This window comes from Mustela nivalis (assembly GCF_964662115.1).
Source record: "Mustela nivalis genome assembly, contig: HAP1_SCAFFOLD_1349, whole genome shotgun sequence".
NCBI lineage: Eukaryota > Metazoa > Chordata > Mammalia > Carnivora > Mustelidae > Mustela > Mustela nivalis.
This window is the reverse complement of record NW_028135315.1, coordinates 9,489-153,667: the sequence shown is the minus strand read 5'-3', so window position 1 is coordinate 153,667 and position 144,179 is coordinate 9,489. Positions and strand designations below refer to the sequence as shown.

The 144,179-nt window shown below is 44.6% G+C and overlaps 2 long non-coding RNA genes across 3 annotated transcripts; both read right to left on the bottom strand.

The window, feature by feature from the left end:
- Positions 1 to 32,110: 32,110 nt before the first annotated feature.
- LOC309857831 lies at positions 32,111 to 139,395 on the bottom strand. The gene is made up of 3 exons (XR_014307934.1): positions 139,296 to 139,395; positions 42,002 to 42,162; positions 32,111 to 32,212 (listed from the first exon to the last, which is right to left on the bottom strand). It is a non-coding gene; the product is annotated as an uncharacterized lncRNA (long non-coding RNA).
- On the bottom strand, positions 93,780 to 96,056 carry LOC309857830. Of its 2 annotated transcripts, none has more exons than XR_014307932.1 (3): positions 95,912 to 96,056; positions 95,414 to 95,503; positions 93,780 to 93,859 (listed from the first exon to the last, which is right to left on the bottom strand). It is a non-coding gene; the product is annotated as an uncharacterized lncRNA (long non-coding RNA). The 2 variants fall into 2 exon arrangements; XR_014307933.1 differs by having other exon boundaries at positions 93,786 to 93,904.
- Positions 139,396 to 144,179: the final 4,784 nt, after the last annotated feature.

The window sequence follows — 144,179 nt, the reverse complement described above, 5'->3', positions numbered from 1 at the left end:
TTGGGGACTTGGCCCTACTGACGAATTCAGGGTGTGACGATGAATATTATCATGGAAGCATTCTGAAATCAGACCTTCCTTACACGAGGCCTCCTTCTGGCTGCTCGCTGTAGTTGCTACTGTTGGCTCTGACTTTTCTGAGCAATCTTTGTCAAGTCTGTGTTCTTTGCTGTGTGGGGTCACTGGATCCCTATGCTGTTACCTTAGGGGTCAGACAGTGGCAGGGCAGAGAGGTCACACATTTTTCCGAGCTATGGGCTACAGATCGGAGGTCCCCACAATCTCCTACTCAGGTTCTAAGAGTCTGCTCGCAGTCTGCTCTAATAGCGGCTCATGGAACTCAGGGAAACGTGTTACTGACTACCTCACCAATTCATTAGAAGGACAGAATTCACAACCAGGAAGCTGGAAGCAATGAACAGGGCAAGGTGTGTTGCAGGGGCCTGAAGCTTCCCGCTCTCTGAGCTAAAGAGGCCTTTACCCACATGCACTCTGGCCTTCCTAACCGATGACCTCCCTCCTTCAGGCTCATCTCTTAAGTCAAAGAGTCAAAGACCCGGCGGGCACCAAAATGACCCCTCCAGCATAACCACTCCCAGATGCCAGCAAGACCCACGAGATGGACGCCAAGGAAATGACTGTCCGGAACTTTAGTGCTCTGTGCACAACCCACCACCTTTGTAATATATACCCTAATTCTACAAAGATCCAGGACAAAATATCAATACACAAAAATCTCTCATTTGTATACACACGCAATGAATCACCCAAAATGGAATTTAAGGAAGAATCAATGAAACAAGATGGAATTGGGAGGGAGACAAACCATAAGTGACTCTTAATCTCACAAAACAAACTGAGGGTTGCTGGGGGGAGGGGGGTTGGGAGAAGGGGGTGGGATTATGGACATTGGGGAGGGTATGTGCTTTGGTGAGTGCTGTGAAGTGTGTAAACCTGGTGATTTACAGACCTGTACCCCTGGGGATAAAAATATATTATATGTTTATAAAAAATAAAAAATTAAAAAAAAATCCCACTCCTTGGAAATCCCAGCCATTAGAACACAGTCCCAGAAAGCACACCCAGTACTCAATAAAGGACAGACATCTCATGAGACGGATGCTGCAGATCACCCCCATCCCATGAAGTAACTCAACCGTGGACTCTAGGTTTGTCCCCTTCCTGGGATTACATGGGGCACCGTATGCTTCCGATACTTCATCTTTTGAGCAAAACAGAGTCCTGTGTGCAGGGTCACAGTGAGCCCTCAAAAGCCAGCCACCTTCTTGAGAGCACACAGCCTCTCATGCCTATCCTAGCAGATGGAAGGTGCTGCTCTCCCCGACTTCTGTACCAACTAGAGGTACTTGGAACAAGTCTTGTCATAGTCCATGCAAAAGACATATTCTTCATCTGCAAAAGGATGGATGGTGAAACACCATGGATTCCCTGCACCTTCATGAACCTAGGTAAGTTGGAGATACAGCTTGGCCAGAGCTATTATCCCCAATCCCCTACACACACACACACATACACACACACCCTTCCCTTGTGCATTCCAGACCAATTTCCAACCACCTTGCTCATTCTCAGCCATCGCCTCTGCAGAGCAGCACAATAGTACCGAGGTGCCAGGATTGAGGTGCTAGGTGCTAAACCAGCATCTTGGATCCACATAATATCAGAAATTAATATTCATTTTATTAACAGGTGCATCCTAGAAGACCTTACCACCATAGCCATTAGAAAAGTCATTACAACAGAGGTCCTAACAACATGTGCCAGTCTCCACTGCTCCACTCCCTGGCTCCAGGGATTGGCTCATCCATGGGCAGGTGACCTGGTCCCAGCCAAAGAAGTGGCATGAGCCTCAGGTCTCAGCCTGCAAAGCAAAGCATGGGGGGACCACCCAGCCAGGGGCTTTTCCATCATGACTGTAGAAGTGGCCTAGGCCAAGTCTGTGCCAGTGCCACCAAGGGCCCAGGAAGCCAGGGGCTCCATAACATTGCTGAGGGCTGAATTGGACTTGTCCTGAAGCCCACACATGCTAGAACCTCTGCTAACTCAAGAGAACCCTCAATGTGCTCATGGTCTTGGCCTGAACAAGATGACTGTCTGTGTGGGATATAACCCGCAAAATATACCTGACAGGCAATGGGGACACACTCAGCCAAGCAATACCTACATGGAATTCAAGCACAGACAAACATCTTGTGGCAAGCTCGAGGCCACAGAGAAATGTGGGGGAATTCCTGAGGCCTTAATTGTTAGCCAATCCCACAATCATCTTTTTTTCCCTTCAAGTGGAGGGGCCGGGGTCTGCCAGGAGAGATCCCAGTGTACTCCCATCTGCCACGGAAAATAAGAGCCCTCTCCCCCCACCATCCACCATGCTGCAAATCTGGGGTGTGGGAAACTACTCCCAAGGGCCAAATGAGACCACCCCCTGTATTGTCAATCAAGTGTGGCTGGAACATTCGGTGTGGACGGTCTGTGGCTGCTTTCAAGCCACAATACAAGAATGGAGTCACTGTATGAGAGACCACATGGATTGCAACACCGACCAGAAAATCTTTATAGAAGACTGTACAGAAAAGTCTGTTCCAACCTCTGGTCTCAAAGATCCTAGGGTCATGTCACTTCTTTGAGTGGAACGTAGCACCTGCTGGGTAAAACTGAATTTCTTCACCCCCAGAGGCAAGGACTTCCATCTTTTTAGCCAGAACTCCATCTCCATCCCCCTGTATTTATACCTTGAGTGGCATGTCTACATGTCTGCAGCCAGCAGGAATTCGGTGTAGTTTACGTGATGGTGATGCTCAGAAACGGAGGTGCAAGTGTGAATTTGTGAGTGTGAGATACGTTTCCTCCTTGTTAGCCACAGTGTGCAAGGAGAACACAGTACAGTACTGTGCTTTCTGTCCCACAGGAATGGCCACGTAATGGGGTTCAGACATCATCATGTCCTTCTGATGATCTCAGAAGGAGGCCACCTTCATAGAACAAACTTCATCTGTGAGGACTCCCAAATCCCTCGTCCTGGATGCTATGTTCCACAGGGGCTGGGGATACACAGAGGGACAGAGACTATCCCTGGCCATCAGGGTTTTGAAGGGTGCCTGCTGTTCCAGGACAAAAGATCCTGAAAGCATTCCTCCACCTGTCATGCAGTCAGGCATCTGTGAGAGAAATCTACTCCATGCAGAAAAGGCAGACCAAGAGACCAAAAATGATAGCCTTGTGGACAGGTGCCATGACAGGGGACACTCATGACTGGGGGTGTGCAGGGTTGGCCGGACCCAGGGGCAGGGGCACCTGGAATGCATCAGGAGGGTGATCACAGCTGTGTCACTACAGGGAATGCTCAGGAGGACTGGGGGTGTGCAGCATTGGCCGGACCAGGAGGCAGTGGGACTGGGAGTGCGCCAGGAGGATGTCAGTTGTTCGCCCTGTGTGGCTACACATGTCAGTGTGACCGGGCATTGTCCAGAATGGAAATGACAGGGCAGGCAAGGGACGGTGTCCCTAAACTGTCTTCTGCAAGGCCAAAGTTTGGTACGAGATTTCTTTCAGTACAATTTCATTTTACACACATCTATGAGTCCCTGAAGCTGATTGTGTAGAACATGAAGTTCGTAGTTGGTCATTGCTTTCAAGTCTGAGGTGCTGAGGGTTGAGCACACTTGATATTTCTTTTTGTTGCTTTCACAGTAAAGCAGTGACTTTTCCTGCCTTCATCTCTGACCCAAGAACAGGAACAAAGGCAACATAGATCAACACTTTGAAAAGTCAAGAGAAATCTGCAAACCCAAGTTCTCAGAGGAGCCAAAGGCTCAGGACCAGGGTGACAGAAAGGGGAGGCAGAGAGCAAGGCACCAAAGGAACATGTCATGTATGTGTGAGCTGGTCCACTTCTCTACCTGTCGGAAGCAAGCTATGCCTGACAGAAGGGAGTCACAACTGCACCTGGTCCATCTGTTTGATGCCCTTGAGCACAGCAGAGGACGTGCTGAGCTGGGTGTGGCTCTCACAGGGAGATGACACATGCTACCTGCCAAGTTCCTGTAGGACCAGCTCCTCACCCTCAGCTAAGATGGAACAATAATTATGTTTAGTTACCTATTTCCTGGGACAGGTAATGTGCTCAGTGCTTTGGTGACTATATCCTCTTTCATTTTTATTTTTTTAAAAACTCTTTAGGCAGGTAAGATTGACATACAAAAAGCTGTCCATAGTTAATGTATGGAACTTGACCCTGAACCTTACTCTAATATCTAGTTAAGATATACTTGATTTAGAAGATCGCTCATGAGTTAGAGGATTGTTTGTAGGAGATAAGGAATTCGGGAACCAACCTTCTTATTGTCTTACTGCCCCTTGAATCTGATAACTTGAGACACATTTGGCCACGTGCTATCTGGAGAGTGGCCACACGGGGCAACAGTGAGTAAGCAGTGGCGCAAATCCCAGTACAAAGCCAATACTTCCTTCATCCTGTCATATTTACAGATGTTTACAGATCATTTTATAGATTATGAAAAGTGGGACTCTGTTGAATTCTTTAAAAACCTAACTCATTCTTTCAACCTGTTAAAAGTAGAATATGTTTTCAGAAATCTCGGAGTTGGCCAGCAGATGAAGGCCCAGGGACCTGGGAAAAGGCTATTACTATTGAATCTATTGAGGTACTTAGGAAACGAGGATGACTTCTATTCCACTTCTTTTCAGGAAGAATTTGTGTCAACTAACAGAACTGAATCAACACAAAATAGTGCAGCTCAGAGGAAAATAACAGGAGAACCAACAGCCTCCAGAAGCTGAGAAAGAGCCACACCCAGGAACCAAGAAGACATACCACCAAGCCTCTGCTCAGGCCAATATGCAGTCTTCAGATCCTCTGGAGCTAGAATGCCTCCAGTGTCCCTGGGAATCATGGGTCAGGCAGAGCACACACCCTGATGCTGCACTGTTGGAACCCATGACAAGTCTCCTGGTCCCTTCCTTCACGAGACACCCCCTACCCACTGACGACTCCAACCTACTTCTTGGAACTCTCACAGCCCTTTCTGAACCCATCGTTCACTTTTCCCATCACTGCCATAGTATAGAGTATGTTTAACTACATACTGTTCTGTCATTAAATGGTTTTTGTCATGTCTGCTTTGAAACTATACTTTGCATCATCTACCCTGATGTAGAATCACCTGTTGCATTGCATGATTTAACTGTGGACTCCTAGTGCCCTCACAGTATCCTAGGGCTAGTGTCCTGGGCAAGGTCCTCACTAAGCTGGCTCAGTGTTGCATTAAAGGCCTGATCCAGGTACTGCTACTCTTGTGCAAGTAAGACAGCACATGGCCAGTTAGTCAAAAACTTGGTTTTGGTTCAGAATTGCTCAAGGCCCCTCAGCCACATTGGATGGTGTGGGGGAACACCCTGAAGACACTTGCTAGTCCAATGTTGCCCATCGGAATTTCCATGGAACAGCCATTGTGTCCAATGGGAGAGCTCAATAGGAGTGGGGAGGTTGGGAGTCAGAACTCCTGAGATAGAATCCGTCTTGGAAACTGCCTAGAACTTCCAAGGAGTTCATTCTATATTCTTGAATGAACCAGTTAATCTAAAAATATTTCCTCATTTTAGAAATGATGAGCCTGAAACTCCTAGGAAGTAAGTCTCCTTGGTCATATTGGAAATCAGCGAAAGAGCCAGCCTGAGATATGAGATGGCCTCCAGCACGATCCCCACAGTGGCTTTAACTAGAGCCATAATCACACATTTTACTTTCCTGGATTCCCAGACTCTCATGGGTATCTTCATGGGGCATATTCTGGGAACAAAGGTCATGTCAGTTATCCCAACCCTAATCCTAGGTTGGACTCAGAGGGGTCTTTCCCCAGAGACCTGTCTCCAAACCCCATGAAATGGGAATATCCGAGCAATTCCAGAGGACTCCACAAGCCACCCAGAAGGAAACCATGTTGTTTGAAATTCTGGAAATGATTTAGAGTGGGAGAAATCTGCATGTGCACCTGAGGCCACCCCCACATTCAGTGGCCTGCTGGACACAAGTCTGGAGCCTGACATACACCCTCAACTCAGCGCTCTGGGAGTCTTACCATACAACTGGCAGATTGAATCTAGCATGATCAAAGGCCCCAAACCCATCCCTAGAGGACTGGCTCCAAATCCCCAGGGAATGGGGATACCAGAACAAAGCAGAGGGCTCATCCTGAAACAAAGTCAGAAATCATGCCTTTTGGAGCCCTAGAAAGGATTTGAGCAGAAAAAATCTGAATGAAATCTTGAACCATTTCTTAGAATATTTTACAATGAGTAAAGGTTAGCATGTAACCCCAAGAGTTACAGAGAAGAACCAATTACTTATTTATACTTTCATACTATACTGAATGCAAAGCCTCAGCCTGATATTCTCCTTAACTCTAGTCCTTAATTCAAATGTCCTTGAAGGTCTCCACAACTAAGCAGATCACACCTTCCATGCTTCTGGGACTGCCCTTATCCAGCTTAAGGCATAGGTGTAAATATGAACACACCTTTCTATGAAAAGTGCATATAAGCACCCAAGAGACACATGAAAAAGTGCTCCACATCAATAGCCATCAGGGGAATACAAATCAAAACCACAATGAGATACCACCTTACAACTGTTGGCATGGCTAAAATTATCAAGGCAGGGAACAACAAATGTTGGCAAGGATGTGGTGAAAGGGGGACACTCTTACATTGCTGGTGGGAATGCAAGCTCGTACAGCCACTCTGCCAAATGTTATCGAGTTTCTTCAGGAACTTAAAAATACAGCTGCTGCCCTATAACCCAGCAATTGCACTACTAGTTATTTACCCCAAAGATACAGATTGAGTGAAAAGTAGTGGCACCTGCCCCTCAGTGTTGAGTTCAGTAATATCCACTTTAGCCAAACTATGGAAAGAGCCCAGATGTCCACGGACACATGAATGGATAAAGGAAGATGTGGTTCATTTCTAACACGGAATATTATTCAGCCATCAGACAGGATGAAGACTTACCATCACATCCACCTGGATGGAACTGGAGGGTATTATCCTGAGGGAAATTAGTCTGTTAGAGAAAGACAATTGGCACATGGGTTCACTCATTTGTAAAATAGAAGAAACACCACAGAGGATCAGAAGGGAAGAAAGGGAAAACTGAATGGGAATTCAGCAGAGAGGGAGAAAAACCATAAGAGACTCCTCATTAGAGAAACAAACTGAGGGTTGCTGGAGGGGAGGTGGATGGGGGATGGGGTAACTGGGTGATGGGCATTAAGGAGGGCACATGGTGCAATGAGCACCGGGTGTTATACACACCGGATCTATTATTGAACACTACATCTGAAATGAATGATGTGCTATAAGTTGGCTCATTGAATTTAAGTTGAATAAAAAGAACTCAAGAAAACACTCCTAAACATTTGTAGGGAACCACCAAAGATACTGAACAGCCAATGCAATATTGAGAAAGAAAAACAAAGCTGGAGGAGTCACAATTCCAGATTTCAAGTTATACTACAAAGCTACAGTCATCCTAATGGTATGGTACTGGCACAAAAATACACACGGCAACAAAGGGAACAGGATAGAAGCTCATATATAAGCTCACAATTATGTGGCCAATTAATCTTGCAGAAACAGGGAAGAATATTGAAAAGAAAAAGGATAGTCTCTACAACAAATGTTGGGAAAACTGGACATCCATGCACAAAAGAATGAAATTACGCTACATTCTTACACCATACAGACAAATAAACTAAAAAGCTTCAAGACCTCAATGGAAGGCATGAAACCATAAAAATCCTATAAGAGGGTACAGATAGTAACTTCTTGACATGGACCAAGGCAACATTTTTCTAGACTGTCTCCTGGGGCAAAGGAAATAAAAGCAAAAATAAACTACTGGAACCATATCAAAATAAAGTTTCTGTTCAGCAGAAGAACTATAGACAAGAAAAATAAGACAAGTTACTGAAAGGGAGAAGATATTTGCAAATATTCTATGCAATAAAGGAATAGTGTCCAAAATGTATAGAATGGATACAACTGAACACCCAAAAAACAAACAATCCAGTTAAAAAATAATCAGAAGACATGAACAGACATTTCTCCAAAGAAGAAATACGGATGGCCAACGGTCACATGAAAAGATATTCACCATCACCAAACCTCAATGAATAACAAAATCAAAGAAACATGTGGACAATAATACAATAATGGTAGGGACATTAACGCACCTTTCATTGCAATGGACAGATTAAGCAAATCAACAAGGAAATAAGGATTTTGAATGACATATGGGACCAGATGGACTTCACAGATATATGCAAAACATTCCATCCCAAAGCAACAGAATACACATTCTCCTGTAGTGCACATGGAATGTTCTCCAGTATAGATCGTGAACTGGGTCACAAATCAGATCTCAAACAGTACCAAAAGATGGGGATCATTCCCTGCATATTTTCAGACTACAATGTTTTGAAAATGGAACTCAATCTCAAGAAGAAAGTTGGAAGGAACTCAAATACATGGGAGGCCAAACAGCATCCTACTAAAGAATGAATGGGTCAACCAGTCAATTCAAGAAGAATTTTTTAAAATCACAGAAACAAATGAGAATGAAAACACAACTGTTTGATATCTTTGGGATACAGGAAAGGCAGACAATAAGAGGGGAGTATATAGCATTAAAGTCTTTCTCAAGAAGCAACAAAAGACAAATACACAACCTGACCCTACACTTAAAGGAACTGTAGAAAGAGCAGCATAGAAAACCTAAACCTAGAAGGAGAAGAGAAATAATAAAGATTAGAGCAGAAACCAATGAATTAGAAACCAAGAGAATTGTAGAACAGATCAACAAAACTAAAAGCTGGTTCTTTGAAAGAATAAATAAGATTGATACACCCCTGGCCAGACTTCTCCAAAAGAAAAGAGAAAGGACCCAAATCAATAAAATCTTGAATGAGTAAGGAGAAATCACACCCAACATCAAAAAATTACAAACAATTAAAGAACACATGGTGGTAAGTCTATGTCAACAAATCAGGCAGTCCTGAAGAAATGGATGCATTCCCAGAAACATAGAAATGACCAAAACTGAACTGGGAAGCACAGGAAACCTGAAGAGACCCATAATCAGCAAGGAAATTGAAGCAGTCATCAAAAATCCCCCAGGAAACAAGAGCCCAGCACCAGATGGCTTCCCAGGGGAATTGTACCAAACGTTTAAAGAAGATTTAATACCTCTTATTTGAAACTTTTCAAAAAAATAGAACTGGAAGGAAAACTTCCAAACCCATTTGATGAGGCCGGCATTACCTTGATCCCAAAACCAGACAAAGACCCCACTGAAAAGGAGAATTACTGACCACCATCCCTGATGAATATGGATTCAGAAATTCTCACCAGCATAATAGCCAATAGGATCCAACAGTACATTAAAAGGATGATTCACCATGACCAAATAGAATTGATTCTTGGGCTGTAAGGGTGGATCAACAACCAGAAATTAATCAGTGTAATACACTACCTTAATAGAAGAAAGAACAAGAACCACAGGTTCCTCTCAATACATGCAGAAAAAGTATTTGACAAATTACAGTATTCTTTCTTGTTCAAAACTCTTCATCATGGAGTGGTATAGGGCTCATGTATCCATATCATAAAGGACATCTATGAAAAACACACAGCGAATATCATTCCTAATGGGGAAAAACTGAGAGCTTTTCCCTTCAGGTCAGGAACATGACAGGGATGCCCATTCTCATCACTGTTGTTCAAAATAGTACTAGAATTCCTAGCCTCAGCATTCAGACAACGAAAAGAAATAAAAGACATCCAGATCGGCAAAAGAAGTCAAACTCTCACTCTTTGAAGACAATAGGATACTTTCTGTGGAAAACCCAAAAGAGTCCACCCCAAAATTGCTAGAAATCACCCAGGAATTCCATAAAGTGGCAGAAAATAAAATGTGACATTGACATTTGTCTGCAGCAACATGCAATAGAAGAAAGAGAAATTAAGGAGTCCATCCCATGCATTACTGCACCCAAAACCATAAGATTCTTAGGAATCCATCTAATCAAAGAGGGAAAGTATCTGTACTCCAAAAACTAAACAACAGTCATGAAAGAAATGGAGGAAGACACAAAGAAAGGGAAAAACATTCCATGCTCATGGATTGGAAGAACAAATATTGTGAAAATGTCTATGCTCCCTAGAACAATCCACAGATTCAATACAATCCCTATCAAAATACCATCCACATTTTTCACAGAACTAAGTAAATCATCTCCAAATCTGTATGGAAGCAGAAAAGACATAGAAAAGCCAAACAGATGTTGAAAAAGAAAACCAAAGTTGGTGGCATCACAATTCCAGATTTCAAGCTCTATTACACAGCTGCAATCATCAAGACTGTATGGTACCAACACAAAAACAGACACACAGATCAATGGAACAGAACAGAGAAACTGGAAATGGACCCTCAAAGCTAAGTCAACTAATGTTCCTCAAAGCAGGTAAGACTATCCAACAGGGGGGGGGGGGAGGAGTGTCTTCAATAAGTGGTGCTGGGAACACAGGACAGCCACATGCAAAAGAATGAAACTGGACCATTTCCTTATATGATACACAAAAAATAGACTCCGAATGGATGAAAGACCTCAAGGTGAGGCAGGAGTTCATCCAAATCCTTGAGGAGAACACAGGCAGCAACCTCTCTGACCTCACCCAGAGAAATTTCTTGCTAGACAGTCTCCAAAGGCGAGGGAAACAAAAGCAAAAATGAACAGTTGGGATTTCATCAAGACAGAAAGCTTTTGCACAACTAAGGAAATAGTCAACAAAACCAAAAGGCAACGAGCACAGAAGATATCTTCAAATGACATATCAGATAAAGGGGTAGTATCCAAAATCTAGAAAGAAAGTACCAAACTCAACGCCCACAGAACAAATAATTCAATCAAGACATAGGCCAAAGACATGAATGGACATTTCTCCAAAGAAGACATCCAAATGGCTAACAGACACGTAAAAAGGTGCTCAACATCCATCCACATTACAAATTAATTACAAATCAAATCCATAATGAGACACACCTTAGACCAGTCAGAATGGCTAAAATGAACAAGTCAGGAAATTACAGGTGTTGGTGAGGATGTGGAGAAAGGGGAACCCTCCTACACTATTGGTAGTAATGCAAGCTGGTGAAGCCACCCTGAAAAACAGTGTGGAGGTTCCTCAGGAAGTTGAAAATAGAGCTACCCTATAACCCTGTAATTGCCCTCCTGGGTATTTACCCCAAAGATACAAATGCAGTAACCTGAAGGGGCATCACACCCCAATGTCTATAGCAGCAATGCCCACAATAGCCAAAGTATGCAAAGAACCCAGAGGTTCATCAACAGATGAATGGATAAATACAGATATATATATATATCACTGAATATTACATAGCCATCAAAAACCAAAACTTTGCCACTTGCAATGACAGGAATGGAACTAGAGGGTATTATGCTAAGTGAAATAAGTCAATCAGAGAAAGACAATTATTATATGATCTCACTGATATGTGGAACTTAAGAAACAAGGTGTAGGATCAAAGGGGAAGACAGGAAAACAGGAAGCAAGATGAAATCAGAGAGGAAGACAAAGCATATGACACATTTAATATCAGGAAACAAACTGAGGGTTTCTGAAGGGAGGGGGGATGCGGTGGCTGGGTGATGGCCACTGGGGAGGGTATTGTACTGTGGCGAGCACTGTGTGTTGTGTAAAATGGAAGGATCTCAAACCTGTACCCCTGAAACAAATAACACAGTGAAGGAAAAAGATTTAGAATAAATATGTAAACTAGGTAAAAATAAACAAACAAATAAATAAATAATTTCACTTAAGATGAAAGAAAGAAACAAAGAAAGAAAGAGGAAGGGGGAGAGAAAGAGGCAAACAAGTGACTGAGAAACCTGGAGTCACCACACTCCAATTTCAAGCTAGATTACAAAGCTGTTGTCATCAAAACAGTATGGGACTAGAATAAAAACAGACACGTCAATGGAATGAGAGAAATGAGAAAAAGCTCAGAAACTGATAATCATAGTACTTTTGGCAAAGTTTATTCATTAGTATATTAAAAGTATATTTGTATGGAGAGGGTAGTTGGATTATGGACATTGGGAAGGGTATGTGCTATGGTGAGTGCTGTGAACTGTGTAAGCCTGACGATTCACAGACCTGTACACCTAGGCAAATAATACATTATATTTTAATAAAAATAATTAATAAAAATACATTTACACTTAGCTGTAATAGAATTATTAACTTTGAATGGGAATTAGTAATATTTATGACCTGTTCCAACCATTGCTTCCAATAAATGCATTTCCTTAAACACACTGTTTTCTATAAATATATTATAAAATAAGGATGATTTAGAATCCACATTTTTAAGAGACATTAAATTCACTTTACTAAACCTATCACAGAGAAGGAAATAGAGATATCTATCATCACAACTGAGAATATCACAAAAGGAGATATTCAGACACAATCTGGTGTCTGATGGAAGAATAGAATACTACGTAAGTAGTTCTGCCCCAGTGTTCAACCTGTCAAAAGCTATAGCCAGCTTGTTATTTACAAAAACAAAATCATCAGAGAAAAGTCCTAAGAAAGAGTGTGAGGACATCACCAATCAAGTCCACACTGCATATATTCCAACAGGAAAAATAATTTCCCAACAAGTAAACAGTAAGATGAAAGAGGTAAAGAAAGATAAAAAGGAAGGAAGAAAGAAAGAAAGGAAGGAAGAAAGAAAAAGAATAGAGAAAGAAAGAAAGAGAAAGAAACCTCAGAAACTAACCCACACATGTATGGTCTTAACTTATGACACAGCAGCAGATAATATACTGTGGGAAAAGGAGTTCTCTTCACTGAACGGTATGGGGAAAACTGGACACTAAATGCAGAAAAATGTGACTGGATCACTGTCTTACACCATACATAAAATTTATGAATGGATGAATGAACTGAACATAAGAACTGAATCCATAAGCCTCCAAGAAGAAAACACAGGTAGTCAATTTCTCCATATTGGTTTTGGTGAAGAGTCTTTTACATCAGACACCAAAAACAAAGGCAGCAAAAGCAAAAATAAACAAGTGGAAGGACATCAAACTAAAATTTCTGCATGACAAAAGAAACCATCCAACCCTTAAAAGACAACCTACCCACTGAGAAAAAATATCTGCAAATCCTATGTATGAGAAGAGGCTAATATCCAAAATACACAAAACACTCCTTCAAATCTAAACAAAAACAGAATAAAAACTGGGGAGAATATGTAAATACATACTTTCCAAAGATGGCATACAGGAGGCCAACAGACATGGAAGGAGTTGTTCAACATCATTAATTGTCGTCAGGGAAACATAAGTCAAAACTGCAATCAGCGGTCACCTCACAACTGTTGGAACAACAAACATCCCAGAGACAGAAACCAGGTGTGGTCAAGAGTGTGTAGACAAGGGGACCCTGTGCACTGTTGGTGCAGCCACTGTGACAAATGCTATGGAGGTTCCAGGAAAAAATTAATACAACTACCACATGACCTGGTAATTGCTCTACTGAGTATTTCTTTGGAGAACACAAAAACACTCGCTCAAAAAAAGAGATGCCGCCCATGATCACTGCAGCATTGTTCACAATAACCAGACATGGAAACATCGACCTTGGGAGCATTATGCTAAGTAACTCAGACACAGAAGGACCAACACCAGAGGCTCTCATGGACATTCCACATGGAATCAAAGAAATACTGAACACATGCATACTGACCACAGATTGGTGGTCGCCAGATTCAGGGAAGGGGGGAAAGGGGTGAAGGTGGTCAAAGGTGCCATGTTTGAGTGATAAAATCCACAAGTCATGGAATGTTCTGTGCAGCATGGAGACTAAAGCTACCCCTGCAGGATGGGGTACAGGCTCCCCAACTATTTGAAAGCACAGTGATCCTAGGAAACCTTTCACAGCAGAAATGATGTAAACTGAAAAGAAAATTACCATTCATTACTACAGAAAAATTAGTGAGCATGCTCAGACAACAAAAGTTCCTTCTCTTTGCCACCTCTTAGGTCTCAGGACACAACATCCCAATGGATACCCAAATTAAATGGAGATAGAGCCCAGCAGATGCTCACAGACCCAATTCAAAGTGCTGGTGGCTGGACGTGGAGAGCAGTGCCCTGGAAGGAGCTGGTTGGGGTGCACACCTCTGTAGTGGCTCCCCACAAAACAGATGCTGCACCCGATGTCCACTTTTTTACTTTTTTCCTAAGAGGGAAATCCTCTTTAGGTTTTGTTCCTGCTGCTGGAGCTGGGGAATAATGTAGATCTTTCCAACAGTAGAGTGTCTAACCATGAACTTTGAAAAAAGTTGGGGAGACTTGTACTTAAAAGTTGCTGAGGTGGTAGAAGTTCAACATTCTCGCAGACACAAACATCAGCATATCCCCTGTGAAAGGCCCCTTCCTCAGCAGGTGGAACATGGATTACCTCCTTCCCCCAGGAACCTCCTTCTTTGCCTCACTCAGGACAACCAACAAGAGCTGGGAGATACATCAGTTCCTCCTTTTTCCCATTCCTAATATCAAACCCATTAGCAAATCCTGTGAGCTCTAGCTTCCGTAGGTACCCAGAATAGGACTCACTCCTTCTTCCAAGGCCACCTGTCTGGTCCACACTGGAGTCCATCTCTTGCCCGAGTTCCTAGAAAAGCTTCATCATTGACCTCCCTTGCCCTACCTCAATCCTTTGTCATCTGTTCTCAACACTGTAGCCAGGATGGCCCAGTGAAACAGGGTCCCATGGGGTCATGGCTCTGTAATGGCTTTCAGTCACCCTAGTATCATCTCCCTTTGATCTTGTCCTAAGCTGTCTTCTGTGGCCACAGAGCCTTCTTGGTGCTCCTGGACATACCTGGTAGGTAGGTTCCTGTCCCAGGGCTTTTGCATATGCTTTCCCTTCCATTCTCTTTCCTTCCCACTCCTAACGGGACATCACTCACCTTCTTTAGAACTTGACTCAAGCGTCACCTTCCTAGTGATGTCCCACCTGGCTACGATGTGAATAGCAAGCACCACCACCAACTCCCCTTCAGCAACCCAGTCCTGTCACCTGGTCTCTATTTCCAGAGCAGTTATCACAGTCACCAGGCCACCTCAGTAAGGAAGAAATGGAGGCCTACTTGGATGGTTTCACCACTGACTCCCTCCGATTTCCTAGTCCAGAGCCCTGGGGGAAAAAGAGCTCTTGCACAGCCAGGATGCCTGAGACAATGGGTCCCCCTACTGCACCCTGAAGACCATGAGGATAATAAGCCATAAGAGGAATCCACTTGCACATGAAACCTGAAACCAGATACCTTCCTTGATTCTAGGTGAGCATACATAATTCTTCCCCTTGTCTGATATGCTCATCTGAGAAAGCTGAGCAGAGAAGCATCCCAGAGTCCAAATCTCCCTCTGGCCAAGGTCCTGGGAAACAGATGTCTCTCTTCCCTGCACCAGCCACCTGTGATTGATGTCCGGCATCCTCCTGTCCTGGGGCAGAAGGGTGCACCTGTCCCTCTTTCCTCGGACGTCATCACAAACCAGGCTTTGCTGCAGTTTTCAGGAAGGAACCACCAGCAGCAGCAGGGCACCAGGGTTGGTCTCAGTCTTGCATGTTAGGCCCATGTGGAACTAGAGCTTCAAGGACAATGGTGTGCTGTGTGGCCTTGGAACCCGATGGCAGGAGCTGAGCTTTCTGTTCCAAATGAAAACTGGCCTCTTGCACACAGCACAGGAAAGGGGAGGATTTCTCAGGGCTGTGGCTCTGGAAGAAGTGCTGCTGCTGGCTGAATTCACAGATGCCAGGCAGAGGACACCTGCGGTGCCTCAGCTAAGGAAGCAAGAATCCATAATGCTGCCTGTGGGCTGCTTCCCACCAGGCCCCCTGCTGAGACCAGGGCCCGAGAGCCCAACAGGAAGCAAGTTTCCTATCACATCTGCAGCAGGAGGGATGGCCAGGGACAAGAGTCCTGTCGCTGGAGCAAGCTGGTCCGCCCATCAAGAGTGATGGCCCACTGCCAAAGCCTCAGAGTCTCCCAGCTATCTGGTCTGACCAACCTGCCAGGCTCACGCCTGCTGACCTAGTGACTCCTACGACCAGAGACTGCTTTCCTCCCCAGCTCGGTGCTGCTCACAGAGAAGCCAACTCCAGTCTCAGAAACGTGTTCCTGGTTAGCTCTAAAATTGCCTGGGTTTGCCTACATGGGCCCACCCAGGTGTGCCTTCCAGATCATTCCTCAAGTGCCCTAGGGTTTCAAGACACCTTCAAGCTGCCCTTCAAAAGGCAGGAGCGGGTCCGATGAGGCAGACCAGTTCATCTACTCTGTGTGTGGGAAACTCGGACCACATCCCCCCTGAACACCAATGCTCCCAAATCCAAGCTTTAAATCCTCACTCACTGGGCACTGGGTACCACGTCAGCATGAACCCTGCTCTTTCAAATCTCGTCTCCCATTCCTTCAAATCAGAAACCAAGCTCCAGTCACCACTCCTTATTCCCTTCAGAGAACTAAGGAAAAGTCAGCACAGCACACTTCTATCCAAATAGAATGCCTTGTTCTTTCTCATACAGGCAGCCCTGCATTGCCCGTACTAATGAGAGATACCACAAGTTCGGCCCTCATCTATATTTTTGACCTTATGTTTTTCCATTTGATATTTGTATCTCAAAGTCAATGTCTAGATTTCTTTGTTACCATCACAAGAAGAATAATGACATGGTCACATAAAGGTCTGGGTCTCCATAACAGACAACATGGCTCTGGTTCAGATAAAGATGAAGATGCAACCTCTTCCCATGAGCAAAGCCCACACCCTCGGGGATCTTGACACATCTCATGGGGGAGGAGTTCCTTTGCTCGGTGGAGTTGCCCTAGTGCACAGGATACAGGCCCCCTCCTGGGTTCATTCTATTTTCTTCATGAATTCCCCAGTTCAAGTCGCAACTGATTCACCGGGTCAGGTTTTAGAGCCCAGGATGGGCACCAGGTGTGCAGCACCTACCCGCCCTCCCATCCCCCATCCCCCCCAACCCCTGCTGCCAGGGAAGGCTAACAGGGGCCTGTGCTCCATTGGGAGCACAGTGAGCCACTGTTTCTCCCCCTCGCAAAGGGCACTGCACCCTGTTAGAACTTTGAGGCTCTGCTTTACTTAAAAAAATAATTTCTCTTTGAAGATTTTATTTACTTATTTGGCATAGAAAGTCACACACCAAGAAAGGGAAGACAGCAATGGGAGTGAGAGAGGGAGAAGCAGGCTTCCCACCCAGCTGGGGGCCCAATGCGGGGATCCATCCCAGGACCCCGGAATCATGACTTGAGCTGAAGGCAGACGCTGAACAACTGAGCCACCCAGGCGCCCCTCAAAAATAATCTCCAATATCAGAAAGTGGTTCATGGAAGAGAAAAACATGAACCCCCACAAAGGATCCTTGGACTATTTCAGAAGACTGCTTTCCCATTGTTTAATTAAAACAGGAAAGAAAAACACAGACTGCCCCTTCCAGTGGCAGGTCTGATTCATGTAGCAATTAAAAGAAGAGCAGGAAATAAAAGAGAAACAGATGTTCTGATGACCCATCATTTCTACCATCCAACTTTTGAAACATCACCCACATGAAAAGAAAGAAGCCCAAACCAATGTCTCCGGCTGGCAACATGGGGAGGTCTGAACTGGAGTGACAGGGACAGATGACGAGGTTGTGCACGTTGGGGGAGGCTGGTGGCACAGAAGCAGGTGTTCCGCCAGCTCTCCAACTGCGCCTCACCTGTCCTCAGCCAGGAACCTGCTCCCGGCCCTGACCTGTCACAACTGTCACACGGGACACACAGCCAGCCCGGGAGCCGGCCCTGCCCACAGCCTCCTGCAGAATGCACTCCGCTCTCCTCCGGGACCCCTGTCAGCTCTAGCCAGCCCTGGAGCTCCCCTGTCTGCCGCAGAGCTCCAGGATCCCCCCCTTCCAAAATTACACTGGCCCAGGGCTTTCAGGAGAAAGACAGGAGGCTCCTTCCTGAACGGTTAACACCTCCTTTCCCCTTCTGTCGTGGTTCTCTGCACTTACCTTCCTCCCTGGGCAAACTGTAAGTCACGTTTCGATGGAACATGAACGTGCTCTGAGATCTGAGTCTTTCCCTGCAGCTGTCCAAGGGCTCCTTGTGCAATAAGAAACTAGCGTGTCCCACCACAGTGGGTTTGAAAACTATCGTCTACAGAATAGGAGAGCGAAAATCACTCCATTTTTACCTCACTCTTCATGAAGCAGAACACGGTCTTTTCTTCACTGACTTCAATTCCAGGTAGTTTCCATGCAGCGTTCATTCCTTTGCTTTGGGGCTCAGATTTAGTGATTCCTCACCTGCAGACAACAGCCGGTGCTGTCATAAGTGCCCTCCCTCATAGCATCGCCCCTTTGACCCTTCCCCACACACACCTGCCCTCTAGCGACCCACAGTTTGTGCTCTAAGGTGAGTGTGTTTCCTCATTTGCCTATCTTCCTGCCCGCACGGTGTGCATCTGTGCTCTTTCTGAAATTCCACAGGACTGAAGTCAGTGGGGATTTGTCTTCCTTACAGAGTTTGCTTAGCTTAGTCCACTCCGGGTCCAACCGCATCCTTGCAGATGCTAAGATTTCATTCTTTGGGAAGCTGGGTCCTGATCCATTGCATATCTATCTCCCACGTCTTCTCTGTCCATTCATCAGTGAATGGACACTGGGACTCCCTCCACAGTTTCGCTATTGCTGATAATGCTGCGATAAACATCCCGGTGCTCGTACCCCACTGAACGTGCATTCTCGTGTCCACCCCACTGAACGTGCATTCTCGTGTCCACCCCACTGAACGTGCATTCTCGTGTCCTTTGGGTAAATACCTAGGAGTGCGATTGCTGCATCCTAGGGTTGTTCGATTCTTAGCTTTATGGAGGAACCACCACACTGTGTTTCAGAGTGGCTGCCTCAGCCCACATGCCCACCAACAGTGCAGGAGGTTCTGCTTTAAGCACATTACCTGCCAGCAATTTCCTAAGGAGGAAACGGAAAACCTGTGGGATAGCCTGACTCACCCAGTGTCAGGCAAGCAGTACCAGAAATTCACCCCAGGGTTCCTGATTCCAAGTCCCTTGAAGCCACCAGCATGCCTCTATCCAGGAGAATTCCCAAAGACTCTCCTGACTTCACCACAAATGAAACTACAGAGAAAATACAGCATGTCCGAACATCTCAATGATTCATTTAGTGAAACTAGAAAGTCAAGTTTAACTTTTAAATCATAAAAGTCTCCTTGGAATCATTTAGAATTTTCTCTCCGCCTTCACTATGACTCTTCGGATGAAAAGACTAGTCAATTAGGAAACAATCACCTTTGATAAATAAGAAGACATCATCCAAGTCTCTATCAGACTGCAGACAGCCACCTATCTCTAGATGCTGGCCACTCTTCCACAACCTTGGCCCAATGAAATAAACACCATTAGATGAAGGAACAAATTATATGTTGAAAACACACACAGAGGAAATCTCATCTTCCCTTTGTAATCAAAGTGATTGCTTTGGAAAAAGATGTTCCAAATACCTTCGTAAGCTAGAAATAAACAGAGAAAATGGGACCCCCTGCCCCGTTCTCTCTGCAGAGAAACTCAGGAACTCTGGCACCCGCTCTAGATTGCTGACAGCTGCTTCAGTTTGACTTTGTGGCTCCATTAGAGACAAGGGAAAAACCTGGGAGGATTGGGGTGAAAGAAGCTTTACCTCTCGTCCTGACGTGGATGTGACATTGTGCCCAAGGTACTGCTGCTTTCTCTGAACGCTGACGTCCTGTGACATGACCAGCCGCCTGACTGATTCAGACACTGATTTCAAAACTTCAGATCTTGTGGAGCCAGAGTGGAGAAGTGCTGTCAGGTGGAGATAAGAAGGTACCTCTGACCCAAGACCTGCACACCTGCTCCAGTTCCTGGGAGAAGGGAAGACACATGCTTAAGTAGTAATTAGCTTCATTTTAAACTCGACCAATGCCATCGTCCTTTTTGGAGAAGCGAAGTTACTCTTCCAAAAAAACGCTCAACTGATTGGCTCTAAATGCAACATGAAGGGGTCTGGTTTTCAAACACCCATCAGGAGGCCCCTCCTGTACCATCCTGACAGCCCATTACCACGATCCCTGGGGACACAGACACAATGCTGGGTTGGCGGATGGCTTTAGGGGTTGTTACCACCACTCCTGAGCCTGGAGAAACAGAGACAATAGAGCTCACCACTGCCTCCTGGACAAACAAGCTGCAGTGTGTCACCTCCTAGGGTCTCTCACCCAGCACCTCACCACTGCCCTCAGTGCCAATACATCGCACTAACTCATCTTCTAGCATCTTTCACACTGCCACTTGCCACGCAGCATGCCATGCCTTCCAGAGATTTGCGTGAAGCTGCACTGCCAGGCCTTCCAGCATCTACCAATGCAGCCTACAACTGCCGCTGCTGGTCTGAAGCCACACAGGCATGTCTTCCACCATCACTGAGACTGCAACTCATCACTGCCTCTAGTGGTGGAAATCCACACTGCCTCTCCTTTCCATGCCTTGCACTCTATCTGTCCACTGCACCATTGTCAGAAGTGACAGCCACACGTCTTCCAGTGTCTCATTCACTGCAGTTCAGCACTTCCTACCTTGGCAGAAAGCTGAACTGCTCCACATTTCAGCATCTCTTGCACTGTAACTCAGCACTGCCTCCAGTGGTGGAAAGCTGAATTATGAGAGCTGCTTGATAGCATGGCAATGCACAATTCTCTCACTGGAGGCGGGGCTGAGCTCCATTGCGAGACCCAGGAAGAAATCGAAACGGTGGTTCCCACCACTGAAGATAGTGGTCTGCTGCAGTGCAAGGGATGCCAGAGGTTTTGCAGCGCTCATCAACGCCACTCGAGGCAGTGATGTTCTGCAGTGCGAGACAATTAATGGCATGCTTGTGCAGAATGTGCTCACTGGAGGCAGTGTGGAGCTGCAGTGAGAGACCCTGGAAGACATGCAGTGATGGTCCTGCCACTGGAGGGGGTGTTCAGCTGCAGTGTCAGGGATGCCTGAGGGCTTTGCCATGCTCCTTACCACCACTAGAGGCAGTAGTGAGAGTCTGGGTCCATGGGTGGTGTGGCTATGTCACTTGTTGCCACTGGAGGCAGTTAGTGCTGCAGAGTAAGACCTTGCAAGAGTGGACATGCAGGTTCCTACGACTTGAGGCAGTGGTGAGCTGCAGTGAGATGCTGGAAGAAGTGGCAGTGTCAGTTCCCACCACTGGAGGCAGTGGTGAGCTGCAACTCAAGACGCTGCAAGGAGTGGCAATCTAGTTACAGAGCCCTAGAAACAGTGGTGAGCTGCATAGTGAGATGCTGGAAGATGAAGCCATGTCGATTCTTGCCACTGGAGGTAGTGGTCAGCGGCAGTTCAAGGGATGCCTAAAGGTTTTGCAGTGCTGCTTATGGCCACTAGAGGTAGGATTTAGATGCACTGCGAGTCTGTGGCCGGCATGGCTGTGCAACTTGTCTCCACTGGAGGCAGTGGTAAGCTGCAGGGTGCGATGCTACAAGGAGTGACACTGCAATTTGCTACCACTGGAGGCAGTGTAGTGCTGCAGGGTGAGACTCAGGAAGAGGAGGCAGTGTCGGATCTCCTCACTGGAGGCAGTGGTGAGCTGCAGTGTGAGGGATGCCTGAAGGCTTTGCAGTGCTGCTTATGGCCAACTAGAGTTCAGATGCAGTGTGAGACCATGGATGCCATGGCTCTGCAGCTTGTTGCCCCAGGAGGCAGTGCTGAGCTGCCATGCGAGATGCTGGAAAGAGTGACAGTGAACTGTCTTGCCACTGGAGGCAGTGGAGATTTGCAGCTTAAGATGCTGGAAGGAGTGGCAGTGCAGTTTCCTACTAGTGGAGGCAGTGGTGAGCTGCAGAGCAAGACACTGGTAGGAGAGGCTGTGTGTGTCCCTGTCACTGGAGGCAGTGGTCAGCTGCTGTGTGCGGTATTCCTAAAGGCTTTGCAGTGCTGCTTATGGACACTAGGGGAACTGTTGAGATGCAGTGTGAGCCATGGATGGTGTGGCTATCACCATTGGAGGCAGTGCTGAGCTGCCTTGAGAGATGCTGGAAGGAGTGCCAGGAATATATTCTGCCATTGGAGGCGGCGGAGAGCTACAATTTGAGATGCTGCAAGCGTGGCAGTCTAGTTACCTACCATAGGAGTAGTGGTGAGCTGCAGAGTGAGACGCTGGAAGAAGAAGCCATGATGATTCTTGCCACTGGAGGCAATGGTGAGCTGCAGTGGGAGGGATGCTGGAACGCTTAACAGCGCTGCTTACTGCCACAAGAGGCAGTGTTGAACTTCAGAGCAAGAGAATGGATTCCATCACTGTGCAGCTTATTGCCACGGAAGGCAGTGAAGTGCTCCAATGTGAGATGGAGAAAGAAGATGGAGTGCCATTTAGTGCCACTGGAGGTAGTGGTGATCTGCACAGTGAGCAATGCTGGAGATGGGACACTGCAGCTTGCTGTCACTGGAAGTGGTGGTGAGCTCCAGTGTGAGACTCTGGAAGAAGCTGCACTGCACTTTCACGCCACTGGATGCAGTGAAGAGCTATAGTGTGAGATGCTGGAAGAGGCAGTGTCCGTTCACGCCAATGGAGGCAGTAGTCAGCAGCAGGGCGAGGGAAGCCAGAAGTTTTTGCAGTGTTCTTTACTGCCACTAGAGGAAGTGTTGAGATGCAATGCAGGACCAGGGATTGCGTGGCCGTGCACCTTGTCATCAGTGAAAGCAGTGGTGAGCTGCAGTGTGAGATGCTGGAAGGAATGGCAGTGTCACTTCCCACCACTGGACATAGGAGATCTCAGTCCAAATCTCCTGAGAACTCTGGCAGTTCTTGTGATATTTTTACCCAAATATCATGAGAACTCATTCCAAATATCATGAAATGAGAACTTATTCCAAATCTTGAGAAATCTCAGTTCAAATCCAGTAAGAACTCATTTCAAATATCATGAGACTCAGGGAAATCATGTGAATTCAGTCCAAATCTGGTGATAGGTAGGTGACAAAAACCTGACTGGGTGACAGGCTCGTGGAGGGTGAATCAGAGTAAAACAGTCTGCCAACAAGTGCATCAAAACCCCTAGACTTACAAAGTGGCAACCCTCTTGGGCCCCCTTCCTCTCCAGGAGCTTTGTACTATCACTCAATAAACTTAGCTTTGCTGCCCAATACTCTTTGTCTGGTCTACCTCTTCATTCTTCGAAGTGGTGTGACCAAGAACTGCAGACGCTGGAGGAAAAGAAATCCTGTAACATCAACACCAAGGCAACTGCGGAGCCAACTCCAGCCTATTTCTCCTGATGGCTTCCATTCCTCAAGGTAACTTTATGGTCCAAGATGGCTACTAGGGTGCCAGCCATCTCAAACACTTTCCAGGTAACTGACAGGAGGAAAAATGTTCTTCCCAAATGAGTTAGATTCCTTTAAAGAGACTTCCAGGGCATCTTATGCCCTTCTGCTTATATCCTATTTGCTGGAAATAGGATATATAGTCAAGCTAGCTGCAAGGGAGATTGGGAAATGTAGTTCTTTTTAACTGTGCACTACCATGGTCTGAATGAAATCAATGTTCTGTTAGTAACAAAGAGAGGAACAATAGTTACTGACTGGTAACTGGCAGCCTCTGCTGCAGTTAAACCACCTACAGGTATTATTAGCCCCAGGGTGGACGGGTGCTCACCAATCACAATACAGAACAGTCGTGCACCTTCCAGGTCTCGACAAAAGCTCTGCCAAAGAACTCCTCAAGCAGCACCAAAGATTTATTCTCATGAAAGAGTAAACATGCTCCCCCAAATGGAAGAGTTTCTAATACTGCCTTTAAGCCAAGAAGGGAGCAACTATGAATCCAAAAGGACCAGCTGTAAGCAGCTACCCCTACAGTGCAATCTTGGGGTCTGATAGATGCCAACACTTGCTTTCTCGCAGATGCAAGCTCAGGTGAAGGAAACGAGTTTTCCATGTTGGTGCTCTTGGTACTTATAGCAAGGAGATGGGAGGAGAAGGGTAATGGCCAGCATAGGAATGGAGATACCAGATTTCTGGGTTCTGAGAACAACAGGCTATGTTCTTCCTTGTCCACATTCCTGTGGACATTCATCACACCTTCTGCCCAGAGACACAGGCTGAACTCCACACTATCTTCATTGAGTTCCCAACAGTCCTTAGGAGAAAGCCCCTGCCTTCTGGGGGGTGGGGGGGAAGGGCAGCTGGTGAGTGAGCCTGGGCTGGAGGGAGGGCTGGGGGCTGTGGCCACTGAGATGGATGGAGCAGCATGGGCTCCTTCATCCTTGCTGGAAAGGTCCCCAAAAGGGCTTATGCCAATATCTTCCTGCCTGAGATGGACCCTTTCAGCCTTAGAAGTCCTACAGTTTAACACAAGGGAACCAGAACAGATCTTTGAGCAGTTCAGAGACCACATCTTATAGCAGAATAGCCTGCCTTTTTAGTTAACGATCTCAGCCTGGAAACACAGCAAGGAAATGTACCCAAACCCCTTTCCTGGTTATGAATATTTGTATTTATAGATATATCTCTATTGAAGATGTGCCCCTGTAACTCTTGTTTTTTGTCAGACTTCATGACTAAAGGCAAAAATGAAACAGGAGCCACAAGAAAACATTTAAAGATGTCAGAGGGAGAAAGCTGTGGCAGGTGTCACTGCTCATGAGGTGTAACAGCACGATGGAGAACATTCTGAAGGGCATGGTATACTCTCAATGGTGGGTCTTCCTAGGAGGGCCAGAAATGTTGAGCTCAGATTGGGTGGGTGTGCTAGTTAAGCAGGGGAGGAGAGGCTAGAGGACCGTGGGGAAAGATGACCACCGTATTTTGGCAAACCTAGGACACATGGCATTATTTGTTTGGAAGAAAATGGTGTCAGTTAAATTATTAAGCTCATCCCCATTTTAGAGATGTTAAGATGTGAGACAGAGATGTGCCCATACAGTTGATTAAATGCAGTCACTAACCTTCACTCCCTCTCCCAGCCTCCATGAGCACCTTTCTGCCTGGCTGGAGCCTGTGGGGATGGTTCTGGAATGAGCAGCCTGTGCTCCAGGAGTACACAGGCCATCCACACAAGGAGTGACCCCCCAGGCTGTGGCTTTCAAACTTGGGTGTATATCCCAGTGCCTGGAACTTGTTAGAAGAGAAAAAGAAATATGACACTTCTTTTTTAACACGTGGGCATGCGATTTCCACGTCCGCCGTTCCGTAGACATCTGGGGGATGTCTGGAGTCTTCAGAAGCAATTCAATAGGGAAGACACCAGAGCTTCTCTCTGTCCTTCCTAGCTGGGAGCCCCTTCTCTTCCCTGGACAATGTCCATTCACCCTTTATTTCTCAGATGAAACCTCAGGTCCTGCCACGGCTTCCCTGATGTGGCCACATGAGGGGGTGGTGTGGTCTGAAAATGTCCTCCAAAATCTGTGTGTTGAAGCTTAATGGCCAAGGTGATGGTATTGGGAGGTGGGGACTTTGGAAGGTGATTGGGTCAGGAGGTTGGAGCCCTCAGGAATGAGATTTGTGGTCTTTATAAAGGAGCACTCAGAGGGCTCCTTTGTCCCTTCTACTACCTGAGGACACAAGAAGTCTAACACCCAGCAGAGGGCCCTCATCCAGCCACACTGGCCCCCTGAACTAAGAAGTCAATTCCTGCTGTTTATAAGGGACCGGTCTGTGGTCATTCATGAGAGCTGCCCCTGGGAGGACTAAGTCAGGTTGGGCGGTAGCTCTGGGATGCATTTCCCCCTGTAAGGCATTGACCATAATGACCGTGAGGGAGTGTACTTAGGGTGTCAGATGTCACTGTCCCTTCATCCGAGGTGACAAGCATCTGAGGGTTTGTGTTGTGTCTGTCTTGGGAATCCACAGAGCCTAACACAGTTCCTTGCACATCTGGATGACCTCGGTTACCAATAAACTTTCAGAAGTGAGATGGAAGGGAGAAGCCGAGGCTACTAGCTCCCCTGCTGTGTTTCCGGAGAGCGGGGAGTCAATACCATAGTGCAGCCAACATTTAAAACAAGCCTGGACGTGTTTTCACCAAGAGGGTAACCACTGTTATCTCTGGAGCTGGGAGTATGGGTATGGATGTATGGACGTACACACTGTTTTTCTGTGTTTTCTATAGCAAAACTGACATTGTGTGGAAAAAGAAGAAAGGTTTTAAAAAGAGAGAAAGAAGAAACGGACAGAGAAATGAACTGGATCCTGAGGTGGTGGTAAGGCCAGAGTTGCCTGCGTTAATGCGGGGTAGGTGGAATTCTGCGATTCAGATGGGGCAAGGGGGCTTGCTGGGGAGGAAGCCTCAGGGCTGTGGAGACTGAGCAACACAGAAAAGGTCCCAGCTCTGTCCCCGGCGTGCAGGGAAGGGGGACAGAGGGCTTGAGAGGGCTGCACCGTCCCACATGGCCGGCTGTGGAGTCTGTCCTCCCCATGCAGCCTGGGGCTGGCCCTTCCCGACCCTTCCTGTGAGCCCTGAGGATGGGCCAAACGAAGGACCCCAAGTGGAGAAAGCCAGCAGACCCTGCAAGGCCTCCATCCCAGCTCACTCTCTCCAGAAACCATCTGGTTCCCCTCACAACCAACCTTATGTAAGCCAGCAGGAAGTGACAGCCCCAGTGTCCATGCCCACTGCTCTTGGCACAGGCCTCCATCCTTTCAGTACAACAAAACCTTTTATTACAACTAGGGATAAGACCCAGTGCTGGTCAATGCAATTGTCACCTGATATGCACTCTGAAATCTATCCACTCGATGAGCCTGGGTCAATAATTGATATTAGATTCATTTCCATTTTAAAAGGAGAAAGGGATTTCTTTTTAAAAGGCCCCAGTGAGTTGGAGGCCTCCAAAATGGCCCCCACAGTAATCGTTGCCCTAAGTTATTCCTGGGCTTATGAGTCTTCTCCCACTTTAAGGAAGGCTGAACTTTGTAACCAAAGGCATGGTGAAAGACTTACGGTGTGTGAACTCTGAAGCTAGACCATAAAGAACACACGGCAGTGTCCAGCCTGCTCTCTTGGGTGCCTCACTTTGAGGGAAGCTTGCTGTTCTGTCAGAAAGGACAAGCCTGAGGCCCTGGCGAGGGTGCCATGTGGTGGAACTGAGGCCTCTTGCTGGTAGCTTCCAGCCTCGGGAGGGAGTTCCCTGGAAGAGGAACCTTCTAGCCCCAGGGGGGCCTTCCAGACACCACAGCTGACATCTTGAATACAGCCTCACCAGAGACCTCCAAGTCATCCAGCTCAGCTGTTCCTATATGCTGACAGAAATAACGGAAGACAGTAAGACTGCTCTTTTCAACTGCTGTATTAGGAAACAATTTGTTTGGCAGAAAGAGAACATTAATCCTCAATGTTTCACCTTGAACCTGAGCAAGTAAGTCAGAAAGCAAAGGGAAACTTGTGGTCGCTCTCGGGAAAAGAAGATGACAGGTCAGCCCGGGGCCTGAGAGGATTTGTTTGGACAGCTTCATAATTTTGCCATGGGGTCTGATTTTTTTGGTTTTTGACTCTGAAGAACACAGGCAAGCTGCTGAGAGAGTTATTTCTGCCTTCTGGAAGCCCTGCACACAAACTTGGACAGAGTCATGCAGATGGGCCACACGGTATATCCACTATTTTTAAATGACTTTCTTAAAAAAAGTTCTGTTACACGGAAGATTCTCTGTTGCAGTTATAATTGTGCCCATATTATCTCTGGTTCAGATCTATCTCACATCTGTAAGGCTGTATGTACCATGAAAAAAAATTAAGCTGAAGTTTTGCAGAATTTGTTATTTCATTGACGATAGACCATCTTTAAAAAAAAAAAACTTATTTATTTATTTGATAGAGAGAGAGAGATCACAAGTAGGTAGAGAGGCAGGCAGAAGGTGAGGGGAAGCAGGCTCTCTGAGCCACCCAGGTGCTCCTACATTAGGCCATCTTTTCTTAAGTTTGACTGCCTCCAGTGGATGGTTTCAGTTTTTTCTAATTCCAAAAAAGTTTCAAAGTCACAGAACCATCGCACAGATCCTGGTATTTCATACAGTAGAAAGAAAACACCTTCTTATGCAACTAAAATGTGGTTTCCCAGAGCAGGTTTCTCCAATAGGCCTTGCTCGTGGCATATGGGAGACCCTGTGCCAGGCCGCCCAGTTCGAGGCATGAGCTCTGGGATGAGAGCCAGGAGTCTCACAGAGGAGTGTCTCCATAGACAACTCCACTTTGACAACCCTGAGCACCTGCCTGGATGGAGAAACCTCGGCCCAAGGAAACCACCATCCCGGAGCCTTTGGCAAGTTGGCCTGCCTAGTTTTGAGCCTTCTTGAATGGTCTGTATGAAGAGCAGCAAGTGGTCATAAATAAACCATCCTATTTGAAGCTGATGCAGAAGAAGAGGTTACCCACCAGGGATGCCTGGGTGGCTCCGAAATTAAGTGTCTGCCTTCAGCTCAGGTCATGATCCCAGGGTCCCGGTTCGGAGCCCTGCATCAGAGGCAAGCCTGCTTCTCCCTCTCCCACTCCCCCTCCTTGTGTTCCCTCTCTCATTATGTCTTTCTGTCAAATAAAGAAATAAATAAAATCTTTTTTTTTTTTTAAAGGTTACCCACCAGCGAGTCGGCCCAGCATCTGCCTCCACATAGGTCTGTCTATCCCACCTGCTGATTGAGTCAAAGGCATATTACGAACCAAAGGGGTGCAGTCATTTGGATTATGGTTGAACAAATGTTCATTCTCTAATCTCCACTCCCCCCTCCCCAGGGCACACTCTGATGGCAGAGAATAAATCCCTGCCATTGATTCGAGGCTTGGCTGCACGGCCTGCTTTGGCCAATGATATATCAGCAGATGTGATCTGAACAAAGACTTAAAAGGTGTGCACGTGGTTGGGTTTTCCCTTTTGGGCTTCTCCCATTGCCAGGAGACTATGCCCTAGACAGCTCTTCCTTCTGGAAACATGAGAGACATGGAGAGGTGGGCCACACACAGCTTGAAGTAGGGTCAGCCCAGCTATCCCACAGATGCGTGAGAAAAACAAATGTTCACTGGGGTATGCTCCTGAAGAGCTGGTGGTCACTTGTTACACAGCATGACAATGGTAGTCCTGCTGATTGGGACACGGGCTAATTACCTTTTTTACTTATATACCATTGCATTTGAGGGGAGTGTGTACCTGAGGTCAGGGCCTTCAGGAATATCAAGAATCTTCTGGAGATGGGGTATACTCAAGACATCCTCTCCTTGCCCTCTGACCCTGAGTCCGTTATGGAAACATGAGTGCTAGATCAATCTAGGCCTGCTGCCTTGAGAAGTCTCCCCCCGTACCCTCACCCCCATTTATTCCTGGAGGTCGAGTTGAACTCAGACTTGTCCTCTTGCACTTCTTCAAAGGGTAAAAGATTAGAGGGCTCCTCTGCATTTGGTACTCTTGAACATTTTCTAAAATCTTTTTTTTTTTTAAGATTTTATTTATTTGTCAGAGAGAGAGAGGGAGAGAGCGAGCACAGGCAGACAGAATGGCAGGCAGAGGCAGAGGGAGAAGCAGGCTCCCAGCCAAGCAAGGAGCCCGATGTGGGACTCGATCCCAGGACGCTGGGATCATGACCTGAGCCAAGCTGCTTAACCAACTGAGCCACCCAGGCGTCCCCATTTTCTAAAATCTTAACACAAGGGGTTGCTGTATTCCTTAGCGTACAGATTATTGTCTTTGGAGATATGTTTCTAGGTCACATGGGAGAGAATAGGAAATATAATTGAGGTTTGTGGAATCCAAGCTGAAAACAGTTCAACATCGGGGCGCCTGGGTGGCTCAGTGGTTAAGCCGCTGCCTTCGGCTCAGGTCATGATCTCAGGGTCCTGGGATGGAGCCCCGCATCAGGCTCTCTGCTCAGCAGGGAGCCTGCTTCCCTTCCTCTCTCTCTGCCTGCCTCTCTGCCTACTTGTGATCTCTGTCTGTCAAATAAATAAATAAAATCTTTAAAAAATATATAGTTCAACATCAACACACCATTGGCCACTGGGATAAAGGGCCTCTGCGGAGGCTGTAGCCAACAGCAAACGAGAGTCCCCCCAGAGAAAAATCCTTTCTTGTAGAGCTGAACCTGCAGAGGATGGCTGGGCGGGGGCCTCGTTGTCGGGGTGGGACAGCCCGCTGGGAAGGGGTTCGTTCTTCTGAGTGAGAAAGTGGGGTCTCTGCTGGGAACTTCCAGGCAAGACCAGGGGCAGCTGTGCAGCCCAAGCTGAGATGTCCCGCTGCGCTTTGAACACAAGAGGGCAGTGTACATTCACGCCAAGGACAGAGTTGCTTCCTGGCCCCCTCCCAATACCCCTCCGCGACGTGACAGTGGCTGCAGCTTTTCCTGCGAACAGAGTCCACAGAGAAGCTCATCTACAGATCTAGGTTGAGGAACTTTGCTGAGACGGGCTGGCACAGAGGAAAGGCTTTTAAGAGGTTCTGTCCTGGCCCCCTACTTGTAAAAATGTGCAGAGACGCCACAAGTCCTTGGCTGGAACCCTTCGTGGATAGGCCTTTGATGAACAGAAGTTGTGTGACTCGAGCATGTCACCATAGACATGGATCTCGTGAGGATTACATAAAGACGATGCATGAGAAGGGCTTGGCCCAGGACCTGTCCAACCAGGGTTAACTGGCCATCATACTGGTGGACCAGAAAGAGGACCCCACGGGGCAAGAGCCCCCTGAAAACACAGAGCCGGCCTGCTCCTACACAAACCCCTTCCCCGCCCCTAGGGGGCGCAGTGAGACACCCTACCCCCACCCCTACTGCACAGGCCCACTGCTCCCACTCCTCCCCAGGCAGGCTCACCTCGCACATCCCCCTGGGGCCTGACTGCTCCTGGGTGTCTGTGAGCTCTGGCTTATCCTTCTGACACGAAAGTTGGCAGGTCAGGGCAGCCCCACAAATCATTCTGATAACCCAGAACAGAGCCCACTTATTTCGTGCCCATATCACTTGTTTTCAAATGAGCTCTGCCTTGGAAGCTTCAGAATATTCTAACGGCGGTGACTGCCGAGCGCTCCCGGGCGTTACAATTTGTAGATTGTAGTGGGCATGAATGATTGAGAGACCAGCTTGCCAGTGGCCTGGAGTCTAGACTTCTCAGTGTTAGACATGCCAGTTCACCAAGGGGCTGGGGGGCCATGGGCAAATACTTAACCCCTTCCTACCCCAGGCTCTCAAGCCAGACAAGTGGCAAAATGGTGATTTCTGCCTCTCCTGCCCTCCTCTGTGGCAATTTCCAGAGTCAACGAAGCAGGATCCTCCATGTGTCCCCCAGTCACCCTTCACACAGCCCTTTTGTGGGGAGACAATTCCCCATGGGTCTCCTGCCCTTCTGTCCCTTGTGCCCACAGATGGGCTGACTACTTGTTCTGGACGTTGCTTGGCACCGGCTTTCCAAGGGTGTCTGCAGAGTGACCAGCCTAGGAAGACAGAAGCAGCGCTGTCTGCACATAAGGCAGGTCTGTTTACTGCACAGGAGAAGGAAGAGAATATGTCCCAGTGGGGCAGAGCTCGGATGGGCTCACTGCCCAGGGTCAACGCAGCGGGCTTCCTGAACTCAGGGTCCTGTCCCTTGGCAGGCCTCATATGGCCCTGTGGGACCTGGAGTTTGGGGATGGGGTAAGAAGCGCTGCCACCTGCCCGCTGCTAGAGCTGTGAAGAGCACAGGAATTCATCTCTGACCTGAGTCTGGTGTCTTCCACTGGCAGCCGTGGATCCGGCAGGCTCCCTGGCTAACTTCCAAGGAAGGCCGCAGTCCCAGACCCTCCTTGTTGTGAACCAGCATGAGCCCACGTGTCCTTTCCAGCTCCCTGTGCAGCAGGCATGGCAGTATTTTCATTCCCATTCTGCAGGCGAAGCACCAGAGGCTCGGGAAGTGTGGGGACACTTTCGGGTCCCGCTGACACCATGGCAGAGGAGACACCTTCCATCTCAAGCTTAAGTGAATACACTCCTTGCTCCAAAGCTCTCTTCTCTTCCCAAACCTGGAGGGGATGACTAGGGGTTACTGTGTGTTTGCTTTTATGTTATTATCCGCTTCCCTACAGAGAACAAGGGGTTTCAGTGGGATCTTGTTTTATTATCCTCTTGCCCAAAGTACAGGGGGTTTCTGTCAGCATAGCCTCCCTGGGGTTGCAGCAGCCCCACACCTGGATGGACACCTGTGCCCGGGGCAGGGCTCTCTCCACTATGGAAATGCCTGGGAACCCTGAAAAATCACCAGCACACCCCACCCCAGCCTGTGGGCACAGTGGGGGGGCCAGGGTAAGGTTGAGGGTGGGGTAGTGGGGGGTGGGGGAGGGAGTTGGCCCCTGAGGGGCCTGGAAGGGCATGATAAGAGGCAGCCAGAGCAGGAGCAGAGGAGGAGCATCTGCCGAGAGCAGCATGGAGCTCCCCTCGGGGACACAGGGGTCCCCCAAGTAAAGGGGCTGAAAGGCCAGTTAGGCAGAAACGCGGAAGTTTGATTCTCTCTTCCATCCCTTTGTTTTTTGTTTTTTAAAAAAGGGAAGTCTGATGAACCTCTTTAGGTTCCAAACATTGTGTGTGTGTGTGTATCTTTTTGTATACCTGTGTGTGTATGTATTTGTGTGTCTGTATGTGTGTATATATTTCTACGTGTGTTTGTGTGTATATCTATGTATAGTATATGTGTGTGTGTTTGTATGTGTCTGTGTGTGCGTATATTTGTGCTGGCTATGTATCTGTGTGTGTGTGCATATGTGTGTGAAGAGAAGGATGAGCATTCACACACAGGTATACAAAAAGGGCTAGGCTGGCATCTGGTGTCTGATGACCATCTCAGGCTTCTGACAAAATAGAATCGACACAGTGCAGTCTGGGCTCCGTATCTGTTTGTTGTATGTTGTTTCAGGTGTGGGGAATTTTGTAATGCTGATCTATGCCCTCCAAGGCCTCAGGCCAACCTGTGCAGCATGGTGAGCACGGGCCACCACCGATGATGGGGCCTGTCCCAAGATGTGTTCTAAGTGGAAACTGAATCTCAGATGGGAAGGCTTCATGCAAGAAACAAATGTAAAATAGCTCAGTATTTTTGCATTACACATTGAAATATTACTCTGATACAGTGGGTTAAATGAAATACAAGATTAACATGAATTGTACCTATTTCTTTCACTTCAACAGCACTGCTAGAGAGTTTAAGGTCACCAGTGTGGCTTGCACTTGTTGCTCACACGGAATTTCCATGGATGCTGCAGCGCTATGCGCCCCTTTCGTGTTCCAGAAAAGGGGCGGAGATTAAGCGGCTCGCCTAATCTCACCCCGCTGTGGAGTGCGGGGCTGGATGGGAGGCGCAGCTCTACTACCCCATGCCTGCGCCAGAGTCAGGCGGCCTCGCACCGGCTCTGCTCGGGGCGCAGCCCCGAACTTGAGAGCTTCAGAAGGAAGCTCAGTCTCGAAGCAAGAGACGTTCCCGTTGTCTTCACTGCCCGCTGCCCGTCGCACCGCGCACAATGCCTGCCACTGGGCAGAGGATCAGTTGGCCAGAGCTGTAAAGTGAACCCTCCGCGCTGGCCGCCTCCGGATGCAAAGTCCTGCTCCTCCCAAAGCCTTTGCAATACTGTCCCCTGCCGGCGGGTTACTGCCAATGCTCAGTGAGCTCCCTAAGAAGCAACTTGGGCTCCAGGGGGGTGGGGTGCATGCACGAGTCGCATGAGAGTGTGTTAGACCTGCATGCGCTGTGTATATGCACTGCATGAGTGTGTTACATGTGCTGTGCACTTTGCACGAGTGTGTGTTGCATGAGTGCACGAGTGTGTGTTGCATGAGTGTGGGTTACATGTGCTCGGGCTGTGCATGTCCTGTAGTGTTGTAGTGAGCTGTGTTGTGTGTGTGTGGGGGGGGGAGTGACGATGCGTGTGCACAACACTTGCCCCTGCTTTAACACTGCAAATGTGATAGTGTTCCTTGGCTTAACTCTCCCCGCCCCGTCACCCAGGCAGCAACAGTTCCCAGGCTTGACTTCCTCAGGCGGTTGTGGGAAGAGTCCTCTGTCTACAGATAAGGGGCCCCACACTTCATGAGGGTCTGCAGCAGTTTGGGTCTTGCTACGACACAAAATTATTTCCCTAATTGTACCCAAATGTCCTCTGATGGCCACAAGATGTCTCAAGTAGGAAAAATTCTTGTGCAAACTTGGTTTGCTGGTTTAGATGTCCCCTGCTTTGCACCACACAGCTTGCTTTTGGGCCTGAGGTGATATTTTCTTGGGGGAAAAAGGGGCTAGTGACTGAGAGCAGAAGGGGAGAGTTGGATTCTCCATAGTGGAGAGACCCTAGCTTTACACCAGACAAGAAAAAAACGAGACAAAAATGTCTAACGGCTGAGCTTCCTTGAGAGACCAAAACCATGTGGCATAAACATTCACACACTGGAAACGTTTCAAGCAGTGATTGTCCTCACCACCACCCCCTCCCCGAACACAGGCTCACCTGCGTGAGGTGCACAGAGAACATAGGTAGGGCCCCACGTACTCAGATGGCCTTCCCTCAGTCCCTTTTGCAAGAGTAAAATGAAATTATATTATCCTTAGAAACCACACAGGCAGGGACAACTGGCGAATCCATTCCGAAAAACACTTTCTCCTCCCTGCAGGGCAGTTAAATTTCGATTTCTGGACAAGAATCCAATGACTAGTCTATGATGATCTTATGCAAATCATCTCACTTTTGAGATGGTTTCCTGATTCTTAAAACGTCCCAGCCTTTCTCATTGGGCTAACAGATCCCTTGAGGTCCTCCTCCATACCAGTGGCTACACATTTATAAAGACTTTTTTTAAATTTATTTGACAGAGATCACAAGTAGGCAGAGAGGCAGGCAGAGAGAGAGAAAGGAGGAAACAGGCTCCCCGCCGAGCAAAGAGCCCGATGTGGGGGTCGATCCCAGGACGCTGGGATCATGACCTGGGCCGAAGGCAGAGGCTTTAACCCACTGAGCCACCCAGGCGCCCCAGTGGCTACACATTTAGAAAGACTGCTGCTGGGGTCTCCATCCACACCCATTACATCGGAACTTCTGGGTGTCCAGATCAGCAAACATTCATAGCTCATCACAGACTGGACACATCTCTCCTTCTCCCGTCCTCTGGGTACTCCCAGTGGCAGATGACGGGGCGAGAACTGGCCCTAGGAGAATGGTGAGCAGGATCACTAACAGTTTACTTAACCTAAGGGAGACTTGACTCTGCATGAAATCAGGGCCAACATTCCCCATGGTAAACGCAAGCCCCGGGGCCAGGCTGTGCTGCCCTCAGCTACTCTGGCTTTGTAGGTCCTGCTCTCTCCCTCTGCCCTCCTTTCCTCCACAGACCCCTTCCTTTGGTTACTCTTTCTGAGGCTGCCCAGGAGCCTCACAGGGCTCCTCTCTCACAAGGGAGAGCTCATTTCTGTCCCTTTCCTCAGCCTGGCCAGGTGTAGGTCTGTAGACTTTGCTCAGGAACCTGAACCAAAAACCCACCACAACGGAAGCCCCTTCATTCTTGTTTTATTATTTTTCCTGGGTCTTTGCATTATGCACACTTAGCTCTAACTGCCAGATATGGGAAGAGGAGGAAGTTGGGAAGATCATGAATTCCTTCCACGCAGACATTCTTTAGGGAGGTAGAAAAAATGTCAGGCTGCCCATTGTTGGCGTTCCCACAGTCCTAGTGCTGTGTCACCAGCAGGACCATCCCCACCAGGGAGGTGCCTGACCTTACCAGGTTGGCACTCCCTCATCTCTCAAAAACCCAGGGCCCTTAGACAGTTTCCTCTCTTCCCCCAGGACTGTGTTTTGGGAAAAGGTAGATGCCTGTCTTTAAACAAATCTTTGGTCCCAAATCAAGGAATATGTGGAAAGGCTGAGGAGATCAAGTACAATCTAGAGAGATTATGAAAAAAACCACATTCATTTTAGATTAATTAGTACATTAAGTGGAAATTCACCACTTCCGAATTTAAACTGGAATTCCTCATTTGGTAGACATGGGTCCCTGTTCTCCCACCCCGATCTGCTCACCCCTTCTTTCTGGGGACATGACCCCACAACTGAAGTCCTGTAGACACATCCCGGCCTTCCTTGTGGCAGGGTGCGGCCGCATAGCTGGTTGTCATCCACGGAATGTGAACACAAGAGGTATGTGCCACTCCTGCCTCACATGCTCAAGAAGGAATTTGCTGCCCTGGACCCTCTTTCCCCTTCCGTGACATTTCCTGATCTGGCTTCAATCATGCAGCCAGCAACGACACACTAGGAGACGGCAGGGTCACAAGGCAGGAATCTGGGTCCTTGTCAGTAGGAGTCAAAGCTCTAATTCATTTTATAGAGCTGGTCTCGCAGTGTGGAGACTATTACAAGTGGGAAATAGGCATCTGTCCTCCTTAAGGCACTGATCTGTGGCCTCTTTGTTACAAGTGCAGAGCCTTTACCGAAATGTGCTCACCCACCGCGTGAGATTTGTGGACCACATCCCCTACATCTGGGTTCACTCCTTGCGCGGCCATTCACGCCTGTCTTCCCCAGAATGGCAACTGGCATGCCTCTATTTTCAAAATGCCTAGAATTCCATCCATCTTTTTTGTAATCTCAGGAGCAGCAGAGGGTTCTTACAATGGAATGAGATCCTACTTAGAGGTTTGGGTCTAAAGTTAAAGCATAAAGTGAGGATCATATAGAGTCAAAGTACTCCTTGAAGAGTCTTATAGTGCCTCTTCACGTCAAGAGCATCTCTCAATAAGCCCACCATGGGCCAGCTTTTCATCTATGCTGGGTAAAGTGTCTGGGCTACATTCACAAGTCATGTAGTAGAAGAAATGCCTCTCTCTCTCTCTCCCTGTGTATTTTTTTTAAGTAATCTCTTTTTTTTTAAAGTAATTACTTTTTTTTTTTTTTAAGTAATCTCTACATTCAACATGGGGCTCGAACTCACGACCCTGAGATGAAGGATTGCATGCTCTTCCAAATGACCGAGGCAGGTACCCCAAAGAAACGTCGTTTTTGTTGTTGTTGTTGTTGTTGTTGTTGTGTTTTTTTAAATACTTTATCTAGTTATTTGAGAGACAGTGAGAGAGAGAGAGAGAGCGAGAACACGAATGCAGAGTAGGGACAGAGAGAGAGGGAGAAGCAGACTCCCCACTAAGCAGGGAGCTCAACATGGGGCTTGATCCCTGGACCCTGGGATAATGACCTGAGCCGAAGGCAGACACTTAACTGACTGAGTCACCCAGGCGTCACATCGAGACCAAAGATGTCCTATTTGGGTCAACCCCGGGCTGGTTCAGGAAGTTCATCAACAGTAATTAACAGTGCTTTATCTTGTCTAATGTTTTTGCTTTCGAAATGACATAGGCTCCTACTCTCCTGTTGAAAAGAAGCTCTCCTGACCTGTTGCTTTTTGTCAGGGACACACCACAAGAAGAAATGCTTTAAATCATATTAGTGTGACAAGATACTCAATTTGAGAAGGGCTTGGGTTCTAGGTAGAACAAATATCAGATTCTCATGCTAACTTTCTCTTGGGCACTGGTTCTCAACCAGAGGCGGTTTTGTCCCTGAGAGGCACATTTGACAATGTCTAGAGATATTTTTGATTGTTAGGATTGGGAGGGGGTGCTACTGGCATCTGATGGGTAGAAGCAGAAATGCCATCAAACATCTTACAAGGCACAGGACAGCCCCTAGAGAAATGAATTATCTGGCCCCCAGTGTCTAGAATTTGGAGGTTGAAAACCCCTTCTCTAAGGCATAGGTTTATAGAGAAAAATGGCAGGTGAAGTTGTACATGAACCTTCCAGAACTCTCCCTAGCCCTTTCCCTGACCTACACACGTTTACTTTAGTTTTAATTTGAGAAAGTTACACATACTGCTATTGTGGGTCCTTTGGACCAGACAGGCTAAAGACAGCAAGATCATGGGTCCTTGACAGTTTCCTTGATGTACCAGTGTCATCGAGACCAAAGATGTCCTATTTGGGTCAACCCCAGGCTGGTTCAGGAAGTTCATCAACAGTAATTAACAGTGCTTTATCTTGTCTAATGTTTTTGCTTTCTAAATGACATAGGCTCCTACTCTCCTGTTGAAAAGAAGCTCTCCTGACCTGTTGCTTTTTGTCAGGGACACACCACAACAGCAGTCTCAAAGTGTCTCTCCTTCGTTTTATCCTGGAGTGGTTCAAGAAGCAGCCTCCTCATGCAAGCCTCACAGCACAGGAATAGCTGCTCTCCTGGTAGACTCTTCTGCTCTCAGTAGCCCTTTCTCCAGCCATACCTGTCAGCTATCTTCACTGTAAACCAGCCTATCAGCTATCTTCACTGGAGCCATAGCTCTTTTCTGAACCCAAACAAGTGTCCTGCCGTATTTGGGTGATGAGATGCCAGATGTGAATGGGCAGCACCTGTGTGCCCTGTGGGAGGCTCTTCAATCCTGCTCTGGGTGGCACTCCCAGTGGGGGCAAGAAAGGAAGCTTCAGAAAGCTCTAGTGCTTGAGGAGCTAAAACAGACACCTCATTTCACAATTCTTATTGGTACCTTTCATGGGGGACAGCCCCAGATACGCCCCTGGACAGAATGTGAGCTACACACAAGTCACCTGGCACGATCACACAGTCAGAACAAGGATGAAAAATAAACCAACAAGCCACCATTCACGAGGTTCTGTTGTGCTTTGGATGTTATGCCTGCTGTGTTACACACATTATCTCCTGTCATCCCACAATCTCATGAATGTTACTCTACGTATTTATTCTAGGCATCATGGAAACAACAGGAAGCAAAGCAGACAAAAAGTCCCTGCTCTCAGAAGGGTTGCATTCTAGTGAAGAAAATGGACACACAAAATAAGTAAAATACAGAGTACTTTAATTCAATCCTCATCTGTGATAAATAGAAAATTAGGAATAGAGCTTCCTTAATATGCTAAAGGCTAACTCTAAAAATGCCATCAGCAAACACTGCAGTCAATGGTCAAATATTGATGTCTTTCCCTCTGATACCAGGAGGGAAACAAAGAAGTCTGCTCTCACCACTTCTATTCATTCTGTTATTGGAGGTCCTAGCAGGTGTAATAAGGCAAGAAAAACAAATTGATACATAAATAACTTTTTTAAGAAATTATTTTGGGGCACCTGGGTGGCTCAGTTGGTTGAGCAACTGCCTTTGGCTTGGGTTGTGAACCTGGAGTCCGGGGATCAAGTCCTACATCGGGCTCCCTGCTCAGCAGGGAGTCTGCTTCTCCCACTGATCTCTCTCTCATTCTCCCTCTTTCTCTCTCTCTCTCTCTCAAATAAATAAATAAAATCTTTAAAAAAAGAAATTATTTTGAACATAGTGATTAAGTATTAGGATAAATAAGTATATTTCTTAAGTATACTGGGTTTTAATTTTTTAAAAACTCAGTTGTATTTATAGCAACAAACAATTATAAAATTAAGATTTAAAATGACATTTAAATAGAATTAAAAAGTCAAATATCTAGGAACTAAAGGTATTCAGTATCTCTACACCAACAACTACAAATATTGAGAGAAATTCAAGAAAACCTAAATAAATGGAGAGATAGCTCACCTTCATATATTGAGACAAAGATTGGATATCATAAAGACTACAGTTTTCTCCCCAGTTTTCCCCAGGGTGAACCAGTAGATTCAATGCAATTCTACCTAAAACACCTGCCATTTTCTGTAAAAATTAGCTGATTCTAGGGGGGTTGGGAGAAGGGGGGTGGGGTTATGGACATTGGGGAGGGTATGTGCTATGGTGAGTCCTGTGAAATGTATAAACCTGGTGATTCACAGATCTGTACCCCTGGGGATAAAAATATACGTTTATAAAAAATAAAAAATTTTAAAAAAATAGCTGATTCTAAATTTTATATGGAAGTGCAAAGGGCCAAGAATAGCAAAGACAGTTTTGAGGGACAAAACTGGAAAGTTTACACTATTGAATACCAAGTTTATTACAATGCTATATAATTCAGAAAACATGGTGTTGGCCCAAGGGGGAAAAAAACAAAAAAAACAACAGAGCAGAGAAAAAGGATGGGAGGTCCAGAAACAGATTATCACCTATATGGTCACTTGATTTATGACAGTGTCTTGGCAAAGACTGTTCTAGCCAATCAACTGGGCCTGGGGGTACTGGATATTCATATAAGACAGAAATCAATTTTATCCTTCCCTTATGCGATTAATAAAACCAATTCCAGTTGGATTTTAGATTTAGTTATGATAGGTAAATCATAAAGTTCTATAAGCTAATATAGCAGAATATCTTCATGACTTTGGATAGCCAACGTGTTTGTAAGCATGCACAAAGAAAGCTGATTTAAAAATTAATAAATTGGGTTATATTAAAATTAAGAATTTCTTCCCATTAAAAGCTTTCACTAAGAACACAAGGAGGCAAGCCACAATGTGGGAGAATATATTTGCAATTCATGTCCCGATAAAAAAACTCAGATTTAAAATACATAAAGAATTCTTACAAATCAGTCAGAAAAAAGGCAGATAACCCAAAGAAATATTACAAAAATACTGAATGCATACCAGAGGAAAATATCCAAATGGCCATCAACATAGGAAAAGGTGTTCAATCTCATTAGTCACTAAAGAAATGCAAATCAAAACCGCAATGTAGTATCTATACACTCACACCAGAATGGTACACATGTTTTGGAAAGACTGACAATACAAAGTGTTAGTGAGGTGCAGAATGAAGCTGACTACCAGCTCTGCCTGTGGTCATGCAAATATGTGCAACCACCTTAGAAAACTGGCTGGAAGGATCTACTGAAACAACATACGAGCCCTATGACCCAGTAATTCCATTCTTCATTTATGCCCAATACATTGATCAAAAGATGTGCAAGAATAGCTCCAAATTAGAAACAATACAAATGGATAAATTATCCTATATCCATGCAATGAAATATACATAGTCATGAAGATAACAAGAAACCTAGTCCTGTGACAACGTAAACAAATCTCACACACAATATTCAATGATAAAAACCAGACATGGAGAGGACATATTCTATTTATATAAAGTTAAGAAATAGGTGTGGGCAGCTGGATGGCTCAGTCGGTTAAGAGTCTGCCTTTGGCTCCGGTCATAATCCCAGGGTCCTGGGGATGGAGCCGGGTGCTTGGCATCCTGTTCAGCAGGCAGTCTCCCTCTCCCTCTCCCTCTGCCCTTACCCTCCAACCCCCACCCCAGCTCATGCTCTCTCTCATATACATAAATAAATAAATAATCTTAAATAATAAAAAAAGAAATAGGCAAACCTAATCCATACTGACAGAAGTCAAGCTAATAATGGACACTTGGGGAGAGAGCTAGGGAGTATGGAGGGCTTCTGAGGTGCTAGAAATGTCCTGTATGTGGCTTTGGTGGTAGTCACAGGTCAATTACATGTGTAAAATAAATCAAGCTGTGCACTTAGGCAGGGGGCACTTCGCATATTTTGCTATAAGTGTTTAGTCCCCCAATTTAAATAATTAACCCAATTAAATAAATTTATAGAGTTAAAAAAAAAACACTCCAGTTTGTTCTTGGTGGAAGTGGTGTGTGTGGGGGTGATGCAAGCACTGAGGAAAGGGGCTGGGGGTGTGGGTCTAGGAGTCCAAGTACCTGGACTTCTGTAACCCCCAGCATGACCTCCTCCTCTCCTAGCTCTTTGAGGGAAAGGGATAAAGCATGATGAGGACTTAAAATCTCTCTGCTAACCCAAAACTCTACAACTGACCATATCCAGTGTTCTTTTGGGGGGCAATCGGTACCTTTCACACGCAGATGATGAGAGCGTAAATTGCAGGCACTCTGGCAGTAATCGATCACAGGTTGTAGGATGCACAAGGTCTCATCCAGCAATCAGGTCTAGGAGTGTGTACGTGTGCATATAGACCCACGTACGTAGATGGAGGACATTTATTGCAGCATGCTGAGGGAAAAATAAGCAATGGTCTAAAGGTCAATAGGAAATGATTAAGTAAAACACAGAGCATATGAATGGAATGTTATACATTATGTAGCCATTTAAAGGGATGAGATGAACTGACAAGGAAATATATTTACAAAAGACATTTTTTAAAAAGATCTATTTATTATTTATTTTAGAGAAAGCACACTCAGATGTGCGCATATGTATGAGAGGGGGAGGGGCAGAAGGAGAGAGAGAGAGAGAATCTCAAGCAGACTACCCGCTGAGTACAAAGCCCTACTCTGGGCTCAATCTCATGACCCTGAGATCATGACCTGAGCTGAAACCAAAAGTTGGACACAACTGACAGAGTCACCCAGGCACACCAAAAGACATTTTTAAATAAGAAATGTTATAGAACAGGAGAGATGGCCTGACTTGGTCATAAGCGAGAGTTCTACAACCAGACCTGGGGCTCAAACCCTGGCTCTACCACTTCCCAGCCACGTGACCCTGGCCAAGCCACTTACTTTCTATGTGCCTTTTCTTCCTCTCTCTATAATGGGGGTACAGATTGTACTTGCAGGGCAATTAGGAGACTAAAACAAGATACGCATATTAAGGACATATGGTTACACCCCAAAAATGTTAGTTGTTACTACACATACAGCATGATCCCATTTATGAAAATCGAGATAATGGTAAATGCATGTGTATCTCCACAAATATGTGCTGAGGCATTTAAAGAAGAGCTAGGTAATACTTGCCTCTGTACAGGTATTAGCGGTGTACTAATCTTTTTTTTTTTTTTTTAAGATTTTATTTATTTATTTGACAGACAGAGATCACAAGTAGGCAGAGAGGCAGGCAGAGAGAGAAGAAGGGAAGCAGGCTCCCTGCTAAGCAGAGAGCCTGATGTGGGCCTCCATCCTAGAACCCTGAGATCATGATCGGGATCCTAGGACCAGGCTTTTTCACTCCCCACCCCCACCCCTCTACTCCGTCTCGCAGCCCCACCCACTTGCAGTGCACGATTCAGAGAAGACCCCGCCTGGGTGATGCCGATGGTCATCCGCACACAGTAAAGGGCTCCCACAATTACAAAGTCAGAGTTTTGCCTCCTCTCTTGTCTCCTCTTCTTGCAGTCTTTCTACTCTGTCGCACTGCCCTGGGACAGTAGTTCTTTCCCCTCTAGAAAAGCTCCTGTAGGAAAGTTTTTCATAGACTCACCCGTAATGAATTCATTCTAGGCTGACAAAGTTTTGTATCTGCTTTCCAGAAGCGTTTACTTTTTGCCATGAATAAGAGAAGACTTAGACACCCAAAGAAGACTCTTAGTGGAGAGCAGCAGAGGGCCGTGGTGTCTCTCTTTATTCTAATGGGTGGAGAGCTTGCTTCCATGTGTGATGTCCCCCTCCGTCAGGAGAGCTGGGCCCTCTAGGGCAACCAGGGCCGGCTTCCATTATACACGTTAGTATATCAAACCTGGTGTTAAGCCCCAAAGTCATGGGATTTGGAAGTGAGGCCTGGATTCTACCTTGATTGTCTGTGGGATATCCAGAAATAGGGTTTTAACTCCAGACCTTAGAAAGCGAGGATGATAACAGTTCTTGAGTGTTATAAAAATTTATGACATTTTCCTCAGGAAGTACCTTAGACTTGTTAAGAAAGCCTCTCAATGTGCTAAAATAGTTTAATGCTTTCCCTTTCATGCATATTTATTTAATCACCTCGTATTTTTGCTTATAAATAAGAAATAATTCACTGCCTCTTTCTTTTCTCTTCTTTCTACCTCTAATCAGGAAACATTCATGGAATATTGCAAGAGAGCTTCATTAAGAAGCAGAACTGATTATAAACATAAAAGTATCACTTCTTAACCAGTACAGTCAAACAAACATGTTGTCCTGAAAGGAGCCAAGCATCTTTTCCAATAATGCTGGAATTTTCTCGAAGTCCCAGGGCTTAAGGAGTGTAAACCAGTACTGAAGCCTCAAGGAGGAGCCTCAAAGTAGCTCCCTTAGAGATAAATAATACTCACTCAAGTGTTTATCTTTCACACATACTTGTGGGAATATTACTTGAGTTTGACTCACTGGTTCAAGCCTGAATTGTGAGAAAGTTCTTAAAAAGCCTAACAATCTAGCTCCCATGAAGTTTTTAAGAGGGTACCACAAGTACGACAGGAGATGCTAGCAGTCAGTGCGGTGAGGCTGGAAGAGAGAGCAGTTAGGGACATCTGGGAGGCAGGGATACTTCTGCTTTGTCTTGAAAGCTAGATAACATCACATCAACAAACAGCCGTTAAGCAACTGAGGAAAGATGGAAAGATGAAATGCACAGAGCCTCCAGGCAGTCTTTCTCCAGGGGCTCGGTTTCTACTTCCACCTCCAGTGGAATAGTCCATTGGGTTACCGGGGGAGGGGGGTGGATTTTAGAGCTTAAGCAATGGAGGGAGGAAGTTACCAAAAATACACTGAGCTAGATGTTGTGCTGGGGTTCTGTCCTCAGTATCCTAGGGTTTTATAAAGAGGTAGCAAGTAGCCATCGAAGATATATTATTATTATTATTATTATTATTATTATTATTATTATTATTATTTTCATCATGCTAAGCATATTCTTTAATCCTCCTCACCTATTTCACCTATACCCCCACCCACCTCCCTCTGGTAACCATCTGTTTACTCTCTATAGTTAAGAGTCTGTTTCTTAATTGTCTCTCTCTCCCTTTTTTCCCCCTTGCTCATTTGTTTTGTTTCTTAAACTCCATATATGAGTGAGATCATATTGTATTTGTCTTTCTCTGATGGACTTATTTGCTTAGCATAATACTCTCTAGCTCAATCCATGTCATGGCAAATGGCAAGATTTCATCAATTTTTATGGCTGAATAATACTTCCATATTCTATATTATATATATAGAATCTATTCTATAGATTCTATATATATAATTTATGTATATAAATTTATGTATATAAATATATTCTATATATATTCTATATTTATATATATAAATTATATATATAATTTCATATATATATACATACGTGTGTGTGTGTGTATATATATATGTATATATATATATCTATCTCACATCTTCTTTATCCTTCATCTACCGATGGACACTTGGGCTGCTTCCATATCTTGATTATGGTAAATAAAGCTGCAATAAACAGAGGGGTGCACATATCCCTTTGGATTAGTGTTGTTGTATCTTGGGGTAAATACTCAGTAGAGCAATGACTGGATCACAGAGTAGCTCTCTTTTTAATTTTTTGAGGTACCTCCATACTGTTTTCCACAGTGGCTGCACCGGTTGGCATTTTCACCAAAAGTGCACAAGGACTTATTTTTCTCCACATCCTTGCCAACATTTGCTGTTTTGCCATGGAAGATTTTTTTTTTTTAAGATTTTATTTATTTATTTGACAGAGAGAGATCACAAGTAGGCAGAGAGGCAGGCAGAGAGAGAGAGAGGAGGAAGCAGGCTCCATGCTGAGCAGACAGCCCGATGCAGGACTCGATCCCAGGACCCTGAGATCATGACCTGAGCTAAAGGTAGAGGCTTAACCCACTGAGCCACCCAGGCGCCCTGCTGTGGAAGATTTTTGAACAAGTGAACGAATAGATCAAAATAACATTTGAAAAATACTAGTCAAGCAACAGGAATGTTCATTCATTGCTGGTGGAATACCAAATGGTACAGCTACTTTGAAAGACAGCTTGGCAGATTTTTACAAAACTAAACACCCTCTTACCATGCAATCCAACAATAGTGCTCCGTGGTATTTCAACTCACCGGTATTTTCCATGCACTTGGTATCCACCCACACAAAAATCTGCACACAAACTCGTAATTGCCAAAACTTGGAAGCACTCCACAGAGAGGTGAATGGATAAACAGTGCATTCATACAATTAAATATTCTTCAGTGATAAAAAGAAATAAGCTATTAAGCCATGAAATGAAGGAATCTCAAATGTATATTATTAAGTGAATATAATAATATAATAATGTGTGTTTATTAAGTGAAAGAAGCCAATCTGAAAAGTCTACCAACTGTATGATTCCAATAGTATAACATTCTGAGAAAGGGAAAACTGTGTAAGATCAGTGGTTGCCAGGGTTGGGACGAGGGAGGGTTTAATAGATGGAGCACAGAGGATTTTTCAGGCTGTGAAACTAATCAATCTAGTAATGGAATGGTGGATACATTTCATTATACATTTGTCAAAATCCATACAATGTACTTCATACAGAGTGAACTCTAATATAAACTATGGACTTTAATAAGGTATCAATATTGGCTCAAAAAAAAAGTTAACCGAAAAGATTAACTTGGGAATGCTTGGGAATGAGGTTGGCCAGGCTTGAAATACAATGTTGAAATGAGACTTGAAAAGCAGAAATGGATTTAACCTGGGGCTCTTTCAGCAGATTCAAATTCTCTTGGGATTGGGTCATGGGATCCATGTTTTTATGAAATTATTCCAGATGACTGGAATGACCAGCCCATGTGGGAGTTTCTGGTCTTGAGGTTCTTAAGGTGTCTGGGACTTGTGATTCTTTGCCATTGCAATTCAGCCCCAAGAATTGTCAGTCACCTGAAAGGTAATATTTCCTCATTTGGACTTTTAAAAGACACTTGGAAGCATTATCCTATTTCAAGCAGCTCACTCCGATTTTTAGATAAAGATACTGTGTAGATAAAAGATTTGCCTAAAGTCATTCCGTAAGTTAATGGCCAATGGAAACCACCTTCTTCTCTCATGAATCTTCTTTTCTAGTGAATCTGCACTGTCACAAAATCCTTGAATGATTCATTTCCATTCTAGAGCTCCCCTCCACCTGCCAGACTCACCTGCTTTTCTTTCCCAGCTTTGCCTGGGCTCCCCATCCTGCCTGTGGGCTTCACTGCTATCTCCCAGGCTTGGCTTGTGTCTCTGGACATCCATCTCTGTGCCATCAATCCCATCAACATCACCATTTTTCTGCTTATCTGTCCATGGAGACCCACATGGTTATGGGAACAACCAAAAAGAAGCCAAGAGTCATCACAGAAGAAAACCAGTCTGCTAGTTGTTGCTCATGGTTTCTTCCCTTCCCTTTCCCTTCCCTTTCCTTCCTCCCTCCCTCCCTCCCTCCCTTCCTTCCTTCCTTCCTTCCTTCCTTCTTGTTCTCTAAGTATGTTCTCTGAACTGTGGGTGGAATGAGGTTGGAGGGCGAGGGGTGGCAGAGAAGTTTCTGGAAATAAGACTTGAGTGAGTCCTTCTGACAAACCACAGTTTCGCTCTGAGGCCTAACAGGGAGGGCTGGGTGGGCCCTCAGGCTCCTTTAGGGCTTTAGGTAGGGATGCTCTTTCCAAAGGACATCACCTGGGAATTTGTCAGAAATGCAAAATCTGGGGCCCCAGCCTAGAACCAGGGAATCAGCAGCTGTAGGGCTGGGCCCAGCAGACTGTGCTTTAACGAGCCAGTTCTCTTCCTTGCTCTGCAGGAGAGGATTTGTGTGGTGCTACCTCTTATGTAGTAAGGCAGCCCATCACAGGTGAAATCACCAGCTTCTTTGAAGTGTCACAGTCCCTCTCTTGATTCTCATCTATCCCCATGTGTTATTGATTCGGAAAACAAAATAAAAGATACATGAATGGCTACTGAACTAGCAGATCGTAGTATCCTGAGTAGGCTGATGATTCTGTAGTAATTGAAATACAGCACAGGGTATTTCTGACGTCTAATTATTGATCCCTGAGGCTGACAAGCCCTTTCGGCCCATTCAGCCTATTGTGCGAGGCCAGCTCCTTCTGCTTCACTAGGAGGCAGTTCTGTCCTCCAGATAATTACAGACCCTCCTCCCCACACAGCCCTTACCCCATGTGGTAGGAAAATGATCATCAGGCTGAAAATTTTGAGAAAAAGAAATCAGATTCAGAAGAATTTTTTTTTTTTTTACATGCAAAAGATTTCAGTTTCAAAAATCCATTTCCTTCCAGGAATGAAAGGCATCATTTTTTAAGTCAGAGATGAGCACTGAATGTGTGTTTAAAAAGTGGCTCAGCACTTGAATTTTATGTTCTAGCATGTAAGCTCAGCACATAAAACAAAGCAGAGGTACAAAACTCCACATAAATGTGTTTCAAACTTACTGTACACAGTCACAAGTAACAGGGAGAGACTGTTGGGCCCCTGAAATGAAACTGAGCCCTTGGGACAATGAAGGCCTGCTCTTACAGATAGAAATCTGTGCCTGTGTCCTGGGTCTTGGGGGCAAGCTGTTCCCTGTCCTGAACAACTGAATTGCCACGTCCTACTTCTGGGTCCTTCTGCCCTTCTCTCTGCTGTGGCTAAGTCCTATTCATCCTTCAAGTCTCTGTTGGTAAGTCACCTCACAGAGGAACTCCATGACAGCCAAACAGGGTTTGCTCCCTTAGCTCAGCTGCCCCATGGTTCCCTGACCTTCTTTCCCAACACAGTGTGTGTTCCTAAATTTACCTCAAAATCCATCAGCAGAGACAGTATGGACTAATTTGTTGCCATTAGTTGAAAGATTGGCGCCTAAGCAGGTACAATCATCTAACACATTAGAGACAAATAATCTGATTTAAAAATAAGCAAAGGACGTGAATGGATATAGTTCCAAAGAAGACACTTGGATGGCAATGAGTTCAATGGAAATGTGCTCTATATCACTGTTCATCAGGGAAAGACAAATCAAAATACCACTTCACACCTGTTAGGATGGCTAGTATCAAACAGACAAGAGATAGATGTTGGCCAGGACGTGGGGAAAAGGGGACCCGTGGGACTGCAAATTGGTGCAGTCACTGTGGAAAACAGTATATTCATTTAAATATTGAAAACAGAACCGCTATATTATCCAGTAATTCCACCTCTGGGTATCTATCTAAAGGAGAAGAAACCAGTATCTCAAAGAGACAGCTGTGCTCTCCCATTTGCTAAAGCATTATTAACAAGAGCTAAGATAGAGAAACAACCTAGGTGTCCGTCAATGAACGAATAAGATGTAGTATATATACACACCATAGACTATCTCCCAGCCATAAAAAGGGGAACCCTGCCATTTGTGAACATATGGATGAAACTGGAAGGAATTCTACTAAGTGAATAAGCCAGAGAAGGAAAATACTATATGATCTCCCTTACAAGTAGAGTCTAAATAAGTCAAACCCGTGGAAACAGAGAACAGAATGGTGGTTGCCAGGGAGTGGGAGTGGAGGCTAGGGAAACTGGGGGGGTGTTGGCAAAGGGGACAGACTTTTAGTTTTCAAATGAGTAAGTCTGGAGATCTAATGTACAGCATGCAATTTCTGACTGCAGTCAACGATACTGTATTGTACATTTGAAATTTGCTGGGAGAGTAGATCTTCTGTGTCCTCACCATATGCACACATACCCACCAATGTGAGGTGATGCGTGCATTACTGAACTTGATTACGACAATCATTTCATAATGTATACAAATACAAACTCATCACATTGTACACCTTAAACATACATAATTTGATTTGTCAGTAATACCGTAATAAAGTGGGGGAAAATAAAGCCATGGCCTGAAGGTTGCCACCACAAGCTCCTGTTATCTCTTCCTGATCAACTGTTCATGCTTTCCTTTAGCATATGATCTCCAGAAATTAGGTTTTTAATGGACAAATAATGGGCTGTAAACTAGTGTATTAAATGTTATCAATAAGCCTTCTTCATTCGTGAAATGAAAGGAGGTCAAGATATGTGAGCTACATGGACAGGAAAATATATATTAGAAATTCTCCTCACCTTGTAAAAGGGAAGTCCATACTTAAGGATGGTTCTGTGGCTTGACCCCTGTGATATTGTTTCGGATGGACTTTTGGGGGAACATTTTTGTTGCCTGATGCCCACAGATTCTGTCCATAGAATGCGCTCTTCTCTGGAGCAAGCTTTTCATGCAAGGGAACACATGACAGCTAAACAGGCAAGAACAGCCTTTGTCAACTTTCTAAATTAGGTATGTAAACTATTGGGGGCATTCACGCTAATAAACATGTGTTTAATAAATGTCTTCATGTGGGGTGAAATCTGGTCGAAGACTTGTTTTTATGATCAGCTGGTCGAGAGATGGAGATGATGGCCACGTCTGAAGCACCCTGAATTTCTTCAAGGCCACAGTGGCTGTGCAGTAAGAAGCCTGGCACTGTGCAATCTCTGACTGTCATCACCCCTGCCTTACGTCTGGTTGTTCCTGGCCAAGAGTCAGGCGAGGTAGGGACCACATATTAAACACATCATGGCAGCAAAGTAGCTTCTGGAATGGATGGCCAGAGTGTTCAGGCTCGCTGCTAGAGCTCCATGAAGACAGCCCAGAAGCTCCCAGAAAGGAGACATAAACAGACATAGGAAGCCTACGTATGAGAATATGTGTGCCAAGTAAATACTATGTTTTAGGTAATTACGCCATAAAGGTTGGCAGGTAGAAATACAACAGGAGTTCTCATATGCTGACTTTTTAAAATTGAAATTCATTTTTCTTTTGCATGTTAGTCCTTATTTTCTGTAATTTGAAATTCCCCACTTCCATAATGATGGGAGATTCTATGAGAAAGTGGGGAGGGGGACAGACAGTTTCCATATTTTTAAATCATCGAATCATTGTAAAGTTCCCTGATAGCTCAGTGTCTGTCATTTCCTTGTGCTTTCATGTCAGCAGTGTATAGAACACAGTGTGTGTAAGGAATTAAAAAAAAACAAAAACAAAAACAACAACTAAAAGGGGAAAAAACCCTCACCTGGTCCAAATGTGTGATAAGTATCTGTTAGACTGAGCTGAGGGAAGCCCAGAATTCCTTCCTTCTGGTGCTTGCTGTCTTCATCTATCATCAGGCATGAGTTGAACCTCTTTTCATAGTGAAAATCATCCTTTTCATAGGAGGAATCATTGTGGACACTTGGCCCTGGCTATCTAGGGTTCCTGCTAAGATGCTCCTCTGGACCTGGGTAACTCAGGCCAGATGTAAAGTCCTTCCCTTCTGCTTCGCCCCATTTTTGGGGGGCCTCAGTTTGGTGCCAGGTGATCATAAGCTAATTTGCTGAATTAATCCTTGTGAACGAGTGACAGATCCTGATGGGTTCACGACCTATCCCTTTCCATGCCCCACTTCTGAAATTCCACATGGTCTTTGTGAATATACATGACGATTTACTGTCCAGTCATTCAATAGATACCTACTGACTATAGACTGTATGCCATTCGCACTGCTAGTCCCCAGACCAGAGACACTGTCTCCTGAAAGTGAGACAGAGACAGACAGAGAATTTCAATGCAGTGGGCAAGATTCTAGAGCAGTGGAGTAGAGGTCCATGTAAGTAAATGGGTTTGGAATAGGGACGATAACATGACTCGATGTTCAGACAGGCCCAGGGAGATTTCACAGAGGAGCTAGAGTTTAAGAAGCATTTTGAAGAGTGAGTAAGTGATCTCTGGGGGAGAAGTGAGGAAACAGCCTTCTACACGCTCTTTTGGGAATCCTGTCAGGGATGGAGGGGGTTCTCGACTCTCTCTGTTCCCTTGGGTTACTGATTTGATGTGGTTATGATGTTCATCGCCCTCTTGCTCCCTCACTAGCTCACACTAGCACACAGCTCTGCCTACACAAACGCTGGCCGGGACTTCCTTTCTCCCCTCTGGAGCCGTTCACTTCTCTTGCACATGTGGAGTTGAACTTTTCTTCTCCCCTTTCATTCTGCTTAGTAAGCAGACCCTGACTAACAACACCTGCATCCTATTCACTCTGCAACCCCAGCCAAAGGTAGAGAAGCTGGTCTTGGCGGGAGGGGGAGGCTGGGCACAGCGTGGGGACAGCTGGCTTCTCTTCCTCCTCATTTCCTATCAAGGGGGGCCACGGGGAGGTGTCACAGAGACTCATGTCACACATCCATAGACAGTGCTGTTGACTGTCATTAGTCCACACGTACATCCTAGCTAGGGCGCACTCGCGGCCAGCCCCTCAGTGGCCTCTGTTCCTTGCTACTTCCCCTTTAGTCCAACAAAAACTGCACTCCTCATTACGGCCTTCATGAGACAGAATTTGGAACAAAGGAGAAAGCAAAAACAAACTGTTTCCTTCCCAAATGGAAAATTTTGTACACTGGCATCCTTAAAGCCTTTATTCACCACGTACAAGGACATGAGCTGTTGCTTTGATAAACCACTAGTTTGAGAACAGGGTCATCCACAGGGACACCGAGAGCCTTGGAGTCACCTTTAGTGGACCTGGCCTCGGCGTATTCGTGTAAACGTTAGCTGGATAAGTCTACACCACGATGTCATTACTTCTGGTATTTTAAAATGTTGTTGTCGGAGATTCTTAACATAAAAGTTAACATGACCAGTCATATGACCCAGATCATATTTGTTTTTCTCTAGACAGACATTTAAGTCACATTTTCCGTTCCTTTCTCAAGCTGGGCATGCATGACATCCGATGAGCTCCCCCGCTGACTCACTGCTGGGATAGGGACCCCCGGGGCTAGCAGCTGAGCAGTTAGCCCGTGGGGCCGCACGTCCATGTGTGAACATGCATTTCTTTTTTTTTTTTTTTAAAGATTTTATTTATTTATTTGACAGAGAGAGATCACAAGCAGACAGAGAGAAAGGAGGAAGCAGGCTTGCGGCTGAGCAGAGAGCCCGATGCGGGGCTCGATCCCAGGACCCTGGGATCATGACCTGAGCCGAAGGCAGCGGCTTAACCCACTGAGCCACCCAGGCGCCCCGTGAACATGCATTTCTGATTCAAGAGATTCTAATATAAATGCTTATCTGCCGAGCACATGAGGGTACTGAGCACAGTACTAAGTACAGATATCTTGTTTATTCCCTACCTTTTGAGGAAATTCGTAAATAAAAGAAAGTAAAAATACTCTCCATCGGTGGATGAATGATATACAAAATATGGTCTACACAAACAATGGAATGTTATGCAGCCTTAAAAAGGAAGGAAATTCTGGCATATGTTACAACATGGAAGAACCTGGAAGACATTATGGGAAGTAAAATGAGTCAGTCACAAAACAACAAACACTGTCTGATTGCTCTTATTCGAGGCACCTAGAATGGTCAGACTCATAGTGACGAAAAGTGCAATGGTGGTGTCGGAGGCTTAAAGGAAAATGGGGAGTTGGCGTCTAATGGGGATAGAATTTCAGCTGGGGAGGATGAGAAAGTTCTGGAGATGGACAGTAGACATGGGAGGAAAACTATGTGAAAGTACTTAATGCCACTCAAACATGGTTAATATGGTATATTTTATGTTATGCATATTTTGCACCAATAAAGAGAGTAAGAATACCATCATGTGAGAAGCTGATAATGCAAAGAAATGTTCTTATTTGTTCAGTTTGGGAATACCGATCTGAAAATTTCTTTTTATTTTTTTTGAAATGTCCTGTCTTTAGATTGAACATTTAACAATAGAGATGTTTTTCATGAACTACCTATGTAATATTTTCCCCAATGTCCTAAAAAAAAAAAATTTCTTTCTCTGTTCATTATACATTTAATTTGCCTCTCATGTGATAGGGAAGCTTTCCTAACCACCCCCTGAATGTCTCTCTCTTGGGTTTGCTACCACTCATTTCTTAGGAACTCCGAAGAAAAAAACTCCTTGTCTGGCCTGCAGTATGTGGCCTGATGCCCACACCTGCTGGGCCTACGCATCTGAAAATCTGGAGTTCTTTCCACTTCAAACACGCAGACACTGAATGACTGAACCAACCCTGTGAGGATGAGTGACAGGTTTTATCTTGTGTGAGTATTTAAAATACAGTCTTATATGGGGGGCACTTCTCGACATTCTTCACAATGCAGACCACTCCTGAAATAGAAAGCCCTAATCATTGCCCAAAGTGGCTTATCTTCTTCAGAGAAGTTTTATGCTTTGCCCTGGTGATAATTAGCTGTTATTTATTAATGTCGGTTAATATTTGTTAATGTTCTGGGTGCCTGGGTGGCTCAGTCATTAAGCATCTGCCTTCAGCTCAGGTCATGATCCCAGCGTCCTGGGATCGAGCCTTGCATCGGGCTCCCTGCTTGGCAGGAAGCCTGCTTCTCCCTCTCCCACTCCCCCTGCTTGTGTTCCCTCTCTCGCTGTCTCTGTCTCCATCAAATAAATAAAATCTTAAAAAAATAATGTTAATGTTCTTTGCCGTCTGTAAGTGCCTGGCTCAGCTTATTTGATCCCCACAACTTAATGGGGTGGATGGACCATGACACACCAGTTTTACTATGTGGGGGGTGGTGAGGAAAATAAGGCCAAAGAGATAAAAGGGATTGCCAAAAACTGTGGCTCTTACACTTAAGTACGTTTCAGAATCACCTGGAAGGTTGTTAAAACAGCATGGCGGGCCCTACTCGTAAAACTTCTGATTCATTAAGTCTGCGGTCAGCACAGAATTGCATTTCTCACAAGCTACCTGGCGACAGTGATGCTGCTGCTGCCCGTCAGGGGCCACACTTGAGAAGTCCTGGCCTACGGTCCCGGAGTTGGTGGGTGGCAGAACCAGGCCATGAGCCTTCTGCTCCCAGTCCTGTGCACCAGCTGGTGGTGGTGTATGGACAATGTGTGATGCCATTCACAAACGGATTCCACAGACCATTCCCCCAAGAAGTGGTGGCATCACTCACAGGCGACCAGTCCATTCACCTTGAAGGCAGAACTCCCGTTGCCCACTGCTCTACCCCCAAGCTTCCCAAGCTTCCCGCGCAGTGAGCCACAGGTGGCTCTCGGTTAACAGAGAGAGAAATAATTCACCCAGCCCATCTACTGATGTCTAGGATGTGCTTTACAAATGGGAAAACCAAGGAGCCACATGCACTGCACTGCACCCTTACCTGCTTGAATGTTCTTTATTATCACGGAGATCAACGTGATGACTTGAACACAGAAGCCTCTGCTTCTAGAAACAGAATCTGCAGCAGAACACCCTGCCACTCATCAATCCCCTTCTCGTGAACGGGGCCCGCGGGCTGCGTTAGCTATGAAGTTGGGCAGCGTCCGCCGCTGTCAGTGCGGCCAACAACAATATGAAAGCTGTTCACTGTCATCTGGGCATTGGGGAGTGGCCAGGAGGCTCTCTGGCTCTGAACGGCCACATCTGCAGCCCATTAACGTAGGGCCAGATGACTTCCCAGGATCTGCTGCGTTCCTGGGAGGGTTTTCTCCATCTCTCTCTCTTAACACACACACACACACATACACACACACACACACACACACACACACACACAAGCACTGCTTTATTTGTTCAGACTTCCATATGAATATATATTCTCAAAGACACAAAGCATTTTAACTCTTCTTGTTTTAACCACCTAAAAGTGTGAGTTTCAGTTTTCTGGCAAACACAAATATTTGAGTATCTGTGTGTTCCTGTGTGTGTGTGTTAGATGCAAGGAAGAGGTCCACTGAGGCCTCGGGATTTGGGAGGAGGAGGATCTACTGCTTTGGGTCTGAATTTTGGGCTCTGTTGGCCAAGTCTGACTCTAGCCTCCCAGGCCCACAGGCCTCCGAGGCTGCATGTCTAAATTGACAGGGTGCTATGTTAATTATTGATGTGTTTTTACTTTCTCAGGCTCTGTTAATAACAATGGGAAGCTCTCTGTTTTTATATCAACAAAACAGAACAGCGAAAGCTCCAACTCTGAAAAATCTGAAGGAGAGGATAAAGGGAGTTTCTAAAAGTATGTTTAGCAATTGGGATTTTCACTAACAGTTACGCTTCAGGGAGAAGAGAGCAAATGTGTCTGTGCCCTGGGACCATGTGGGATGTGCCCAAGAGCAGAGTGAATGAACTTGGATTTGTGGCTGTGAGTTTGGGCCTATGTGAAGCTATCTTGGACCCTGAGGCAAAAGGGAAATTGGGTAATGATGATTCCATTTTTATTTAAAGTTGTGACATTTTGTTCATCATGGATTCTTCTGCCTTATTTTTTATTTTTATGGATGTCGTATTAGAGATTTTTGGTGCCACCTGAAGTTCTGCACTTGAGATGAATGCCTCACTCTCTTGACCGTGGTCCAACTTTGGATTTGTGTGTAATCCTCAGATGGCCACAAGCCTGAAAGCTTGGTGAAATGGGTAATTTGGGGAGGACAATACCAGCTAAATTTATAGAGAGCTTTATATCTGCTGGACACATCTCATGCCTTCTCTTGTTCTATAAGTCCTGTAAGAGTGGATCCCATCTGCTTAGCCCCATTCTATTCTTCAAAACAAGGACAGTCCATACCACCTAGTAGATACTCAATAAATATCTGTTGGAACACTCCTATGAAATTAGTGTTATTTTGTCTCACAAATGAGGAAATTAAGGTTTTGGTGGAATCTGATAATGGCCTAAATTCACACAGCTTGTGAGTGGTGAAGCCCAGACCATCCACACCAAACCTGTGCTCTCCACAGTGGCCTCTGTGTGGTCACATAAAGCTGAGGAGTCTATCTCATTGCCTGTAGGAGTTGATGACTGTTATTGCTTGGGAAATCAACTAAAATAACTCTGGCAATGGATGCCTTTTTTTTTTTTTTCCTGTTTAAGTCTTATTAAAATTCCTAGTATCTGTCAGACCCACTATTTTATTTTGAGAAATGCTTTCAAGCCTGACCTATTCAGCCTACTGTTAAAAGAGCAAAGATGTCAAGACACCTCAACAGACACAGACAAGGGTATGCCTCTGCTTCCCACCTGTCAGGCAGCTGGGAGCTTCTGAAAGCCATGGGCAGGACCCTCTATCAAGCGCCAGTGCCTACTAGTCACTGAGACTTTGTACGGGCTGGTCAAAGTATCCTAAGTATATTCATCCAGAGTATCAATCTAAGATAAAATGCCAGGACTAGTGGTCCTCATGTTCTATTTTTACTAGTCTTATAGCACAATAATACAATACTGGCTGTACCCATCTATTTCTAGCACTTCTCTTGTCTAGGAAGATTGGCAATTGCCTTACTTTGAAGGCAGAAATGAGAGAGGAATCCTGAAGCTCTCAGGATGGGCAAAGCCAGAGAAAACGTCAGGAAATTCAGCTTTCATCAAGAGAAAGCATAATGATCTAGAATAGAAATTAGCAAGGTTTTCTGTAAAGTAATAAGTATTTTAAGCTTTGCAAACCCTGTGGTTTCAGTTACAACTACTCAGCTCACTGGGTGAAAGCAGCCATAAACAATATGTAAAGAAGGGAGGCGTGGCTGTGTTCCAATAAAGCTTTATTGACAAAAGTAGGCAGCAGGCCAGCTTTGACCCACAGGAGGGCTGTGGTTTGCCAGCTCTTGATCTGGAATGCTGTTTCCCTTTACTTAATGATGCTATGTTAATTTATCTCCATGCTTCCAAACAAAATACGTGGACCATAACAAGAAAGATGAGGGTTGATATTTGTAGGACACTTACTACTGAGCACATACGCAATGACTCGCTCTTGGGCCCGCAGAAACACACAGCCAGCCGGTCCCCTCCATCTCGTCTGACAACCCTAATCCCAGTCCATCCTCTCACCTCTCAATGGGAGTCCCAAGTGGGCATCCCATCCTCCAGTCCTGCCCTGTGCAATCCATTTCTACACAGAAGCCGGAGTGGTCTTTTAAAAATGTAAATCAGATCCTATCCTCTTTGATGACTTGTAGCATCTCTTAGGATGAAAACCCAGGTCTGCCCCTGTGACCCACAGAACACAGCAGGGCCCGGCCCAGCTCTTTGCCCTGTCTCCTGCTGCCTCCTTGCTCTCCAGGCTCTGGCCAACTCACCCTTTTAAATCCCCTTGACTCACTAGCTCCTGCTGCCTTCCCACAGCAGTTTCTTCTCTCTGGACTCCTCTCCAACCCCCATCCCTTTTTTTTCTTGGTGACTCCCCCACAACCATTTCAAATATCACTTTCTCAAGGGAGCTTTTCCTGATTCCCAGATGAGGTCGGGACCCCCTTAGTCTGCTTACTCGGCTCCCTAGAATTTTCCTTCATCGTGCTCATTTCCATTGATGAATGACTACTCATTCATCTGTCAGATGCCTGGCACCTGTTACACCATAAGCTCCATGAGGGCAATGACAATGACTATCTTCTTCTAGCCCTGTCCCCTGCACCCAGCAAAGAGCCTGGCCCACAGTGGGTGTGCCATACATACTTCATGAAGGCACATGGAAACAAATCAAGGCACGAAATAGCCGACAGACTTGGCCCCTCACCCAAGGTGCCATCATTAGCGAGATTAATGGAAAGGAAGGAATCACAAGGACACAGGGCAACCGAGAACCTGAGAGTGTCATTCAGCTCAGAGAGAGGTGGGGAATGGGTGACAGATAGATATGTCTAGAAGGAAGAAGACAGCTACAATTCTCAGGCCAAGAGCACAGGCAGGACCACCCCAGACAGCAAAACAACAAATGTCCCGCTCAGGACAGGGAAGTGGGCATCTGGGTCAGAATAGACAGTGTCTGCAAAGACACATTACCCTAGCCCAGTTAAAAGTTTCCTTCTTATTGTTTCCTAACCTAGCTAGCTGGTTAAGATCAAAAGGCTGATGCTCAGTTCCCAGTGATCCTGGATAGCAGTGTGCCAAAAAGCTACTTGTGCTTTTTGCCCTTCTTGACAATATTTTTAAAAATCCACTGGATGGCATAACATTTGAATACAAGCCTACATTGGGGTTCTCACAGAAGCGTGTTGTAAACAGAATAATGATGTTTAAAAACTACTTTTCTTCCTTTCTCTGCTGAGAAAGGAGCTGACTTCCTGAGTGTGAATCTCAACCCCCCTGCCTATATACAGCTGTTGATCTGGTGAAAGTTCCAGAAACACATCCATCATCTCCATCTACAACATGGGGGAAATCAGTGTGTCCATCTCAAGGAGCAGTTATGTAGATTATGTGGTACGATCCAGAGAAAGGCCTAGTACACTACCCATGCTCAGTAACATTATTGCTATTATGACATCAGATCAGACTGTGGGGTCATCCTGGCCTCAAAAGACTGAAAGGATCTACAGGCCATCCTAGGATCTAAAACTTCTTTTCTCATTCAGGTGTGAGGTGGTCCTTGGGACCCTCATGTGGAATGTATCTCCTGGCTACCCCTAGTTGTAGGACTGTGACCACACAGGGTCAGGGGAATGGGATTTGGTGAAAATGGATACAACCATTCTCCCTGCCACTAAATTGTCAGCTTCCAAGGCCCAGAAGAAACCTGCTCCCCCTCCCAGGGCCAAATCACAGGCTTGCTTTTAGGCTCCAAAAGGACACAATAACAGAGCATGGCGGGGTGGAGGGACACTTCTTTGATCTCTGTCCCATCCATTCTTCTCCAAATCACAGAACTAGGACTTCCTGCCAATTTCTGATCTTTTGTCCCAAGTCAATTCATGAACACTCACACATTACTTTGAAGATAAAAGCACCACATTGGTGCACCATGATACCACTATTATTTTAATAAGAGGAGCCTGCACATGTCTCTCTGACATACGAGCTGTTCAAAATATTTGTCTAGTTTTTCAACTCCCCTGCATGGGAAAAGTACTGCCTCACTTCTCCTGTGTACTCCTACACCTACCACTATGTGGAACAAGCACTGTTTTCATAAAAATGTTGGCCTTTTCTCCAACAAAAGAAATTGATGTTCCTCTTGGGGATATCTCTCCGTTAGCCAAAACTCAAGTAATTATTTTCAGAGATACATATATTTTAAATGTCTAATTTATCGCCATGCTTACAAAGGCCAATAAAATATGCTACAGTATTCACAAGGCCAACACAGCTCAGAAGAAATTGAGAAGAAATACGTGCGTGTACATGATAATAGGTTTATAAGCAAACAGAAAAATGGATTCTACTTGAAGAAGAGGAAGAGAAGAAAGCATTTTATTCTCTAGATCTACAGTGATTATTTTATACCCAGGCTCAAAAGACCCCTTTTGAGGCACTTCCCTGGGGAAAGCATATTCCACCAAGTCTTGGTACATCGTTTTGGCACCTCCACCAGCCCTCTGCAGGTGTTACCAGCATCTCACGTGCTCTCATTTGCTCAGGTTCATGGGCAGCAGAAGCATCAGAGCTGACCCACGTGCAGGGAGCCAAGAAGGCCGCTGGAGTTGGTGAGGAGGCACCAGCAGGAGCCTGGAAGCACATAAACCATAAACCATGGGCCTATGACTGGAGCCTGGGGGCAGCCCTCATACCCATCCTAGGCTGCAGCTTTGTCCCTTGGTTTCCACTCTGAGCCTGAGCCAGGTGAGCCTGGTTTTGCCTCCCAGCCATGATGGAGTCCATGGTCTTGCCTCAGGAATATACTACTTGTTCTGCAGGAGGAAGTCACATTTCCAGTAGTCTGGGCCCCTCCTCTGTCTGGGGCTGAAATCCTTGGGGTTTTGGTTTGAACCATTTTCCTGATTCCTGTTTTGTTCAAATGTTTCCTTAGAAGTCCATCTGGCTTTCCACAGACCTAACTCTCTGGGATTAGCCAGAGGCCCTGACCTGGCTGGTCCTGACCTGCCTTTGGACTCACTGAGCTCCACTGACCACTAACCCCACAGCACCCTCCCTACCCCTCAAATGTCCAGGCACCCCCTGCCTGTCCCATATCTGTGGCCCACTGCCTTGTGGCATTTCCGGCATTGTTGGGTCCATATTGTAATTCAACTTTTTGCGTCTGCCTTGTTTTCTCAACTAATTAGCACAGAGCGGGAGAGGAAGAAGCAATCTGGTTAGATCCACCCTGAGGAATTCCAATCCCGGGATGTCTGCCCGGGACTGGCAGCCACTCCAAGTCAGTCAGCACCCCACTGGGCTCGGTTTCTCTGACATATGTCAGACTAGACACATCCTAGAATAGTTTAATACCCCCAAAGGCAAGAATATGTTCCAGAACAGTCCCTCAAACACCTCCAGAAGGAGAGGGTCTCCACTCATTGCAAAAGAAATGAATGCATTCAAAGGTCTTCGATCTCTCGCAAGAGCGGTCCCCTGCTGTGGCGGAGGTGCCCCTCCCATCCCCCCCTCACTGGCAAAGTGGGCTGATGGGGAAAACTGAAGCCCTGACTTCAAGACGTGAGCATTTGTGGACCCTGTCTGAGCCACGGTATTTCCGTGAGGAGTTCCAGGGAGTGACAGAAACATTCTTCCCTGGAACCAAGTGTCCTGTTTTACCGATGATTTCCAGAAAGTGCTAGCCTCACTCTGGACACAACTTACTCTTCACTAGGGTGTGAGTTATTGAGGCCACAGGGGGGATCTTCCTCCCTCGCGGGCCCTTACCCCCACCCCCAGGTCTGGGTGGCTGGGCGGCCTCCTGTAGCCTCTTCGTGAAATTGCCCCCCCTCCCCGCCCCACCCAGAGTGATCCTCCAAGGATGGGACTGTTTACCCGCAGCGCCCAAACTGACAGGCTGGATCCCTTTCTCTCGGGGCAAATGTGGCTCTCTCTGTGCAGCTGGCTTCGAGGGCAGTTTTGAGCATGGGCCAGGAAATCTATAACATTCTCAGGTCAGGCCAAGCAAGCGGCATGTGTCCCAGTCCCCATATGCCACAGCTTGAGAATGCCGTTTCTCCCCTTGCAGGTGGCTGGGGGAGCCCACGAACACAGACATTCGTCCATGTATAATTGATGACATAATAAAAGCGGTTCTGGCTGCAGGAGGAAATATGATATGGCATAAATCACCCTGCCAGGGCGAAAATGAAATTGAGATCCAAAACTTAAAAATAACGACAGCCTTTTGCTCATTAAATCCTCATGCGATTAAGGAATTCTACTCCTGTCTCAAAACCTTGGGTGGGAAGGCAGGGGAAGCACCCTGTTCTGCTCAGGGGACCTGCAGCACAGAGAAGAGGGAAGGAAATCTCTGTCTGCTGGTGAGTCCTCCTTGTAATCCTCCCAACAAGCTGAAGGGGAAGGCCCTCATTCGACAAAATGGGAAACTGAGAGAACTAAGAAATCTGTCTGTGGTCATGTTGCCAAGTGATGCACGTGGAATTCTAATATGAATCTTAAATGCAGGGCCCCTTCCAACATGAGAAGGTGGAAATGAGACAGGAGGACAGGGCATCCCACTGCTGGGAGGCACAGATGGGCAGAAGCTGGGGACAGCCCTGTGGCGGCAGGAAGAGGCCTGGGAGAGCAGCGGACACGAAACCTGGCGGTGCCTGTGTAGTCTGAGGCGCAGAGGGGCTCTGGCATCAGAGCAACACTGGGAACTTTATACTTGCTGAGCAAAGTGTGTAACTGCATCCCAAAATGAATGCATCCTCTCTGATGGGGCAGCATGCATATTATCATGCACAGAGATGGTCTTCTTTATCTTCTTTTTCCTCCTCACCGTGCCTGACTGAAGACTTTGCACATAGTAGGTGCTCAGTAAATATTCGGGAATGTCTTTATTGAGTCCAAGATGACAACCATCATTCTTTCTTTCTTTCTTTCTTTTTTTTTAAGATTTTATTTGTTTGATGAGAGAGATCACAAGTAGGCAGAGAGAGAGAGGGAGAAGCAGGCTCCCCACCAAGTAGAGAGCCCGATGCGGGCCTCGATCCCAGGACCCCTGAGAACATGACCCGAGCTGAAGGCAGAGGCTTAACCCACTGAGCCACCCAGGAGCCCGGCCATCATTCTTTCTGTACCCTCATGCTGCTTCTCCTTCCTCATTTTGGTGTGCTTCCCAAGCTAATGCTGTGTCCAACATTAGCTCACTTGACACCAACAACATCGAGGGAGACAGTGTTGTTGGAACAAGTCTCTCAATCCCTTTTCTGAGTGTGTCACTTCTGAGAAGTGTCTCTTGGGTGCTTCCCACAAGGACTCTGAATCTATCCAGATTGTGTGCATTGTACAAACACTGCTTATTCTTCTGCTGACTTTTTCCCCTTTCGAATCTCTTCCTTCCTTGGACATGTCCATCTCCTATAGAGTACATTGCTGAAACAGAAGAACAAGGAGAGAAGACACTGCCAGCTGGCTTGACAACTGTTTCACATGAAGTGAGAAAGGATGCCCCACTTTGCAAGGATGAAGACAAGAAGCATTCCCCTGGGACCAGGATTTGGGCCCCCACTGGGCTGCCCATGGGTCATTCCCCTGCAGCTCTGTGGGAATCAGAGCCCTGCCTGGCCTCACCTGCCTGGGGGGCCCAGCGACCCCAGCACTGACTGTCTGAGCATCTTCCTTCCCTGAGCCTGATGGCACAAGAGGGTCCCGCATACAAGCAAAGAGGGAGAAGGATCTTAGCTCCCTACAGACCAAGGGGGCATGCTGTGGGGAAGATGAAGAGAAATATATTCACTGGATAGAACTTCAGCAGAATCATGCCAGAAGTCCCCTTGCCTTCAAAAGAAAAGTTTTCAATTCAAAGCAAGTGTCTTCCCTCTTATCAAACACGCCCAGTAATCATGTTCATGCCCAGATTGCTGCCCCAGCAACTGCTCATTTCCTGTCCTAGCAGTAGCTTGCAGGGACAGCAGGAGAGGGGCCTGAGGTAGCAGATCCACCAGGCTCCATGAGCCTGGTGAGTCCTTCCCAGAAGCCCGGAGAAAGGAGAGGCTGAGGGAGATGAGGAAGGAACTTTAATATCAAAGAGTGGCGTGGTTGTATTACTTCTGCGTGGTGGCTACCATTATACACCGTACTTTCCACACATCTTTGGGGTTCTGGGACCCAGTTCCAATGTGGGGGTGGGGTTTTCACCATGGGGAATTCCTCCACGGAGCAATTTTCCGACACCAGCTGGATGTTCTACAATTGATTCTGATGCTGTCTATATAACAGCACCAGCTACCACAGAGTAAGGGTTCCATTCTACCAGACTACCCAGCCAGCCTCAGACACCAGTGGCAAGCTCAGACTCCACCCGGGCTTCTGACGGAGCAGCTATAGATCAGAGGGGCCAATAAACTTCTGCTTAGGTTCACTGAATTTGCTAGAGCAGCTCACATAACTCCGAGAAACATTTTACTTACCAGGTGACCAGTTTCTTACAAAAAGAATGAACTCAAGAATAGCCAGATGGAGGAGACACACAGGGCAAGTATGAGGGAAAGGGATGCAGACCTTCCCTGCCGTCTCCCAATCTCGCTGCATCTCCAATGTTCACTAACCCAGAAGCTCCCAGACCCTCTCCTTCTGTGTTTTTAAGGTAGCTTTATTAAATAGGCATAATTGGTTAAATCACTGACCATTCTCCTGCCCCTCACTCCTCTAAGGAGGGCACAGGCTGGGACTAAAAGTTCCAACCGTCTAATCACATGGTTGGCTCCACCTGCAACCAGTCCCACCCTTAGGTGCTTTCCAAAATCATCTCATAGCATAACGCAATAGACACCTTTAAACTCTCATCACTTAGGAAGTTCTAATTCCTGTGAATCAGGAACCATGGACAAAGACAAAGCCCAAATATATATGAGAAATAGATACTTGGTATCTAAATGACATATAGTTTCTTATAATCATAATATTGCAAAATGGCCCAAGCTGTATAATCTACTTTAAACTAAGCCAACCACCAATTTCTGGGGATTCAGAGATTTTTCAAAGCATATGTGGACACTAGAGATTTAAGGGAATCAATTTCCAGATTCTCAACTACTCCTTTCCAACATATTTGCAAGAGAACTATCTCTTGGTGGAAACACCAAGCCAGCACTATCGTCTACTTCCCTGTCACAAACACCCATCTCCCACTTGATAAGAGAAAGTGATGCTCTTCCCTTAGCTCAACTGTAATTACTGTGCTAGTCTGGGGTACATCTGTCACTTACTGCCACATGAACAATTACTCTGAACTTAGTGGCTTAACACAATACACATTTATGATTTCCTGGCGTCTGTGGCTCAGGAGTCTGCATGTGGCTTGGCTGGGTTCTCTGCTTTAGGGTCTCTCACAAGATGTCATTCAAAGGATCTCTTGGGGTTAGGGTCTCATTAGAGGCGCAACTGGGGAAGGATCTGCTTCCAAGCTCATGTGGTTCTGGTCAGGATTTGGTTCCTTATAGGTTGTCAGAATGAAGGCCTCAGTTCCCAGCTGGCTGGCAGCTTCAGGATGCTCCGAGTTCCTGGCCACACGGGCTTCTTCACTAGGTGGCTTACTTCACCAAAGCCAACAACGGAGAGAGTCAAGAGTGTCTGCTAGGAAGATAACAATTACAAAAGTGATATCCTATTTACCCTTGCCATGTCTTGTGGGCTAGAAGCAAGGCATAGCTTCTTCCCACATTCAGGGAGGGGATGACACAGCATGTGGACACCAAGAGGTGGGTATAAGTAGAGACCATCTTAAGGTCCATCTACTATAGCAGGGAACCAAAAACAGGATCGTTAGAAGTATCGGTATCAGCAAGATATCCCTTCATCAAGGTATCATGCTACCTGTAACTGTCTCATTAAAGATATATTTACAACAAAAAATTTTTTATATTTAATAAATATTTTCATCACAATTTATTGAAATGTATTTGTTTGGCTCAAATGTGAGCTGATATTAAAATAACTAAATCTGGAAAAAATATTTTTAATTTCTGTTTTTATACATTTTCTGTGGCAAAGGAGTATGAAGGACAATCAATGAAAGATTTTCAATAATAAAAATATATATTCTTGGAATAAAATCCTGTGTGGAAGAGGGAATGGAAATGCAATTTAAAGATAATGCATTTCCAATGGCTGAAGAAGAGAATGTTAATGTATTTTTAAATGGGTGATATTAGACATGAAATCACTATAGGGTTTACCTTCCATTAGATATATTTGACAGAGTGATGCAAACTTTTTATTTTAAAATATGAACATTTGCATTATGCTGGAAATCCTACCTTTTGTAGCTATTTAAACTTAATGAAGGAAAAAAGTGTAGATGTCAGCTTAAAAATGTACAAAGAGGGAAGACTTTTAGGGTATAGGTTAGTAAAATGCCTAGAAGACAACGGTTGCTTTACAGAGATTGGGGGTTACTGGATCTGAGGTACAAAAGAATGAGACCCATCGTTGGCATGGTATCTTACTAAGAAAAACTGCCAGGATTTTATATCAAATTAACACATTTTTTTTGCATAGTCTTCAACTTAACACGTTGCATGTGCTCTTTCAAAGCAAGATGAACCCCTCGGTTCTTCTCGTTTCCAACTTCTTAATCTCATGCTTTTTGAGATTCAGGCGGTGTGAGGTGAGGGTGGGGACATTAACTGGGCTCTGCTTTAATTCTCCCCCTACCATATATATCTCACACCTATTTTGGACAGACCAGATAAGCGTTTGGCTGTCTTCTTTAAAATACTTATGATAGGGGTGCCTGGGTGGCTCAGGGGGTTACCTCTGCCTTCGGCTCAGGTCATGATCTCAGGGTCCTGGGATTGAGCCCCACATCGGGCTCTCTGCTTAGCGGGGAGCCTGCTTCCCCCACCCCCCACCCCCGTCTGCCTCTCTGCCTACTTGTGATCTCTGTCTGTCAAATAAATAAATAAAATATCTTAAAAAAATTAAATAAAATACTTATGATAATTTTGATTAACCAGAAAGGAGTCATGATAAATTTTCTAATTCCTGTTTTTTTAGAAAATCGGTGGACTGTTGGCACATAGCTATATTGTAATGTATTGTAATGTCAGACCAGTGCTGGATGCCCTAAGCATGTCCTGCTTGTGTTTTAAATAAAGTGGACAGGGACGCCTGGGTGGCTCAGTTGGTTAAGCAGCTGCCTTCAGCTCAGGTCATGATCCCAGCGTCCTGGGATCGAGTCCCACATCGGGCTCCTTGCTCCGCAGGGAGCCTGCTTCTCCCTCTGACTCTGCCTTCCACTCTGTCGGCCTGTGCTCGCTCTCACTCTCTCTCTCTTACAAATAAATAAATAAAATCTTAAAAAAAAAAATAAATAAATAAATAAATAAATAAAGTGGACAATGGTTTGTAAAAAAGGAATCTGGAGGCTGTGGTTTCCTCTTGGCTGTTGCGCCTCATTCCTGGGCTCCTATCAAAGGGAGGAGAGACAAGAAGGCTCAAGTGACAGAGCCCAAGGCCAAGGCTGCCTGCTGGCCCTCCAACAGCGCTCTGTTTGTTACTTGAGCTGCAACAGCTGCGGGACTTGTCTACACCCACCCAGAGCATGTGACTCAGCTTCGTCTAGACTCCACTCTCATGTGCTCCCAGCATTTACACGGTTGGCGAGTAGAACCATAGCCAGATTAATACCCTCTAAACAAAGGGCTGTGGGAGGCATATCTTTCTCTCTTCCCCCCCCCCCAGTTTCATTAAGAAATAATTGACCTACATCACTATATACATTTAAGATGTACAGCATAATGTTTTGATTTACATGTATTGTGATCACCTAATAGGTTCAACTAACATCCATCTTCTCAGATAGATACAATACAAAGAAAAGAAAGAAAAAAGGGAAAACATTTTTCTACTTGTGAGAACTCTTAACCACTTCCCTGTATGTCACAGAGCAATGGCAGCTACAGTCATCCTGGTGTATACACCATACTTGCTGTCCCCAGTGCTTACCTGTAACTGAAAGTGTGCACCTTTCCACTACTTCCTCCAATTCCCCCTGCTCCCCTCCTCCGCCTCTGATAACCACAAGTCTGATCTCATTCTCTATGAGTTTGTTTGTTTTAGATTCCCCATACAAGTGAGATCATACAGCATTCGTCTTTTTTCTGCCTGACTTACTTCACTTATAGCATAATGCCTTCAAGGCCTACCCTTGTTGTTGCATATGATAGGATCTCCTCATTTTTTATGGCTGAATAATATTCGTGTGTTTGTGTGTATGTGTGTCCCAGCTTGAAACTTCAGGGGTCGGAAAATTCCACACAGTACTGCTAATCTCTCAGCATTTTGAATGTCATCCTTTTCATATACTCCCTGGCTGGCAGCCAAGCTGCTCTGTACTCATCACCTTTCAATATATTCATCTGCTAGCAGTACTCAGTAAGGAATGGCTTTAGGTCTATGTTTCTGAGAAAGAAGGAAAAGAAAAGAAAATCACACAGTACACCACACAGGACAGATGCTGACAGAGCTGTACAGTGTACAGTGTAGAACAGAGATCTGTGCTCCAGAAAACAAGGAAAGCCCACACAACCTTGGTTTACTTGTTTCTACAACAGGAATCACGATACTCCATAACCTGTCAGAATGAAGCCTATTACAATGTTGTAGCTTAGAGGTGGACTGGAAAGAAACATGGTGGGTGCTAAGTTTACAGTATTAAGATGTAGTGAAATGTCACCACTAAAACCAATCTTGCACAGAGCTTTCAATAATCCCAAGCTATTATGACTATACTTTGCCTTAGAAGTGTGTAGCGACTTCTCTCAACTTCTCAAATTATGACCCCACTTCCAGCTGTTCAATCTCCCTCATCATTGCTCTGCATTGGGAAGAATTCTAGGCACTTGTCCATGGGAAGTTCTCCCCTGTGTGTGTGTGGGGGGGGGGGGGTGCCACATCCTACTCCAAGACATCTAATTTCTCTTCTTTCCTAAAAGGAAAAGGCCTGGACTCAGGGAGAACATTCCTGTCCACATTGGCCAGGATGTTTGCAAGTTATATGGAATGTTTCTTCTCTGGCCTTTTCCCCATGGTATTAAGATGACTTCTGAGGCACTATCACTTCCCTAGAGAAGACTCAAAAGCCCCACGGGCCACTGTTGGAGAAGACCGTGGCCCAAAGTTCGGACTGAGTAGTTTATATCCAGCAGGATGTTGGCATGGGTTATTGGATTTATACCTATTTAGCATAGACAGGCGTCAAGCCACCAGGAGTGTGGATTCTCAGACACTAAGAGACATTTTGGTTTGGCTCCATTGCTCTGCATAATGGCTGGGTGAGCTTTCCAGGTGCTGTCACAGGTATGTCTCAAGAAACAGAAACCACAAATCATGTTGAATGTATCATAACCAGCACACTTATCCTCAGCTGGACGTAAACCTGATGTCATGGCCAAGTCTCTCTGTACAACCACAGTGTTTCATGAGGAAACAAAAGTTCACTTTGTGAGTGGGGCAAAGGCTTAAATACTACGGTCTGTAATAAAGGTCAAAGGTCAGGGATAGATTTGGGTGAAATCAACTAAGGTTCTTTGCTTTGCTTGGACCTGGAGCTAGTCGGGGTTTCGGATTTCGAAATGAAACTTCTGCTCAGCAACAAGGCTTATTATGTGTCATTTAGAAACCAGTTTTCATACCCAGAGGCCTCTTTAGCATGCATGTTGCTTGAAACGGTCTAAAAGCCACAGGGAACATTTTTCCAATGAATCACAATCTGTCTGGGATGTCAGAGAAATCAGTCAAATAAGCCTCAATTTTTCCTTGGACCATTTGGACAATTCAGATAACAATGTACTATGGCTGCCATCCATGTTTTCTCAGACGTAAAGATGAATTTGTTATTTGAATGTGGCTGAGTTGGAGAGTGAAAGTCTACAGAGGTAAATGAAAAAGGGAATGACTTTAGCAAACAGACCTGGGCTCCATTTTCAAAGTGATTTTTCCAAGATTCACTGATCCCATGTCCAAATCCTAACATAGGAGAAATGTCAGAATTCTTTTGCCACATACTGTCTAGATTCCTGTACCTGGGCCAAAAGAAGAGGTTAATGAGCTCAGGAGTACCTTTCAAACTGAGAATCAAAACAGCCAAGGGCAAAGAATGATAAATAGCCAAAGCGAATTGCAGGCTCCCATTCTAGAACCCATAGTGTGGCTAGTGTGGCTGTGACATTCACATTTCTTCACACCTCATCGAAGCCAGACGAACAGTAGCTGCCATTCAGACCAAGCCTTGTTTGCACAGAACCTGCCTGTGGCTGGTTTCATTTGGCCCAATCCAAGAAACCTAAACAGCTGGTTCTCTACTTCAAATTCCCTGTGCGTGGAAAGCGATTGCCTTCCAACTGGGAAGAAATTAGTGCAGGGAAGACCCAGTAGTGATAGTTTGGGGAGAGCGGCTGGACTGATACTCATCCTTACACTGTGACAGAATGAACTGTCAAGCATATTCAGAATATGAGCGCGATTTGAGGGCTAGGTGTTTTTCTTTAGCTCTTACACGCTTTCCAAGTGTTTCTGAAAATATCGCTATAAGCAGCAACAAACGCTAGAAGACTAGTTAGTGGTTCTTCTCCATGTGCCAAATCAGGTGTATGATATTAGAACTGCATCTCCTGTATGTTTGTTAGGGAAAGGTCACAAATTAGGTTTGGAGGGGCACCTGGGTGGCTCAGTGGGTTAAGCCGCTGCCTTCGGCTCAGGTCATGATCTCAGAGTCCTGGGATCAAGTCCCACATCGGGCTCTCTGCTCAGCAGGGAGTCTACTTCCCTCTCGCTCTCTCTCTGCCTGCCTCTCCATCTACCTGTGATCTCTCTCTGTCAAATAAATAAATAAAATCTTTAAAAAAAAAATTAGGCTTGGAAATTTCTCTAAGCCAGTGTAAAGAGAAAACGCTTCCAGTTCCATTAAGCTACTCTATCTACAAAGTAAAGCTTGGCTCGGTGGCTCAGGACAGGCACAGATATTAGGGAGAGGGGAAGGTACATTGCCCAGGGGGCATGGGAGCAGGACAACAAATTGTCCCCATTGCCTCAAGACTCAGGAGAGTGCCAGGATGTGTGTCTTTTGGTGCTGACAAGACAGCTCAGGCAATGCAGGGGAGGTTGCTGACTCTCTCATCCTGGAGTGAAGCACACTGTCTCCACTGAACATGATGACTGCCTTGGGGCCTCACGTTTATTCCAGAGCCAAAGCTGCTGGTGGTGACAGGTTCTGCAGGCGCTGACCTTGGAGTTCTTGCAAGTTCTTGACCTTGCAAGCTGCTGGCTCCCTGTTTACAAAACACCGTCAAAGCCATAGGGTGTGGGAGACTGAAAGGACAGCAAAGGGAAAAGGGGACCCTTTCCCATGGAAATCCCAGCAGAAGCCCTGGCTTTGATTTTGCAGCTGAGGCTTCAAGGAGAGGGCTCAGTGAGGGAAACTGCCCACAGAGGGCATTGTGAAACATGGGCTCAGGTCATCTACCTCAAATAGGCCCAGTGAATCACGCTGGATGCCTCCCGGGCACCAGTGAGGTAGCAACAGCTGGCGACCCCTCAGCAGGGCAGCCTGCATTGGGGGAGCAGCCTTCTGTTCCTGGCTAGCCAGCCTTGGGCCTTTTGGTTAGCTCACCAGAAAAATCCTTAGACTGACTGCTAGCAACGAAAGCTTGTGGTGTGGAACCACAGACCCATTAGGCAGCTGCCATAGCATCCTTTTCCCTGGTGTTGGAGGTGAGAACCAGACACCCCTCCCTTTCATAACCAGCGATCCAACATAGCTATCCTTGTGCTGGGACATTCTGTCCCATGTCAACAGAGCCCTTCATCTCAGCACAGGGACTTTTGCTCAACAGAGGGACTTTTGCTATCCTATTCTAGGAATACGACATAATTCCACCCGTCCCTACAGAGTCATCCTCCTTGGAAGGCTGACAATCACTATGGCTTCCCCAGGCAGAAGAAAGCTGCCTCCTGGCAAAATGTGTCTTTCTCGGACCCTCTATGGAGTTACTGCCCTTTCTTCCACCACACTGGTAAGGAGGCTGCAGCATCATACTCCATATCTACTTGTACATTTTTTCTTGCACTTAGCCTACTGAGAGAATTTTCCAGACATCTTAGAGAAGGTGAAAGACTTCACAACACTGCTGTGTTTCAGCCAGCACGCGCCTGAGGCTGGGATAGATCCAGATCCAGGCAAACTTGTTTTTAAAACAGTTTTCGGGCTTTTAAAAAATATATGTATGTTAAGTTTTTCTAAAAATAGAAATTTCAACTTATATCTTCCATGAAATAGGCCACCTGCCATATATATATATGTGTGTGTGTGTGTGTGTGTGTGTGTGTATATATATTCCCCCCACCCCCACCCCAGAACGTCTTCCAAAGGTTGAACATTCCCAATCAATAGTTCCCTGGGTATTTCTGAATTAGCACCCCAACCTGAATATTTCCACAATGTGCCTTGGATACAGAAGGTAAAGGCACAGTCCTTGTTCTTGAGGAGTTTGCTATTTATTAGAAGAGGATAAACAGCCACAGTAATTGTGATCAGTGGTACCAGAGACAGACACACACATGGGCCTGGGGAGAGACCTAGAAACCTAGAGCAGAGGGCACTCCTGGGCTGAGGGCAGAGGGGCACAAAGGGAAGGTTTTTAGGAAATGAAGTCTGGACATGATCTCGAAGGATAAGTGAAATCAGTCATGGAGAAAGGGGAAAAACCCACATAAGACAGGTGGTTTGTGCTTCAAACAGCAGCATATCAGCCTGGAAAGGTAAAGCAAGGCCAGATCTTAGGGGGCCTTGTGTGGTAAGTTAAGGACACCAGGCTCTACCCTGTGAGTGCTGGGGTTTACCATAAAGAACTTTAGACATAGAAGTAACTGACTAGATTTGCACCTGATGTCTCTGTAAAGGGGTAGAGAATAGTCTAGAGGCAAAGAAATAAGCTAAGAGCTTTCAGCAACGGTCTAGATGAGAGGTGAGGAGGGGCTGGAGCCAGAGGTAGTAGAGGGGGTTAGGGAGAAGGCATCAAAATTACATGCAATTTAGGAGGAAAAACTAAAAGGTTTTTGAAGTATTGGATATTGGAGGTAAGGAGGCGGGAGCATCAAGAAAAACATCCCCTAGAAGAGAAAACATCTCTTCGAAGATGAGACAGCGTACCCTGAATGCAGGCATCAGACTCTGTAAATCCTGGGAAAAGATTTACCTTCCCCTAAGAAACTAGATTTAATTTCTTGTGTGGGAGGAAGCCCATGGTGTATCTGGATAACGCAGAATATTCCGAGAGGGTGCGGAAGAGCTGACGGGTAGGTGGGGACCAGACTGCGGAGCAGAGGGCTCAAGCTGAAATACTGTTTGTCCTCCTTGCACACAGAAGGAAGATGTGACCCAGTGAGGGTTCAGAATACACTGATGTTCCAACCAAACTCAGGACAATTCTAGGCTACCTCTACACCTCATTGTGACCAGGAAAGATGTGAAGGAAGCATACTACGCTAGAGTCACTTTGGAAAATTCTGTCCAGTCCCAATGGCTTTCCTTCCAAAGAATGAACCTAGGAGGTCAGAACTAGAAGTCCAGAGAGAGACTCACAGAGAAGCATATCGATCACTGCTGTGGGTCAGGAAGACTATGCTGCTAGTTTAACCTGAATGCGGGGAGAGTGGTTCTTCCAGGATCCTCAATAGTCCTGCTTTATTGGGAAACTTGATTTACGGAAAATGTTTCATGACTAACCTAATGTGAGGCTTGGGCAGTTTGACAGGACAGGAATCTCTGGCTGTATGGCCCTTGTGTACATGGAGGCTCGTTCAACAATCCTACCTCCTCACTACTTTTCTTTGTAGGTCATTTTGCCACCATAATAGGAGCACTCTTACCCAAGTTCCCCCCAAGACTATCAGATAAACCGTAACTTCACTTTTCTCAGGAAAACACATGGCCTAAAGCTCATAATACATGCAGGCTGTGCTCCAAGAGACCAGCCCCCTTCTGCTCTTGCCGGTCAAGTTGTGTGGGTGCCAAGAGTCTGATGTGTTTGCTACCAGATAAGTTTCAGTCAGTTGCATTTGTTTATAACGATTATGTAATTTAGTTAATAACACAGGCATATGGCATTCTACTATGCTTCGTAGATTTTTAAAAACATAAATGAAGGTTTACAGCAACCCTGCATCGAGCAGGTCTATCAGCGCCATTTTTCCAACAGCATTTGCCCCCTTCATGTGTCTGTGGCACATTTTGGTAATTCTTGCAATATTTCAAACTGTTTCATTGTTATTAGATCTGTCATGGTGATCTTTGATCAGTAATTATGATGCACTGAAAGCTCAATAAAGAACTTTTTAAGTAAGGCATGTACATTGTTTTTTCAACACTGTGCTATTGCACATTCAACAGACTATGGTGTAGTGGACACGTAAATTTTATATTCACTAGGAAACCAAAAAATCTATTTGACTTGCTTTATTGTAATATTGTTTTATTGCAGTGGTCTGGAACCAAACCCTCAAAGTTTCTGAGGTATGCTTATATGTAAACTATTGAAATATGAGTGCAGAAAAGAGAAGTTTCTACAAAAACAAAGTTGAATGCCTTGCTACTGAATTATATACTGGTGAGAAAACTATAAAAGAAGAGGGAAACAGTGAACAGTTCAGAAGGATGCTGCATTCAGAATGCTTCCCATATGGTTTTAACTTCTCCCTCTACTTTGAAGAAATCCAAATTAGGGGTGAGTCCTATAGGTGTGGTTCATACCAGAAAGCCATGGTGGAAGTTCATCCAGCAGACCCAGTCTTCAGGAGAAGACTTCGGTGCTACACTCAAGACTGGCTGACCAAGGTCTATTTATACTGTGTTAAAGTAAAACAGTTAATAAATAAATATATATATGTAATTTTTTATTATTAATGATTCCCCCACTTTTTCTCTTGATTACATACATATTTTTAAAAGATTTTACTTATTTGAGAGAGAGAGAGAGTGAGAGAGAGAGTATTAAAGGGGAGAGGGTCAGAGGGAGAAGCAGACTCCCTGAGCAGGGAGCCCAGTGCAGGACTCGATCCTGAGACTCCAGGATAATGACCTGAGCTGAAGGCAGCTGCTTAACCAACTGAGACACCCAGGCACCCCTAATTACATATCTTGCCCTCCATCTGAACACTCATCCCTGTTTCTCCTCTTCTGATCATGGATTTGGTTTTCAATTCTCTGTACAGCTTAACTGACCCTTTCTCACCTTCCCACCCAACCTCAATTCCCATACACTAGCCTGGTGGGCCTCCTCCATTCCCAGATATTGGCTATGCAAGACACATCAAGATCCAGATTTGGGGGCTAAAGCTTAAATATAAACATCGGGGAACCCTCATCAAAACATGTAACATATTAAATAAGAAATTCAGTATAAAAGCAAAGACTAGAATTTTTTCAATGCTGACACATACATAAACATCAAAAATTCCAGAATTCATAAAACTCAATAGTAAAAAAACCAAACAATTCAAATTAAAAATGGGCAGAGGATCTGAGTAGACATTCCCAAAAGACATCCAGATGGCCAACAGACATGAAAAGATGCTCAACATCACTCATCATCAGGGAAATGCAAACTAAAACTATAATAAGGTAGCACCATAGACTTGTTAAAACGGCCATTATTCAAAAAGACAAGAAATAGCAAGTATTGTTAAGGATGTGGAGAAAAGGGAACCTTGTGCACTATTGGTGGGAATGTAAATCGGTGCAGCCACTATGAAAAATAGTATTGAGTTTCCTCAAAAATTTAAAAATAGAACTACCACATGATGTAGCAATTCCACTTCTGAGTATCTATCCAAAGAAAACAAAAACACCAATTTGAAAAGTTCTATGTAGCTTCATGTTCATTGCAGTATTGTTTATAATATCCAAGATATGGAAACATTCCAAGTATCCACCCACAGATGAATGAACAAAGCAACTGTGGTATGTATATAGTCAACCCTTGAACAACATCGGTTTGAACTGTGTGGGTCTATTTATATGTGAAGTTTTTACAGTATGGTGTTGTAAATCTATTTGATTTTCTATATAAAATCTACATGATTTTCCTAATAATGTTTTCTCTAGCTTACTGTATTATAAGAATACAGCATATAACACATATAATATTAAAAAAGTGTGTTAATCAACTGTTTATATTACTGGTAAGGCTTCTAGTCAACAGTAGGCTATTAGTTTGGTTTTTGGAGAGTCCAAAGTTCTATGTGTATTTTTTTTTTTACTCTTTTTATGTATTTATTTTTTTATGACTATGCTTTTTTTTATTTATTTTTTTTTGTAAACATGTATTTTTATCCCCAGGGGTACTCTATGTGTATTTTTGACTCTGCGGGGGTATAATGTCCCTAAACTTCATGGTGTTCAAGTGTCAACTGTACTTGAGGCCATTATACTAAGTGCAATAAGTCAAAGAAAGACAAATACCATGTGATGGCAAAAAAATGTCGAGTCCGAAAAAACAAACAAACAAAACAAGTTCACAGATACAGAGAACAGATTGATGATAGCCAGAGTGGGGACAACTGACTATTTTTTATAATACTACTGAATATGTATATACATAAAACATTTACTTACATACAGCAGATCAGAGGACTATGTAAGTACTGACTATAGTTAACAATACCATATTATTTGAAAGTTGCTAAGACAGTTGATTTTAAACATGAGAAAAAAAATTGTGTTACTATGTGTGATGATGGATGTTAACTAGACATCCATCATCACACATAGTAACACAATTAACTAGACATTGTGGTGATCATTTTGCAATGGATACAAATATTGAATCATGATGTCATACACCTGAAACTAATATAATGTTATGTCAATTATACTTCAATGAAAATAATCCAGAAAAATAACATATGGTTTTGTATTAATTAGCCACCTAACAGAATTCTGTAATACTTATTGCCAAATTTTTCTGCAGTATCCTCTTAGTGTTCTTTTGAAACACTTTTGTAACATCATTTTCTATAGAAAAAATGGAAAAATAATTTAGTCTATCCTCTGATATGCTGATTGTTATTTTTATTACTGATATTTTATAAAAGTTGCTTTCAGTTCCACAGTTCTTTCCTGGTAATGACAAGCAAATTGCTAAAATTATTGTCATATTTCAGAAAATCGGTATTGAGTTTCTTTCATATGAGAGCTGTAGGGTTCAGAGCATTCCAAGTTTTCTTCACAGGAACTAACTTCTAAAACTAAAAGAAAACTGACATCATTCAGTAGCCAGTTTATCTTGGGTATCCTTTAGAAACAATTAAGACTTTTCTGTTCTCTTCATCGATATCTATGCTCCAGATCAAATCAACCCGGAATGTTAAAAGATCTCTGTAGATGCAGTTGGGTTCATGTCGGACAAGGGAACAGCATGGAGAAAAGCATGGGCTGGCAAAAGCAGAGAGTCTAGAGTTCAACGGAGAAGCCAACAGCAGGTATACAAGAAGCCCAGAGACTCGTAGGGAGGTGTGATATGGTGTCAAGTGCTGGAAGTGGCTGAGGACAGACCATCGTAAGCTTAAGTTAAGAAGCTGATGGTCCCTAAACTCTGAAAAGCAATAGAGGGTGTTTAGATCATACCATTGGAGTCAGATGAACCTCAGTTTAAACCACACTACCTCCTAGCCAGCTACCAATAGATTGACTATATAGAGAAGTGTCTGCAAAGCACATAAATATATCCCATTGTTAGAGACTGAATGTTTGTGCCTCCCCCACCTCAAATTCCTACATTGAAATCCTAACCTCCAATGTAATAGTATTAGGAGCTGGGGCCTTCGGGAGGTAATCAGGTCATGAAGGTGGAGCCCTCATAAAGGGGACTAGTGCCCTTGTAATGGAGACCCCAGAGGGCTCCCCTGGCCCTTCTGCCATGTGAGGACACTATTCAAATTTCTGTGTGTGTGTTTTTTAAGCTATCTAGTCTATGGTATGTTGTCCTAGCAGCCCAGACAGACTAAGACCCTCTTGAAATCTCGACATATGCCCAGTTCAATGTCCTCGAGCCAGACTCCAAATATGCCACACCGACTCCAGTGCCACCTAACCACAAGGGAAGTGAGACAAAGAGAAGGCTGAGTGAAGAAGCAGCTTCTTAATCAATTCCTGCAACACATCTGACTTTTGTACATTTTACAAAAACAAATGACCATGGGAACACACTGCTAAGGTTCCTCCCAGCCCTCTGTGCATTTTGGTGGTAAGAACCATAACCATAGCCTTCTGGCAGTAGGAACTGGCGATTTCCCTGGCTTCCAGGACCTTAGGAAGGAGGACCCCCGAGTGCTTCTCAGGCTAACTCTGGGCAGTACCCAGCTGGGCAGCTCTGGGAAGGAGGAATTCCCACCCACTGGTGAGAGAGAGGAAAAGCTGGAAGCTTCCCTGATGATCCATTAAATACAGCAGACTTCACTGGGCAGCCTATCATACATACTCATACCTATGCATACCATGCATACTCGGGCTGTAGCAGAGGGGACCCTGCAGCAAGGGGGCCATGCTCATTGAGTCTCCATCCAGAGCTCCCTGTGCCTGTGAGGGTCTACTCTAGCCCATGGGAGGCTCTGCACCCCAAGGCAACACACCATAGCAAATGAAAAGCACCATCAAAGATCCAAAGAGGGACAGCAGAAGGAAAGACAAAGTTTCACATATGAATACTTTCGTGGTACTTTCCACCTGTATTTTGCACCAGGGGCCCTATACTGTCCTTGTGCACTGGGCCATGCAACCCACTCAGTGGAGACTGCTCCATGGGGATACACATTGAGTATTGTCAGATTTCTGACCTACTGAAAGGAGGGGAAAGCTGGAATTCTTTTTGTTGGTCTTGTTGACACTAAATGCTGGCAGTAAATTTTTTTAAACACTGTATAGGCCACAAAACCCAAAGACTAACTGAATTGATCATTTTTTGGTACATATTGGCAATTTGGGTTTGCTCCTTTGAAAAGTGCATATTCTTATTTTCCATTTTTATGTGTTGTTTTGGTGTTTCAACTTGTAAGACATTTTATCTATTATCAGGGCTCTGCCATATGTACTTAAAATCTCTATTCAGAATTTTTCTTTGGACTCTTCTTCAACATCTCTAAAAGATACAAAGAATAAAAAACCCTACTAATTCTTTTTTAGTCATTTTTTTTCTTTTAAAACTTCTGAGTTTTGGGGCGCCTGGGTGGATCAGTGGGTTGAGCTGCTGCCTTCGGCTCAGGTCATGATCTCAGGGTCCTGGGATCGAGTCCCGCATCGGGCTCTCTGCTCAGCGGGGAGCCTGCTTCCCTCTCTCTCTCTCTGCCTGCCTTTCCGACTACTTGTGATTTCTCTCTGTCAAATAAATAAATAAAATCTTTAAAAAAAAAAAACTTCTGAGTTTTCTATCTTTAATCTATTTGAGCTCTACAACCCCTAGGTTATAAACAACTTTATACTTTTCTGAATTTTATAGTTTTTTAAATTTTTACTTATTTTGTTTTATTTATAAATTTTTTAATACAATGGAAATTTTCTTTTGTCTATGGTGTGAGGGAAGATCAACTTCTTTTTTTATTAAAGGAGAGCCAGTTTTACCTATACCATTTATTAAATAAAATTGTTCTTTCCCACAGAGTTGGAGGTCCCTCTGTTATACATCAAATGCTCATATGTGCCAGGATTTATCTATTTCTGTTCCACTGATATACCTGTATATTCTTATGCTAAATCCATACAATTTTTATTACAGTGGCTTTAGGGTATGCATTAGTATCTGGTGAGATAATTCCTCTTCATAATTTTCTTGGTTCTTGAACATTTATTGTTTGACATAATAAGCTTTAACATAATCTTTCCCAACTTTAAGAAAAGGCCATTAGGATTCTAACTTGAATTGCATTAGATTTCTATATTAATTTAGAGATGATCAGTATTTTTGTGATATTCAGTTTTTCCATTAAAGAACATGGTAACTTTCATCTATTCAGATCTTGTTCTATATTTAGATGTGATACAAAAACATATTTTCTGTGCTTTTCCTGTTAAATTTGTCTCAAGTATTTTATAATTGTATTGCTATTAGGAATGAAGACTTCTCTACCCACTTCCATTGCTATGTTACTATTGCAAGAGTAGAGAGTACTGTTACTGAATTTTGTGTCCAGCCACCTTACCAAGTTATGGTAAGTTCTTTTTCCCTGGAGCATCAGGGATTTATGCAATTTATTCTATCTTTGTATTTTTTGCATTCGTTGTATATTTCTCAATTATATCACCAGTCAGGAATCATTTTATATCTTATTTTCCAGCATTTTTATATCACTGTTTTTATTTCATTATCTCTAGTACCTCTGAAACAATAATAAATGAAAATGCTCTTGTTCCAATAAAACGGCTTTAGCTTCTCACCATTTTGAACTTCACTACTCAATATGGTAGGCAGCCACTTACTATAAGTTATTTAAATTTATATTTAAATTATTAAGACTAAATAAAATTAAGAATACAGTTCCTCAGTCCTAGTAGCCACACTTAAGGTTCTCAATAGCTACGGGAGCTAATGACCACCATGCCGAACAACAGTACAGATACGGAGAGTTTCCATCATCACAGAAGAATCTGTTTGGACAGAGCTTACTTGGAATGATGCTTGCAGTTGATTTTTGGTATGTGGTGTTTACCTTAAGTAGTTTCCTTCTATACTTTTTGTTCAGTTGTTACTAAGAGTGACAGTTGAATTCAGTTAGCATCTTTGATAGGATTCATTTTTTCCCTTTAATTTATTGGTATAGTAAATTATGTTGATACATCCCCAGATTCAAGGTTGTCTTGTACCGTTTTTAATGGGCTTTCATCTGTTTAAGCGTATGGAGGATCTTCAGTAAGTTGCACTTTCAGGCTATCTTTTGGAAACACCCCTTCTCTCTAACAGTTGGGTCACACCCCACCACATCTCATTATTTGTCATAATATTTCTCCACATTGCTCTCCTGGCTAGAACAGGCAGCAGGCTGGCTCTGTAGGGACAGAAACCTGATTTTCCCAGGGTACCAGGCTGCACTCTGTTTTCCAGGTTTAATACTTTTTAAAGAAAATACTAAGGCATTCTCTGAATTCTCCCGTTCCCTTTCTTTCCTTTTTTTTTTTTTTTTCAGGCTTTCCACTTAGAATTCCCAGAATTCTACTGCTACACCATGTCTCTGTGGGTTGATACTTTTAGTGTAATAGTGTATCATATCTGCATAAGTTTTTAAAATAACAATGGTAAAAATTCTTATGTAGTAGTTACTGTACCACAGGAAGTGTTCTAAGTTATATATACACATACACACACAAAATACAAACATATATTTGTATAACACATAATTTATATCATTTTCCTGTAATATATATTAACTCATTTAATCCACAAAAAAACCCCGTGAGTTACAAAATATTACGATACTCATTTTATTATTGAGAGTAACTGAGGCAAACAGAAGTTTAATAATGCGCTCACGGTCACCCAGCCTAAGTGGCAGAGTGGAATTTTGAACCCAGGCGGTGTCAAGCATTTTCATATACACTCATTCGATCCTGTGAATGCTCATGAGGGCTATTTTTAGTTTGCATGAGGAAACTGATCCTCAGAGACATTAAGTAATTCTCCCAAACCCATTCAGCCAGTGAACTCAGTGTTTCTTCATCTACTATATCACATGAACTTTTCCACATAAGAACAACCCTATAAACTACAAAACACACCAAAGTAGAATAAGGGCGGGGAGTACAGGGATGCTTTACTGTCGGATCCACCCCAGCTGGGCACTCTGGGAGAAAGAAAATCAAGAACACTCATGTTGTTAGCACACTGGATGTCTAGAGGCTATGGTCAGCATCAGCCTCCTGTGGGCCAAGGTGGAGGCTTGCTGTGGCAGAAGCACTGGAGTGGGTGGGCCTGGGGAGGTTACTGGGGAGAGACTCTTGTTTCCTCTGTGGGATGCCTCCTGGGGATACTGAGGGCAGAGAGAGACAGAGAGAGAGAGAGAGACATTGGATCTACAAGTCCTGCCCAGCAAGCTGGGGAAAAGAGCACCCCAAATGTGGGGATGAATGCAGTGTGAACTTGCTTATACCCCAAGCCCGATGAGCTTTAGGGGCAATGGGCCACAGGTGTATCATCAGATACAATATAGGGAAAGTCATATCCTCATTCCTACCATAGTGTCTGTCCCGAGATATAAATAAAGTAGAGACATTCTGATGGTGGATGGAGAAAGGTATCACAGAAACTCACAGAGGGGAAATGGATGATATCACAGGATACCTTATACTATAGGGGAATAGCGTTTACAAGGTTTGGGGAAGTAAGGGGGGCCATTATGTGCAGGGGGAGAACTGATGCCTCTGAAGAGGAGGGAAACACACACACACACACACACACACACACACACACACACACAGTATATATACAGTTTGGGAAAGGTCACATCATATGGAGGAGAGCACAGGAAGCACGGTAGGAAATGGGGCAAGAGGAGAGTGGGATACTGACTGAGGCAACTGCAAAGATCCTTGAATGCTATATAAAGAAGCTTGGCTTCAGAAGGCCAACAGGATAAATCCCTGCTGAACATGGGAAGCAACAGGAGCAGATCCTCTAGTCAACTGTTCTCAGAATTGTGCATGCAGTGGAATCACCCAGGTTTCTGATTCAGGAAGTCTGGTGTGGGATGTGGAGATCTGCATTTCTAACATGCTCCAGGTGATGCTGATCGGACTGGTCTAGGGACCATTCTTTGAGAACCATCGACATAATCCATAGGATTTGGAAAAGAAACCACAGACAGGGAGGCCAATGCAAAGCCTGTCCTTTCCTAGAGATTTCACTAACACTGGAGGTCCAGAAGAGGGAATGATTTGTCAGCCATTTCTAGGGTAGGATGAACATTTCTTGGTGACCAACTGAATGTTAGGAATGAAGAAGATGAGATGGACAGTTTGAAGATGACTCTGAGGTCTGAATGTAATTAAGAATATGGGTGGTGAAGCCATGAACTGAGATAGAGAATCCAGGAAGAAGAATCATTTTAAGGAAGAATCAAGGACAATGCCAAGGTGAGAGAGATGAGGGCAGCAAGGTGAGGCACCGACCAAATTCATTCTGAACATGCAGAGTGTAAGGTAGTGGTGTCCAGGGAAATAGTCAACAAGAAATGGTAAAATCATGAGGCAAATCAGGACGGACATATAGATAGGGAGTCAGCTCTATACATAGTGTGAATACCACCATGGGAATGGTTGGAGCTTTGAGGGATGAAATTCATAATGAGAAGAGAAGAGGGGCATGGAAAGATCCTTGGGGGATCTCATGGAGTGAACTGTATCCCCCTAAAAGATATTTTACACCCTAACCCTAAACCCCTGTGAATATGACCTCATCTGGGAGTAAGATGTTGGAGATATAATCAAGTTAAGGTGAGGTCATACTGGATTAAGATGGGACCTGAATCCAATGACTGATGGCTTTATAAGAGAAAGGAAAGGAATATTTGAATACACAGAGAAGAAGGCCATGCGATGATGGAGACAGAGATGGAAACAACATAGCTACAAGCCATGGCTTGCTGGGAATGCCAAGATTTCCAGAAGGCACAAGAAGCTGGAGAGGGACAGGGACAGAGTCTCCTTCAGAGAAGCACAGCCCGGTTTACACCTTGATTTAGGACTTTCAGCATCCAGAACTGTGAGACAATAAATCCCTACTGTACTAAGCCACCCAGTTTTGCTCCACCGGTCCCAAGAAGCCAACACCGGCAGCAGCAATGTCTCCAGGGTGGAGGAAGAGGAGCTGTAGAAAGACGAGAGGGAGAGGAGCACCTGAGTCAAGGGCAAAGGGTCTATCAAAGTCTGGCAAGTAGATTTCTGCAGTGGGCAGGTGGGAGGGGAAATCAGATTTCTATGAGTTGGAGAATACATAAAAGATGAGGTTATTCGGGCACCTGGGTGGCTCAGTGGGTTAATAAGCCTCTGCCCCTGGCTCCAGTCATGATCTCAGGGTCCTGGGATCGAGCCCCACATCGGGCTTTCTGCTCAGCAGGGAGCCTGCTTTCCTCTCTCTCTCTGCCTGCCTTTCTCCCTACTTGTGGTCTCTGTCAAATGACTAAATAAAATCTTAAAAAAAAATGAGATTATAAAAGTTAATTCAGGCTTCTCTATCAAAAAGTTTGGAAGGAAAAAATGGAGCCCTCTCAATGTGAGGAGGGAAAGCACCCCCAGGCCAGAAACTGGCCCCAGCTGAGTACTGTAGAGTCTCCTGGACTAAAGTACTATCCTGGATGAAAACAGTTTAGTTAGGGTGGCCCTACACTTATTCTCCACAAAGTGTTCATCACATTGCCCAATTAGTCCTGAAATTGACAGAATGTTCTAGCTCCTTCTTGTTTTTCCCATGCTCCCATTTAGAAGTTTCTTTGTCAAAACTTCCAGATGTTTTCCAATTGATGTTTCTGTGGGAACTTTCCAGAATCCTGGTTTCATGCAGAAAGACTGTTCTACATCACAGAAAGGCTCTTCTTCCATCAAGCAAGTCAGAAACGTTAATACAATGTCAGTATTACTTGTGTGACCAATACGGGGACCCTTGCCAGAGTACCAGCCGCAAGGAGACCTTATCAGTGGGGACCATGTAGCATGAAAGCATGGGCTTTGGCCGGCATGCATCCTCGTCTACCACCAGTCAAGTGGTCCCCAACACAACCCATCACCCTACATCGTGTTCCCAGTTCTGTTGTGGCTGCTGCTGTGGCATGTTTTGAGGGCAGGAATAAAATCTTGAGAAGGAAGAGAGGGATTCACACTGAAGAGCTGGCAGGTTAAAGAGGACCAGCCCAAGGGGGTCCAATGTGGACCCCAGCCTCACCAAACACTAAGCCACTTGGGTGAGTTGTCCATAGAGAACAACATCTGAAAGGCTGAAACCGTGGCTCTCAGCAGGCTGGTTGTGCTCGTCCTCCTGTCCGCTGCCTAGTCTGGCCATGGATTACAGTAGCTGCTGTGTGTATTCCCCCAGGAGAAGAAAGCCCACATTTCCCCCCCTTTACTGGGCAACGTCTTAGGCTCCAAGACCTCCTGGAAAAGGCTCATGCAAACTCCAGGACCCTGTGGAAGCCAGGTGAGTTTGAACTCTGGCAATCCTTGTTACCAAGCCTGGTGGGATTAAGCTGGATCTTTTCAAATAAGCATGGCACCAAGCCGTGAAAATATTTGCTAAACTAAGCTTTAGTTTGTCTGTATTGAGCTCCTTTGCTCTCTATTCTGTTTTAAAACATCAAAAACAGGCGCACCTGGGTGGTCAGTGGGTTAGGCATATGCCTTCAGCTTGGGTCATAATCCCAAGGTCCTGGGATGGAGTCTCGCCTTGGGTTCCCTGCTCAGCTGGGAGCCTGCTTCTCTCTCTTCCTCTTCGCCTCCCTCTGGCTTATGCTCTCTCTTGCTCTCTCTCTCTCTCTCTCAAATAAATAAATAAAATCTTAAAAAATAAGAAAGTAAGTAAATAGAACATCAACAAGACCAGTCAAACTAACAAAAATCCTTAATCCTACCTAAGATAGATAGCCTAAAGATGATTATTTGAATTCTGAGCAGCAATAGTTATTACAATAATCAGAGAAGAGACTATTGATTCCTTAAGCAATGCACCAAGTGCTTCACTGCTGCTGGATCAGAAAGTCTGCCATAGGGGGTCCTGAGGTTGTTGTCTTTTTGGCCTTACCACAAGTGTCCCCCACCTCCCTTTCTTGGATAATTTTTGTGGGATTTTGGTCCCTTAAAATCAATAGGCTGTGATGAAAATATCGGTAAGAAGCAGGGGCACCAGGCTTGGCGCCAGGGCCATTGTGGGTGATGTTTTGATACCCTAGAGTATTTCCACGGCAATGACAGACAGAAAGACTCCCGGAAATGAAAGATCAGTTCCCTGTTCCAGCCTGGGGAAAACAAAACAAACACCTGCAGAAAGGCAGCAGGAAAAGCACAAAAGTACCCCAAACCCCACACAAGATTAGCGCATATTATCAGTGGAGACAAGCCGTGTAAAGGAAAGATAGCACCAGAGCCAGCACGCAGGCTAATCTCTCCAGGAATTAAAGCTTCATTAACTTGTTTTCAGTATTTCTCAGCAAGTAACCACAGATTTTGAACCTTGGCCGTTTGAATATTATTTCTTCATATCTCTAAGGAAAAACAAAACAAAACAAAACACAATCTGCCGCACAGTAATTGCTTGATAGGGAAGACATGATGCTGACTGCTATTTGGATCCTTCACTTATTGACAATGTCTTTCCTTTTCCCCTCCGAATCTGCCCTTCCCCACACTTCCGGCAGAGACATTCACTATTCCCCTTGCCCTCTTTCCCTTATTTGCTCCTTGGAGGGATCAGTAATGAAGGAAGGGTTGGCCAGGAAGCACCACTCTTTTTCCTCTCAGACTCTCCTGTCTGGGCTCACTGCCTCCCAGGAACCGGGCCATAGTGCTCCTGATGGAGGCAGAGGAGCACCTTGTCCCTCTGTCCTGGGTCACTGCCACCTTCTGAGACAGGGCTGCTCTGGAGCCACAGGAAGAGGCAGAACCCAGAGGCTCTTGGGAGCCTCCGAGCCCCTCCCAAAGGGAAAGCGAGTTTCCTGGAGCAAGTGAGTGAGTGTGTGTGTGTGTGTGTGTGTGTATTCTGAGGAGAAGTGAGGTCAGATAAGGACCACAGGAAAGCAGAAACCATTCTTTGCACACCTGCTGCTTTCCAGACACTTCCCACAGCCAGGCCCCTTAGCTCATGGGGTTTAGTTTGTGGTTCGGGGGATGCCCCCTCTGTAACATTTGATAGAAATATCAAGCCTTCAAAAAATTGCCTGCAGTCGCATGGCACCCACAGCAGAAAAAGCCTAGAATTCTGTATTGGGGAAACTGAGATTCCAGCTCCATGCTGTGGGTTTTAATGCCTCCAGCAAACGGGGGTCCCTGGCAGGGGTGGGCAGTATCAGTGAGTTGTGGGTCCGCACACAGGCAGGATCCATGTGAGGCTTCCATGGGACTCCTGGGGCCGGCAGAATGTTTGGGGTTTGCAAAAGGGGTGACAGTATAAAGGGGAGAAGACTGAAGGCATGTTCCTGTTCCAGGAAAAGTACTGCTCAGTTGTCCACCCTGCGGCAAGGGCCACTGTCTGGCGGGCACTTACCTCCTCCTGACAGGCTAGGAGCTATGACAGAGGGGAGGGGCTTATACCCCTGCTTTGCTGTGAAACAAAATCAATAGCCCCTAAAGTGGCTGAAAACAACACATGGTTTCCATCTCACAGTGTCTGAGGCTTGGGCGTCCAGAGGTGGCTCAGATTCTCCCCAGGCTGGAATCAAGGTGTACGCAGGAGCTGTGATCCCCTCCAGAGCTCCCCTTCCAAGCTCTCCGGTTGTTGGCAGAATCTGGTTCCTTGCACTGTGGGGATCGATGTGCTGTTTTCTTGTTGACTGACTGTTGGCAGGGGTCAGGCTCAGCTTCTGGAGGCCGCCCTTGGGTCCTGCCCTGATCTGCTCACCCACACACAGCATGGATGCTTAAAGCTGCAGGAGAACGGCTCTCCCCTTGAATCTCCCTCCCGGCAGGTATAAGAACGCCTCATACAATGCAACACGTGTACCGTGACCCAAGTACGCCTTCCCTTTACCAATGTAATGTAACCTAATCCTGGGAGTGGCTATCCCGTTAATAGTCACAGGTCCCACTCTCTTCAGGGGGAGGGTTATACAGGATGTGTACACCAGAGGTGAAATCTTGGGGTTCATCTTAGCATTCTTAGAATTTGGCCTCCTACCAGGAGAAACTGTTCTGAGTCTGGGCGACTGGGAGGGGCAAGGGTGGGGCTGCGCATAGTTAGCAGGAAGCCTTGGTGCCCTCTTGGCTTCTAGAAAATACCATTAAAGTGCAGGACTTTGAAAGGGATGGGGTGAGGCCAGAGCAGCCCCAGGCAGGTTTATTTCCTGACTTTACTTTAGAATCACGGATATTTTCGTCATTTTTCAAGAAAGAAAGGCTGTATATTGAAGAAGTATTGGCGGGGTTTGAGGGATACAGGTAGCATAGCTTATTTCTAATGCTGCTTTTCTGTGTAACGTGGCCCAGATCTATTTCTGAGACACATGGCATTATCAGAGAGGCGTCTAGAAGCTGTACGCATACAGAAATCATGCCAGCCAGCAAACAAGTTATCTCCACTTTTAAAAACCTCCTTCAGAAGGGATACCTCCTTTTGAAGAGACTCCTCAGGCTGCTTCAGGACCTCCTTGTCCCAGTTTGTATCTCTGTCAGCAGGACAGACTATATTTGACCAAAATCCTTCAAGCTGAAGTTTCTTTTGCAGCCTTGGTGAAGGCAGAGCAAATGATTCAGACTCCACAAATGACAGAAAAAGAAATACAAAGCTGCAGAAAGGCAGAAAGTGACAGAAACTTGTACATCATCCATCCCTCATCTTAAAGATTAAGAAAGGGGGTTGGCTTTTCCCCCAAAGACCAAGCTACGAGGCAGGCTAAGTCTCCTAATGCCAGGGAACCACTGAGTCAGGGAAACAGAAATTAAGGCAAGCAGTTGACACCGTCAGGCCAACTCTCGCCCTCTCTGAACACTGGTGCGCTCCAGCCCTGTCTTTGAGCTCCTACCTTAGGCTGTTCCAAGTCTTTCCCGTCCACTTTTTGATAGGGTTGCTTGCAGCAAAAGCATTCCACAGGAGCTATTTATTGTGTGCTTACAATGTGCGAGGCTCTGCAGGAGCTCAATAAAGAGGCAGACATAAATGTGTGGAAAATTAAATGGCAGGACTGAATGCAGAAAACACAAAGGATGCCAGGGGGTGGTGAGTGATTAATTGCCAGAGGGTGGGGATAAAAACCTTCCCGGGGTTCAGAAGAAGCAGTGATCACCTCATGCTGGGGTGCTGAGTCAGGGACTGACTTGATGAAAAATTTTAGCATGGGCTCAGTCCGAACCTTTTCCCCCCCTTTTCCTCACCCTCCCATTCCCCTCTCCCGCGACCTTCCGGGTGTCTGGAAGTAGCAGTATTTTCCAAGCAAAGTTCTAAGAAGTGGTCAGCTGGGGGGTTCAAGCTAAACTGGCTTCCAAAGAACAACAAGAAAGCTCAAAGAGGTAGCAGCTTTTGAAGTCACAATTCCTTTTTACTCGATGCAGTGTCTTTGTTTCAGCAGAAGGTACAGAAATCCATGGAGTGCTACCTTTCCTTTCCTTAATGACCTCTATTCAAATAGAATCAAAATACTTAATTAATCACTCTGCCTAATGCCAGCTGGTCACAGGTGGTCAGTGATGCTGCTGAGTCTGACCTAACCTGAGGAACTTGAGAAGTTATTCAAAAAGCCTTTACTTAGCCCCTACTTAGAAAACAAAGCAGACTATGAACCGGTCTTTCTAGAACTTTAGTTTATTAGCAGAGAGAGAAGTAACAGGTAATTCACAAAGCAGTGTGTTTTGGTTATGTACTCCTGTATAAAAAACATCCTAAAACTCAATGGCTGAAGAAAAACCAAAGATTTTTCTTTCTCACGATTTGGTGGGTAGACTGGGCTTGGCTGGAAGCAGCTGCTTTCAACTGGGAGCTTGATAGGTCCAAGATGGCCTATCCAGGGTCATGTAGTAGCTTAGCTTGGGCTTCTTGACAGTGTGGTGTCTGGCTTCCAAGGGAGAATGTTCCAAGAGAATAAGCCCCAGTGTGCAAGTCATAGCAATCATTTGTGTATATCATTTTGACTAGGGTTTCAATGGCCAAAGCAAGTCACATGTCCAAACCCACAGTCAACATGGGAGAGAACCACATAGGTTATGAAAACCAGGAGATGTGGTTCTTTTGGGAGCCACCAACATAACAATCTTTCACAGTGTGTGAGTCCTAAACCAGATTTACAGGTCAAGGGTGACTTCGTGGAAGAATAGACGCTAACTTGAGACAGGAATGATTGGTAGTTATATCAGGGACATCCATAGTTCTTACCTGCTGACCAACTCCACAATTTGTTCTTTCTTAGAACACTACTTGTAAGATTTGTATTAAGTATACCAAGCATATAAAGTGATTAATTTCTTATTTTCACAAGAATTCATCAACAGGCAGAAGAGAGACCCATGAACATGCTTTTCACTGGCTGATTAGACGCCACCATTTTTCTCCTACTTGCTCCTATCCAGGTTCCCAGAGATACTGACCCTAACTTGATTCTACATAGTATTTCCAGCTCTTGCTTTCAACTTCATTATTCTGGCTTTCAACTCCCTCAAACTAGTTATATCCTTATGTTGATTGTTAAGCTTTAATTCTTATAAGATTATGACTGCCTGATTTCTCAACTGGTTTTTCTTGAGATTCTGAGCAACATGTAAATTGCACCAGGAGTGGCTGAGAAGGAATTCTTGCACAGGTAATCACTACGATTGTGGCTGAAACTAAGAGAAAGAGGGGGAGTCAGTCAAATGAGGGAGGAGAAGTAGACAACATACGAAGAGGGAGGGCCTCATAAGCCATTTTCATTTAGAACTTTATCCTGAGATAAATAGGAAGTCATTGAAAAGTTTTAAAAGGGGAGTGACATGATCAGAATTGAACTCCAGAAAGACCTCCAAGGCTGAGATGTGGACAGTGGATTGAGACAGGGAGATCTGCCAGAAGGCTGAAGAAATCATCCTAGAGGGAGGGAGTGGGGGTCGGAGCAAGGAAGTGGCCAAGGTGCTAAGTACAAGTAGACAGATTTAAGAAATACTTAGGAGGTGGGGGCTCTTGGGTGGCTCAGTCTGTTAAGCATCTGACTCTTGATTTTTGCTCAGGTCCTGATCTCACAGTCGTGGGATCAAGACACTGTGCTGGGTATGGAGCCTGCTCAGGATTCTTTCCCTACCCTCTTCTCCCTGCCCTCCACTGTATGTGTGCTTTCCCCCCTCTCTAAAAAAAAAAAAAGAAAGAAAGAAAGAAAGAAAGAAAAGAAAAAGAGATTTAGGAGGAACCCTTGACAAAGTTTCCTAATTGACTGGGCACAGGACATGGAGGATTGGGTGAAGTTTTTGCAGACTTTGGTCTCCTACCTAATGACCCGCCCAAGAAGATACCCTAAGACTTAACTGTTCAGAGAGCAGAGATCAACACCACTCCTTCTTATAACTACCCTTCTGCTCCCCCAGTTATTTCCTTTTGTGAACTCTCTCCCTCCCTCCTTATTCAGTATTTGCTTTAAACTTGGAGTTTCTTAAACAAAAGTTGTCTTTAAAATTACAATTTTTCTATCATAATACTCAAAGGATCTCCCAGAGATAAATCTGTCCTATCATGTCTATTTTAAGTTTAAGTAGTATTTTATCTCATTTTTCTGCCAAAATTAAGCCAAGACAAATTCAAGTGGAATTCCAAGATAAAGGAAAGCAGTAGAAAAGATGTCTTTTCATGGAGCCACTGATAGCCTATATGATGCCTGTGCATTTCCAGAAAAGGCACTGATTCTGCTTGTCCCATGCAGCACCCCGTGATTTTGTTTCTGGGGCTTACAGCTGAGAATGAGGTCTGATTTGATGAGCTCTGCCTTCTGCAGGGAAGACAGGTCTCCATAGGGTCTCAGGTTTCTGCCCCTCTTGCCAGCAGAGGCACTGTCTTTTCAAGGATGCATATACAGCAAATAGCCTGAAAGGCAAAGACAGTATCTCTGTCAAGAGAAAAAGACAAGTTTGCTTACCATACAGTATAGAAAAGATGACTCCATCCAAAGCCAGTCAGGCAGGTTGGCTTGCTTCCCATTATAAAAGATGGGGGTTCCCTAAGCATGGGGTTCCTCAGCTGTGACACCAACCTGCTGCATGGGCAGCATCCACTGGACGTTTCCATGGGGACTTGAGAAGCCAAGGGAATTGCTGCTTAAGCAGAGAGCTCACATTGCTCCTGTGCTGTAAAGACCTTTGTCTCGGACCAGAAGCCTCTTGCCTTCTGCCAGCATTCACTAACCAGTGGCAGGCTAATTTGTTGGCTTGTTAATAGAGTAAAACCTCCAATCCTTCAGACTACTCATAGAGTTTACATTCTCACTGGGGAAGAGCAAACTAGTAAACAAATTAAGTAACTAGAAATTTTCCCAATTTCAAGAAAACAGATTAAGGGTTAAGATAGAGAATGCGGGGCATGACAGGGCACCAAGACGGAATGGGGAGGGAAGACCACGCAACACCATTCCAATGTCTACAAGAGGAGTCAGAACCACCATGTGAACGGTGAGGCCCAAGGAGGCCAGGCAGAGGGAACAGCACACACGTCCTAGGTGAATGGGGCGAATGGAAAAAAAGACCAGTGTGGCTCCAGGATGGCAACCAGAGAGAGCTGTGGTCTGAGAGGAGGTGGAGGATGGGGGCATGGCATAATTGCACACAAATCCTTGTGTGTTGTAGATGGGAGTTTGGCCTTTTGCCAGAGTTTTCAAGCAGGGTATCAACTTGACCTGGTTGACCTCCTAGAAGGTCACTGTCTCAGTGGCACTCCAAGTGGCAGGGGAGAGGAGTGGAGAGAGGATGGCCAAAGAAACACTTGGGGGGAGAATGTAAATAGCACGTGGTAATGCAGGGTGGTGGACACCAAGGCCAGAGATCTGGCTGTCAAACACTGATGACTGGCCAGAGTGCTCTAGTTTTTAGAAACAAGCCCGACTCTTTAGAAAAGGTTCAGGGTTGTAGAAAAACATCTATAGATACATTTTCTAAAGCTAACATTTCCTCAATGACTTGCAAAAATGCAATGGGTTTATCTCCAGTTTGATTTTCCCCTGGCAGTGCCTCTGAACACTTTTCTCTGACCACTCCTACTAGTGTCCTGTAGGGGAAAACTGAACGTGCTAGGGACGCTGCCAGGAACTTACAAAATGAATTCTCCCTCCTTCATTTGTTTTGCAAGCTCTGAGAGCTGTGTTCTTCGGGGGAGAGTGTGCAGGTTACTTAGGTGAAGTCTAGTCTATGCCATGAGTCGTGCAGGCTGACAGGGCACTTGGCTAGCCGCACTGGCTCTTGCAGTGGCACCGTCGGGAACACCAGCTCTCCAGCAACAGGAACACTGGAGCCCTGGTTTTTAACTGCCTCAGCTCAGAAATGGCACATATCACTTCCACTTATGGTTCCTTGGCCAAAAGGAGTGCTCTGGCTTCCACATACTGGCAAGAAAGTCTGAGAAATGTAGAAAGTGTTTGGGGAACATCATTTCTGCCACGGCTTATCTATAACACATTTAGGAACCAAAAAAAAGAGGAAATGACATTGAATTTACTAAGTGGTGCCTCCTTGGTGTCAGGCACCTTGACTTGTATCCCCATATTAATTTCCTGTTGCTCCATAACAAATCACCACAGACCTAGTACCTTAAAACCACACCCATTTATTTGCTCACAGTTCTACAGAACAGAAGAATGGGGGGGCTCAATTGGGTCCTCTGCTGGAGGTCTCCCACCAAGCTGAAATCAACATGCTGGCCGGGCTGGCCTCTTCCTTGGGGACACTGGGAATGATCCATCTTGGAGCTCATTCAGGTCACTGGCAAGAATCCAGGGCCCTGCAGAGCAAGGATGGAGGGGTCTCTCTCAAGCTCCCTGGCCCTGGCTTCCTGCTTCAGACCGCTCTGACTTCTCCTTTGGCTACCAGTCTGAGAAAACTCTCTTTTTATAGAGTGATGGAGGAGACCTTGTGAGATTCTTAGGCTCTGGCACTTCTCAAAAAGCTGGGTAGTGTTCTGGCCCCCTGCTTCTTAGGCAGAGCCCTTACAAACAGAGCTGGTGGTGTAGCCAGTCAGGACTGGGGGCTCTGTCATGTTCTTAGAGCTGTCCAAACCCGAGCATGGAGCACGGGCAGCAACACTGCATCTGTGCCCTTGAGTGCTATGGAAGGAAGAGAACCACTAAAACTCAGGGGGCATGTGGATGGGAACAAGGATCTCCCTGTGGCCACATGCACAGATCAAGGACAAAGGCCCATGCTGTAGATTTCAGGAGGTACTTACATGAGCCGAGAACAGTTTGGGGCACCCATTGGGTCCTTTGGTGTAAGATACGCTCCCTGGAACTTGATGTAAGCCACAACTTTAGGGAAAAGAAAGGGTGAGTTTCTATCATCCAGGATATAACCTGGAAACAGAAACCTAGTTGAGATGTAGACACATGGGAAATGCTATATTTCTTATATACCTTGATTTTGCAACATCTATACAGGTATCATCACTGGGAGTCTTTAAGTTGTTGTCCACCTGGGAGGCAGGGAGCTCCCAAAGTCCATCTCAACTGCACACTGTACTCAGTGTCAAGCCCAGACAGAAAAGGGGCTTTTACTTAAAGGGAGACATTTATTCAATGTTGTGCATCCACTTGGTACTATTCAAGGCAGTGGAGATGTTGCAATGAACTAATCAGGCATGGAGTTTATATTCTAATGGGGGGTGAGGCCCAATAATTAAGTAAAATATGTAAATGTTAGATTGTGTGAAGTGCTGCAGAGGGAAATAAAGCAGGGCGAGGAGATTGGGAATAGAGAAGTAGATGTGCAATTTCAGACAGGTGGCTGGGGAGGCCTCACCTTGGAGGGGACATGTCAGTGTGACCTGAGGAAGTGCAGGAGGGAGCCTTGCAGATATGTGGGAGAAGGACATTCCTAGTAAAGGACACAAGAGCCAAGGCCATGAGACAGATACACACCCGACATTCGGGGACAGGAGGGAGACGGAGGGTCTAGAGCAGGGAGGACCACAGGGTAACAAAAGATGTAGTCACAGAGCCACCAGGGACCCCGTACTGTGTACCCATTATGAAGATTTTGGCATTTATTCTGAGCAACAGGGGGAGCTCCATTAGGATTTGATCTTTGGAAATTAAAGAGGCGGAACCTGGGAGAAAACAAGGAGTAGAGAATACAACCATCAGCAGCATCCTGACACTTAAAAAACTAGGGTGGTACTTATGACTCTAAGACAGTGATCTCAGTGTTTTGCAGTATTTCACCATTTTCCCCTTGAAGAGATCATGCAATGACAAGAAAAATCACTGCCCAGCAGCACTTACACAAATGGAAACAAGCCCCTGCTTGTCCTTAGCAGTTGCAGAAGGGCAGCCATCTGTTTAGGCCCAATGGTCGCCTTGTGAAATCCCTACTCAACAAGTGGCAGGGAGGGCAGGATTCTCTTTCTTTCCATTTGATTCCTTCCCCAAAGGTCAGCAACCCTGCAGGGTGAGTCCTGGTAGAGGAACCCACTCTGGTAAGGGTACCTCATTGTTCCTCATTGGCTTTTTTGGGCATTTCCCATGAGGGACCCTGAGGCCTATTGCACTAGAAGGACACTAGGACCTACCCTCCTCAGAGTCTTGCCATGGCAATTTCTAGGCAGCCCATAGAGCTGTATTCCCTCAGGGGCAGGGTGCTCACCTTTACTTGTGGGTTTTTTTGTTTGTTTTTTAAGATTTTATTTATTTATTTGACAGACAGAGATTACAAGCAGGCAGAGAGGCAGACAGAGAGAGAGGAGGGGAAGCAGGCTCCCTGCTGAGCAGAGAGCCCAATGCAGGGCTTGATCCCAGGACCCTGGGATCATGACCTGAGCTGAAGGCAGAGGCTTTAACCCACTGAACCACGCAGGCACCCCTCACCTTTACTTGTTAATGGGGTCCAGTCCTGAGGCTGGTCAGTTGGTGTCTCCTCTCTCAGGGGTTTGGTCATCTGTTTACGACAAACCAAGTCTTTGGAAGGAGGTGGAGGAGGGGAGAGGTCAAAGGTTGGAATGGTGTGGATCTGATCCTCCTATTCTGTCTAGCTCCAGGAATGTCTCCTCATTGGTATTTCTCCCCTATCTCACTGCCATCCAGGGTTCTGGGTGAAGATGACAAAGGTGCTGTTTCTGGGTCCCACCCAATGCTGGAGCCACTGGAGCTCCAACTTTATGTTCCCCCCATCCAACAACTGAGCCCTATGTAACTCTATAGGCCATGTCCAAGGTCTTGCATGGCTCTGTCTGGACATGCTGTGGCCTCCATGTATATATACCCACAGTCACGGGGATGAGTGTGAATTGTGGGCTATATAGTGTCACTGTCAGCAACACCTGTGCTCCGATTCAAGTGTACCTTCTAGAGCTTGCTACTTTATACCTGTTACAGAACAGACGGTGTTCCCCCGAAATTCATATGATGAAGTCCTAACCTCTCAATGCAACTACATAAGGATTAGCATCTTTAAGAAAGTATTAAGGCTAAATGAGGTCAGAAAGGTGGGCTCTTAATCTGATATGACTGGTGTCCCCATAAGAAGAGGACAGGATAGCAGGGAGGCAACTGCACAATGAGGACACGTGAGGTCACAATGACAAGGTGACCATCCATAAGCCAAGGAAAGAGGCCTCAGGAGAGGCCAAACCTGTCAACACTTTGATCTTGAACTTCTAGCCCGAAGAAGTGGAGAAAATGAATTTCTTTTTTTTTTTTTTAAAGGATTTTTTTTTTAAAGATTTTATTTATTTTATTTGACAGAGAGAGAGATCACAAGTAGGCAGAGAGGCAGGCAGAGACAGAGGGGGAAGCAGGCTCCCCGCTGAGCAGAGAGCCCGATGTGGGGCTCGATCCCAGGACCCTGAGATCACGACCTGAGCCGAAGGCAACGGCTTAATCCACTGAGCCACCCAGGCTTCTGTTGTTCTGCCTCTAGTTTGTGGTATTTCATTAAGAACACCCTAGAAACTGTTAGAATATCCTATGTTTTGATGATGGGGATACAGATACACATTGAGATGCGGGGGCTCTGTGGGGAGAGAGAGGAGGCCAGAGAGAGAGAGAGCGAGAGGGAGCAGGGGGAGGCATTCTATTCTAAGACACCCTCACTTTTTAGTAACACAGACCTGGGCTGGGAATGAAAAGCAGGAAATGGGACAAAATGCTGTTCAGTTTTATCATGACCCCACAGGATCTCCAATCTATGGATTGCATCCTGTTTCTTTTCCTTAATTATCATCAGGAGCCTAATACAGGGCCAACTGCTCTCCTATAGCCTCCCATTTGCCAGGAGAAGACTTCTCTAACTGGGAGCTTATGCAATTCTCACTGCGGCGGGGATGCCCCACCACCCCCAGCCCTCAGACAAGTCCTTATGGTTAGGCCCCTACTTTTCTCACTGAAGTTGGAAACACTGGCATTCCAGGCAGGCAGGTGTTAAGCTGGGAATCGGCACAAATAGCTCTCTGCATTGTTCAACCAGAGCACAGCTCCACGTGCCTTTTAAAAATAGCAGCACTGCATTTGAAATTTTCAAGAGTAGACACGTAGGGTGTGTCTGTGTGTGTCTGCCACACCCTCCTCTGTGTTCCTTCTAAGGAGGAACAAAATTAGAACATTTCCGAAGGGAAAGGGGAAGGAAAGACCACGAACACGTGGCTACGCCCACACACTCCCCCTTCACCTCACTTCCCGGTGAGGCTCTCACGAGGCACACGGCCTAGAGACAGGGTTCTACTAAGAACTTGTCTTCTCCAAGCTACTAGCATGGACCCATAGGGGAAATCACGAGAAAATAAATGTATAGACTTAAAACTCACCATTACTGATTAAAATCAGTTGAAAAATGCAACACTGAGAGAGAGAAAGAGGAAGAGAGTAGAGTGGTTTTATCAATGGGCCATAAACAGCAAAGGCAAAATCTCTCCTGTCCAAGCCACCTCAAAGCCACGAGGCCACCTTGGCACAAGAGCAGGAGTGGATGCGGGCTGTGAGAGGGCAGGTTCCAGTCTTCCACTCTCCCCTGACCCTGACTCAGCTGGTCATAGGTCTGTACCCAGCAGGGGGTATGACTCCAAGTGAGAGGACCCCAGGCATTTGGACCCTCGTGAGCAAAAATAGTGGTGCTTGCAAGTGGCAGCTGAGATCGTTGAAATTGTGATGAGAAATTCCAAGAGGGCCAGACACTTCCAGGGGATCCTGTGGTGGAGGTGGGAATGAACCCTCCATGCGGGGAAAGAAAAATGTTTCAAGAACCCTGTCATTCCCAACCATCAGCTCCAAGTTCCAAACTGAGCAAAATTTGCCTTGGAGAACGAAAAGAGAAGCTCGGCTACAAACCCCGTGTCCAGGGTGTAGTTGGCATCAGGCTTTGAGACCTTTCTACAAATCAGGCCACCTGATTCTTACTGCCACCAGCAGCACCGCAGCCACTTCCAGAAGCAGCTCTGCTTATGCCCCACATGCTCCAAAAGGACCTGTCTTCTGCTGTGGGTCCCTCACACAACAGACATTTTACCAGAGGCCAAGGCCTAACTCCTGCATGTCTTCTGCTGCCATTTGAGCCACTTTTCCTCCCCTTCCTGCTTCCTGGTGCTCCCTCTCTTTGTTTTCTACACAAGACAGCAATTATTGAGCACGTAACCCACAAATGCATAACTAGCCCATGTCAGGAATTGAGGAGACCCTCAATCATCGCAACCGCCCTCAAGAAAGAGACATTATCCTCCAGCACAGAGGAAACAATGCGGGGCAAGGAAAGGTGCCTACACTGGTCTAGACTGTACAGCCAGTTAGGATCAGGACAGGAGCCCTGCACTGTCCTGCCTCACAGGCCTGTGCTTCTCCAAGCCTGTGCTGCTCCCCATATCCTTCTCGTCTGCTTGTGGCATCAGGACCGTGTGGGGATGGCTTTGGCAGAGTGTCCCCGGCAAAATGTCAAGATGGCTGCCAGATTTTAAACCCTCACCCATAGATTTCCAAACCAGAGCCTGCTGCCCCCTCTCCCAGCGTGAGACTCCCCCAAAGGCCGAGCGCCCCACTTCCCCAGGGCCCTTCTCAGTCAACAGCACCACACACTGCAAGCTTTTGGTAAGGCAAAGTAACTTCTCTTTCAAGAAGGTTAGGGACCCAAGGCTGCTTAGTCACAAAGGTCAAATCGGCCCCAGGGAGAAGGGGACAACATCTTCTCCAAAATCAGACAGAAAGCTGACTCTTTTAAGTACATCATTTACAAATCTCAGTAGAAACTTGGAGCTTCCACATGGGAATAAAACCACCTGGAGCTAGCCTGTCTCAGACACACTGCTCATGTCCACACTGAGCCCCTTCATCAGCCCCTAGTCCCTCCAGCCACTGGCAGGCCCCGGACACAGGGCATGGCTGGCCCTGGCTGGGGAGGTCTCTGCATACACTGGTCCCAGCAGGCTCTGCTGAGAAAGCATCAGAGCCCAGGGTCCAATATGAGGAGGAATCCAGGTCAGGGTTGGGCCCTGAACAGAGCTGAAGTGTTAACCCTTGCAGTGCTGAGTTTCACATGCACCAAACTCTGTAACGGTCAGCTCCCCAGAGCACAATGTCTCCCCGCCAAAAAATGTCCATTTGTATACTTCCTTTACCCACCAGCTTATTCCCTAATTTTGCCCACCATCTTCTTAAAATGCAAAAACTATTTTGGGTGACTTCCCAAAGTAGAGAGGAGGGGAGTTAAGCCCAGTGAGGGAACTCCAATTAACTGTGGGATTAGTGTTACAATCAGATCCTGTGGGAAACACAGTGATTTCCTGCCCTTGCTCCGGTTGCAGAGCCCTCTCAAGTTGCAGGCCAGACTTGGAGCAGCCTTGCTTCAGAGCAAAGGAAATGAAGAGAAGGGAACAGGCTACTCAGTTCCTGGGGGCAAGTTTGCAAAAGATAATAACCGGTTAAAGCCCTGGAGGAAAAAGTAAAGAGAGGGGTGTATATGGAGTGAGAGGTAGAGAAAGGAAAAAGACAAGGGGAGGAAGGGAAGGGGTGGGAAGGGCTTGGAGGAGAGAGGAGATGAAGAGGAGAGGGTAAAAAGAGGGCGAAGAGAAGGGAGAGAGGGAAGGAGGGAGAGAAGAGGGGAGGGAAACAAGAGACTGGTCTGTCCTCTCAAAACCGAGGTTTTCAGCACCCCAACCAGAGCAGCTTCCGGGAGCCAGCAGGAAGGGTTAAAGCTCTGCAGGGCAGGAGCAGAAGGCTTGGCAGGACCAGCACCTGGCTGTATTTGTTCAGGTGGCCTGCTGCCTCCCGCAAGCTATGCATGGGTTGCACACATCATCAGCTGGCTGGAGGATTTGCTCCGTGAAAAGCAGCAGCTGCTCCTGATTGGACTTTGTTCGGGTTCCCCAGGCAGAAAACCGAGATGTCAAAATTCATGAGCATCTCTCTGGCTCAGCAGGTGAGACCAAAAACGGGGCACTTCTCTAGGAACTGCCACCATGCTTGTGGCTAAGGAGGAAGCAGATCAAAGCAAACAAACACTTTCTTTAAGAAAAACACCAGCTGTAAGGATGGTTACTGCCTGGGTGAGGGCAAGCCACTCTGACCCAGGGGACTGGACAGCATGTCTATGGCTGTGGTTGACATAGAAATTTTTCAATGACACGGTCCACCTGACCTGCTGAAATGAAGCGATGTCGTTCCAGAAGTACTAAGACACACGTTTCTGGGGGCTCCCGCTGTGCTTCTGACATTTCATATACCGTGTTGGGATATATGCAGAGAAATTTAGAATTATATACACAGAAATTTAGAATTATATATGCAGAAATTTAGAATTTTCTGAGTAATGAAAGAAAGGCCCTACTTAAAAAATGTCACTGTAACGCTGTGATGTGAAGACTGATATCACAACAGTATTAAGAAAAATAGGACTGCCTTATCTAAAGCTTTGCTGCTTCCTTTCCAAGCCATTACTAAGACCAGAAATGAAATGGACTCCCTGTGACTTTAACCTTTGTAAAGTGTGAACTTGGCCAATCTGTTGAGCAAACAGCGCACAGTTATGGTCGGCCTCTGGCCGGGTGTTACTGGGCAAACATCACAGAAGTCGGACACTTGCTCCCAGGTCACAAGACCTTCTATGCTACAGCCAGAACAGTCCCAGGCAAAGTGGGACAGCTGGTCACCCTTGGTATAACCCGCAAGGGGGCCCTACGCAGGCATTCCTCTACTCTCTGCCTAATCAACTCCGGCCCCCGTGTCAGGGCTTAGTTAAGTCTATCCACTCTCAGTGCCTGAATCTCAGGCATTTCCCCTCAGAGAATCTCCATGACACTATGATCTACCTCAGTGCTCTCCCACTTGGCACGAACGACATGTACGCTCCTGTACCCTGCTCTTCTAGAGATTCTAGCCTCAGGACCACCTGGGCGCTTCTCAGAATCCTAGCCCCCACCCCAAATCTGCACGTCTAACAAGATGCACCAGAGGTTGGCATCCGTGCTGGAGGCACAGTCCTCTATCTTCCTCCAACTGATCTGAGAGATGGTCTTATTCCTCCCAACCTGGGTATCAACATCTGCACAAAATGAGGGTCCATCTTCTGCCATGCTAGTCACACAGTGGATGCTGGCGTACCGTCCGTGCTTGGATTGGAAAGTAAATTGGCCAAGTGCTATGGGGAAATTATATCATCCTCTTTTCTTCCCCAGCCTCCATCACAATGTTCCCTTCCTATTTCCAGCTGTTTCACAGCCTCCTCTCCCTGGGCACACCTTACTGCTTCCTATGGGAGTTAATCGACCAAAGAAGAACATGGGCACAAAAACACTGTTATGGCATCTGGTTAAGCAGTGTGGACATTCGTGATTCTTCTTGGCCAGCTTTGCATCTGAGCCCCTCCTGTGTGAAGAGAATCCCCAGCCTTGAGTCTTCAGGCGAGGCAGCCAATGCCTGATTTATGTTATCCTTTGTGGACCAGACTCTGAGTAGTAGGAACCTGACAACAAATAGCATATCCTCACGTGTTCATGAAGAGTGTGGGTATATGACCTTGGTTTCGCCCTTCAGACACTCCATACTAGTCCTTGTAGAGAGAACTGGTTCTGCAAAGATAGGGCCCCAGGCAACTACTCCCACTGGAGGTGAGGGTAGCTGAGCAAGATTCCAGGGGCAGACCAGCTGGCGGGGTAGAGCAAGGTGAAGGCTCCAGACCAGCAAGAGACATGGCAGTTCTCTCCCCAGGCTAGTCAACAACAAAGTGCATTTCTTGTAGCAATGAAGTCTCAGAGCCTGGTTCTCAGACTTCCCAATTCTTCCGGTCACTCAGTATACTTTCAATACCTTCCATTTCTGCTTATATGGTTTCTTTTAAAAAGCACTGACTTAAAGAGATAGATGTTCATTTGTGAGGGTAAGGGCCTCCTTTCTGGATAGAGGGTCATAGGTATCAAGGAAACAGAAGAACCCATGGGATTCTGGGTGAGTAATTAGTGCCTGAGAATCCAATCAAAGAAATTACATTTTTTGCTTTCCTACTACATTCTCTAAGCACGAACCAACTGATGATTTGATTACACTGGAAGATATTCAGGCAAGTCCCAGGAACCTATGGAATATCGCACACAATGTACTCTTTAACACAGGGGGGAAAAAAGCCATAATTATTTTTTGCACTTTGGAAACTGCTTGATCTGGCACAAAAGAACTCAGACAATCCATCAAAAGCTATGGATTGAACACCAACCATATGGAGACTTGGCTAAAAGTTTGCCCTGTCTGCTTGGTGGAGAATATCCAAGCCTAGACTCACATCACCCCACAACTGGAATCAGTTAGACTGATTTGTAGTCTGCTTTAGAAACTTTTGAAAAAGTAAATGTCTTCCTAAATCTTCCATTCCCCCTGCAGTTCTTTTTCTTTCTTATTGGGTGATGTGAGAAAGAGGATGAATGAAATAGCTTCCCCCTTAAGCGTTTCTTCACTGCGACCAGATCTTCATTATTAAAGAAACAAAGACAAAACCAAAAACCAAAGAGAAAAAAATTATCCTCTACTGGCCAGGAATTAACTATAATTAGCTTTTCCAGTGGACCCTGACTCTCACTGGCTAGAGGCTTCACAACTGCACAGCCCAGCGCAGGGAGAATTCCCTCCAAGAAGAGTGAATGATGTTCCCTGAGCTTGGGTTGTTCTGGCCTGGAGTGCCTTGGAACACCTCGGAAGAACGGAACCCACTAGTCCACTGAACAGACACCTTGTGGAAACTTGGAGGAGGTCAGCAGGACAGAAGCGATTCCACGTGGGGATCAAAGGGCATCTGAGACACTGACAACAAAATGGTCCTGCTTCATCCTTCAGGACATAAACGAGATGTTCCTTCCCGTAGAACGATGTCAATTCCACAAACACCATGAACACACCCACTGGACTGCTGAAAGCAAGGCAAGTGGTCTCCCGTCTTTTCCATGCTGCAGACTGGCTATATGTGGAGTTTACATCTTGGTGATACTGCAACAGTAGTTACTATAGAGTGGTAAAATTTGCTATGCCCTAAAGATAGATAGATAGATGACAGACAGATAGATAGATAGTTTTTTGTTTTTGTTTTTGTTTTTAACTTACTTTGGAAAGACAGAACTAACCAACTACTTGAAAAGTTTCACTAACCCTTGCATTTGGCTATTGTTGAATAACACCCGATCTTTTTGAGTAAAACGTAATCAATTTAGGGCTTCTGCTTCCTGTGTGAAAATTTTGCTGGAAAAGTTTGGCGCTCCAGCAACTCTTATAACTCTGTGGATGGAAGATGCACACAGAGAGTGGAAGAAGACCATCCCCAATGACTTCACGGAACTGGCCACGTCTCCGCTCCTTTACAGAAGAGAATAAAGCCTGTATGTTTAAGCTACTGTGACCAGGTTTTTAGCTGAATACAATCCTTAACAGATAAAGGCTGTTCACCATGGCACTGTTCAAAGGAGAAAAAAAGAACACTTAAATCTCCAACAATAAAGGACTAACTAAAAGCCTTACAGTAATAGATCACTGACCAAGTGGCTCTTCATTCAACACTCATTCATTCTTTCATAAATTATTTATTAAGTGCCTACTATGCACCAGGAATAGTGCTGGACATTGGGGATCCAGTGGTAAATAAGCAGATATGGTCCCTGCCCTCAAGGAATTGTAGGAGAATGCAGATGGAACAGAAAGATGTTCCTGTATGGGCTATGATCACGTGACATTGTGTTTCCAAGGTCTGTCCTTTAGGCAGGATGACCTGAGTGGACACCCTGGACTCCGACGTAGGATGGGCTGGGTATGGAGGGAAATGTGGGCACAACTACTGTCTGGAAGGTCACTGCAATCATTAGGGTGAAAAGAATTCCCTGATGCAGTAGAAGTAGGCAGGAAGAGAAGGGGACAAATGTCCATAGTGTTAGAGAAGGAGTTTGCAGACCACCAAAACCCTGGATTCAGTGGGTGAGGTGAAGAGGAGACTGGAAGGTGGCTCCAGATGTCTAGCCTGAAGATGCAAGATGGCAGTGTCAAGCGACAGAGCTGGGAATGGGGGAGGAGGAACAGTTCTTTGGGATGAAGATGAGTTACCAACAGAGAAAGAGTGGTGAGTTTTATCTATTTTGTTCTGCAAAAGCAAAGCAGAGCAAAACCAATTCAATTGGCAGGCAACGTGTGTGCACCTGCTCTGCACTTAGCACAGCATACTCTATAATCTTGTTATCAAACACTGCCAGGAAATATGCTGTCTACACCACCCCTCCACCAGCACTTCTTTTTTCAGATGTCTAAAATTTTTTGCTCATCTTAACTTTTTGGATGGGAAATTTCCAAGCTGTTATTACAGACTTTCTAACTTGTGAGCGCCATTAAAACAAGCATCTTATTAATCTGTACCATCCCTACATCATTCATAATTCTTTGAATATGGAAGGTACTTGGATTGAATGAAACATTTATTAGTCTTTCATACTGACCCAGAGACCATGTTACATACATCAACTATGGCTTTGTAGTGCTTTAAAACACAGCCAAGTGTGCCCAGTATATTCTGCAGACACATGTCTGCACTGCTAACTCTATCCTTCCTTGATGGGTCTCTTGGCAATCATTTATGATATCTGCAGACTCTTCCTGTGACAGTCTCCACATCTCTGTCTTTATATGCCATACAAACAAGGGAAGGAAAAACCTCTTTTTAGTAGAGCCAGTAGGCTCTGAATCACAAAATAAGAACTTGTCTTTTGAGAAAAGTCATGAACTTATGTGCCCGAAGGCACCCAGCAGCTTTCGTGAGCAGGGAACAGAGACTGACCCATCACCATGCAAGGTCACCACACAAAGTGCTTCGAGAGTTTTTCCATCTGGCCCCCCTCCAGGGCAGGTGCTGCTGTGATGTCTGTTTTGTAGAGAAGGAAATCAGAACTGAGGAGGTCCCATCATTAATAAGTCAGAAATCAAGATTCAAATCCATGCTGCTGGACTCCTAAACCCATGCTTTGTAATAGGGTTTTACCCTTCCTGCAGGTCTTTCTGTTCTGCCTCTTTTCTCTCTTCCTCCTCTTCCTCTTCCTACCTCTTCTTCCTCTCTCTTCCTCTTTCATTTTCATTTGTTTCAACATTCAAGGTATTATTCCCAAGATGCAAGTATGCCAGAGTCCAACCTTCAGATAAGCTATTTCTTTTTTAAAACATGATTTTATTAATTTATTTCAGATAAGTTCTTTCTATATGATTTTACATTTGCCCTCAAGTAGTTTAAAATGCGGTTGAGGACTCTGGGTGTGGAATACAACACAAGAGCTGGAGAGACCATGTCTGACTCCATGATCAGCTACGTGTAATAAAGAGTTCGTTAGGTCTTTAATCCCCACCATAACCTGTTCTCATTCTGATCGCCTATAATCTAGGCCTTTAACACCCTATATCCAATCTTGATCACTTTCCAGGTTTGTACTGTTTCTTTCCTGGAGTGCCCTCCTCCCCTCATATCCCGATCCGTCAGAAATTATATTTAGTCTTCAAGACACAGTTCAGGTCGTACCTTCAGAGTGCCTTCCAAGCTCCAGGGGCAACTGGCAGCATGCTCTGTGTTCCTTCTCTACTCGATCTGCTCTCTCCTTGTTCATCTTCTTTGGGGTTTATGATAGTGTGTTTCTCTCCCACTACATTATGCCCAAGAGGCAAGAGTCTCAAAGCCTTTCCTGAAGCCAGAAGGGGAGCCACTGCTCGTGTTGCGGCGTGTTAGATGAAATCTTCAGAGGGGAAGACACTATGTCTTTCAGCATGACCATGCTTATGTAATCCCCAACACAAACAGTGCAGCTTTGGGGAATTTTATTCACTCTTGCTCTCCAATGGCCCCATCAGCAGGAAATTGCTTCTAGCAACATAAGCCTTGGAATGTGCTAAATTAAGTTGCGTGTCTTTGTCCCGTTCATGCTACAACAGGCACAAACGGCATGACACTTCGATTCTTCTCAATAAGGCTCAAGAGGTTTCACAATTTAAATTAATAAACCTTCAAAATCTATTTTAGTGAGACTTGATGAAGTTTGCTTTAATCTAATACCATATGTAATGTAAGTGACATTTTAGTGTATTTGCTTGAAACTATGACCTACACCAAAAATTACCAGAAAGGTCAGCAAAATAAATTGGCGGCTCTACTTAAAGGTTTGGGGGGCACTGCCCAAGACATCTCAGCAGTAATGATCAGTCCAGTATTTTTTATGGCTGCCCAATCAGTATAGGAAAGGTCAGCTAGTAAATCTTCTCTAATCTGTACTGAAAGTGATCTTTACTTATCTCTTCCTACAAATGACTGTGACCTATCCAAATATATGGACTGGAAACTTACCTTAGTAACATTTTCAGAGGATTGCTGTGTGTTATTTACTTAGTTAATTCAAATATTTATCAAATACTTACTCTGTGCCAGACATAATTCTGGGCACTTGAGATCTAGTAGTCCATAAAGCAGGTAAGAATCCCTGATTCAGGGAGCTCTTTTCAATAGATCACCTAGGCACTGTGCTGGGCAAGCTCTTGTCCCTATGAGGTATTTTAGCGGGCTCATTTATTGATGATATACTGATGCTCCTGCAGAACAGGTTGCTTGGTCAGACTAACCAGCCAGTCAGCAGACAAGCTGGAAACCACAGCAGCTCTTCTGGTTGCAAGTCCTGCCTCCGTTAACCATGTGTCCCAAATCTATGTTCTGTGAACACTTCTCTGGGAGACAGGTGTTTCATACAAATGAATAGTCCATATTCCAGTATGTTTGGGAAGTTCTTTTTGTTACAGGCTGGGTTCTCCTAGAAGCTGAGATGCAGTTATGGGTGGAAGAGGGTTCTTCGGGAATGCTCTTAAGATCAACCCATGGGAAGGGAAGGGGCAGAAGCCAGATGACACAGAGAGAAGGAGAATTGCTATGCAGTCTTAAGGGCAGGCTTGGCTGATGTTGCAAGGATTCTAAAGATGAGATAGCTCTCCAAAGCTGGCCTGAGTTGGGGGCAAGACAACCAGGCCTTTCTATCTTCATGCCAATCAGTTTCTGGATATGGTCCACTCCCAGAAGGGAGCATCACTTTGAACATGGTAGCTCTTTTTGGCTGAGCAAATCCCCAAAGGGTGCCAAGGTGGGAGGGATGCACCAGGACACTGCCAGCAGCTGGGGCAATGAGTCCTTCATTCCTGAAAAGGCACCTCACAGCACCCACAAGACCGTGGCCTCTGTAAGCACGAGATTAAATGGAATCAAACAGGATTCTTTACTGTTGTCTGGCAAGAGCCTGTCATGGGCAAATAATGTGCTATGAACTTCAAGAGGGGAATTTACTGTATAGAATTCCCCAAATGTATTTAAGTTTAGAATACTTTTGGGGGTCCATATTAATTAACATGTTCTGATGTTAGGATACTTAGGACGCATGTGTACCAGAAGCTATAGTGCAACTGGACAAGTGCAAAATAAAGGAGACACACAACACAATAGGGTACAAAAATGGACTGAAAATGGATCACAGACCTAAAACTATGGGACTCTAGAAGGAACACATAAATGTAAATCTCTGTGATCTTAGATTAAGAAATGGTTTCTTGGATATAATAACAAAAGCACAAGTGACACAAGAAAAAATGAAGAAATTGGCCTTCATCCATGTACAAATTGGGGCACCTGGGTGGCTCAGTGGGTTAAAGCCTCTGCCTTTGGCTCAGGTCATGATCTCAGGGTCCTGGGATTGAGCCCCACAGTGGTCTCTCTCTGTTCAGTGGGGAGCCTGCTTCCCCTCCTCTCTCTCTGCCTGCCTCTCTACTTGTGATCTCTGTCAAATAAATAAATAAAATCTTTTAAAAAAATGTAAAACTTCTGTCCTTCATGGAATAAAGAAAGTAAGAAAGTGACCTATAGAACAGGAGAACATATATGCACATCATACCTGATAAGAAACTTGTATCCACCATGTATGAAGAGCTATTTTGATCCAATAATAAAAAGGCAAATAACCCAGTCTGAAAATTGGTGCAGAATTAAAACAGACATTTTCCCAAAACAGATTTACAAATGGCCAATAAGTACATGAAAAGATGCTCCACATCATAGGCCATCAGGGAAAGGCAAAGCAAAACTATAATGTAATGCCACTTGACAGCTATTTGGACATGGTCAAAAAGGCAATAGAAAGTGTCAGGGAGGATGTGGATAACTGAAACCTTCACACCTTGCTGGTGGGAATGTGAAATGGTGTAGCTGCTTTGGAAAACAGTTTGGTAGGTCTTGAAAAGACTAAGCATGGAGTTACCGTAAGACTCAGCAGTTCCACTTCTGGTTATATACCAAAGAGAACTGAAGACAAATGTCTGCATAACAATTTGTACATGAATCTTCACAGCAACATTAGTAATAGCCAAAAAGTGGAAACAACCCAAATGTCCACTGACTGATAGATAACCCCAATATTATTTGGGTCTCAAAAGGAATGATGCAATGGTGCATGCTACAACATGGGTGAAATTTGAAAACATTTTAAATGAAAGAAGCCAGACACAAAGGTCACATACTGAGCGATTCATTTGCATGAAATGTCTGGGACAGGAAAATGCAGAGAAACATAGAGTATATTTGTTGTCAATGGAGGTAATAGGGGGTGACCACTAATACATATGGTACTGCTTTTTGGGGTTAATAAAAATGTTCTAAAATTAGAGAGTGATGATAATTGCACAACTCTGTACACATACTGAAAACCACGGAATTGTACTTAAAATGGCAATGTGTATGGTATGTCACGATATCTTAATAAAGCAGTAGTGGCGTAAATGAGAGGACCACAGATTTTGTCAAAGGGCACTAGGGAAATCTGTTAGAACTTTCTTGCTTGCAAGTGAAAAATCTCAAGCTGTATCATGAAAATTTTAAAAGAGGGTACATGGGTGGCTCAGTTGGTTAAGTATCTGACTTTGACTGAGGTCATGACTGGGATTGAACCTGGGGAGGCCTGCAGTCCTTGCTCAGCAGGGAGTCTGCTTCTCCCTCTGACCCTCTCCCCTCTTGTGCTCTTTCTCTCTCTCAAATAAATAAATAAAATCTTAAAAAAAATTTTTTAAAGAAAGTGAAAAAGGGCATTATTGGTTAGCATAACTAGGAAACCAAGAGGGGCAGTTTGCTTCAACATCTCACTAGAAGAGACAAAATGGCACCAGGTTTCCACACACTCTTCCCCTCAGTGCCAAGCAAGTCCAGAAGAAAGACAGCTATTCTCTTCCAATATCCTTAGAGCAATCAAAGAGAAGAACCTGATCGGCTCTGCTTGGGACACAGAGTGATTCCTGAACCAATCACATATATAAGTATAAGAGGGCTGGAATATTCTAATTAACTGTCTTAGGTCATGAGACTATCCCTGTGGGTGGGTATTTGGGGGGAAGTCTTGGTAATTTACAGTTTTCCAAGGGAGCTAGAATGTATGCTGAATGTAAAAGAAGAAATGAGTTTTAGAGTGAAACAGAATATAGAAAAAAAGGCAAAGGAAGAGAATTCCAGTAGAAGGATTAATAGGATATCCTTTCTTTTCCTGTGATTTTTAATGTCATTTCCCCCAACTATGAGAATCCTTCCTAGAGGATTAATAGTGGTGATATTAATCTAGCAGTCTTACAGTAGTTTTATGTTCTACAGTGAAGACTAGTCAACCATATTCTAAAAGGTGATTCTTGATATGAAGAAGTAATAGACTCCAGGTTAGGACTTAAGCCTTATTCAACCTTTCTTTCCTTCTGGATATTCTAGCTCAGCTAGCCTAGTCTGGCCTACCCCACGATATATTCTTCTGTCTTTCTTCTCATAGCCTCCCATCCTTGGCTATGAAAGAAATAGGCGCCACCTCCCCACAGACCTACTCTTCTGCAGAATTAAAATTCTCCCAGTTGCCCAAGGCAGAATATTAAAATCACCTTTAACTCCTACCTCAACATCTAATCTATTATCAGTTAGTGGAAATAATGCCTTTTAACGGTCTCAAATATTGCTCTCTTACCTCTATTCCCAACGCCAAGGCAGTGATTGCTTTACCTCTTCCTGATTTCTTGCTTGGATGACCATAATGGCCTTTCCTGGTGTCCCTCTTCCATCCTCTAAATCCATCCTTAGTACTCTGGTCACAGTGAACTTTTAAAAATGCCAATGGCTCCACCCAGGCTTAAAATTCCACAGTTAAGATATAGTTCATTGTCAATTCCCTTGGATGTATATTCCCAAATCTTCTGAACACACAAAGCCACCCAATCTTTGGTGTATAAATAAAAATACTTCAAGCCGCCATCTCACAGCGATGGAAACCCAGAGTTCTCATTTCTCTTTTTCATCTTAGAAACCTGAACCAGACCTGGCTCTGACCTTATTTGTTTCTTCCTCAGTACAAATGCATTCAATATAATCATGTAGTATTTCAAATTAGAAGCATCAACTGAGTTATCAAGATATAATAAACATGTTTGCAAGTGAAAGAGGCCACTCTGTAGGGGTTGCAAAAAGAATTAGCCAAACATCGTTAAACTCCAAGCCCCTCACTCACCTTGAGGCTACAAAGAAAGTCAAAAGTGGATCTGAAGAGGAAGGATTTTTGAGAACAAGCTCTTTGGAGAGCTGTGCTAGCAGGCCCTCCCCCTCCAAGCAGGCAAAGTGAGGGATGTGTGCCCATGACCTTGAGTTCAAGGCAGGTGTCTCCAAGCAACTACTCAGAAACTTTAGTAGGTGTCCCTGATCTGGGGGAATAAGGGACACAGTAGACCCAACAGAAATCTTTCTACTGACAAGTTTAAAATGGAAGAGAGGCTGGCTAGCTTCTGATGAGCAGATCAAAACAGAGGTGAAGGCCTGGGATCAGCCTGCATGTCTAGAATTTGTTGGGAGAGATGAAGAGGCTTCCATGGGCCTGATGTGGGCCACGAGCAATGTAAGGTAATGATATCACCTTAGGGAAAGTTAGTAAAGCCTTCACGTGGCCTGTGTAGACCTCACTGTAAGTGTAGCAGAAAGAGTAAATGACCAGCTAAACCAGAGAAATATCCACTCAGGAAAGAGAGCTCTGGAATGGGGAAGTGGAGTAGGGTTAAAAGAAATGGGGCCTCTAAATAACCTGAAAAAGTGTCCCTCAAGATAAAGAGCTTTTGACAACTGCCAACACTCAGAAAGCACAAAGCCATACTATGACCCTGTCATTTCTTTCTTATTCCTGGAACCTGTCCTCCACCCCTAACTGTGCACTAGCTCAAGTGATTAAAGCTGGGTTAGAAGATGGACAAAATCATTTCTCAAGAGTCAGGCAGCCTTCTGTGGAAGACCAGATAATAAACATGTGAGGCTCTGGGGGCCATTTAATGTCTTGTTGTAACTACTTTGCTGTGGTAGTGTGAAAAGAGCCACAGACCTTCAATGTATGAGTGTGGCTGCATTCTAAGGAAACTTCATGCATAAAAGCCGATGGAGGGCTAGGTGGAGCTTCTGGCGCATACCCTTTGGATCCCTGCCCCAGGTTGTAGGTTTCTTGAGGGCAGGAGCTTTGTCTGGTTATTATTGTATGTGAAACCACCTGCACATTATAGATAACAATGACCAAAAAAATAGTAGCAGCTTCTCCATTATGGAAAAATGCAGATCCACTTAAAGACAATGAATCCTTTCCTTATCTTTCCATTTAGTCCCCAGAGAAAAGAGCCAGTATCAGGAGAGAAGAAACTGAACTAAAAGACATTTGACTACAGTCAAAGAGCTGCTTTCTGGGAGCGTGAGCCACATACTGTAGGAGCACCGCAGAGCAGGTAAGCTTATGCAAGTTACAAAGAAGGCATGTTCTAGCACATTAAGTGCTATGTACAGGCTTGTAACTACATCACAAAAATATAAGCTTCCCAATTGGACATGGCTTATCTTCTTTATCTTTTCAAGACTGACCCGGCATGCTATCCCCTTCACGGGGAACAAAGATAACAAAGATAAATGGAAGATAAATACAGGAAGGTCAATTCTATTTCTAAATAGCCAAAAGGAATACTCAAAAAATGCATATAAGATTGAAGACAGATCTTTACTGAAAGCATTCTGTTAATAAAACGTATGGTAGTGGAAAGAAGGAAAACAGAAATTGAGATCAAGCTATCAGCAAGAAGCACTACCTGATGCCCAAGTAATTTCATCACTTGAAAGTTTATTGTAACTTTATTTTAGGACTACATGACATTATGTTAATGACACAAACTTTTATGAAGATTCTTTTCATTGACCATGTTAATTGCACAGGTTACTGGCATTGAGCTGCTAAGATCTCTGGGCTATATATACGGAAATGCTAGGTTTGCACCTGCATTGTTCAGATGCAATTAAAATGAACTGAAATACCTATTATCTACCTTCGACCTGCATTACCTGGGGAGAGGACGTAGAACACTGCCTTGGAGCACCAGTCCTGAAGCCAGACTGCCCAAATTTGACCATGGATCCCATCACTTACTAGCTGTGAGATCTTGGGAAACTTAACTTCTCTGTACCTCAACCTCAGTCTTGCTATCTCTAAGAAGGTGACGAAAAATAGTTCCTTCCTTGGAAGTTGTAAGGATTAAATGAGAGAATATGTGTTTAGTCCCTAACACAGTGCCCAGCCCATACTAACCTCTAAAAAAATATTAGCTATTATTATAGCTGATTAATTAATTAGCTATTTAGTATATCTTCATAAAGTTGCACTGAGTTTGGTGTGATTACTGCAACCGACCAAAGAGGAAGCTGAGGCTCAGGCAGTAATGACCCCGAAGTCACCAGTGACCAGTAGGCAAGGAAAACTGGGTCAAAGCCTCCTGGAGAAGAACAGGGTCAAGTGCCACAGTCGGTGCATCTCTAGCTTTGGTTCCAAATTTGCTTTAAAACACTACTAATCCCTGCACTGCACCATTTCCATCTCCTCTAAAAGTTAAAATTATTTATGAGAACCTCCAAGTACAGTCTCCATTAAAAGTACTAGATTTTCCTCTATAACAAAAGAAAAAATTATTATTTGAATATAACATTGCTTTGTTATGAAGTGTAATAATAGTCATCATTTTGTGTAGTGTCCCTGGCTGCTATTCAAAGCCAAGCCCACTGTCCTTTCATTGTTTTTTCTTTAAGTCAGGAAAGACCTGAAATTTGGCTCAGAAAATTTCCTTAATTTGTAAGAAGAAATATTCCCCCGGAAGTCCAGTTGTTATGACCAAAGAGGAAAAACAAAGCTCTAACAAGAAATGACCAGCACTGAAACCACGGGGTTTTCAGAATTAAATTGTTGAATTCGTGTCACATCCTTTCTTGGCCATTCTCTAGATATATCTGCCAAAACTAACAAAAATTGTTGCTCCAAGCAAGAACCTTCATAGGTATTGACACTGATAATACCTCCCCATGCAGGGCCTCAGGGAAGCATCTGGATGGAGCTCAAAGGCAGGGATGTGCTGAATCATTCCCCCAGGGAGGGGATTTCTTTAAAGCAGTTTCAGACAGAAGAATAGCCACCCTCTGACCTCTGAACAGCTTTCTCTGGCAATTTTCAGAATGTCTGCTTCCAGAAACATCTCTTCCTTTGTTTCACCCCCCAGCAAAAAGCACTTACAAGACACTCATTCACCTCTGGGGAAGCATCAAAGATGGAGGGGAAAAAAATCTTACTATAGTCCCTGTGGGCCTAGAACTTATAATTGAAGATGCAGACACACGTGAAAAAGATAGACAGGAAGAGGTATTATGTCAGTACATGTTCAGACAGTAAATTACAGTACTTACATCATATTTACCTAATCCACTTAGTTGTCTCCGGCCTCAGTTTCCTTTTTATAACTGAGGGAGGCAGAGATTCCACTGAGCACTAGCATCCTCTCAGTTTGAGGATGAGTAAACATGTAAATTGATGCAAGCCACACACGAACTCAAACAGTCCTCTGTCCAGGCAGATAAAGGAAATGTACAACTTGTGTAGATTCCGGAAGAGACAAGCCTGCCGGAACTGCTGGAATGACAGAGGAAGACATGGCTCTGGGCCCGAAGTAAGAGACAAGGAAATAGGATTTTCCAAAGTTTAGCATAAACTTGTGTCAAAGCTTGACTGAACTCATTAGTGAGGGAACCAGGAGGACAGTTGAAGTTGGTTCAAGGAATATTTGAGAAACTAAGTTTTTACAAAACTGAAGAAAGAGTTTTGGAATGAGACAGCTAGGTTAGGTAGAAAAGTGGTTCATGTCCTACAGGGCAAATACCAACATGTGGAATTTTTGTTTCTACTACAGTGAAATAATTTATATTTTTATCAGGCAAAACTTTAAAGGCTAACACATTAATTCAGAGAGTTTGGGACCCAATCAATGAGCCAAAGAATAGGGAAACTCCATCAATAAATAATCCTTGGGTGTTCCTGTTAGCTATGCTAACAGCTCATTATCCTCATTCCCAAATTTTGGATGGAGCTGGTGATCACAAATAACCTCTAAGAATAATTTCTGATTATATATACCAAGAAAAAAAAAAAAAAAGGCTGCTCTCCCTGTGGTTTTGTCTTAATTTACATAAGTATAGAAAGAGGAGTCGATTAAATATATAAGCTTCATTGAGTATGGTCAGCAAATACAGTCATAGAATGACACAAAAAATGTTTGCAACTTCATGAGCAAACTGGGTTGCATTCTTTCTTTCTTTTTTTTTTTTAAAGATTTTATTATTTGACAGAGAGAGATCACAAGTAGGCAGAGAGGCAGGCAGAGAGAGAGGAGGAAGCAGGCTTCCTGCCAAACAGAGAGCCTGATGCGGGTCTCGATCCCAGGACCCTGGGATCATGACCTGAGCTGAAGGCAGAGGCTTTAACCCACTGAGCCAACCAGGTGCCCCTGGGTTGCATTTTCAATAGCCTCTATAACCTCTATTAATTTGTAGTGTTTTGTTTTGTTTTGGGATTTTTTAATTGGCTCTTTTATTTCAAGCTAGGAAAACATATACTTAATAAATTCATCTCCACTGGTTTTGATGAGGGAGCAGGAGGCTGGCTGAAGACAAAGCAAAAGCTGGCACCTTGCACCCCCTCTCCACCTGCTCCCCTTGTTAATGTGTGTGACATTCCTCAGGCACCTCTGGCTGCCCTAAAAGAAAAACAAATAGCTAACTTGCAGAGATCACAGTCCTGCAAGACAGGAGTCTCCCTTGGTTTACCAATGTCCTAGAGATTTGCAAGAAAGAAGCTATTTAATAATAGCACAATTTCCAGAGGCAAATAACTCAGTTCCTCAAGCCCTAAATAAAGTTAAATTTCTTCTAAACCCAAATCTCACTAACAAGGACACTTGATAGGAGAAATGTGAAACTTTATCTCAAGATCTCCAAGAGAGTGTCAAGAATCATTCCCAAGCATATGGCCCACTGATAGACATCTAAAGGGTCTCACAAGAAGATTTTTACTACTAGTAATGAATAACCTTTCTCCCAACAATAGCTAGCCCCTCAAGATCCTGGAGACCTTGCTTCCAAAATTCCTTAGAGACTAACATCACCCTCTTTGTCCTCACCTACCCAACTCCTGTGTATATAATCAGCCACTCCTCAGGATAACGGGGCAGCAGCATCTCCGTCTGCCCACGGGTCCTGTCCCTGTGCTCTAATAAACCACCTTTTTGCACCAAAGACGTCTTAAGAATTCTTTCTTAGCCGTTGGCTCCGAACCTCATCCCATTGAACCTCACCTAGATTCAAGAACTTCATCAGTTTCACATGCAATAGTTACACAATTGAGTGAATTCTTCCCTCTCCCCTGCCTCCCAGGTCCCCACAGTGAAAGATCCTGGCGGCCAGGAAGTGATCTTCTTTATGGGGGGAACCCTGCAAGCTATAGAACAGATACCAGGTAAGTTTTCTAGAAAGGCTTTATGAGTGTTAGTCCCACATGGGAAGCATCCCTATTCCCCTTTAATGGTGAGTTTGGCATATCTGATTATATAAAATTTATTTGTATGGATGACATTCCAGGTATAACCTTGGTTAAATAATTATTTTTTCTAACTATATTCAGGTTAAAAGAAAGTAATATTCTTAATGAACCTACACAAATAAATACATTATCATGAGAAGTAAAGAAACTCAATAAAATAATTTTTCCTGAATTCTGAGAGGTCACAGAAAATAATTCAAATGTTTCACTTCAATTGTAGAAGCACAGTCTACTGTACTAAGTGCTAAAGATAGATATAAAGGAAGAAAAAGAAACAAGGGGGCAAACTTAGACTTTTCTCCAAAGAAGATAAACAAATGGCCAATATACCCCTGAAAAGATGCTCAAAATCACTAGTCATTTGGGAAATGCAAATTAAAACCACAATTATTCGGGCACCTGGGTAGCTCAGTTGGTTAATCCGCCTTGGGCTCAGGTCATGATGTCAGGGTCCTGGGATCGAGTCCTGTGTCAGGATCCCTGCTCAGCAGGTAGAGTGTGCTCCTCCTCCCTCTGCCCCAATCCCCTGCTCCTGCCTGCATGCTTTCTTTCTCTCTCCGAAATAAAATCTTTTTAAAAAGCACCCTCCCACACAATTAGATACCATTTTACCTGTCTATTATGGATTTTAAAAAAAGAAACTAAGACGAGTTGGTAAGGGAAGTGGAGCCCTTGTCATCACTGGTGGAAATATACAATGGTATGGCTGCTGTGGACACAGCATGGCACCCCATGTCATCCATCAAAATTACCATGTCATCCAGCAATTCTCCTTCTGAATCTATACATAAAAGTAGTGAAAGCAAGGACTCAAGAAGATATTTATGTACCCATGTTCATAGCACTATACACAATAGTAGACAAATGGTGGACATAACCCAAGAGTCCATTGACAGCTGAATGGGCACACAAAATATACGCATAATGAATGATTATTCAGCCTTAAAAAGCGAGTAAATTGTGACACACACTACATGACAAACCCGAGGGGACATTATGCTAAGTGAAAGAGGCGAGTCACAGAGGAAATATATGGTATGATACCACTGGCATGAGGCATCCGAGTAGTGAAATTCACAGAGACAGAAAGTAGGACAATGGCTGCCAGGGACCAGGGGCAGTGAGCAAGGAGAGGCAGTATATAAGGGAGAGAGAGCTTTTGTCTGGCATGATGAAAAAGTTCTGAAGATGAACAGTGGTAATGGTTGCAAACAAGTGTGAATGGACTTAATGCCCCCTGAACTGTACACTTAGAAGGAGTGAAATTGGCGCCTGGATGACTCCACTGGTTAAGCATCTGACTCTTGATTTTGGCTTAGGTTGTGATTTCTGGGTCGTGGGATCGGGGCCCATGTCAAGCTCCGTGCTGAGTGTAAAGCCTGCTTAAGATTCTCTCTCCCTTTCCCTCTGTCCTCCTTCCTGTTTGCATGCTCTCTCTCCCTCTCTCTTAAAAAAAAAAAAAAGTGGTTAAAATGGTATTCTATTTTACATAATTAAAAAAAAAGTGCACTAAAGGTAAAGCACAAACTGACACAAAATGTGGTAGGCATCCAGGACACTTAATACACCTAATGTGAATGCACTTAATGCCATTGAATTGTTTGATAATAAGACCCAAAGGAACAGCTTCTCTGTGATGTATAAAAATAATAAGCAAAAATATGTATATACATACACAGAGAACTGATTACATAGTTTGCAGGACTTAGTGCAAAATGAAAAAATATATATACATATACACACATAAATATAGTATCTGATTCAGTAAAATTTAAAGATGATGTCCCAGGTATGACCTTATTGCCTTATTATTTTGTCTAATTATATCTGGGTAAAAAGAACATCACATTTCTAAAATGTAGTTGGCCCAATATTTCAACAGATTATTGTATTTAAATTTTTTCAGGTATCCAAAGACAGTCCATTCATTACTTAATTTAATATTAACCCAAGGTTTGAATTTTAACTAAGGATTTTAAGAATTATACTAAGCTGATATAGTATAGAAAGACTACAGTAATAGTTGATACAAAAATTGTCATAACTATAATTCAAATTAGTGAACACAGAATCCTACACTTCTCAATTTTAAACTTTAAACAGAAGTGATGTTACTTCACATGATCAGTAATCCCTTAGGGACTCACTCTGGGAACCGGTAAAGGCCACTCCTGGGCCTAAGTGGCACAGGGGGCACTTCTTAGGCAAGTATGACCTTTTGGGTCTTTATGTGGAATAATCTCTAAAGCTGCCAAATTTCCAAAATGTTAAAAACACAAATGTGTAAAAACAGAGTAAATATGTGTCAAAGATTTATTTCACTCATTCATGAAGGAACGGGCAGCTAGACAAGCCGATTCAAGGAGCATGTGAAGTATGGTATTTACAACCACTGAAGAAGAATGTGGGATAAGATGGCTACTAGGTTAGATCTTCAAAAATGGTTTAGGCCCCTCCATAACTATACCCTTTGGGGTTATCTGTTCTACCAGAAAGAAATCATTTGTGTCTCTATCTGACATAAATCTCCAAGAAACTTCAGTAAATCTAGGTTCTGATCAATAGCAAATGGTGAGCCAAGCAAAGGTCCAGATCATTGAATAATCCTTGGAAGGGCCTTTTAGGTCAAACTCCAGCATGACAATGAAAAGGCATTTCTCCTTTGCCTGATTTTCACATGGTGGATAACTTTTCTCAGCAAGGGAGTCAGATGGTGCAGTTAAGATAGGAGTATTTGGGCAGGTGAGCCTGGTATGAGAAGCGAGCTGGCTGAGAAGGCACGGGCATAAAATCAGTGTCGTTGTGAGACCTGCAAGGCCCAGGGCAGTAGTACGGTTCTTTGGAAGAGGAGCTGGGCTGTCCGGACTGACAAGGGGAGGGCTGGAGTGTGACCTGGGAGCTGACTGGCACAGAGTGCCTCAGGCAGGACACCCAAACTACTTGGAGAGTTTTCTTACTCTGACTGCTCTCCAGTCTGAGCAGCCGATGCGGGTCTATGTCGAAGGCACTTCTAATGTGTTCTAGAAAATGCATTCACATCACCATGCTCCAGTGTGTGTGGTGAAAGGCCACCAAACCACTGATCCAGGTAACCCTGGCAGCCTTCCCCTGCCTGAGGAGGGCTCTCCCTGAGGCTCCCTCACTGTATGTTGAGCTTGCTTCCTGATTCCATCCACACCTCTACCCTCAGCCACCCTTACCACAATACCACCAATACTCTGCAGTTCAAATTCACCGGCTTTAAGCCAAAGACAATCCCTGGTGCGCGCATCCCATCTCAACCTACACCGCATCCCCCACCCCAACTCTGTCTGCTGCTCTAATGTTTTCTGTCTCATCAGGTCCTTGTCCTCCTAATATTGCTCAGTCTGTCCTCCTCTTCTGAGCATGCTCAGCTACTTTTCTCCACCAGCAGCCATTTCTTGGCTCTGGGTACCTCCCCTTCCAACTAACTCCTGCTCAGCATAACCCCACACCTGGAGAGGCTGCATACCACTGTCCTGAAGTACTCTGCTTTCAGCTTTTCTGTGTTCTAAATCTTCCTTGGCTCAGCCTTCAGGCTGGCCCCTCCACTCTGCTTTGAGACCACATCCTACTCTCTCCATACACTCTCCAAGGTTCTAAACACACACCAGGTGGCCTGTGGATTAGACCTATTGGTCCCTGGGGTTATCCAGGACTTTGGACCATATTCATTATCTTTGCAGCTGTGGCTTTCCCAGGTCAGCTTCAACCGCACATGACCCAGGGCTGGGGTGAGATTAAATGTGGAACCCCTCCCTTGGCCCATATCCACCTGCATCTCAGGGCCCTGAGACTGGATCCCTGGAATCAGCTCATCCCCTTAGGTTCTCAGAATCTCAGAATAGCCCTGTGTGTGTCCCAAGACACCTTTAAAAATGGATCCAGGCTACTTTCTTTTCAATCAGGCTTTCCAAGTTTTGGGAAAGCTTGAGATATAATTAGGGCAAGTATTTGTGCCTGTCATCCAAAGCCTTTAGAAAAACACATACAGGCAAGAGCTTTGCTCACCCCTTCTACTGGTCTAGGGACAAAAGAGATAAACGGAGGGAAAAGGAGATGCCTTTCTGGCTTCTCTCCCTCTCCCGCAGCCATCCTCAACTCTTCAGGCTGCCAGGGGAACCCTCATGGGGTACAAGCTCCCATGGTCCCCTTAGCATTGGAACTGGGCAGTACACAGGCCAAGCGACAGGCATCTAGGGAGCCTTTCTTCTGATATTTCCAAAGGAATCCAGAGGCCCTGGTCTCTCCTACTGATCTTCCCTCCAGAAAGGGTAGTCAAAGAACCTTCAAAGGTTCGTCCTAAGGAACCTGCTGCTTCCTCCTAAAGGGGCCAAAACCTTATAGCCCAGGTTCTGAGTTGCACTCTCGCATCTAATGGTATTTGAATTGGAACAACTGACTCATAACTTAGCACATCCACAGAGTGAAAATCATTAAGGCCCATCATACAATTCACAGAGGTTTTCTGAGGACCACAGGATATATAAATAATTTTGTAGGTGATAAGCACCACCTAAATGTTAGTATTCCCATTCATGGTAATAACATAATGAATTACAATAGTAAAATTTAGGTGTATCATTAATACACTCATCATAATAACTTCTATTCTAGCACTACCTACCATAGTAACAGTTCTCAGTCTCTCCACAGACGATCTTTTCTTAACCTCACAGAGTGAGCCTCTATTTCCCCCATTTCTCTTGCCCATGCAAAGCATGCATTATTTCCTGGGGATTTTTTTTAATACCCTCTTTCCTACTTCCTCCCCAAATTTCCTCCCAGACCCACACTTGGACAGTGGAGCCGAGTTTACATGGCATGGAAGCATGTCTCCCCCTGCCCAGACCCTCTGTCCAGAAAGCAGTTCCTTCCTCAGCCACCCAGCACTCAGCTCCAGGGTCACCCACAACACCTCCCAAGTGATGCCCAGGCATCACAAGAGCAAGCACATCTGGAAAATAACGGACAAAATTAAAGTTGTTTTGGTTTGCTTGTTCAACTGCAAGACTTCCCAGACTTTAATGCACTACCACATGCTAACAAATTTCTAGGTGAAGGATGCAGCAGGCTGCTTCCCAAACCCACTCGGCTGTGGAATCCTTTTTGCTGGCTCAGGATCTTGAGGGGTCAGTGTCCTGTGGACACATGTCTTCCCCCATCAATGGGAATCCCTCTTCTGATCTAGCAGACAAAAATCTCACCCTGCAGAGAGGTTTCCTTCCACACTGAGCACCCGGTGCTACCCGGTGCACAGTTCTGTCAGTTCACAGGCTAAGGCAGAGTCCTTCGCCTTCCTGCCTCCTGCAGTGAACACATTTGGTCCAAACACAACCATGAGGAACTCAGCAGAGAGGATTCCTCTGCCAACCTTAGCAAAAAAGACAAGGATCAGGTGGCTGGGCGAAGGGATACAAGCAGGATTAAGTCTCCATCCAGGTCCCTCTGGCACTGACTTCTCTAGAGAAAAAAATCCCTATCCACCAAGGGGTCCAGGCCTATGGGTTCCTTGGTGGTCCTGGAGACCACCCTCGAAAACTTCTATCCTTGACAGACAAGGAGAGATTTATTATCCCATCCCAAGCAAGCAAGAATGCACTTGTCTCTTGGGTATATGGGGGAAATTCCCCCTCCCCTTTGAAATCAGTTTGGGAATTTCAGTCCTACTTGGGGATCTGGGTTTCTCCTTCAGTTTAATGTTTTTACTTCATCTTGCATTCAGGCATGTGCTGGCTGGGTGCCAGGTACTCTGCTAGGCCCTGAGTGGGGCAAAGCTGAAAGAAAATTGTCATTAGGGGAGCATAATTTGCACCTGAGGGACTTGGGACACATGCCTTCTTTGTCTTGCCCGCTGTAACAGAGATGCTAGGAGCAGCCCTAGTGGTTGGGGGAACCAAGGCCAGGTTAGGCCACTAGGGGCCATTGTCCCTGTGTGCAGTGACTCTATGCCTGAAGGGTAAGTTTGGAACAATAGCCTGATTGCCCTTTGCTGATAACCCACCCAGGGGGCAGAGATAATTTATGGTGAAGTTTTAAGAGCTTAAGCTTCAGAGCCTCTGACCTGAACAAGCCCCTTCCAAGATCCTGTCCCTGACTTTGGATTTATAACTTAGCTTCCTTTCCTTACTCCCCAAGTGAATAGGTATGGGCTCCACAAATCCTGTATCAGCCTTTGCGGGGTGAGAGCCACAGGCCTGTCTAATTTGGTTCCATTTCATGGAACATTACTAGACCAGAAGATGGTTCTGAACTTGATGTAACATGACAGAGGTTCCTATGACAAGCTCTCAGGCTGGGTACATTTGCAGAGAAGACCATTTCCTGGGCAGGCACTGGAGTCTCTGGGTCTGAATCACTGAGAAAGTCCTAACACAGCCATGTGCACTATGAGACAATAGAAAGCCCTGCCACTGACCTTGAGCAAGGCAACGTGCTCAGAATCTACCTGGCCAACCGGCCAAGCCCCAGAATGAACAACTTTTCCTACCCAACCTCATTTTCAGGAAAACTCTAGTGAGCACCAGGAACCTTCCAGCCTTCTCAGCTTGTTACTATATGTGTATGTTCCCCCCAAACCTTATTTTTTTTCTTGACACAGTGCAACTCATCACAGAGTTTCCAGAGCAAGTAGCACGCAGAGATAAATAATGACCAGTGTTCCCAATGACAGGACTTCCCATCCAAGTCACAGTTGTGTCTGACCAGCTTGGGGCTCATGCCCTTAGCTTCAAACATTCCCACCAGGGTCAGCTTCCTGGGGCACAGCCCCTCTTTGTGTCCTGAAACTTCAAAGCAAAATGCTTCCTTGTCTCGGGCATGTCGGGACTCACTGGATTCCCTTTAAAGTTCTCTAGAATCCCATTCCCCCACTTACTGCTTCTCAGATAAAACAGAGATCTCCATGCTTTTGCTGTAAAGCATGTTGGACGAGAAAATTCCAACGGATAGTTTCAGGGCTGTAACTTATTTGTGCTTTTGCCCCAACCCTTTGGGGACTGAAGTAAAAAACAAAACCCGTGCTATTGCCTGAGACAGCAGCCTCACTGGAAGCCTGAGATAGTCTCATTCCACAGGCAGAGCGCCAGTGCCAGGGAGACAGGCGGCTCGCAGGTAAGCAGAGCTGCTGCCTTATAAAATAGGAAGGAGCCCCAATAAAAAAGGCAGGCTTTGAAAGAGTCCCCGGGGGCCAGGCCCACTTGGTGGGAAACAGATGTGCTTGTGACCGAAGGGGACTCTTGGACCCCGTTTCTCACCCCCCCACCCCCCCCACCCCCACCTCCCAGCAGAGCCGCACCAAGCGCCTCATTGGCGAGCCCAGCATGGAGCCAGTCTCCCAGCTTGCTGAGAACAGAAGTGACCCTTTCAGCTTTCAGTTACTGCTGGGTGATTCGGAACTCCCTGCACTTGTGACCCTTATAAAAGTGTTCCCAATTAAAAAGAAAAAAAAATGTCTTAACAGGGAGCAAGGAGGGAACCTCAGATCCAGTACTTGGAGGAAACAGGAAAAAATGTCTAACAATGTGTCCTCCTTTGCTTTGGGGAAAAAGGAATTGATAGCTTTCTCTTTCTACTATTCAAGCCTTCTCCCTACAGAAAAATAAGAAGGTTTCATGGCTGACTTCTTCCCATATCGATCTGCCTCCTGTCTGTTCCTTAACTAAAGAGAGGGTCACATTCTGCCCTCTCCCACTCTCAGGCTGCAGAGCTATGGGGGCCTCTTCCCAAATAAGTCCTCAGGTCTGGGGCCTGAGCAGTGTTCTGTCCTGGACATTGTGAGCTGCAGGTCCCCGCACATGTCAGCAGCCGTGTCCATATGTAGAAGGCTTACCTCCAGTTCCTGTTGACTTTATAATACCATATATATATATATATATATATATATATATATATATATATATATATATATATATATATATATATTTTTTTTTTTAAGATTTTATTTATTTGAGAGGGAGAGCAAGAGAGTGAGTGAGAGAAAGAGAGAGGGAGAGAACAAGCAAGAGCACAAGAGAACAAGGGGGAAGGAGAAGCAAACTCCTCACTGAGCAGGGAGCCCAATGTGGGGCTCAATCCCAAGACCTCAGGATCATGACCCGAAGGCAGCCACTTAACTCACTGAGCCACCCAGGTGCCCCATAATACCTTATGTTTATAAGAATGTTGACAGTGTCCTGATTTTCTGCTTGTGTTACATTGTTGAGACGGAACCTGGGTCCCCCATCTTGTCCCAAGCCCATAAAACAATGTTTACCCTGATTCTGTTCAAGCCTGACTTCTAACAGAGGTCTGGTTGGTAAATGTACCTTCTCTCTTTCCCTTTTCACCTTTGACCTTTTGTTCTCTTCCTACTAACCTAGAGCAAGCACTGAGCTCTAAGGCAGGCACCGTGCTAAATATGCATTGCGTATTCTCTCAGTTTAACACTCACAACCAACCTCCATCTGAGAAGGAGGCACTTGGAGCCCAGTGAGGGCACATGGCTAGGCCAGGTGTGCCCAGCTCCAGAGGCAGAGCTCTGACCACTGCCCCATACTGCCCTACTCCCTTACTCTATGTGAACAAGCACAGCAGAAGGAACAGAGTTATCTGGCAAGGATCATAAACTGTTCGCACTAGAAGAGACCCCCATGCCCCCAGGCTAGTGCCATATTCATTGTACAGTGGGAAAGAGTGAGCACCAAACTGGCTTCCTTGGGATCAGTCCACTTATTAACTGAAGATGGAAAGATAATATGGAACTCTAATAATTTTGCCATTTTGTGATGCCTCTGGGAGAAATTTTATGAGGAAAATGGTGGAAACCATGACTAAAACTTGGGACTGAGATTTGTGTATGGATTCCAATGCTTCTCCTTTTCCCACATGGTAGAAAAATTGAGCTGACTATGTATAAGCACCCCATAAAAATGTGGGATTTCTGCAGGAAGAGGAATAAGGGGGGAAAGCTACTCTCTAACAGCCTTGTGGCTTTTCACATAATGTCATGTGTAACCCTCCTTTACCTGCCCCACCTGTGACAGCTGAGGTGACAGTAACTATGTCTTCTCTTGCGGTTCAGACACTTGTTTATGACATCTGGACTCACTGCTGACAGCTGGGTTACCCTTGGTTATCCAGAATAAGCGTGGCCAGAAATCAAAGATGTGTGGTGTGACCAGAAAAAGCCAGGACATTTCTGTGTCTCCTCTCTGCCATCCTCTGATAGGGGGACTAGGGTCCCTTCTTCCATAACGCTGGCACCCCACACCAGAAGCTTCTTGCAGGGAAAGAAGCTCTCTCCGTGCTCAGAGGGGAAATGGATCACATTCAAAAGTAAGTTGAGCCCCTTTCTTTTTTTTTTTTTTAATATAATTTTTATTTTTTATAAACATATATTTTTATCCCCAGGGGTACAGGTCTGTGAATCACCAGGTTTACACACTTCACAGCACTCACCAAAGCACATACCCTCCCCAATGTCCATAATCCCACCCCCTTCTCCCAAACCCCCTCCCCCCAGCAACCCTCAGTTTGTTTTGTGAGATTAAGAGTCACTTATGGTTTGGACATTATGTGAAAAGCCACAAGAGAAAGACAACTATCATATGATCTCCCTGATATGAGGAAGTGGTGATGCAACATGGGGGCTTAAGTGGGTAGGAGAAGAATCAATGAAACAAGATGGGATTGGGAGGGAGACAAACCAACTGTAGAGTTGAGGGTCTATTTCTATTGAGCCCCTTTCTTAATCGTGGACACAATATCTGGGGGGAATCCAGCCTCTTTACCTCCCTTGGCTGATCTTGGGCTAATTTCTTAAGGTCAAGCTCCAGTCCTTCCTATCCTTCTCCTGGACTCTTTGCTGATAAGCCAGTCCACAGTGATGTGCCCTGCCCCCACCTCTAGCTCTCTCTGAACTGTTCTGGCATTGAGCCTGAGCTAAGTTGGAAACTTTGTTCTATTTTATTTGTTTATTTCTTTCCTTTTTATCTTTGTCTTTTTTGGTAGCTCCCATCACACCACCTAAATTTAGAGCCCTTTGAGGACCAAAACCTGGTACATCTACTCCGTGGTAGGCCTTAAACCTAGCACAGCTGAGAAAGGTCCTTGGGAGTGATCCACCCATGACAACACAGACATCTGTGCCGTGGTTGTGTGTCCTGAAAGAGGAAGCCAGTGACACAGGTTTATAAAGGTTCTGTCTCTCACTAGAACTTTGCCACTTCTGGGGCAAAGAAAGCTGTTTACACATCAGGTGGTACTGCTTGGGGTTCACGAATGAGGGGCTGGACCAAGTGAAGAGAAGGAAATGCTTCTTCTCTGCCTCACCTGTGTGTCATGAAATTGTTCTTGTCACTGTTGTCTGTGGGAAGGGGAAAAGCGTTCACTGCCTGGCCAGAAGCTTCTCCAACAGTTTCTGACTGGAAATGCAGGCCGAGGAGGCCCAAGCAGCAAGACCTCAGCCTTCCTCGGCTGACTACCCCCAGGGCCAGTCAAGCCTGTTGCTCAGGCCTGTCAGGCAGGGCTTTTGTTCATTTAATAAATAGTGCGGTGAATCTCACCCCTGCTGACATTTGTCAAGAAGACATTTCATGAAAGTCCCAGTTGAGAAGAAATGCTAGCTGGGCTCACGCCACTTCTAAGGACAGGCAGCTGCACAAAACCTGTGACCCACAAGAATGTCACATGCTGCGCTTGGGAAACGAGGTGCTGAGGGGGCCATGGCTGGGGAGGGCAGTTCACAAAGTGGACCTGGCTCTGAAGGGTGGTTAAGATGGGGATCCCGTTTGGAAATAAAGGAATCTAGGATGTTCCCATTACCACTAGATTAAATTATTTTGGTTTGTTGGTGTGCAATGAGCCCAGCATTATGTTAGGTGACACTTGAAACCAAAAAAAATACTGATCACTGCCAGAGTAAGTACTTAAGAGGTAGGGTTCCTCTGGGCATTCATAGGAGAGAGACATATATGACTGAACATGGTCAAAAAAGGCTGGTGGAATTTGTGTGAAGTCTACAAGGATAGTATACTTAGTACAGGTGTGTGTGTGTTGCGGACAGGGGGGATATATTTGGGGGAGCATCCCAGGACCAGGACATGGCATGAAATGGACAAGAGAAAATATGCACCATGTTTAGAGGTATCGGGTACTTTAAGAAGGTGTAGCCAGCTGGGGCAGAGGGGTGACTAGTAGCAGACAGAGGAGGAGAAATGCAGAATTTGTCACATTGTGGGGTCCTATATGACAAGCAAGGGACTTTTGGTTTTTGGAGTTTTTTTGGTTTGGGTTTTTCTTCCACAACCAAGGAAGAACCCCTAGCAGCTGTAGCACAGGGAACAGAATGATGGGATAGGTGTTTTGGAGGGCTGGCCTGGTTAGAGGGTCCAGAGTCTGACGGCAAAGGGCTGCTGTCATGATTCCGGCAGGATATTAGCCTATACTGCTGTCCCAGAGACTGTGAGGAAGATTCAGTATCCTAATGGCTCTTCCTGCCTGGACAATGTGTTTGTTTCCCTTTCCAACCAACTCCACACACTGAAGAATCTGAGAAGAGTTTTGAAAAAGCATTTCTTTAGTTTTTACTACTCCTCCATCCACATTTCCATAGCTTCTCCACAATTCACCGCATGGAGCTCAAACTCCTCAGTTTGCTTTCAAGGCATATACCAGTGGTTTGCACACTTTTTTTTTTTTTTTTTTTTTTAAAGCAGCAGAACCTTTTCTTCAAAGATGACCTTAAAAGCCAAGAGGTAAAATGAGAGCAGAGCATCTCTACTCAAATCTGCACACAGTCCTAGGAACATTCTCCCTCTTGAGGCAGCTAATCCCCCCAATATGTTTTAGTCTACAGCCCTTTAGTTACCCCATTCTGTCCCTACTGCCCCAACCATGGAGTCTCTGAACCCCTCCAACAAAACCTCAGGGCCTTGAGCACAGCTGAAGTCCATTTTCCTGCCAGGTCAATTTCAATCTGCCGTTTCTTCCACTGCTCTTCAGGCCCATTAAAGTGCTCAATATTCTGCCCTAAACACATACTGAACCTTGACATTCCACTGCTGTCACTTGTCCTCACCCTGAAATGATGACCCTCATAGCACCTTACATGCTTCCAAACTTCACTACACCCCACTTGTGCCTATCCTCTGCTATCATCATCATCATCATCACCTTCACCAACATCATCATCATAATCATCACCATCACCATCAACATCATTATTACCATTATCATAAACGTCATCACCCCCATTATCACTGGCACCACCAACATCACTACCATCATCACCATCACCAACATCATAATTATCATCATCACCATCATCACATTCTCAAGATCACCCAGCTGGGGAGAAGCTTAGCCAAGGGCAGTCCAACACAAGAGCTCCCAATCCCAATAAGCACTCTACACAGCTCCACAAACATATATATGTAGGCTGGATGATGGATTAATTAGGTTGATGAGTGACAGAATATAACTAACAAAAGAGAAAATACATTTAATCATTCAGTAAATATGTATTAAGTTCCTCCTATGTGCCAAGCACTGTGCCAGGCTCCAGTAGGATGGTGGAAAAAGGTGGACACTACTTCTGTTCCTCCTGAAACTCAAAGCCTGGAAAAAGGAGTCAGAGATGACCATGGGTTTTCTAGTATGCGTGATTCAGAAACTAAATGATTGTGCCACTGAGATTCCAGGAAGAAGAGTGAACTTAGGGGCAAGAAGATGATTTTGGCTAGTGGTCTGCTGTGCTTCATGGGCCAGGGTAAAGCAAATTAATAAATGAAATTATTCAGCGGGTGACAGAGACACAGCTGGGATCTCAGAGAGAGACAATTATGGGAGATATGGACCTAGGAATTACATAAATAACATTGACAACTGAAGACAGGAGCCTACGCCAAGATTAATATAGAGAAAACTAAGTCTCGAGACAGAAGCCAAGCCTTAGAGAATGTTCCAGAGAGGATGGACACCTCCTGAGGGAAGAAATGGTCATAAGGTATCAAAGAGGCCAAGAACTGAAGGAGAGGACAAGTGCCAAAGAGTAGAGCAACAAAAAAGAACATTAGTTCTTTCCATTTCGCCTTAAAGAAACTGTTGCTGATTTCTAAGAGCATAGTTTCAACAGAGGTGTGAGGGTAAATGAGAGATTATAAGGGACCTGGGGGCGGGGGAGACATGCATCATGAGGAAAAGACAATAGCCCTTTGCTAAAGCCACCTCACATCAAGAAGCTGGCATGAAAAGAGAGTAATAACGGTCAGTTAAAGGAATAAAATAGTGAACAAAATCAGTTTTACTAATGATGTAACCTGACCCCAAATATGAATATGTTAAATATGACAGTCACTGGATTTAAAATAGAACCTTTAGGGACGCCTGGGTGGGTCAGTTGGTTGGACAACTGCCTTTGGTTCAGGTCATGATCCTGGAGTCCCGGGATCGAGTCCCGCATTGGGCTCCCAGCTCCACGGAAAGTCTGCTTCTCTCTCTGACCTTCTCCTCGCTCATGCTCTCTCTCACTGTCTCTCTCTCAAATAAATTAAAAAAAAAAAAAAAAAAAGAACCTTTAAAGCCATGCAAGTTAAAACGGAACCCCCAGAGTGGACCTCCATAAGTCCTGGGAGCTCCTATTCAAATGAATGGTGGTCTCTGCTCTCTGTTTTCTGTTGGTGATCATTAACTTAGTTTAGTTCAGCAGATTCTTTTTTCCTTTTATAACTAAAATTTTAAAAATAAAGAAACCGTCTAGTTAATCCCCCAAATGTATTTTTCCTTAGGGAAACATTTACATTCTTATGATCCTAAATGCTAAGCCAATAAAAGCAGCAGCAGAAACCATTATTCAATGTTATCAGCAAAAAAGCAGAAGAGAATGAAAGGCTCAAAGAATTTTGGTGTTTTGGGGGGAGAAAAATGACTTTTTTGTCTTTGTATTTTTATCTCTTCTGCCACCATAATTTAGATAGACAGAAAACAGGCCTGGCAACTGGCCATGTACATAAGGCCAAATAGCTCATTTCCCAGAAGATGTAGAGAAAGATTGTTGGGGCTTCCTTACAAACGCATGGCAGATGCAGACTCAGAACCACGGGTGATCATGAGAGTGAACTATTTCTTATTGAAAGAATTACTAAATTCACCAGAAGAATGCACTGACTTGGGAAATCATGAAGATACAGTCATCCTTGAGTACCCATCCCATACTGACCTGTTCCAGATCAGACATTCAAACAGTGGGCAAATCAGAAATCATGAAATCTCAACAGCCTTAAGAAGAGGCTAAGGCAACTGAGGTCTTTTGGGCGGAAAGGGAGGAAATGGAGAAAAGATATGGATCACATGAGTGGCTATAAGCTCTTTCTGTTAAGGGCCAAACAAGAAGGAATGGTCCATACTCCCACAAGAAGTCTTTAGCTTGAGATCAGGAAAGACTTTCAGACCAATTAAGTTTGTAAACATGAAGTATGTTGCTAAGGGTCATTACGATTACTCAAGTTCAAATCCTATCTCCTCCTACATGGCCTCGAGCAACATCTCTGTGCCTCAGTTTCCTCCAGAGTAGAAATTTAGTGGTCCCTGCATTGTAGAGATTTCATGGGTTAATCCACGTAAAGCACTTAGCAGAGGAATGACACATCAACACTACGTAAGCCACCATTATCATCACTGTTATACCCAAGCAAGCATCATCTCAGCCCACATTTTCAGATGGGATGGAAATATATTACTATTTTTCTAAAACTGAATTTAATGTCTATTTTAAGCCCCCACTTGGAGAAAAATGCATCTTTGGCAATTCAAGTTTACCTCCTTTCCTTGTGAGCAAGGAGGGCTGTGTTCTGTATAGTCAAGGTGTTGAGGGAGGGGATCCTGGGGTCATCATCAGCCCACACCGTCATCCTCAGAGATCTGCTGTGGTCTCAGGTCTCAGTGCACACAGGCAGCTACCATCCTTGAGGCCTCCTTGGACCCTACTCTCTTTCAACTACTTCCATGGTCTGCATGGGGACAGATGGCCATGGGATCCTGGGAGGCACCTCATATGATTCTAGGCCCAAGCAGCTATTTCTATTTGGGGATCTAGTTATCTCCCCAGAGCTGGGCACAGAAGAATTGAGACCCAGGAGCCCTCACCTCCTGACTTCTCCAAGATCTTTTATTCCCTTCCTTAGTTTTAGGCCAAAAAGGGCAGGCTGTGGGACCTACCTTGTTTAAGACGCAAACCTCTACACACACACCCCTCACTTCCCCTCTGAGTCACTCTCCCCTTTGGATTAGAAGAGTAAGTGATGGAGTGAAGCTTTGGTTATTTCACAGCATCATCCCATTGTACCCTGGATGTTAATCTTTCGCTTCAGCCCCCAGCAGAGGCTCCTGGTGTGGTCTTCCTACTGCTTCTCTTAAACAACTTCCAACCACCTACAGTGAAGGGCTGCAATAGACTCTTTCAAAGAGCAGCCACAGAGGATGACTTCCCTTTGTTCCCTTTTCCAAGAGCCCATGCAGACAGGCGTGAAGACAGCCACCTGCTATTACAAAAGGGAACCTCACGGCACTTACCACAGGCAAACAAGATAATGCATTACACCTCCATCAGGCCAAATGGTTCAAGTAACCTGTAGCCAGAAACATCACTTAATTCCATTCTACATGTATACCTCAATAACTTACACAAAACATGTATGGTACAAGACAAAAATAAGGGGTGAAAATAGAGCAAAATGAAAATAAGATGAATTGGGAATTCATACCTACATGCATGGGAGTCTCAACTTTACTACAGGACAGTCACAAAGAGGACCCACCTTCCCAGGAGCCAGGACATGAGTATTCCCAGTCCTGATATCCCCCTAGGGGCTCTTGGGGCGGGGGGAGGGGACAGGACACTGTATAACGGACAGATTAAGCCTTGGTGATATCTGTACAGGAAATAATACAGTGAGCTTCCCAGGCTACCTATTACAGGTGCCTGGCAATGCATCCAGAGTGTCTTGACAAAGGGAATTTCAGGGCACCTGGGTGGCTCTGTTGGTTGAGCGTCCCACTCTTGGTTTTGGCTCAGGTCATGACCTCAGGGTTGTGAGACTGAGCCCTGAGTTGGGCTCTGTGCCCAGTGCTGAATCTCTATCGCTCTCCCTCTGTCCCTCCCATTCATGCTTGCTCTCTCTCTCTCTCAAATAAATAAATCTTAAAAAAAAAACCCAACAAACTATATATATATATATGTATATATATATTTTTTTAAAGAAGCAAAAAACAAAGGGAATGTCAGTAAAAGTAATTCTATAGGGACCAGTATTGTGCAATTCATCCACACATCTCTCTGCTGTTTAAATAAATAATAAATAAGCTAAAAAATTTTTAAAATAATAAACAAGCTAAATAAACCTAAGTCAATAGGCTTAAGAGAAGTGAACAAACTACGTATTATTCAGACAGCCCTTCCCATACTGTTTCTGCCGGCTATTTACCAACAGTAAGTAGAAATAACGTGACCAACTGTCCCATTGGCCTGGGATAAGGACTTTTGGTGGTAAAGCCAAGACAGTTCCAGACAAACTGGGATGGTTGGCCACCCTGGGTTAACATGACAGTTCCTGCCTTTATACCTGGATCTGAGCTCTCTTATGTTGCTGGGTGAATGCAAACTGTAAAAGTCAGACAGTCTGAGGTGGGGTGGATGCCTTCTGAGAGAGCTGAGGAGCTGAGAGGAAGTAGCAAGCTTCCAGACCTCCACAGGGAGGGGCTGAGGGAGCTGTGCAGGTAGGACTAGATCCTCATCCAGAAGCATCCTCTCTCCTGCAATGCACATACAGGTCAAGGCCCCGCAATATCCCCAGCCTGTGTTTTGTCTTTCCTAGGTGCTCAGTAAATACCGGAACTCAAACTAAATTGGATGGACTAAGGGAGAACATTTCTAAGTCTCCTCTAGATCCTTTTGTTTCATCTTCCCTTGCACACTTCTCTGGGGGTACACATCACCTTTGCTACTCTATCCTTGATTCTACCCTCCAGTCAGGGTGGAGCTGTGTGTCCTGGTTGCAGGGCCCCCAGAGAGAGAGAGGCAGGTCCTCTTCAATGGGTGCCTAATGCTCTTCTGAGCTAGTTGGGGACTGACTTAGCACCTCCCCTGGCTCCTACACCAAGAAATGTTCTCAGAGGGTATCCCTTTCCTCCAATCTCTGGACTGTTTCTTTACAAAGATTCTCACCTATCCTTGCTTCTCAGGCACCCCAAAGATCCAGGATTCTGGGGTTATAGCACTAGGAGTGTCAGACAAAAAAAAAAAAAAAAATACAAACCCACAATCCTTGCCCATGGGGGTTTTACAGTCTAGTTGGTCAGAGCAATAAGTAAATAAGTAAATGAGTCTCCTCATTTACTTTCTTTTGGAGATTTGGAAATAATTAGCAATTACAACAAAATAAAACCAACCAAACAATAAAAAAGAAAACAAAGCCTTCTATTTTAGTCCTCTGAAAATGATCTCAAACACCATTCCTCTACTAATACATCTTCCTAGCTTTTCCCCTCCACTTTCCAGAGAAGAAAAAAATCAAAGAAGTAGATTCTCTAACTCCTGATGTATTTATTCTATACTTACAAATTGGTTACTCAACTTTTCAGGGCCTGAGTTGTTTCACCAATAATATAAATAATAACACAAAACAACTATTTGAATAGTGCTAGTGGTGTGCCAGGCACTGCTCTAAGTATTTTCCTTACATTAACTTACTTGAACTTACTTAACCTTCACAATAATATTGTGAGGTGCACGCTCTCATGATCTTCATTTTACAGATGAGAAAACTAGGGCATAGAGAATTTAAATAACTTGCCCAAGGTCACACAGGTGGTAAGTGAGAGGGTTGGGATTCATTGCAGACTGACTTTAGAATGTATTCACTAACCATGGATGGATGGTGGATCGCAGATGGAAGGATGGATGTTGGATGATGGTGAATGGTAGATGGATGGATGGCAGACAATGGTGGATGGTAGATGGATGGATGGTGGATAGTGGTAGATCGTAGATGAACAGATGGATGGATGGGTTTTGGATGATGGTGGATCGCAGATGGATGGATGGATGTTGGATGATGGTGAATGGTAGATGGATGGATGGCAGATGATGGTGGATGGTAGATGGATGGATGGGGGATGGTAGATGGATGGATGAAGGGAGGGAGGGACAGATGGTAGATGGATGAATGGGTGGTGGATAGTCAGAAGAAGGCACTAGGTCAGCCATTGCTCAGATACCTCTCTTAAATATATATGATGTCAATATTTAAAATACATGCTCTGAACCTAAAGTGTGGTTTTTAACATTTTTCTGTTTCAAAATGAAGTGGAGGAGTGTCCATTTGGAGAATTACTGGCTCTGAGCTGTGTAAGACCTTAGCCTCTAGAGCATTACACCTTTCTTGGAAAAGAAACATCTCCCACCAGCACTCATTTAAATCTCTGTGGAATGGACGCAAAGAAGTTATGTTTTTCCAAAATGAATTAATCTCAGAAGATTTCCTTGAGAATCTTGGATATGAAATATTCCTTTAGAGCCAAGACTAACACATGTCTTACATAAAAGTGAAAAGAATATTTCCAGTTAACCTCCCCGCCCCAAACATAGATTACTGTCTCCAGTCAACAAGAGCTTATCTTAAACCTCCAAAGAATTAGATGAGCTCTCCTTAAATTTTACTTTCAAATTAAGAGACCAGTTTGAGGTTAGCCAGATCTGTGGCTTTGGCTTAACAGTCACCAAACCTCACTGATAGGCCTGTTTTCCATCTCCATGATATTAATCTTTTGACCACCAAAATTTTTCTTTAATAAAAGCAGTTTGTGTGCCTTACTCTTACTGATTAGATAAGAAAGGAAGGAAAACACTGTAGATCTATAGAATTGAGTATGACTGAGTGCTTACTCTGCCCCAGAATAGTTTACATGCCATGGAAAACATTACCTTTGAAAAACTTAACCTTGGTAGATTTTCAAAGATGTATACATTTGCCTTTTTATGATTTTGTTTAAGAGATAATAATAGAGTTTTATTTTCTAATTGTTTAATGGACAGATCTAATTAATGTCATCAGTATTTTTCACTGGTCTGGAATTCAACTGTGCCTATGTGAATTTAATTCTTACACCTCTATTCTCAGTTAGCTCATGTTCTGAAGAATTATGCAAGGTAAACAGTACTGGGCAGAAGACTGGTATATTACTTGAGCTCTATTATCTAGAATCCAAACCGTCCATGAATCACTGGACATTTCTCAGCAGCAGCTGTCTGACCAGCAACAGAGAGGTAAGGTTATTCACCCTACTACCTAGGTCCGGTACAGAATGCATCAACATCAAAGCTGGTGGCAGTGCAGCCATTACTATGTTAGGCAACAGATAAAGGGAAGCACTCTGTTCAACAGAAGAAACCATGATAAAGTAACATTTACATCATTGTATTAACAGGACTTTGAATCTAAGGGTAGGTTGTAACCAAGCTTCATGTACCAAACAAAGATAAATTCCTCTGAAAATAGCAGTGAGGCAAACAACAAAATAATTTACCATCATATATAGTAATACTAAATATGAGTTTCTATTACTGGCAATGGTATAGCCTACATGGCCTACATTTAGGTCTTTTGGGTTTATCATTGAAACACTATCTTAAAAAAACTTACCCTTACTCTTAGAGTGGGTATAGGAGGGAGCAGGTTGGGCATCATGGTATTATCAGGGGTAAGGGGCATTATTAGGGCGTCATTGGTGGCTTTTTCTCCATTTCAATTCTTTACAAGAGATGGGGGGAATTTATGAGGGTGAACGAGCTTGGATTTATGGTAGTTGCTGTTTCTAAGAGAGTTTAGAGCATCAAAGAATCCATAAGCTTTAATTTTACCCATCCCCTTCCTCTCTGTAAATAAAATTCTCCCTAGAGATGGCTGTATAAAAATGTCAGCAGCAAGTACATTCTAGAGCCATTAGATTTGCTTCCCTAGTACTGTATCATATTCTGCAGCCTGGCCCTCTAAAGATTCTTCCCAGGGGTCCTCAACACTATTTAGGGGCTCAAATACCACCAGATGAGCCCTGACTTCAGAAACCTCTGGGACTCTAAAGATGCTTTGTCCATGTCCTAATGGCCAAAGGAGATGCCCCACTCCTCCTTCACAACCTTTTGTCACTTAAGTAGTGTCTAATTAATAGCTCTTTCCAGTGAGCCTTGAATGGGCCCAGCCCACTCATTTCCAGAGACTACTGCTCCAACTAAGAGAGGGAAAGATCTGGGAATAACAACACATGAGGGAAGGCTGAAACTGCAAGAATAAAAAAGCCTTAAAGGGGACAAGATTGCTGATTTCAGACACTTAAGGACATTTTTATAAAAAAGGAACTACATTTATTTGGCATGGCATCAGAGAACAGAGCTGAGACCAATGAGTGAAAGTTATATGGAGGCAGACTGTTAGCTCAGTATTATGAGGAACAACCTTTAGCATCAGAATGGACTGTTCTGTAGGGTGAAGAGCTCCTTAGCACTGAAAGTATACAAGCAGAGGTACTCTGACATGAATTAAGAGGTGCATCATCTAGCACTGAATAGAAATTTGGTCTAATGGCTGCACTCAAAGGCGCTGAGGCCCTTTCCAATGGAGATACTAGGATTTCAAGTTCATTAGTGAGTTTTCTCAGACCTGGAAATTCCCCCATCATCTTTTTCAGGGCAGACCCCGCCCCTTCCATCTTTGCAGAAAGCCTGGAGTAAAAACAGTTCACATTCTCCAGATGTCATTCTCCCCACCCAGTTGAAAAGGTGACTATGACAGACAGCCACCTGTAGGATAGGGTTCTTATTACTATCCCTGGGGGCAGAAGCAGGAGGCCAGTGAATGAAGTTAGCATTCCCTCTTTTGCTCAGAAGCAACCTTCTTTCTTCTTGTCAAACAAAGGCATTTGTTGAGTTCACCACATCTTTCTCCAGAGTACACATAGGGTAAAGCAGGACACTCACTAAACTTTTGCTAAAAGAATGAATACATTTTAAAAGCAAGAGAAAACACTGTACAGTGAGTGACTCAGAAATTAAATATCTTAGCCACGCCAGATTCATCGCTAAGATAGGGGTAAACACACTAATGGCGCCTTGCTTGTGGGTTACCCTAAGGATTAGAGGGTACAGTGAAAAAGTAATATGCTTAGCAGAGTGTCTGACACATAATCAAGTTTTAAGAAATGCTAGCTCTTTTCATTGTTGTTATTTTGTTATTATTACTGTTATTTTAAATAATACCATCAGGAGGGAGTGGAGAAGACAAAAAAATTATTTAATATTAGAAGAGAACTTCTTTCCCATTACCTCTTACATCACATCATATCACTTCATCTGGAGCTGGCAAACTCTTTCATGCTGACTCTGAGGAGGCAAACTGAGGACTTCAGTTAGCAAAAGGGATGCATTTCCTTGCTTTAGAGAGCTGGATTCCTCAGAGCACCTGGCACTGATGCTCGCTGGTAATTAGAGATGGTGGATGGAGAATTACCCATGGAAATGAGCCTTGGGCTTCAAAGGGGTCTGGGATAGTCTAAGAAGACTTTATATAGCGAATACTTGCTGAAAAGTGTCATAAAAGAATGAGTCTGTGATTTAAATTTTCAAAAGTACTTATCAACAGACGAGACAATTTGTGAAAAACAAAACATGTATTTTTCAAATCTTGTCAATTCTAGCTGTGAGCCAGTCACTCTGGGTGGGCTGGACCCACTGCGACTGCATCTCCCTTCTACGGATGCCGTATCTGTTGGACCCCGAATGAGGAGGAGAATGGAAATGTGAGGAAAGCATGATGTCTTCCCCGGTGAGCAGTCCGCACACATATTTAGAATCTTCAGCGACATCTTTCTTTGGTACTAGCATTCCAGCAAAGGACCCTTACTTTATAAGCAATGAAACTCCTCAAGCATTCTGCTGACAGATGATATAGTACAAAGGCAAAATGATTTATCATTTAAAAAAAGACAAAGGCCTAAAGAGATTCTATTATTTGTCAGTAACCACAAATTATTCTTTTGCTAAGTGGTGTGAGGGCCTATAATCCAGGCTCCTAGTTAACCATGAAACTGTATGTCCTGGCAAGTAAACCTCAAAAATTATCTAGTTACACCAATGAATGTAAGCACCATAGAAGTACCGATCAAAGCTCCAGGGCGACCTGGATGGGACATATTAGCAAGTTATAAATCAAGCCCATTCTAAGTAAGCAAGTAACAACAGGCCTTTCAAACACCTTTGCAATGTAACTAATTCCATCAGGTCCTGTTATAGCATAACCCACCACAATCACCAAAAACACCCTGCACTCCCTGCCTTATGAATTCAAGATGGTGCGTAGCTAGTGATTCCCAGAAAAGATTTCTAGAAAAGTAAACAGTGTTCCTCTCATTCATCAGAGGAAAGGAAAGCGTGAATGTAAGTAACGTGCCGAGTTTTAGACTATTTACATAATTACAACCATATCCTAGAAGAGAGCTTGGAGAATTACCTTTTATTAAGTGTAGGTAGTCATGACATTATTGTACTAAAAACAGAAGTTGTCTCTTTTTTTTCTTTCATCTGAACTTCTTGAGTGCTTCTCAGAAGTAACCACTTCAATGTTCCCCAACTGATGTGAGTTTAATCTAAATTCTATGATGAAGAAGTTCACTATAATTTACAATAAACCTTTGCTTCTTTATTTATCCAACATGATGGCTATCTGACATCCTTGGTTCCTTCTCCTAGACCCTGGCCAGGATGCCAGCCATTGTTAAAACAGAACAGCACATTCATACCTAATTTCAGTGACTGGTTGTCATCAGATAATCATGTAGTCCATTATTGCACAAACAAAATTCTAGTATAACTATTAAGTAATTCTTAATTAAATGGAGTGTGCTGGGGTGCTTAAAGTGATCCCAAGATTAAACTCTCAATTTGGAGCCTGTTTGATGACTAACGACCACTATCACCAATTTGAAGATATTACAACAAAACTCTGCTGCTGACAAAAATATTAACCATAAATGATGAAACATTTTCAGCTGGGACAAGAACATCTGGAGCCCATTAAAACTGGAAAATTTTCCCTCTAAATCCTGATTGCCAAAGTCAGAACCAACCACCCAGAAACTGTGGCCCTCATGCTAACTCAATGTTTATGTTTCATTACAAATGATTTCAGGGATTTACATCTTGCTCTATATGGCCCAGTTCCCATGATTACAACCTCAAATCTTACCAGGCATGTCCTTATGCACAGCAACGTTCCTCATCTCTTGGGTTTGGAAAGAGGTACTTCCTGGGAAATAATTCCAGGTTCCTTTTTCACACCAGTCTGAAGAGCAGAAGGAGAAGAAAACTAGGATTCAAGATCCAACATATTAATATTACATTTTTTAAAATGCTATGATAGGATTTGATTCTAAATATATAATAAATCTGTAATATGCAATAAAAGTGACTCATGGAAGTTATGTAATTTCAGCTGTGTGTTAGTTTTCTATCGTAATAATAACAAATCTCCACAAATTTAGTGGCTTAAAACAACACAGATTTATGAATTTGCATTCTCTAATGCCCAACAAGGGTCTTACTAGGCTAAGGTCAAGATGTTTCCAGGGCTGCATTCCTTTCTGGGGATTCTAGGAAATAACCCATGTCTTTGTCTCTCCCAGTTTCTACAGGCTGCTCACATTCCTTGGCTTGTGGCCCCTTCTTCCATCTTAGAGGTCAGCAAGGTTGCACCTCTCTGACCCTGCTCCACAAGCATAACCTCCCTTGATTAATTTGGGCCTATCCAAATAATCTAGAAAAATCTCCCTAACTCAAGATCCTCAATTTAACCACATATGCCATAGAAGGTACCATATTCCAGGTTCTATGGATCAGGATGTGGACATCTTGGGGTGGGGCATTTTTCCGCCTATATAATCTATTTCCAGACTCCAGAAAGTAAAGAAGTTTGAAATCAAAATTTCATCAATGTCTTCCCTCCTTATCATTTCTTTTAGAATCGAATCTTACCCTAGGAAATAGGAAAGAAGTTTTTGATGCAAAACACCTTAAACATAGACCCATGCCACAAGTTTCACTAGTCCACAATGAATTTCTTGGCTGAAAGCTTCCCAAAATTTTCAGAGACAAATTTTTTCTTAATTTTTAAAATTTTTATTAACATATAATGTATTATTAACCCGAGGGGTACAGCTCTGTGAATCGCCAGGTTTATACACTTCACAGCACTCACCATACCACATACCTTCCCCAATGTCCATAACCCAACCACCCTCCCCCTACCCCCCTGCCCGCCAATTTTAAATTTAGTGGTAAACATGGAATCTATCTAGTTTTACTGTTGTATATCTATGTGAGAAACCCAACAATGGTTCTTTTGAAATGCTAAAATTTCCACTGAAAGCCTAAACTGGTCATGTCCCAGAATGTATGGAAGCATGCATGCGGTTGGTAGAGTGGTTTCTTAACACACCTTTCACCCTGAGTTTACTCCTAGCATGCACTTCTGTGCATTGCAGGGCATAGAGCGCCCTTGGCTGGTGTGTGTGTTCACAAGGAGGTCAGCCCTTTTCTCAGGCCTATGTTTCCTACCTGTGCCTGGCAAATGCCTTTGTTGAAGCCAGTGTCCAGGAGGTTAGCTCTTTTTAATTTTTGTAAAGATTTTATTTATTTATTTGACAGACAGAGATCACAAGTAGGCAGAGAAGCTGGCAGGAGAGAGGAGGAAGCAGGCTCCCCGCTGAGCAGAGAGCCTGACACAGGGCTGGATCCCAGGACCCTGGGATCATGACCTCAGCTGAAGGCAGAGGCAGACACTAGAACGAAACTCTGCCAGGGAGAACCTCCCATGAAACGGTCATTGCCCCTGCCTCCTCCTCTTTTCCAGCCACATCTGAACTTAGCAGCATATTAATTCTTACAGCATCTCCTTGTGTACCTCAGCTAAAACTTTAGGCTTTATTTCCAGTATCCAAGCTTAGTGTTACTTTTGTTAAATGCCATCATGAAATAGGGCAGGGCACTTAGCTCTGACAGGAATCCACAGGAATGTCTGTTCACCCTCAGAGCTCCCTCTGAGCTTCTGCAGCACTACTCTACTTCCCTGCTGAGTGCTCTGTTGGACACCTTAGTTCTTAAAGGAATAGTGCAGCTATTAACAACATCAACAAAAAAAACCACCCACACACACAAATACAAATCCTTGCTCTTTCCTCTGAAAGCCACAAACATAATTTTCTCTACTGTTTTTCCTGCTAGGAGTGTTAACAAATATATTCTTTATTTATTCATTCAACAAATACTTTTTTAGGGCCATGTTCAATGCTATCTTGTAGCTTTTCCTTATAGCAGCTCCCAGTCTCTGAGAGTCTAGCAGATATACCCTTCTAAACACTCATTTGACCTTAGATATTGACTTTAGTCAAAGGGTATCTGGATGGTTAAAAAAAGAGAAAGAATGTTCTAGTCTGTGAATAACAAAATTGGAGAATGTTCTTTTCTGAAGACAGCTGAACAGTTGTTCCAGCAAATACTAGCTAGCTAAGTTTGCCATGAAAAGTAATGCACGGAAGTTAAGTAAGCCAGAGGCACACACATTTCTAGACTGCCTTTTAACCTACCACTTTCTATAGACTACTTTATTACTGTTTCCAATTAAACAATAATAACAATCAAAACAAAAAATTTGGAAAACCCAAAAGAGCATTTAAAAAGTCAGTCATGTTATATGTCAATTATATCTCAATAAAGCTGGGGTGGGGGAGAAACAGGCGGAAGTCAAACATCCAAGATAACAACTCATGACTTAATATGTTTGAAACTAAGCTCAATATTTTTCCCCATGCTTATGAAAAACACATGTATTATAACCAAAAACTGACATATTCTTCCTACTACAGTATTTCCTGTACTGGTTAACATGAACTTAAATAGAAGCTGAATAGTTGCATCCTGTCCTTTAAATACACTGTAGCTTTCTCAATCACCTTCACTCAGTACTGGATACCTAGGCTGTCTCCAAAATTTGCTATCATAAATAATGTTTTAATGAACTTCCACAAACAATTCTTTGCAGACATCTCTTCATTCTTCTTGGGGTAAAGTCCTAAGAAACTGAAATGCTGGATGAAGGACTATACAGTTTTTAAAGCTTTCAATAATATAGTAACAGAGTGTCCTTCCAAAAAAAAAGAAAAAATTGCTAACCACCACCTCCATGCTGTGTAAAATTTCCAGAGAAACTCAGCTATCATAGAAAGGATCTCAGTTAAGAATGAGGCAATTCTGGGGGCAGAAGACATGAACAGACATTTCTACAAATGGCTAATAGACACATGAAAAAGTACTCAACATCACTCAGCATCAGGGAAATATGAATCAAAACTACAATAAAATACCACCTCACACCTGTCAGAACGGCTAATATTAACAACTCAGGAAACAACAGATATTGGTGAGGATATGGAAAAAGGGGAACCCTCTTGTACAACCACTCTGGAAAGGAGTATGGAGGTTCCTCAAAAGGTTAAAAATAGGACTACCCTATAATCCAGCAATTATACTACTAGGTATTTATCCAAAGGATACAAACATAGTGATCTGAAGGGTCACATGCCCCCCAGTGTTCATAGCAGCAATGTCCACAACAGCAAAAAATATGGAAATAGCCAGATGTCCTCTGACAGATGAATGGACAAAGATGTGGTACACACACACAAAGGAATGTTACTCACCTATCAGAAAGAATGAAATCTTGCCATTTGCAACAATGTGGATGAAACTAGTGGGTATTATGTTAAATGAAATAAGTCAGTCAGAGAAAGACAAATACCATATGATTTCACTCATATGTGGAATTTAAGAAACAAAACAGATGAACACAAGGGAAGGGAAGGAAAAATAAAGTAAGATGGAAGCAAACCATAAGAGACTCTTACCTATATGGAACAAACTGAGGGTTGTTGGTGGGAAGGTGGGTAGAAGATGGGGTACGTGGGTGATGGGAATTAAGGAGGGCACTTGATGTAATAAGGACTGGGTGTTATATGCAACCGATGAATCACTAAATTCTACCTCTGAAACTAGTAATACAGTACATGGTAACTAAATTGCATTTAACAAAAAATTCTTTTTTTTTTTTTTAAAGATTTTATTTATTTAACAGAGACAGATCACAAGTAGGCAGAGAGAGAGGAGGAAGCAGGCTCCCTGCTGAGCAGAGAGCCTGATGCGGGGCTTGATCCCAGGACCCTGGGATCATGACCCGAGCTGAAGGCAGAGGCTTTAACCCACTGAGCCACCCAGGTGCCCCAACAAAAAATTCTTTTAAAAAAGAATGAGCACTTTTTTTTTTTCAGAGAGTGTCAGAAATTTAGCATTAGAAAGGATTATAGAGGAAGGTCACCCAATATTTAACCTTAGCAGTAATACACTAGCTGGTGAGCTGCTAAAAACTGCCACTATTGAGCCCCACTCTTAGAGATTCTGATTGTCTTAGTCTTGAGTGGATCCTGGGCATGGAATCATCTTAAAGCTTCCCAAGTTGTTCTAGTGTCAAGCCAAAGTTGAGAACCACTGAACCAAGGTATTTTTAAATGAAAGAAATTTGCAGTTGGGATTCAGATGTATGTCAAACACATTCCTGAGTTTTTTCCTTTAATTCTTTGACTTTATAAAAAGATTTCTGAGAAAACTGTGACAGTTTATAAGCCTCTGTAAGGAAATCATGAATATATCTCTGACAGGTTCTTTTAGTGGTGTCCAGGTGAACAAAAAAGGGTTTCTCCAGCCCCATCACCAGGATTGCAATCAAAGGGGAGAAAATAGCTTGCAGTGGGTAGCTTTGCCGTCACAATTTGGTCAGCGATGGAGACACCCCTGCGTGGACACAGTCTGAGTCCTCAAGGACAGTATGAAATAGGGCAAAGGGCGTGGCTTTGGGGACATACAGACCTATGATTGAATTCGAGTTCTGTCATTTGTTCCTGTTTGACCCTGAGCAAAATTTTACTCTTCCAGGTCACAGTTTTCTCATCTGTAGAATGAGGCCATATTGCAACTACGTCGTGTGAATGAGGCCATATTGCAACTACGTCGTTGGGCAGTGGCA